Source organism: Lepisma saccharinum, chromosome 10 (genome assembly GCF_977018435.1).
Source record: "Lepisma saccharinum chromosome 10, izLepSacc3.1, whole genome shotgun sequence".
In the NCBI taxonomy this organism is placed as follows: domain Eukaryota; kingdom Metazoa; phylum Arthropoda; class Insecta; order Zygentoma; family Lepismatidae; genus Lepisma; species Lepisma saccharinum.
The window spans coordinates 78,442,126-78,586,304 of NC_139238.1; the positions used below are offsets into that span (position 1 = coordinate 78,442,126).

A 144,179-nucleotide genomic window follows, 5' to 3' on the forward strand; every position below is an offset into this window, starting at 1 on the left:
TTCGGACACGACCATAGTGTTCTTTGTTCATAAACGCACTATATTTAGCTCATTCCGTTGCGCTTTAATATGTAATTCTTAGATTCAGGAGAATGTAATTTTCGGAAACTTATGACTGGCTACATCATCTTTACGCTTTGCTAAACCCATTTTTTTTACCGATTTACACGAGAAATTCTTACCTTCATTGAAAATAACGTTTGAATAGCCACCCGATCGCTCTCCAATGTAAAGCTTAGGGCAAGCAAATGACGAACGAAATTATTTAGGGACACAACAGGGGTGGCGCCGTCACCGGAAATGTTTGGCAATGAACAGCCCCATTTCCTTTCACCACTCATACAATGGATACAACTGCACTGCACAGAGTGTAAAAAAGTGCAGCCAACTAGATGGGGCTAAAAAGTGCAGTCAACTAGACGGGGCTGTAATTTCCTTACACCCTTATTTCTAATCTGTGCTTACACCACTTTGACACTGACTACACCTGCACTGCACCCAGTCTCAAGAAGTGCAGCCAACTAGACGGGGCTTCTTTCTCCTTAGAAACAGTTGACAAGCTAAAAGCACTTCAATAATCTTGCAATTAAGATAAATAATATCTAGATGATGGTAAACTATATATTGTTTAAATATATATTGTATAAGCATTTAGCTACGCAAAACATAGATTTATTTTTACATTAATTTACCATGTGAGATTTTTCAACCAGTCACTTGAAGTAGATTGATATCTGAAATGGTCGCTTGGTGGAGTTGGTATAAGAATGACGTCATCATTGGTGAAGTTGTTGAGCTGCTCCGATAAATAAAAGGAAATGGGATATTATTTAATTTATAATACCAATCGTTGTTATGAGTGTTACGTACAGTTGTTAAATGTTGAAGAACACCGGTGCAAACTCTCGACTTTAATTGGCTGACTGTGGATAATTTTTGGAACGATAAGGATTCGCTTACGGAGAGGTAAAGTCTGCGTGTGGTCCTCTAATGGTGTAGGTGTTTTCGTGTTTCTTGTGCAGCCGAATTGAATATTTAAATAATCTGTAGACATATCATGTTTGAAACATTTTTAAATCTCACATTGTATGTTAGCCCAGCATATTTTTATGCTCTTATACCAATAGTGTGAAAAATGCTACTCATTTTCTAACTTTGTAATTTCTTTTTCCACGCTTTAGGCCAACAAGTGAGATCGCAGTGTACAGTAATTATTCTTTTTTAAAATGAAAATGATTAGTTAAGTAAGGAAATGTTTATTTGGATCTACCAATAAAATGTAGCATACGAGGTTAGTACAGACATTTTCACTATAGTTGTACATTAAAAAATGACCTATTTAATTCCGTGTAACCATGGCAAAAACCCCACTACTCGAAGTGACAGCGTCCCACATTCTGACGTTACGATTATCACATTAATTATGTCATCTTAAAAAATAAATATATGCTACATGTTCAATAGTTTTATTCAGTGACAGTGGAGAGGTTAATTATGTTTCAAGAATGCATTGGTAAACACCCAGTCGGTTGTCTTATTCTTTAAGGGTTATTACCAATTTTATAAGAATATATATGTTTATATATAAACATAAATATTAATAGGGTGAGGTGGGTAAGTTGGCCACCCCTCTTGTATTTTTTTTTCAGTTGTATTATGGATTGCTAGAAACATATTATATTTTTATATATGTCACTATACAACTGGAAAACATTAAGCATGGTTTTAATGTGTGGACTTATTTCCAATATTCTCAATACCTTCTATATTAACCTGTATGGACAGCGAAGTTAATAATAAGGTGTGTTTTATACAGCATATATTGATACATTTGTAGGTTTAATTGAATCTTCTGCAAATGTGCTGTGTAAGGAAACAAACTGTCAGAGTACTACGTAAAGTGAGTGTACTTCTGGTGAAAAACTCGAAGAGGCAAGTTGTCTCTTCCGCCATCTGTACTGTTCTGAAGGGCCCCTTTGCTGCATCTGTTGTAGAGGTCTTCATCCCCTGGTTCAACAAAAGTTTTCATCATCCCTTCCTCCTTTGTTCCAAGTGATTTGGTGGGGTCATAACCTCCCTTTTGGGTCAGAATTCGTAAAAAGAGGACCTCAAAAAGATGGCAAAATAAGATCCACTACAAAAAAAAAAGTACATATACCCCCCTTCTCTTGAAAACCCTGGGCGCACCACAGTTTGTCATCCCCAGAATGGGAGAGTTCCTTCTGATGAAAGGGGAAAGACATTTGATGGAAGAGCGTGAAGAATTGCAAGAAGTTATTCCTGGAACTGAAAGCAGGTTCTGTATTTGATGTGTTGGTTGTCATATCGCATCACATTTGCACTTATCTTCAAGATGGTTAATATCTTTATTTGTTCGCACTATCTTATCTATAGAATACATGCATTCAACTTCCTTATGCTCACTTGCTGATGTACGTATGTTCAGGCATTATAGGAGAGATATTAGGATTTCTGACATGCATCTTGATTTTCCTTGTATGCATTTAGGTAAGAGAGCTTGATTATCTGAGACAATTTTATTAATATTGGCAAACTACCTATTTGACATTTTTTTACATACCCTCTCTCACACATGAGTATATTACAAATTATTGTAGGTAAATAATGTTTAGGTCGCGAAGTGAGACTGGCTTGCAATATGTAGCCAAGTTACTACTTTAATTACATTTTAAACTTTAAAAAAAAAGGTTGCATGACAATTATGTATCAATTAGATACAGGTTTTGTTAATAAATCTGCAAACATATCATTTGTTGGTTGATAAACCAATTGAAAATCTCCTTGTTGAACAGCATCCCTAATATAATGATGTTGTACATCAATGTTTTTTGTACGCCTATGGTGCTGAGAATTTTCAATAATTTTGTGAGCACTTAGATTATCATTAAAAATTGTAATTGGCACCTTAACATCAATTATCCCCAATAACAAAGTTTTCATGAATCGTGCCTCTTTGGCGGCATCACTATAATACTCTGCTTCGGTACTTGAGTAAGCAACGGTTCTTTGTTTCCTTGATTCCCAATTTACAATTGAACCTCCAAATTTTACAAGACCACTGTATGATTTACGATCTACCAAATCATTAGCCCAGTCAGCATCTGTGTACACTTTTACTTCATTTCCACCTTTTTGAAACTTAAGTTTATAATCTAGTGTTCAAAACTCTTTTTGCTGCAAACCAATGTCTTACATCATAACAATTATTGAATTGACTGACTTTACTACAAGCAAAAGCAATATCTGGTTGCGTACAACTACCAGATACATGAGACTACCTACCAATTGCTGATAGGGAAATTTGGTTTCACATTTCTCAGTTTTTTCTAATTTTACATTTAGCTCCATGCGAGTTGAAACTGTTTTGCAATTATTCATACCAAAACGTGTAAGCAACTGTTTAGTATACTACTTCTGAGATAAAGTCAGAGTATTCAGTTTGTTATTCCTGTCAACCTCCATTCCTAGACAATGTCTTACTGGTCCCAATAGTTTAACATCAAAATGTTCTTTCAGTACATTGATCAACATTTGTTTTTCATATGCATCTTCACTAAATACAAAAATATCATCAACATATAATGCTACAATCATCTTTTTACGCTTTATACATTTTGTATACACACAAGGTTCTCATTTTGATTCATTGTATTTAATTTTGATTAACACATCATGTATTTTCTGTTAGACCATGCAAACTCTTTTTGAGTAAACATCCTTTATTATCAACCTGATAACCTTGTGGGTGTTCCATATAAATTGTCTCATTTAAATCACCATTCAGGAACGCAGTACTTATATCAATATGCTGTATGTCCAGGGCTTGAAAAATTCCGGTCGCGATGGCGACTAAAAATTTCAGCCTGGCGACTGTTATCTTTTGCTGTAATATGTACGAAATTTTGATGATTCTAAGTTCAAACAGTGTAAGTTAGCAAATGATTTTTTTTTTTTAAATCAACGTTGTGAACATTCCAGAGAATCAGTAATAATGTCTTACTCTTTTTCCCCCCCAACACCCCATTTCCTGTTTTCTCAAATGATTTAGCGATATTCTGAATACCGTGATGCTCAGCCTCTTATACAGAGTGTTTCAAAAGTTGCACAACCCAAACTTTGAAAATGTATATCATGAAAACCGTAAGAGATATTTACACTGGGTTTTCTACATTATAAAGTTTCATCCATTGAGATATTTTTCAATGCTTAAAATTATCAGTTTTCTCCATACAGAAAATTTAGATAAATTAATAACTAACGGAAGTCAGCGTTAATTTTTTTTCCAGAAATGCACTTTTGAATGAGAAAAATACGTAAGAAATTATCGGAAGGGTCATAATTAGATGTCTGATGACATGTCAATCTATCATTTGCGACCAATATTGCTCATGTGCAACATTTGATGGATTTTTTATTGGCGGTTTTATGGACTGAGTGAAAAAGTGCCATTTTGGGGACATATATGGCAATGCTAGCAGGTCGAAATATTGTCAACAGACGCATGCCACATGTGCCTAAGTATTGGCTATACATTTACGTGAAAAATCATAATCCAAGATTTTGTGCCGAGATTGGACTCTTGAGAGAATCCTAGTCTGCCTCTGGTTACTCTGAATTCTCTTCGCTCACTTTCGACAACACTATGCCTGTTCTTTTAATTGATTAAGCATGGCGTATTCTTTGGAGCAGCGCGTCTGCATTGCTGAAGAGTATTTTACTACTCATTCTTACACTCATGTGCAAAAGGTTTTCCAAGAAAAATCCCCTGCTTCTGCTGTACCTCACAAAGCAACTGTTTTACGACTAGTCAAACACCAACAAATGATCCCACAAATTGTTAAGAGTTGGTATTATTATTGAAGAGTAGGCACAGACAGAAGATGCACTACGTAGAAATTTTCAGCTAAAAATGCAGGCTCGACCAGAACTCGAACCTGGGTCTCTGGCATACCGTACGATTTCTCTAACCACTGAGCTACTGACCGGCCTGATTTTTTGCTGTCGCTGTTTTACCTGCAAGGAATCGTCTCTGCCAGTGCTACCGCAACGGGATCTGTTGCCTTTGAAACACAGTAGACTTCGACATTGCCTGGTTCTTCCCAGCGTAGAGATGTTAATGCATTTTTCACTGAAACTTTCTTACTTAGTACATTTCCTGTGTGTGCCGATCTTCAATAATTAACATCTCTGCGCTGGAAGGAACCAGGCAACGTCGAAGTCTACTGTGTTTCAAAGGCAACAGATCCCGTTGCGGTATCACTGGCAGAGAAGATTCCACACAGGTAAAACAGCGAGAGCAAAAAAATCAGGTGATGCCAGGCCAGCTCAGTAGCTCAGTGGTTATAGCAATGGCACAGTATAACAGAGACCCGTGTTCAAGTCCTAGTCGAAACTGCATTTTTCGCTGAAGTTTTCTACGTTGTTGAAAATCAATTCTCAGATGTTATCATGCAATTTAACAATATTTTTTTAAGATAATGTAATTGCTTTTATTTGGATACATGCTAACATAAATTTATTAACCCAGTGATAGCGTACATGATTAGTTTAGTGCAGAAAACCTGGTGTAAATACCTCTTACGGTTTTCATGATATATATTTTCAAAGTTTGGGTTGTGCGACTTTTGAAACACTCTGTAGTATGCACAATGGCTAGTAGGTAGTTTCTTGGCACCTAGCTTTGAAGAAAATTTTTTGAGCACTGTGTATGTCCATATTGTATTCCACACCAATAGCAAACAAAAGTCTGAGAGTAGTGTGTCTTACAACAGGTGCAAACGTCTCTTCATAATTGATAGAGTATCGTTGTGTAAAGCCCCGTGCTACTAATCTAACTTTGTATCTATCTATGTCTCCATTTACATCTGTTTTTGCTTTATATACCTATTTACATTTAACTACACTCTGGTCCTTTGGACGATCGACTAATTCCCAAACTTCATTTTTTAAGAGTGATTTATATTCATCATCCATCGCTCTCTTCCATTTGGAATTTTCTTTGCATGTTGTGGCATCTGCAAAGCTTACAGGTTCTTCAAAACTCATAAAAGGTATGTCGGACAAATCATAATCCCCTGTCCGAATTGGTAATTGCATATTTCTAACAGGTCTACCATTTTCTTGTTCTACATCTTGAAATAAATTACTATCTACATTTGAACATTCAGCAGTTTCTGAATTTGTTACTTCTGATAATTCACTCACATTACTATCAACACATAAAGTGTCACTTGATTTTTCTTCTGAATTCTGTATACCATCTACAACATTTTGACTTGTCATTGTATTTAACTTCTGATCCATTAAATGGTATCTGTACAGTCAGAGGTAAAATTTCATCAGAAGACATGTCAGCGTTGACATCTGTCACATCGACACATGATCCTGCAACATTTTCCAGGAATATAACACTTCTTGCTTTAATAACCTTACCAGGATTTGAAGCATCAGCTAATCTATAACCTTTTGTAAACTCACAGTATCCTACCATACTATCCACCTTCTTTCTGGTGTCAAAACATAATGCTGTATCCCACGTCCGCTAACTCTTGTTGCAATGAGATGATTTCACCCAGGTACAAGTCCATTGAAGGAAAATCTTCATAACACACACTGGCTAGTCTTCTTTTAATTGCTAACCGCCTACTTATACCTTGGTTATCTCAAGCTGCCTTTAGGTTATCCCATGCTGCCTTCGCACTTTGTGCATTTCTAACATGTGGGTAGCAAGTAGAATGTACGCACAAACAAATCTTGGCATACGCTTGCTGGTCTCGAACTGGATCCACTGTAGTAGTAGCTTCGACACAGTCCCATAAACCACAAGGTGCTCCTTCCACGTAGTGTACCCAATAGTCGACCTCACTTCCACATAGTACACCCTGGACTGCAGACTAACGAGGCTCTGGCAACTGGCCCCATAGCCAGTATAATTCTGTGTCGTCCTGTGATTTGTCCTTATTTGTGTTGAGCGCCCTTTTTAGCCTCAGCTTTTAACCAAGGTAAGGAAATTTTAGTTTTCAGACACGCTTTTATTTTTGTTATGATAAGGGGCTGGACCCCATATAGTGTGACAGGTGCAAAATAGCCTCAGTGCTGACGCACCCAAAAAGTTTTAATTCAAATTCAAAATTCATAAACCACAATCCATCAGAGTTAATTTCATTAAGAACTTCCATGTGGCATAATTCTTAACACCTTCCAGTTCCTCGATGTTCGGCTGTCCACCAATATTAATCACAATTGGAGTTGTCATTGTTCTTACAGTGTATGTACTCGTAGCATCGAGTTTGTTTCAATATTCTTGTCACTGTACTTTCAGTACAAGAAAAATTTCATAGCACAAATTTTGATTCCAAGCTTCACAAGCACTACATGCATTATCATATCATGTGATCAGTCATGATGAGTACATAACAGAATTTACGATAAAATTTTCCACTGTACATTGCAGCACAGTTAAAATTTTCCACTGTGATGAAACAACTCCAAAGTACATTGCAGCACAGTTCTTGAACACCTAGGCTGGGCCCATAACCTGTTAAATATTTTAAGAAGCTATTATTCAAACCTGATACTGCATTAATACATCGAACTGCATTGGAAATGTAAAGTTTTATTTCTCTCTTCCTAGAAGCCACAGAACAAGATTGAACAAAAGAAATTAAGTCAATTCACAGACTATGTCAAACATATGAAAAATTTACGTGAAGATATTTGAGTATGAGAATCTTTTGAAACAAAACATTTTAACATGTTTACTTTTACAGAGTCTTAGAGTGCGTGGGTGAAGTTGTGTTGTAAATTTTGAAGATGTCCGATGAGGAAGACAAACCGCCTGCACCGCCAGTACGCCTGACTAGCAACAGGTGAGTTACAGCTTAATTTATCCTTTTTATTGTCATACACGGCATATTCAGTGAAGATTTGTTGTGAGCCATTTCCAGTGGGTGTAGGGAGATGAATTACAAGGTAACCAAAAAAGTTATTGCCAGTCTAGAGCAGTGATAAACAAAGAGCAATACAGTGGACGGTACGTACCTTTAGGTTTCGAAGTAATCTCCATCAGCATCCAACACCTTTTGCCAACATTTCTGCAGCTGCACAAGACCCTGGTGATAAAACTCGGCGGGCTTGGATGCAAAGAAGTCCGTGAGTGCATTCCGAAGGTCTCCCTCATTTGCAAAGGATTTCTCTCGGAGATGGTTGTTGAGGGAATGAAACAGGTGGTAATCTATTGGTGCAAGGTCCGGTGAATATGGTGGATGGCACAGTGTCTCCCAACCAAGTTGCTGAAGGATCTCCCGGGTCCTCTTTGCCACATGTAGCTTGGCATTGTTGTGCAGGAACAGCACACACTTGCGATTCACCAATGCCGGCTCCTTCTGCCACAATGCACGGTTCACCCTTTGCAACTGCTGAGAGTAGAGGTCAGCAGTGATGGTCTGACCAGGTGGAAGGAGCTCGTGATGCACCACTTGCTGACAATTCCACCATACAGAGAGCATAACCTTTTGTGGGTGCAGAGGTGGTCTTGAGGTGTGAGGAACAGGGTCACGTGGTGACAACCAATGTCTGGTACGCTTGGGAGTGTCATAGAGGACCCATTTTTCGTCACCAGTGAGCAAGCGATCAAATATGGGTGTGTTCAGGTGCCGAGTGAGCAAGGACAAACAGGCTGTCACTCATTGTTCCTTGTTGGCTGCCGACAATGTGTGGGGTACCCACTTGCTTAACTTGTATGACTTCCCTATCCCATGCAGGTGCAGTCTGTGTCAGCGGAAACATGGAACCTTTCTCCAAGTTCATCATATGTTAGACCACTGTCCTCCTTGATGGCTGCTTTCAGGGCCTCGTCATCCAACACATGTGGTCGACTCGTCCACTGCGAGGTTCATCCGAAAGGCTCACATCTCCCGAACGGAATTTCTGGGACCAATGCCTGGCAGTGCGTTCGTTCACGGCATTCTTCCCAAATGCCTGGCAAATGCAGCAGCTGACAGGCCCACTTTAAAGTCATACAAAAAACACATGCGAACAAGCTGCTTCGATACCTCCATTTCTCTTCGACACTGGACGAGCTATGACTGCTGTGTGTGCGCAACGTGCCTGTATTACTGACAGTCGATGGTCAGACTAACTCCCGATCGCTTGGCAGGCATGTGCGTCATTTCGTTTCCTCTCTGTGAGCGCATGATTAATGGGACGTCAAAAACGGCAGGAACTTTTTTGGTTACCTTGTAATACATCCAGAAATATCAGGAATTTTGGAATTTTTAATGTTAGGAATTCTATATGTATTTTCTTCTCAAATGTAAAAAAAATGCAGCATCTAGAAATCAAGGTCATAGTCTATGGGCCAAATAGCCAAAATCAAGGATTTGGTATAATTTTGGGGTACTAATTTTCCTTCATGCCACATTTATATGGGTGTTTAGGGATACCACCACAAAAGTATGATGGCCATTTCGAATGACAGCCAATCCAAAGTGGCGAATATTGGCTTTTGAAAAACTACTATTATCTCTGAAATCAATGTTCTTTTTATTTTTAAATGAAAGCTTGAGATGTGTTATATATTTAAGAGGTTTTTCAGTATGAGCAATCGTTTAGTAGTTAATCATGGATTAGTAAAACACTTTAGTGTTTTTTACTAATAATTTTATGTTTATTTATGGTGCAAAACAAAATGTAATCCCACTTCCAGTGTTGAACTTAACTAAAAGGTAATTTGGAACTAGGCAGAAGTAAGGGGCTCATATTAGAGACCTTCATCACCACACAATACCTAGTGGCTATGAGATCTGGAATTAGACTTTGATGTTTAGGTGCTAGAGCTGACAATTTAGTCACCCAGTGTTATTCAGAAGAAAGACTGAGATGCCAAACCTATTGGAGCTCCCCAGTTGAAAGTTTAGTATGGATTTTCTGGGCTCTTATGTGTGAAATCCCCTCCCAAAATAGGACTGGTTTTGCTAGAAATGAAAATCATTACAATTTGACGAGAGATGATGATTTTGTGGTAGGCATAGGTATGGGATGTTATGATTTTCTTCCCTTTTACGTACAGCTCTGATCATACAGAGACATTTGTTTATGTTTTCCTTGATTTGGGGATGCTAATAATAAGTCTGCTGTTGGTTGCCAACACGATTGGAAAGGAGACAGGTAATGTTTAGGCTAAAGTTTTTCAGTAGGAATGTGGGGGTACCAAGTAATTTATTGTGTATGTATGTATACATTTCTGTTCTTGATATGATATATGATATGATTTGTTTGCATCCAAGGACTACAATTTTGTACAAGTAGGTACATCTGTAGTATAGGACATGTCAAATGGAAATACACGATAATAAAGTTTGGTAATTTTAACATAGGATACACATACAACTAGGTACATCTGTAGTATAAGACATGTCAAATAGAAATACATGATAATAAAGTTTGGTAATTTTAACCTAAGATACACACATATATGTACAGGGTGAACATAAAGTCCCAGCCCATTTTGCAGAAATAATGTATTCATGAATGTGATATTACAACATTAGTATACAGCATATCAGTGCTGTTCAACGTGATGTCCATCAATTTCAAAACACGTTTCCCAACGGGTCAGTGTTGCTCGAAACACTGTGTCCAACATCGCCCCGGTGATGAGTTCGCATGCGTGCCTTATGCGTTGTTTGAGGACTGCCACATTTGCAACCTTACTCTTGTAGACCTGTTCCTTGATAAAACCCCATGCAAAAAAATCCAATGGTGTAAGGTCGGGGGATCGCGATGGCCAAACACGTGTGGATCCTCTTCCTATCCATCTGTCTGGAAACATGTTGTTGAGGTATTCCCGCACAGTCAAGGCGAAGTGCGGTGGTGCGCCGTCTTGTTGGAAGATCACGGAATCAAGAATCCCATCATCCTGTAGCTGTGGCTGGAGGAACAGTTGCAACATTTCGAGATAGGTGTCTGCTGTGATGGTGTTTTCTGCAAACATGAATGGCCCATAGAGTTTTTGTTTCGTGAAACCAAGCCATACGTTCACCTTGGGTGTATTCCGTTCCCATTCGATAGTAGCATTCGGGTGTTCAGAAGCCCAGATACGACAGTTATGACGGTTCACAGTTCCACAGGTGTGGAATGTCGCCTCATCACTGAAAAGGATGTTCTCCATTAATCCATCCTATGCTGCAGCCGTAGAGAGTTCGTAGCACGTCTTTCCGTACAGCGTAATCCTCCGGTTCCAGTTTGTGGACAACCTGGACGTGGTACGCTTTCTTTTTTAAGGTGTAGTGCAACACTTTCCACACTGATGATTGAGGTATCACCAGTTCTCGACTGAGGCGACGAGTTGATGCAGTGGGACTACGCTCAATGGCTTCACGGATATGTGCTACTGTTATCACCCGACATCGATGGTCGACCTGTTCGTTGCTCATCGAGTGTACAGATCCGATGCGCATAAATTTGTTCACCAGTTTTCTGATATTACCTGGTGTTGGAGCCTCTCGTCCACATTTTCTACGAAACGTCTCCCTGACCTCCTCGAATGTCTGACCACGCAAACGTGCCGTTACAATCACAATTCGTTCTTCTGTTGTTAGCATCTCCTCGGAGTATCATTCACCTGAAATATAAAAAACATGCATTAATTATTTCTGCAAAATGGGCTTGGACTTTATGTTCACCCTGTATATTGGTGTATCATAACCCTTGCATATAATGATATGACAATTTCATTTTGATGTGCAACAGTAAGCTCTGCATGTATGGTAACTAACCATACCTTTTAACATTTATTTTGATTACACATACACAAGACCTTGAGTCCTTCACACACTGTCGCCTTGTAATCAAGGGGTCCCGGGTTCTATTCCCGGTGGAAGCACATTGGGGTTCGGATCCCACTTCAAACTGTAGTTCCAGTCCCGATTAGCCTTCCTGTGCATAAAGTGGACTTAATACACCAAATAAATCAACCTTCACACACTGTCCAATAGATATGTCTGTATGCATTCAAAAGAAGAGTGTTGCCTCTGTATATTCTTGTATATCCTGACAATGATGATGAACTGATGAAGTACGTTCCCAATTCGAATGTTCTGTTGTGTTGTTTCAAAATCTAATGGCGAACAATAAAAAGTTAGCCCACCCTGTACATAACTTGCAGAGTCACAATCCATAGCAGCTATTTTTTTTTGTAGTACTGAAATATAATGTGTCTAGATTAATATTGTCACTTCAGAACTCATGGCATTTTTAAGCAATTTTCAATTCTCTCTTTAAATCTAGAACTACATAGAAATAATGCATATTTTAGACACACATTATTTCAGAAGTTTTGTGTATATTTTTTGTAGTAAACTAATTTTTTTGGCTGTAATGTGAAGTTTCATACTTATGCTTCTGAATAATAGCAAAAATTAATTTCTACAAGGAACTAGGATTTTTATTCACAATACTTTGGCAACTCAATACTATCTCCTCCTTCCTCGTGACAGACCGCCTTATTATGGAGATTCAGTGAGACAGTGGGAGTCTACAATTTAGGTGGAATTACTTGGCTACATAAGCACATCACAGCGGTAGCGTCGTCGCCTTGTAATCAAGGGGTCCCGGGTTCGATACCCTTGGAGACATATAGTGATTCGGATCCCACTTTAAACTGGAGGTCCAGTCCCGATTAGCCTTACTGTGCACAAGGTGGACTTAAAACATCAATTCAACCAATCAGTCAATACATAAGCACATATATATATATTTTTTTTGTTAGCGTCAACATCGTTTTTGATGTTGAACTTTCATCACACTTTTAGGATCATCTAGCCCACTGTGCAAAGGTGTCCAGATCTTACAGGACAGTGTTCCATGTCTCACAAACAATCCATGCTTTTGTGGGTACAGAAATCTTCCCCAGATGATGTCATGCTGAAGGCTGATGCATTTATTGTCGGCAGTTTCTGTGACATTTTGTTTCATTTTGTGAAACTCATTGCTTAAAACAATGAGAATAAATGATGGACGGACTATTTGTTTGGTAATACTTATGCATCCCACTGTACAATCCCAACCTGCAAGTTCTACATAAAAGGAACTCCACCACCAGTGGCATGCTCAAGGGGTGCCCTTTGGCCCAGCATTCCTAAGAAAAATAACATCAAAGGCAGGGAAGGATGGCAAAATCCATACATAACCCCCCCTTTCAAAAATCCTGGGCACGTTACTGTCCTCCACGTAGAATGCCGGAATAAAAGTGTGACTGAGTGAAAACTCTGTGGAGGAGGAATAATAACTTGTCATGGTGTTTAATGGGTTATCCCTTCTAAGGACAACTTCTCTTCCTCAAAGTGCATTTGGCAGAGTAACAAAGCTCTGGCATCTGCACTTACAGCCTCTGTGGGGCACATGTTGTGTCACCCTTGTATATTTGTGATTGTCTTTTCATCCCTTTCATCTTATCATTATTCATCTTCATCTTCGCGATTAGAAAAAATGGCAGAAAAACTGAGTAAAATCATTCAATCAATCAATAACTATCCATTTTTGTGTATCCGCACCCCACCTGTAGTGAGCCAGGTCAATTAATTATTGAACACCCCTTATATTTAGAATGCTTCAGAATAGTAGCTAATGTAGTATGAAATGTTATACGATCATTCCCTGTTAATTTACAGTTTTGTAAAACCTCTCACTGGCTAAAATGTCTGCCTGAAAAGTGCTATTGTAGAAGAAAACACAGAAATTACCTTTGATCCATGATAATGCCTTCGAATTATTTTCTGTGGTGAAGTGTTGATGCGAAGAGTGACAGTTTTGCACCAGGATCACATTTATTTCAATATTGTCGGAATGTCAATGCTACTGAGAAAAAAATCATTGTACAAGAGAGTATGAATTTCTCCCCATATTGCAAATGGAAGCTGTTTTTTTTATTATTAAGTAAGATACAATCTGTAAAAAAATTGAAAAGTATTTACAGAATCCCGTGTATTCCTTATGGAGACGCAACATCAACTTCAAGTTATTGGTAATAAAATGAAACTTTCGACTTTTCCCACCACAAACAAAAAATATTAAACCTGTCCTCTTTCCGTTCATGTGTGTTTCTACACCATTGGAAGTTTGATATTCCCAAGAGAACAAGTAAAATGATACTCCCATAAGCATAATGGTTTGTTTCCTCCCCCTCCTACATCCATTCAGCGCATAGACCTATCTTTCGTCAGCTCACCGTGGGGGAGGATCAGTTTCGGGTCCTCAAATCTGGCTGGACATGGAAACTGCTCCTCGTGCCCTAAAGTCAAGCATCCTCCCAGAAATGTATAACTAATCTCTTCACAGCCCTTGAAATAAATCTGAAATCAATTTCAGTGTGTACCTATGCCATATTTCAACTTCATACTGTTTATAAATTTAATGTTTGTGACACTCATGTTCTTGGTATTGTTTCAGGGGTGATCCTACACCAAATCTACCAGTGGACATGCGTCCTTTGCCAAAGGAACCAGAAGGGGAGGAGAAGAAGAAGAAGACGTTGAAAGGGAAGATGAACAAGAAACAGAAAGATAGCGAGAAACCAAATATATCGTATCCCACCAACTTTGAGCACACTGTACATGTTGGATTTGATGCCATTACAGGCGAATTTACCGTAAGTGTTATTCATTTTTCCGGTCTTTGTAAGTGTGGATGAGTATTTTTTCTGTTATCCTTTTGGTGTGTGTGTATGTGTATTTGTCTAAATGCCATTTGTTTCTTTGTAAATTTTTCTTTCATGTTTTACATGCAGCGTTAGATGTAGGAAAATTTTGTATGCAAAGCAGATATAAAATGCATTATATTCATTTTATAAACGGTACAATACAGTTATTTTGTATTTCGTCTCTTGTGGTGATTCCAGTGTTCCAAGTGAGGGGGGTGTGTGGGAATGGTATGTCCCCAGCTAGCAAAATTTTCACAAACTGTCTCATTATCACCAAATTGAACAATAGGAGCACTTTCCCTCCAAGTAGCTACAGGGTTTTACCAAATATCATCGCAGGTCACTGGCTTAGGCAGGATTATTTTTCGAGAGGGGCTGGAATGTGCATAGCTGGTTTCTAGAGGAGTGGCATACACAATATAATATTTCGTAGAAAACTTTCCACTCTCAAAAATGGCATTCGACTGTCATTTTAAGGCAAATTTGCATTTACTACTCTGCTTTTTTTTGAAAATATTGATTTTCTCAAAATTTTGGAGGGGGCTGTAGCCCCTTGAGTTCCCCCCTCCTGCATACATCAGTGCTCAGCTAACAATTTCCACTTCACATGCTGAGTTATTTACCTAACACTGGTTAAGTCTCAGTGGTGTAAATGAAAGGCTCATAAATAGCATAATACTAAGAATTGTGAATCATGGGTTTGAATCCCAGATAATATATGTGTTATTCTTTTAATTTATTCTTGTCTGTTATCAATTCATCATTCATCCACAGTGACAAAATTAATGTAGAGAGAAACTGAAAAACCATGTATGAAAATGAAATGACAGTAATGAAGTACAGTGAAACCCGGATTTTACGTTCCTCGACCTTACATTTTCCCACATTATACAGTCAAGCTTGATGGTCCCAACATAATTAAATGTTAAGAAATTTTCGTTGATTTTACATTTTCCCGCATTTTAAATTTTTTCATCTTAGTCCCCTGAGAAACGTAAAATCGAGGTTCCACTATATGTAACAAAGAAAGGGTGGCAGGATTAAAATATGGTACCGCATAAGAAACTTAATTTTATCTTTATTTTTCATGAGATAACTACTACAATAATTTAAAACCCCGCTTACCATGCTTTTATGTGTTTAATATACAAAAAAAAATCCTGGAATATGTTTAACTTTATGTTTATTTTTAACACAAAAGTTTAAGTGTTGGTAGTTATAGTGAATTTTGTGCTTTGTGACTAAATTTTAGAATATGTTGGTAACTGCCTTTATTTCTTACCAAAATAAGTCTCCAAATTTGTTATCAAAAATTTGCAATAGGGCATTACTGTGACACTCCTTGTTAGGTATCGTGGAATGATGTTGAGTAGACGGGGAGGGTATGGGTAACACACTTTACTCAGAAATACTTAAATTAGAGTAGCCAGCTTGAAGTTTTTGTTCATGTCGTAGAATAAGTTAGATTATCATAGCATTCTTCAGATAACAGTAGTCATATGTCATTACCATTAGTGTAATAGTACATGTTAGATTAAATATAGAAGTATTAATTGTGAAACAAGTGATTTTTGTTAGTACTTTATTTCTCATTTCTTCTTGAGTGGCATTTTTTAAACATATCACAATCTTTAATTGCATACCTTGTAAACTTTCATTTTTCCTTTTTCCTTCTGCCAAGCATATATCTTGTAATATCTTTTGCTCGTTCTTCCGCATTTATCTTGAAATACTTGTTTCTTTCATTTCAAGCTGCCGTTAAAAGTAAGTAAATAGGAGAAATTCATTATTATTTACATTTCTAAGTTGTGATTGTTTTATCCTTGTTCGTGCTATTGTGCAGTTATTTGTTTGATTTTTCTGCCTTTTTATGCAGTTTTTTGGTCCATTATTTTTTTTTTGTATTTTGTTCTAGAAAGTGGTATGAGAGTAGTCTAAGTAAAGTTAATGTAGAGTTTTGTTTGTTATGCAGTGAAATGTATATTAGAGTTATTTAATGGGTTGGTATCTGTATATATGGTATGCGCAAATGGTACAGGGCCTTGATAATAATTTAACTTTGTGTTTTGGTATCTGAAGAAAATATTTTTTGTGCTGTAGATAGCTCTGAATGCATTTGAGAAACTTGATATTCGTAATGTGTGAAATTGAAGAAAATGAAGAATGGCAGATGTTGATGCCTTTGCATTTCGTTTTTGCTCCAACTGAGCATTATCATGGGATGAACAGGGATTTTTTTTTCGGTGGGGATGTAAGAAAGTCGTTGAGAAGTTATTGGTTTGCCATGATAATATAAAGCCCACACAATCGAAGAACCAACTTGCAATTCTGTTTATTGCCTTTTGCATCTGAAAGCAGGGAAGGACACACAAACCTTTGAACCAATGAGGTTGGTCTGGTTGCCGTGGTGGCAGGAAATTCTTGTGGTACACTGCATTGCCAAACTTACACCTTAGAGCAACAGTATGGTGTCCCAAGGTGTGGCTTAGCAAAATGGTTGCCACTGGATAGCAAATTTAAAGAGTCTCCTGTTCTGCTTCTCCCTGACTTGTGAGGAAAGGGTGCATGTTGACAACAGGTGTCATTTATGACTGAACAAAAGTCAGGAATGTAACAACACAGCTAGGGTGACCATACGTCCCATTTTGACTGGGACAGTCCCATTTCAGGCATGTTAAAAAGTCACTATTTGGCCAGTTTTATAAAAATCTAGGAGTTATCTTGAAAACAAAGTCTAAATTTGAGAATCATTTCATGCTAAAAAAATATGTATTGTTTAGTATATACAAATCAATATGCGTTCCTTGATTTGTAGAGCAGTGAATAAGCATGCAGTTTCTTTAAGGAATTACAACAAGAATTTACACAAACTCAAAAGAAAAATGTAGAGTTTTGTGTCTGATATGTGGGGTAAGGTTTTCGGGGAGATTTATAAACGGTTGATGAACAATAACGATGCTCTCAAGAAGCTTGGTTCTTCTGCTACATACTTCTGGCATTACTCAACTTCAGCGTAGGACTAACAACCAAGGTTGATCAAAAAGGAAGTGTGCCCGACCCTGTGGCCGAGTGGTTAGCACATCGTGCTGCGACGCCAAGGGTCCCGGGTTCGAATCCCGGTCGGGCTTGGTTGTTTGTGAATGTCCATTCATCAATTTCATAATTTCATCACTCATCCCCATCTTCGCAAATTAGCCAAGAGGCACAAAACGCGAAGTAAAATAAACTAAATCAATCAATCAATCAATCAAAACGGAAGTGTGTTTATGATGTATCATGTATTTGATCCATCCTTTAATAAATAATAACAATACGTTAATTATAACAATAACTTTATAATTAGGCCTGACTGATTTTTCTGGAAAGGGGAGGGGTTTAAACTGAGCTCCTTGGAATGTCCCATTTTTGGGTAAAAATATTATGGTCACCCTAAACACAGCTTTTTGCACTTCGAGACTAACACATCTGGGGAAGAAAAGTTTGGGTATGTTGTTTGGTCACATGGGCTTTAGCTGCACATTTCATAAATGAAATTCAAGCTAGGAAGCCAACCCTTCATCTTTGTTAATGATTTGGCAAATGAGCTTACAAAGTGTTGGTGGCTCATATTGCCTATGCATGTGCCATGCATTTTCTTTGTAACAGTAGATTGGATAAAAGTATTGTATTTTCCAATATTAAGTGCCTCCTTAATCGTTCTTCTTTTTCTCCCCTTGGATCCAACTTTTCCGTTGTTGACATTGAGGTTGTGCTTGATTTTTTTAATGGTCATCTTAGCTTTCCCTGCAGCTTCCAAGTGTCATCCTCAGGTCACTTTTGAAATCCCCCACCCCACTCCTTGATCGTTTTCTTGGGAATATGCTACATGTTTAATGCACTTCTCATTTCCAAAAACAAATGTTTACCTCTTTTGCATTGGTTCTTGTAACATTTGGGTTAAATGCAAGACATATTTTTCCACTTTCTTTTGGTGCTGGGGATTTAAAGGTTGACCCTTTCTGACAACACCCAACTGCCAACTTTTCTTCTACAATAATAGATTGCATTTTGCAGACTTGTGAGACTGGCATCGGGACCTAGGTCCAGTAAAAGCCTCCATGGGGTTTGTGTTGTGTCGTCCATATAAATTTGTGACTGTTCTTTCATCATTCATCCTCATCTTTGCGATTAGCCAAAAGTGGCAGAAAAGCAAAGTAAAATAAATCAATCAATCATTTGGTGCACTGCACACAGAACTATAAATGATAAATTAGAGAATATAGGAACAAGAAAAGTATAATGATAAAATAAGGATAAAACACGGAACACCATCACAATCAAAAATATTTCAGAAGTATGCTTTCACTCTTGACATGAAAACATGTATATAATTCCTTTAGCAGAATTGTATGCTCAAGCAGACGACAGAAAATAAAAGTTGTTACTAAAGAAGGTCCTTACATGGTTATTCTCTGCTCCCACCTCATCCCTTCCGTGCAAAACTTCAACATTGCCCTATGAACAGATGAGATATATCTCTGGTTTATACCCTTCTCATTTGAATAAGTCTGTGAATTTTCTTTATAGATGCAAAGTTCCTTTTCATCACAATCACATTGATGATTAAAGTGATGTTGAAATTCAGATCTGCGTATGATAAAGCAACAGTTAGGTGTAATTTGGAAAGTATTTGGTCTATTAATTAATTCGTGTGCTTGTTACACACACATTGAAGCTGTAGTTCAAACACAAAATACATAAATACCTTAAGAAAAATATTGTCCATCGCGAGCCACCACTTTCGCCCATCTGTCAGGCAAGTTACGGATTCCGTGGTGGAAGAAGTCCTTATCCTTTGAAGCGATCCAGTCAGAGACCCATTTTTCGATATCTTCTGAAGAAGTGAACTGCTGTCCAATCAAATCGTTATTCATGCAATCGAACAAGTAATAGTCCGAAGGAGCAACGTCTGGCGGGTGGGGTAAAACTTCCAATCCAATATTTTCTAAATAGGTTTTGACCGGTTTTGTGACATGTGGGCGAGCGTTATCATGTTGAAAAATAAGTTTATCATGTCTGTTCTCCCATTCTGGTAGTTTCCTGGCCAGAGCTTGCTTCAAACGCATTAATTGTCGTCGATAACGTTCTCCATTAATAGTTTCACCCGGTTGCAGCAGCTCATAGTACACCACACCTTTCATATCCCACCATATGCACCTTTGCACAGTGAATATCTCGTTTCGGTTGTGATGGACCTGGTTCACCTGGCTTCACCCAGGCCTTTTTTCGTTTCAGGTTCTCGTAATGGATCCACTTCTCATCGCCAGTAACAATGTGATGCAAAAACCCCTTTCTTTTCTGTCTTTGAAGCAGCAATTCGCAAATGGTTTTTCGTCTTTCATCGTCTCTGTCTTTCAATTCATGTGGAACCCAATGTGACATCTTTTGAATCATTCCCATGGCTTTGAGGCGTTTGGAAACTGTTGTTTGATCAACGCCTAATGCTTCTGCAAGTTCTTCCTGCATTTTGACACGAATCCTGATCGAGCAATGCTCTCAATTCTTCATCTTCAAATTTTTTTGGCTGTCCAGGTCGCTCTTGGTCTTCCAGGCCGAAATCACCACTTCTGACATGTTCGCTCAGCTAGCTCATGGTCACCATACACTTCCACCAAAATACGATGACTTTCGGTAGCACTTTTCTGCATGTTAAAGTAATGAAGCAGAACACCCCGCAAAAACACTTTATCTGGCACGAACTGCGCCATGTTCAGCTGACTACAAAATGCTGTTGTTGACGCGTCAATCAACTGCCCTATAATACGAACGACAGGAGTTTTCAACGCATGTGTGGATACACGGAACTGTGGGACGATACGCTCGTTACGCCATCTCTTGTCCAGGCGCACAAATTAATTCCTAGACCAAATAACTTTTCGTTGTTTGGTTCAGCTCCATACAGCATTATTTTTTATTGCAATACAAAAGGTTTGGTGGAATTTTTAACTTGCTTTATGTGAAATTGTATAAATATGTATAGTATTACCTCTCTTTTTTTGTAATCAATAATTATGTTTATTGTTGTACAGTGTAAATAGTAGTGTCCATATGGAGATTGTGAAGAAATTAAATAGTGACCGTAGATTTCATAATGTGTCTTGAATTTCCCCATCTTAGAAATAAAAGGGAAGAATCATTTTATAGACCCCTTAGTCTACAAATATTTGTTAAAGTAAAGTGTTAATTGCAGGAACATTATCACATTAGGAATATGCAAACACAAGGCAATATTTCTCTCATTCAAAATCTAATCAGTATAATTTTTACCTTCCCCAGTTTTTTGGGTGACTCATTCTTCATGTGCAGGGAGATTCAGAAATGATGGTACAAACTAGGGATGGAACCGATTAATTGGTAGTCTATCGGTATCAGCCAATATAGGCATATCAGTGTATCATTAAATTACTGATTATTTTACCGATCCGATATATCTATGAATATCTTATAATTTAGTGCAAAATTCTGCCATTTTGTTATAATTTTTATGGATAATCTCCCTACGTTTTTAAAAAAAGTAAATGTCTAAATTTGCAACTTCTTTGCTTAGTACAAACTGTAAGGATGAAAAGTTCTCTGTGTGCCACGATTAACAGTCAAAAACATTACCACATATTCCTCTTCTCGCCCTTTCTCTGGATATGGTCATTTCATTGCCTAGTGGGGGAATGAAGACCAGAAAGTTAAAAAAGAGTAAATACAAACTTAAAAACCAGCTGTATCCATTTTGGAGATAAATGATAATGAAATGTAAGAAAACCTAGAAGTTTGATCAAATTTTCCTTTGATTATCAAGATGTTATTGGTGAGACGTGGTGGTATAATAATCTGCTTTGGCTCCGCTCTCATGGAAAGGTGGTAAAATTTAGTAGAGACTGTAGTAAAAAAAGATGCTATAACCTCCCCTCCCCGTGTTTCAGTCCTTACACTCCTCCCATTAATAAAATTGCAGGATCCCCTTCATTACAAATCATCTTCAAATTTGAAAATTACCATTTGTAAGCTAGTTAAGTAATTATTTTTACAGGTACAAAAACTCTGTATTGTCAGTTTGTTATTAATTGTTTCTGTTTTCAACAGGGGATGCCGGAAGCATGGGCTAGGTTGCTGATGAATTCTAACATTTCGAAGCAAGAACAGAAAAACAACCCCCAAGCTGTGCTAGACGTTCTCAATTGGTATGATACCTCCACTAAAGAAAATAAGGGTTCGAAGTACATGACAACTACCAAAATGGTTGGTAAGTAAATTTTCCTTGAGAGTATGCAATATGTTTCATCTTAAAACCTTGTCCTTAAGGCATATTTTTTAATACTTTACACTGTCAACTTATTCTACACAGAAAGACCCCAATATATAAGCAAGTAGAAAAAATTGTTATTTTTCTTGTTTCTTTTTAATTTTCTTTTTGTTACGGATTTTCAAAGCATCCTTTTTCTTTCCTTTTCGAAGAAGACCGATAATGTTGGTACAGTCCTGTTCAAAAAGAGGTACATTCTTCAACCATGCTACTTTATGTAAACAGGAGCGTACAATTTTTAATTATCACGCTACAGCAATGCCTCTTTTGGGACTGGCGGAATTCACAATTTTGAAAAGAAAAGTTGTTTTGACTTTTTTCTTGTACTTCTCATTGATAAAAATGAGTAGGCTTATAGCACAATCTGTACTAAGCAAAATGAGGTGTGATTCATAATTCTTCTGTTCATAGTTTCAGAGATATTAAATTGTATTTTAAACATTATGGAATTTTAACTTTCCTGCTGAAGAGACAATGGGCGTTCATGTAAATACCCAGGAAAACAGCTTGGGCATCTGAGAGTTCATGGTTCTGTACCGACCTTTAACCCTTAAACTATGGCTACTTGCATAATGGAACCACAGGTATTTCAATTAATTATGGCTTGTTCCACAATCGAACAAGGAGCTTTTTCTTGAAGTAGGCGAATTTTAGGACATACTGTGACTCGGAAAATGGTCGGAGATACTTGTTTTGAATTCTGCATGAGTTTTTAGGTATGTGATGAACAATTAGTGAAGTTTAGTTTCATTCTTACTACATGTGGGGGAGGGTGTTTTTTAAAATTATTACAACATCGCTTGTTTCTCAATTCTGGTATTTGGAAATGCACTATTACCAAGAGAAAGCAATAAGTTGTGCAATTTTTTTTCACGGTAATGGAAAACTTATCAGGCGATATGCAGGTCCGTTTTGTTCTGTCATGTCCTGGCCTTGCCTGAATGAGGGTCCAGTGAATTTCAAATTCTTCGAAATTTTTCTTTCTTTCTTCTTCTTACCAATTACTTAAAATTTGTTTTCTCTACTGCATGCTTATAACCAAATGTGTACTGAAGAAAACAAGGTATAATTTGTAACTCTAGTGTTCTTAGTTCCAGAGATATAAAATGCTATGTAAAAGTATGCGGAAGTTTAAATTTCCCCTTAAACCACATCCATAGTTCGTGGGTTCACTGCCAAATACACTCCCTTGTTTAAGGGTTGGTTCAGTCCTGATTAACCTGTCTGTGCAAGTGGGCTCGCACATGTACAAAAATGTGATTCTGTTTACATTACCTGCAATTTTTTTTATGTTTTTTTTTTTCTCTAAGGTATACACTTCCACTTAGTTACCAACTTTCTTCTTGTGCTTCTCAGCTGATCCATCTCCAAGGCCAAGTTACGTGACTGAAAGGCACGTAGCGACAGCATCAGGGTCTAGTCACACGCCCACTTCCGGAAGCCATCCCTCGAGCTCGCCTTCGACTACTCCCGACACAGAAGCCACGGACGAGCAGGAAGAAGAACCACCTCCGCCTCCCGTGGCAGTTCGTCCAGAGCGCACAAAGTCCATAGTAAGTAATTACTGGTGATGTTTTTAATGCGTACGTAAATACCGTATTAGGGCTGAATTAATTCCAATTCCAGTGTCATTAGTATTGCAAGTAATCTGTTTAATGTAATCACTTATTCATACTATGGGAATGAGAGACGTGGTAATAGATAATTAAGGTACTTACATTTTCCTCGAAGCTGTTTTACATTATTTTCAAGGATCTCCTCACCTTCGGCGACAAATTTAATGTGCAGCATTAAAAAAAAAAAAAACCGCTTTCAACCTTATATGTCCAGCTGTAAAAGCAGCCAGTTTCCTTCCCAAACCTCAGGATTCTGACATCATTCGAACAACAACAGCCGGGGTCTTGCAACAAGTGACCGCTAATAGCAAAACAAGAAAACACAACCCAGTGCATCAGAATATTAAGTCTGTTCTATCCGATTTTAGCAAGTGGCTTAACGCTAATGATCACTGGTGCCTAAAATCGGACAAAACAAACCAATTTGTAATAATGCAAAAGGGTGACTACACAAAAGAAGTGATGGAAAAACTAAACAGTGACTCCTACAGTACCATCGCAAAGGACCCCACAGACAGATACAGCGAAATAGTGAAACGTGCAGTGAAAAGCAGTGCTATGCTTAGACAGGAAGACCACAAATTTCTCCTCAACCCCCACCCCTCACCTGCCATTGCTTATGGCATCCCCAAAACACATAAACCAGGAATTCCCATGCGCCTCATAATAGCTTGCTTCAACCACCCTACCATACATCTTACCAACTGGCTCAGAAACAAAATATCTCAATTCAACCACAAGCTTTCATATATATTTCGCAACAGTGCCGATGCCAAAAACTTGATAACATCCATAGTGCAAGTAGATAGTGCTAAAATCGCAAGCATCGACATAGTGGACATGTATAATTCAATACCCATAAACCTAGCCCTAACATCAGTTGAGAGGTGGCTGACCATAAACAAAGTCTCCGCAGTGGAAGTAGCCGAAACTGCCAATTTGCTAGAAGTATGCTTAAGACACAATTATTTTCAATTTGAAAATAATTTCTATGAGCAATCTGAAGGCCTTGCCATGGGAAACTCACTATCAGCTCCCATAGCAAACATAGTAATGCATTTGGCTGAAAAAAAGCATACTCCAAACTCCGGAACTCAAATTCATAAGATATGGACGATACGCTGATGACACCATAATCATATACAAAAAACCAGAAGAGATCAACCTGTTGTTGGAAAAACTAGATAGCATCCACCCCAGACTAAAATTCACCATAGAACATGAAAAGCAGGGTAAAATCAATTTCTTGGACCTCACCATCAGCCGCGGAGGCAACAAATTCACAACCACAGTTTTCAGAAAACCAGATAGAGGCAACCAATATATTCATGCACTATCCAACCATCCACCCAAGCAAAAGGCCAACATATGGCTAAACTTCTTCCGAAGAGCCTTCTCGTACTGTTCCAGAGAAGAGGACCTGAGGGACGAGATAGCAACCATCACGGAACTGGCACTAAAACATGGATATACTGAATATCAACTCTCCACATGGTGCAGCAAAGCTGAAATCCAAGTCAGGCAACCTGCACCATCAACACAACCCACCCTACCATCCTATCACATCCGACCACCTTACCAAAGCCCCTACAACATCCAAATAGCACACAAACCAACCTCCAAAATAGCTGACCAACTAAACAAACTTAAACTGTACTTCCTCTCCCTCCTCAACAATCCAGTGATCTAGGATGCTGAATGCGAGTGCAAGCCTCATTACATCGGCATATCCATCAGGCCCATCAGTGAGAGAATTCAGCAGCACCTATCAAATGTAAAAACTGCCCAACCCACCAACCGGACTTGCCAAGCATATCAAATTCCACAACCATAAAATTGAGAAAGGACATGTCAAATACAAAGCACACACTCTCATAGACACAAAAATCAAAGAAACACATGCCATCATGCACTACAACCATGAACTGAGCATATATAGTGGTCAGGCACACCACGCCTGACTTCCGTTACTGCAGCAATTAACACCGTTGAACAGCAGACGACCTATACGCAGACATACAGACGACAGCAGCACACCTAGCAGCAGGGTAAAATCAATTTCTTGCTCCAGATTTAGGAAAAAACAACAGAAACGCACCAAGTAACAACGCAACGAATTCCAACGAGGATGGTGGCAGTGGCTACCGAAATTAATAGAAAATAATGTGAAACAGCTTCGTGGAAAACGTGAGTACCTTAGTAATCACTTATACACGACTATACATTTAAGAAGCTTGTGTATCTTATGATACTTTAAACTGTATGTGCCATCCTGGTTAGCCTTCCTGTGCATGAAGTGGACTTAATACTTAACTCAAATTCCAGAAATTATGCAAATATGTGCAATTTTAATTAATTCTTGCTCCAGAATTGTGTGGCAAATGTGAATTTCCTAATTCATTGTCAACCATTACAATATTCTTACAAACTCGTATGTGAATCAAAATATTTTTGAGCAAAACTGATGTTGATTGATGTGGTACAGTTGTGATGGAATACTTATTTACATTAACATTTTACAAACAAAAAGTAGTTCATAGTTATCTGTGGTAACATTATTTCTTTCATGATCAATATAGATCATGGCAGAATGGTTAACACATTGCACTACGATGCCAGGGGTCCTGGGTTCGAATCTCGGCCTGGGCATGGATGGTTGCGAGTGTCCATTCATCAATTTCATCATATTCACTCCTCATCATCTTCGCAAATTACCCAAAAGTGGAGCAAAAGGCGAAATAAAATAAAGAAAATCAATCGATCAATGTAGAAATTTGGTGTGGGACAACTAACTAACTAACTAACTCCCTAGCCTTCTTAAACCCGAAGGTTCATGGCTGCAGCAACACAGGCCTTCCATCTTTCCCTATCTTGAGCAAGTTCTATATACTCTTTTCCATCCCTACCGATTTCCCTTAGGTCCATCTCAACGTTGTCCCTCCCATCTTCGTCTTGGCCTTCCTACAGGTCTCTTACCATCAGGTTTCCCAACAAGAATCCTGTAAACTCCTCTTTCCTCTCCCATTCGTGCCACATGGCCTGCCCACCTAAGTCTTCTTGATTTAATTATTCTAATAATATCTGGACATGAAAACCTATCTCTTTAGCAGTTTTGAAAAATATTTTAGCATTATTCTTAATTGTATTCACATCATCCCCCAGTAAGTCTACATCATCTGCATATTCTAACAACTGAGTCACACCATTTAATTTTAGTCCTTCTTTAGTTTCTTTTACCTTCCTAACAGCATATTCTAAGGCAAAATTAAAGAGCAATGGAGATAATGCATCTCCTTGTTTTAACCCATCATGAATTGTAAATTTGTCAGACATATTAATACCCACACGAATTTTACTTTCTGTTTCACTGGTGCATATTTTCATCGTACTAAAAGCTTCTTAGGTATTCCAAACTCTACTAATATATTATATAATTTATCTCTTTTGACCGAATCATATGCTTTTTTTGAAATCAATGAATAGCTGATGGACATTTTGATTATATTCCCACTTTTTTTCAAGTGTCTGTCTGATGTGAAAAATTTGATCTGTAGTTGATCTGTTACGTTTAAATCCACATTGATAATCACCTATAATTTCATTAGCATATGGGGTTAGTCTTGTTAAGAGAATGTTAGATAATATTTTATATGTTGTTGAGAGTAGAGAAATTCCACGGTAATTATTGCAGTTCATTTTATCACCTTTTTTAAACACAGGAACAATTATGGATTCTTTCCACTGTTGAGGGATTTCTTCTTTATTCCATATTAAACAAATTAATTTATGAATTTGACATATTAATGAATTTCCACCATATTTAATTAACTCAGCTGGTATTAAATCAATGCCAGGTGCTTTGTTATTCTTTAGCCTTTTAATAGCATCTTTAACTTCAGTCAAGTTAGGTTCTGGAACTAAAGGTTCTGCTGTGTGGACTTCATTTACTTCTGATTTATCTCCTACATGGACATTTAAAAGATCATTAAAGTAGTTCTTCCATCTATTTAGAATATCGCTTGGGTCAGCTAGAAAATCACCGTCTTTATCTTTTATCAAGTTTACTTTAGGTTGCCACCCCTTTCTAAACTCATTTACACCTTTATATAAATCTCTGATATTTTTATTTTTGCTGTTTGTTTCAATTTCGTTAATTTTGCTTTTCAAGTAATCTCTTTTTTTACTTCTAAACGTGCGGTTAACTTCTCGCTTTATTCTATTATAATTGCTTAGATTTTTATCATCAGAGTTATTTAACCACCTAAGTCTAGCCTGATTTCTTATTTCTATTAGACATTCATTATCAAACCATGGCTTACTTTTTCTCGGTTTATGGTATCCTATACTTTCTTTAGCTGCTGATTCTATTGCATTACGTATGTGCTCCCAATTCTTATTTACGTCTGTTTCATTTATATTTTCATCATCATTTAAATCCTGCAAAACATCAAATCTATTTGACAGTTTAATTTGGTAATCTTTCTTAATTCTTTCATCAGTAAACTTTCCTGTATCAAATTTTAGAACTTTTAGATTTTGTTGCTTATGATTTATCACTGAGAGTCTTTCTCTTAATTTAGCAATTACTAAATAATGGTCACTGGCACAGTCAGCACCTCTATGTGTACGAACGTCAATTATACTAGTATGCCTTCTCTTATCAATGAGAATATGATCTATCTGATTATGAGTTTTACCATCTGGAGAAGACCAGGTATATTTATGGATATCTTTATGTTGAAAAGTGGTACTTTTCACAATTAAATTCTTTGAGGTTGCAAAAGTAATCAATCTTATACCATTATCATTACTTAAATGATGAAGACTTTCTTTACCAATCGTGGGTTTAAATGTCTTTTCTTTGCCAATCTGTGCATTACAGTCACCTAACAGAATTTTCATATCATACTGAGAAAATTTATCAAAGACCTGTTCTAACTCTGTATAAAAGTCATCTTTAGTATTATCATCTTTATCTTCTGTTGGTGCATGTATGTTTATTAAAATAATCTTACACCACCTACCCTGTAAAACTGCATATGATATCCTATCATTAATAAATTCTACTGTTTTAAGAGCCGAGATAATTCTATTATTTATGAAAAAGCCTGTTCCAAAATTATGATTTTCAGTACCACCATAGAAAAAAGTATAATTTTTAGTTTTACAATTTCCTTCTCCTGGCCACCTAACTTCCTGGACAGCTACTACATCTAATTTATACTTCACTATCTCATTAACTGTACACTGAAATGCCCCAGGCCGGTAAAGGCTCAGAACATTCCAGGTGCCTAATTTAATATCCTTATTCCTAACGTAGATCTTATCCTTAGTCCAGGGACCTCCCAAAGTAGTCCCCACCCGGAGATCCGAACGGGGGACTATTTTACCTCCGGAATATTTTACCTTGGGAACATCCATGGCCTTATATTGCTGATTCTTGACATAGCTTTTTACAGTGCAGAGTTGTCAGCTCTACGCCTAACCCCCAATATGAATGGAGGAACTACTACACAAGACAAACATAAACATATTAGACAGCACAATTACTACACAAGACGAACATAAACACATTAGACAGCACAACTACTACACAAGACATACACAAACACATCACAACTATAACAATATAAACACAACACACCACAACTACTACACAATATAAACATAAACAAACTACACATCACAACTACTACATAAGACCAACACAAACAAATTAGACAGCACAACTACAACACAAGACACATACATACATACACATCACCGATACTACACAAGACAAACAGAAATACATTAGACAGCATAACTACTACATAAGATAAACACAAACATACTAGACATATTACAATATAACTTTTATATTATATATATAGGATAAAAGCAAGGAGGGCCAAAAGGGCTAAGTAAAAATCAAATAAGGTAAAAGGAAACACTCACCGGACAGTAGGAAAATTCAAAATTTTCGCTAATTTATAGCATCATCGGTGTGAGAAGAAACAGAAGACGGAACCGGAACCGTCTTCTGTTTCTTCTCACACCGATGATGCTATAAATTAGCGAAAATTTTGAATTTTCCTACTGTCCGGTGAGTGTTTCCTTTTACCTTATTTGATTTATATATATATATATATATACACCGCGATCCCCAGCTGAGAGACCGGGAGAAGCGCGGCGCCGACGAAGATATGATAATTAATTCAATTGTGTTTTGTTGAATAGGTTTTCACATTACAAAGAAAAGTGTTTCAATGCCAAAATCGTGGAATACAGAAACTAAATTCTCAAAAGAGCCCAGGAATGTAGGTTTGTCTTATGCAGCAGTCTCAAATATTTGCAGCAGAATTAATCAATGGGACAAATCAATTGATATTCTGACTATGGGCCAGGTTTATTGATAAAATAATATTTTTATTTTCCTTTCAATATGTCTACAAGGCACATCCGAAAAGTAATGCCCAGTACATACTTAAAAAAATTAAGAAATTAGTTCACCAAATTCTGAAATTATATATGTGACCTATGTTTCTACATAGGCACCTATGGCATTGAAGTACTTATTGTTCTAGGATAAAAGTTTTTGTATATCCTCGTCATACACTTTTGTTGCCAGTCCATTGAGAAATGCAGGTACCATTTGCTGGAGCTTGTCCATGAACTCATCACCATAAACCTCTATGATTTGATGATTAATTTCAGAAGGTCAAGTTTTCTAGCATGCAAAGACTAAATGACAGCTCTCACTTCACAGGATTCTCCATTTTCTGGTTCATCTTGCCTGCCCACAGAAACACATACACAATCACTAATATGAAGCCACTTGCATGAAAGCTCACACACAAATGACTCATACTGGGTGACCCTGGATGCCGCGTGCGTATCCTGCCTCCAATGGGCTGGCGGCAGAAGTGTCTGATGGGGACATGCTTTGTACTAATAGCCTGTAATTGAGTACAAAATTCCACTGATTGTTATTACTTTTATGTTTACAAACATATAATTCATATGCCCCAGTTTGTGAAGTACATGTCTAATACAGTTACTCTAGTTACTTTTTCAAAGGCTTAATACAGTCACTTGATTATGTACATTAATTAACGAGGTTACAGAAGCAGTGTTCGTGCTCCTCAAGGAACATCCATAATTTTATATTGGATTAGTAGAATATGAGTTACTGGCAGTGCTTTTTTTTCTGGAGGTACGCAACAGTATGCAGTCCTTCTACCTTTTTGTATGTGAGAATAAAACTAAAAATATTTTATTGTAACGAAAGAAATACATGTGCAATTACATAGATGCACACTATTTGCGAAGATAGAGCACAATATTTTGAGTAATTCTTATAATGAACGGAGTAACAACAACAAAGCAAATTGAAGAGTACCGGAACCATTCTTCCTAGAAAAGAACCGCTGGTTATTGGTATCAGTAAATCTTATATAAGACTAAGCCGAAAGCACTTTGAACCAGCTGATACTCGTACCAATTCTTAGTGATATTGATGATTGAAAATTGTAACAATTACAAGTTGCTAGAAATATTGATTAATATTAGTTGATGAATATGCGACTAATTTCACATTGTGTAAATCATATAATCAATTCTTACTTGTAAAGAAAAAGAAAGAAATATATTAGTATGCTGTTTTGTCACTTAGCAACCAGTTGTTGAAATCAAATAAATGGAGATAATATGAATGGTTTGTGTGTAGTTCGCATCACATTAAATTGAACATCAGTTAATGTATTTATTTAGTGCAAATAATAAGTGCACTCTAGAGAACAGTGTTATGATTTTGAACTACGTATATATTGGGTCGGTGCATAAGTTCTTAGCGTTTTATAATGCTACAATTTTTTAGTATATACGTTAACAGGAATACAATAATTAATTAACACAAGTACACAGGTGGTAAGATGAAACATTGTTATTGTAGTCTAACAATACAGTCACAACAACACTCACTCAGTCAGTAATGTAGTTGCCTCCATTGTCAATGATCATCTGCCAACATTGGGGAGGAGTTTGATACCTCACCTGTAGAACTGTTGTGTTTTTGAGTTGAAGAAATCAGTCAGTCAGGTTTAAGAGCAGCTTCATCAGGAAGGACTTCCCCCTAAATATGGTGTGGGAGAGAGAGGGAGAGGAAGAGGTTGGTGCAAGATCAGGGGAATAGGGAGGGTGTGGAAGAGTTTCCCAGCAGAGTTCTTCAATAACTTCTTTGGTCAATTTGGCCAAATGTGGGCGTGCATTATCATGGAGTAATAACACCTGATATCCAGTTGACGACTGGATATCACCGCTGTTGCCGACACATTCCATAAGGTGTGCCAATTCCCACGTTGTTTGATGGGGATTCTCATAATGATACGGATTTAAGCAATCTCTGTCAAAATCTGACTTGTCTTTCTGAACGTGGATCATCAGATAAGTCAAATCACATTCTCCTGAACCAAGAGAACCATTTTCTTGCTGTACTTTCAGCAATGGCATTAGCCCTGTACCTAGCACAAATCGTTTTCGCCACTCCTGCTGCACTTGATCCTCAATTAAACTCGAAAAGGAGAATGCCGGAAATGTTAACTTTGTCCACTTGACACTCCATCTTGTTTTGTCTGCAAAATAGACAAAATGTGCACACAATTAGAATATACTGTGTTATCATGAACACAATACTACAAACAGCAATAAACTCTAGGCAATGCAGTCTTACCAACCCATAACAAAATGGTACAAACTTATCCACCGGCCCAATGTATTGCTGTTACTTGTATAATTTGCTGTGAAGTGAAGCAATGATTAACTGAGCATAATGTATAATGCTCAAGCCTCTATGACATTAGCAAATACTCCACTCCAATTATAAGCATTAGTTTACCAGAGCTTTGCTTCAGAATGTTCAAGAATTACATCACAATATTGAAATACCTGTTATGGAATCACAAATTACAATTTTTCATACAATATTGGTGCAAAATAAATGGAAACTGAATTTTGCATAATTTCCAGAATAACTAGACACCGCGAAAATGTTCTTTGCCCTGCAAAAGAATTAAATAAAATTGAAGCAATGCTTTCTGAGACCGTTACCAATACATTGGCTTAGCCCTATTTTAGACCAATAGTAGCAAAAATCTCGTATCTGCCTATTCTTAATATAAACTTAAAACCTCATGGAAGAATGTGAAACTACATGGAGCATATGAGTTCCTAGTCATGGAAAGCTTAAAAGTCTTCAAGTCCAAAATGAATTTTCCTTTAATTTTGGGTTGATTGTCATTAATTCCACATAAAGTTTTAGAAGGTATGCTTTAATATTTTAAAAATTATGTGCGTGTAGTGAACCTATTAAATTGATATATTTTTTTTTTACTTTTCAGTATACTAAGCCAATAGAGGAAGAAACAACACGAACAACTAACGGAACTTTTACACTGGACAAAAATAAAAACAATGCAGTGCCTGCCCCAACAATAGATCGTGCTGACAAAGCCCGCAAAAAGAAAATGAGCGATGAAGAGATCTTAGAAAGGTTACGGACTATTGTGAGTGTTGGTGATCCAAATCGAAAATACACCAAAATGGAAAAGATTGGACAAGGGTGAGAAGTGGTATTTTATAGTGCTTCATAGTGAAAAAAAAAAGCTCTTTTAGTTGTAGATGAAACATCAGTTAGGTATCCAAAGTGATTTTTCTTGCGGTTGAGTAAGTATGCTTAGTTATTTATTCATGTCTTATGTGTTCAGTATACAACTGTTATGTGTAATGCTACTTGTTTGAACTGTGAAAGAAGGTAAGCAAGTTGCTCTGTTTTCTCTTGTGTTCATTGGGGAAAATAATGTGTAAGATGGAGGACTGATAGCACTGTCAAAATAGGCAAACTAAAAGGCACCAAAAATTTACAAAATAGGCTCTGAATCCTTAAGACTCCCAAGCTGTGTCTTAAGGGTTCAGTGTTTTCAGTAGGAAATTTTAAATTCCAATGTTCTAAATAAACTGTTGTATCTCTGAAATCGTACCAGCATGTCGCTATGTACACAGGCCACTCATGCTGCAAAAGAGCACACGTTCGTAATTTCATTGCATTTTAGTGATGAAAGCATCACTTGGACATCATCACCTGTCACATCACTTACATTCTGTTATTCATCAAAGTCTTCTTTCAAAATGGCAGTGAAAGTCTCCTGCTCAACAGCAAGCGTTCCCCGAAGTTTCTTCTACGTGATCCGAGCTACAGGTCACGTAGATGCAAGCAAAAGCATAGAAGTTTTATCGGTGATGATGCTTTGGAAGCAAATTTTACATGACATGTGTCTTTTCCATTGTTTTTCTGTCTTCGCCTCAAGTTATTGTTAACTTTCTTAACAGAAATTGATCGAATCTGAAGAAATGCATGGTAGATTGAACACAAAACACTTATGTGTTGTATTTAATTAATTATTAAAGGCCACTCCTCCTTAACTGTTTAAAGAAGCTAATCTGAACAATGAAGATGGATGACAATCAGACTTAACAAAATCATTGAACCTAGACCATCCTTATGTCAGATGCCTTTATAGCAGAATACGATTACTCACAATTCCTAAAATCCATCGCATTCATCAGCACCTACAGGAAGAGGTGGACTGCGATGGATGTAGCGCTGAATCCATCAATGAAAGAACTAATGTAAGTGCTTAAGCACTGAAGTGATTGATGAAATAATGAATATGTGGAAAGTTAGGCAATTGTTATTGATACTTTTGGAGAAAAGAAAATTTCAAAAGTAATACAACATGCCTCTTATATAAGGTAGTAAATGTTTAAAATATGTAAAATGTAAGTTGGGTTAAATGAAGTTATGAACATGTTAAAAGCTTCCATTTTTAACGTCTTGTAACCCAACTTACCTTTTACATATACTATTTTTGGCTTAACACCTGAAGAAGAAGCCACATGATGTGGTGAAAGCTTGAGTAACTAAATAAGTATGTGCCTAAACTGGACATCTAGAATATATAGGACAATCGCATTTTTAATGTTAATTTGAAAATTTTAATCCCTGAATCTGTCTATTGATGCTAAAGATGTTCCTTAACACCAGTGGTCAATAAGTTGCAGAAATGCAACTTAAATTTTTTGTTTTTGACCCATGTAGGGTTTTCAAGTCGCCACTTGTGACAACTAGATCCAGTACTTAAAACATACAGAACAATACTACACAACTGGTTCACTGATATCTTACTTGATGCCTTTGCTGCTTTGCCCACAGTCTTAAACGACACTTCGACCACTCAACATCTACTCTCCACTTCCATTTGAACTAAGGAATTCAAGAAAGGCAATGGTATTCCAAAAACCTTCTTAACCTGTTGGGCCAAGGACCTTGGCAAATCCAGCAATACAATGGGAAACAAAAAAATGTACATTGCCATGGGAAAGTTGATTCGATAGTTAGTTTCATCCTTGTTTGCAGACTAACGAGGGTTTAGCATCTTGACTTGCAGCCAGCACAATCCTCTGTGGGACTTACATGCCCGTGTGTGTTTATGATTGTACTTTAATCGATTTCATCTTAGCACCATTCATCCTCATTTTTACGATTAGCCAAAGTGGCTGAAAATTGAAGTGAAATCAACACAATCAATGAAGCTGCTATTTCAATCAAATGAAAAGTACTTGTTGAAATCGAATCACCATCAATTCAGTAGATGTTCTGCTTATGATCAAAATAAATTGCAATATTTCAGTCCTGATAAAGGAGTAAAATTATGGTGCTGTGGTGTGTCGAGTTGACACATTCTTGACTGTCAGTGGTAGTCTTGTGTTTAGAGAGCATCTTGTGACATTACTTAAGATATATATATATATATATATATATATATATATATATATATATATATTTAGTGCTTAAAAGACTTAGCAATACATCAAATTTTCACTGAAATATTCTAAATTTTTAAACAAACAATATTTGTAACAAGCTACAAATGCTATTAAATTTTATTTTTTAATAACATTTAATCAGTACCAAAGTGAAAAGTTATGTTGCATGTTTTCCATGCATTGATATTTAATTTTTCAAAATTGATATGTAATTTAGCAGCCAAGTTTGATGCAGTAAGAGTCAAATGACACCTAAGTGTCAAGGTCCAGTTTCAAACACTGCAATTAACTACCATGCACTATTTTTCAAGTTTAATTTTCCAAGTGATGAACAGTGTTATGGGTGTAGAGCTCACCGCTCACGAGAATATCCCCAAAAGAGGGGAGACGGGGAGTGGGGTGAAGGGAAGGACCGGTCAATTTGCAGATTTTAGGGGTAGCAGAAAGCCGTCCGATGGGTCTAGTATCCTTTTCGATGTGCGTGGGAGTTGATTTGTGTCAATCACGCAGAGCGTGTCCGCAAAACAGTGTGCTGCTTTTCTTTCAGTGGCCAGAACACTTTTGTATTGCTTATCCTGTGCATTATTTAGACTGCATTTCAAAGAATTTTAAAAAGAATGTACCTCATTTGGTGAGCTTATAGATCACACACTCCTGTAAAACAATTTCACACCGTTTCCGTATAACTAATAATAGGCCTCATATAGGCATATGTCTGAATATTCTAATACTTATTCACTATGCCCGTAATATTGTACGGTTGTGAAACTCGGTCTCTTACTTTAAAATAATGACAAATTTAGAATCTGCAAGACATTCTGCCTTTGAGTTGTTTCTTCCAGGCCTAAAGCCAGGAAACCATTTTTGTAAGGTAAGTCGTTACTAAAATCACATTTGCATTTCGGCATGGTTCAGATCGCTGATCCACAGAACTTCACTTCTCCACTGACATGTAACAACTAAGAGAACGGCAGATAAAAAAATATTGTTTATTTCTGAATTCTGATGTCGTGAAACTCAAATCAAAGAAAGCTGCGTCGTATCACATATTCTTACCTATTGTTAGAAACTTGCTGATCACCATGCGCCGCGGTAGATATTACAAATGCTTTGAAATCAAAACCTTACGTGATGAGCGGCGACAACAGAAGAGATGCAAAAGTCCAACATTTTTTCCTTTGTTGTAAGAAAAAATTCTTGGCTTTGTGCTTGCAACTGAGAGTGTCGTATTTCTTTACTTTGAAATTGAAGACGGATATAATATTAACAATTATTATTCAATAACAGAAAGGAGAACATTTCCAAATTTTCCTAAAAATCTGCCCGGACCATTTTTAGGACTCGAAAAAGAGGATTAACCCAGGTAAAACAGGACTCTGGTAACCCTAAACAACTTGTATCGCTGCATCGGTTACAGCGAGCCCACATGTGTTTCTCACTCAGGGTGCACTCCCCTAACCCTAATAGTGGAGTCGCTTGTTGCTACGTCACTGCACTTCCGTTGGGGATCATCTCCTGAGCGGTGAGCTGTACATCTTTTTGATGCTTATGTTCCCATAATTTATTTTTTACTTAATGAGGCAATATTTATAAGAACAAAACAGAACACACCCATCAACCACAACACAAAATGACATTATCAAAACGAAACCAATTGAAGGTTTTGAGGTTTGACAGGAATGCCATCTACAATTAGTTTCTAGAACCAAAATTTCAAAACTATTCCAGAATGCCACAGCAATCTGCACTCAGTCTTATTAATTATATAATTGATACACCATGTTGATAATATTATATAGGACAGAATGTTGGGAGACCTTTCTAGCTATCACATGATTCTTTCCATCTGCTAGAGACATCGGTACATGTTTTGTTCTCTGCCAGTCAGAGCTCGCCATCCCCTTCATGGGGGTTATTTGAACACTTCACATGCAAAATTTACAGCAGAAGGGAGGGAGCAGGTATTTCAGATGGTGAAAGGAAAAGAATTTGCCCTATAAGGCAGTGGTTGTCAACCTTCATAAGCCCACGGCCCGGTAAATTTATTTTTTGAAAGCCAATGCCCCAGTCCTAACATTTGCGCTCATAATACAGTCAGCTCCCGATACAACAACCTTTCACAGTTCCCGGGGAAAGGATTGTTATTTCGAAGGGGTCGTTATTGAAATTTGCACCAATTTTCAGCTTAAACAGACACAAAGATTCCTAGGAGACGGTAACACCATTTATCCTTGTAGTTATACAACCTGTCATGCACAGGATGCGTGCTGTGAGAAGGAAAATGAGCATGAAAACATTTTCACAAAAAAGGATTTAAAATAATGTTATTTTCTTTTAATTGTGCACAGTCGTTGCTCTTCCACGAAATTTTTGCAGTTGTAGTTCATGAGAAACCCGTTTGCACCAAGACCGACGGAAAGGAAAACAATCTCTCATTTATTGCAAGCAAAACTAGCAAAATCTTGCCAGCAAAAGTCTGGAGATAATCGGGCAGAATGAATGTACTGGTCTACTAGATTACTAGGATTAACTCTCTTGAAAAAGAAAAATCACGGGGCCGTAAATTTCGTTCTGGTTCGGCTGTGTAAACTAAATCATAAAAAAAGTCTCAGAAGTCACATTTTCTTTGCTTCAGCAAACTTCATATTTGTCCCCCTCCCTCTATTACAGGGAGCAGTTCAAACTCTTCCTCGACTTGCATTATAATCCACCCTGAAAAAGGAAACATGCAACTTGCGATCTGTTTGCACCGAATGTGTATCCTAGGATCCTAGGATGCATTAAACAGCGTCGCACTTGATAATCATTTGGGGTTGGAATTGGATTTCACTTTAAACTGTATTGTATTTAGTCCCGATTAGCCCATCAGCATAAAATGAACTGAAAACAAGCTTTATGAAACCTGCGAAATTTCCAGATATCAAAATGGGAGATAGTTATTTACTCTCACGCTAATCAACAATTTAATGTTGGATTTAGGAGTATTCTCGATGTCAAACACCCGCTCCGCCAAAAGTTTTCTCCTTGAATAATGTTTTTTATAATTGGTCTCAGCGTCCATCTCTACATCAAGCCATTGAGCTTCTTGCTTGTTTTTTTTTCTCTTTCCACATGAATGGTTCTTACGAAAAAGCGAAGATTATTTGTGTGCATTTCCTTCCAACACTGCTCATGTTCCAAGAAGTTTATTCTTGCGTCAGGTGAAAAATAAGTTACAGTTTTGCTTATCAGAAGGTGCAGAACATGAAGTTGTTTTAACTCTTGTTTTTCTGTCTGGAGATCGAATTTCGTTATCGTCAAATCAAATCAGCTTTGCGAGAATGAAAGCAATGACTTTTTCCTTCAGGCAGGATGAGTCATCGCTGTTATCAGCAAGCGACAGCTTGGCAGATGCTAGACGAAACACTGCTGCCAGCTACAGCTTAAAAACGAGACCAACAACAGGTGGCAGAAGAGAGAAATCCTCTGCTTTAAGTTTTACCATGCAACAGACAATTATACGGGCAATATTTCCTATGCAAACAGCATTGAAAAATGAATAAAAAGACCTGAATTATGCAATTATCACATTGCCATGTACACCAGTGGTGGAAAACGAGCTGAGAAAGGAGGAGGGGGGTACTTTTATACTTGTCCTATGGTTTTTGTTCATTTTCAAGAATGTATCGAGAACTGGTTGCTCCGTATTAGACATCAAAGGAAAGAAGGAGGAGTCCATGTCCACCCTCGCCTGTAATCAGCCCGTGTGCACACACGAGCCAGAAAATCTTGTCTGAAACAATCGCCCACCCCTAAGTTTGCTGACAGGAAAAGTGGGAAAAGTCACTCAGCCAACGGAACACTTTTTTGGCAAATATTATGACATCGGCACAGTTAGGAAAACGTACGAAGTGGGAAACGGGAGTTATGATGCATGTCAGATCATAGTAAACTTTCATCAGAAACCAAAATGACAATGCATTAAGCAGGTTGACGATCTTTACTTGCCCTAAGTAGCTTTGATTATCTGTAACTGTTTCGCTTTTCTATGAAGTGTTAAGGGAACAAAGAAGACGTTTTGAATGAAAGCGGTTACCGGAAGTTGTTGGCACATTGAGACTGCTTTCCCCCCTCTCTCCCCTACAAGTTGTCAGCAGCTCTTAGGACAATGAAACAAGTAAAGGTCAATTTAAAATAACATTCAAGCACATTCCATTTTCTCTTCTCGCATATCCGAAGAGCAAGCGAAATCACAATGGCAAAACAAGCCTGGCACTTTGGGTAGTGTCCATCGCGTGCAGGGTAACATTGGAACACTTGGGGGAGGAGAGGGCAGTTCGAGCGTGGTGTGGTGGTGTCTATTTTTAGATCAGGCCCACTTGCAAAGGGCAGAGCGCTTGTGAAAGGAATGACAACACAGGCAATAAAATGAGTGCAAGGAACATATTTTTCGGCTGATTTCCTTCAATTTTCCAAATTTTTCACTGTTCCCGGGGAAAGGGTTGTTATATCCGCGGTCGTAGAATCGAGAGCCGACTACTTTTCTAATGTTTTTTAACTTTATACGTTAATGTGTGTGTGCATCCTTGAAACTTAAATATTAATAAATTATGGCATAATCATAGAAAGTATCAGTTCAAGTATGTCTAGACTTCTTGACAAACGTAAAATTAGTTTGCGACTAGATTTAATGAAATATTTTGGTTTCCTCTGACCAATATAATTAAATTAATTTGGTAAATGCCGATCTTCATTGGCATTTTCCATTTTGGAGACCAAAAAATTCCAATTAATCAGAATATTTCTACTTCAATATATTTGCTAATGAAAAATGATTCCCTAACAAAATTGACCATTGTGCTTGCCCGTCAACCTCTCCATCAACTCCCAGATTTGGAGATAGGAAGGGCACCCCTGCTTCTTCCCTTCCAGATTAGATCATTTGATCCATCACTGCCACTGTCGCGAAAGCATTTCATGGTATTGCAATCAAACTCGAAACAAAAGAAAAGGCTTCTTTCCAGATGGTTGCCAGTGTGGGCTGCAATTTGCAAACTTCACAAGAACCTCTCCCGGCCCGGTATAATTGACGCCAGGACTCAGTACTGGGCCATGGCCCGACAGTTAAGAAACACTGCTCTAATGGCATAATTAGCTCATTGATATTTTTTGCTTGCCCTTTCGAAGTACTTATGCAACAGTGTGATCAGTTATGTTTGCATGGAACATGTGCTTGGCAACAAACAAGACTGCAGACGACAGACCACTGAGTGGCAGAAACTGGAACAGCACAAACCCTCTGGAACCTTGATTTTACATTCCCGGAATTCTCCTTTTTCTATATTATTTAACCTTTACACTCCCGAGGAGGTTTAAAAAACGGGCTTCTTGGCGGGAATTTTAAATTGGAACACACTTTGGAGGAAAATTGTTATAACTCTGGCACTATGGGAGCAAACTGCTTCGGATAACTTTTATTTTGCAGCTAAAACATCAGCGCATGCAACCGTGTACAATTCAGAATGCCGGACCCAGGAAGGGGTACTTGGGGGGCACGACCCCTGAATTTCAAAACATAAAAATCTGTAGTTTGCTCCCTCTTCTCCTGGAATTTTGGGGAGAGGGTGCAAATTTTAGTATTATTTTCAAAGAATGGACATTTCTCAAGAGAATGAAACATGTTTCATGTTCTTGGGTGCCATACAAGTTGAATAATAAGCCAAAATGTGATTTTTTTATGAGAAATAGGTAATTTGCATTTTTTGGAGGAAAATTGTTATAACTCGTGCACTATGGGAGCAGTCTACTTCGGATAAGTTTTGTTTTGCAGCTAAAATATCAGCGCATGCAACTGTGTACAATTCAGAATGCCGAACCGAGGAAGGGGGTTGGGGGGGGCACGACCCCCGAATTTCAATGGAAAAAACCATAAAAATCTAGAGTTTGCCCCCTCTTCTCCCGCTATTTTGGGGAGAAGGTGCAAACCGTAGTATTCTTTTCAAAAAATGGACGTTTCCAAACAGAATGAAACATGTTTCATGTTCCTGGGTGCTATACAAGTTGAATAATGAGCCAAAATGTGAAACTCTGTTGGGAAATGTGGCATGGATATGTTGCAGGGGGAGGGGGTGAGGTTGGTCATCAATGTGAATTTCCCAGGCTTGCTCCAGACCTGTGTCAGAGTTTCCACCCAAACATAAGAGTATGAAGGTCCAAAATGCACATTCATTTCATAATCAGGGCCATGATACCATATGGTATCATCGAGGCAGTACGACCTTTTATGATACCATATGGTATCATCGGGAGAGTAAAGGTTAATCAATCCTCATGGTCACAACAGGGCATAATGTTATAACATTTTCCAAGATTTAGTAGCATTTTGTAGGTTAGTCGCGTGTTACTCACAAATCCAGATTATAAAAAAGGAAAGTTAAAAATTGTACTTATGTATGTGAGTATAGTGCTCTTATTGTAGAACGACGTTTCAGAGATTGACTATCTCTTTCCTCAGGTTCGTATAGAAAACTAAGTACTTGGCATAGTACTGCGTCAAAAATGTAATATGAGGATTGTGGTTAAGGGTTGGTTAGGATACATTTAAAATATTAAGTTTTTGCTATTAGAAGTACGTAAAAACCAAGTCGTTCCCTAAAAAAACTTGTACAGTAGACCTATTCACAGGTAAAAAAGTTAAAACGTCGTTCTACAATAAGAGCACTATACTCACATACGTAAGAACAAATTTTAACTTTCCTTTTTTATTTTCCAAGATTTGACGTTTTCCCATATTTTAAGTTTTTTCACTTTGTTCCTCTGAAAGGATTGATGTTCCACTGTACTGATCTGATATTTCTCTAAATAGCTTGCCTAATGAACATTTATTCTCCAACTGCATACAACTCTTCCATATTATAAAAATTTTCTATGCATCTATGCATGAATATTGCTGGAGTAGCCAATCCACAGCTCACCATTTGCTTCTTTTTATGCGAGTCTCAATTGTTCTACTCCACCATAATGTAACACCCCCTCCCATGGTTTCCAGAACAAAAAATGTTAAGACAAACCTCTGCCTTGCATACATTTTCATTCATAATAGCTACTTACTATACCACACATGATGTAATTAATAAAAAAAAAATTCTAATTAGGGTGGAGGCACTAGTTATGGCCATTTTAAGGAAAAAAGTAGAATAGTATACAACTTTTAACATGATGATAATTTTACTGATAAAGGTAAAGTGCTCCCCTGTGCTTAGCACCACGCCATGAAGGTGTATAGGGGGTGTGGGGGTAACGCCCCACACTTTCTTGATCCGGTCATGAGTGGGGGTGATGTGATCAGCATCACACCCCTGACCACCTTTACCCCCCAGGGTTTGCCCCAGGTACCCATGTCATTCGATGCTGGGTGGGCGCCGGGGCCACTTCCAACGTTAGAAAATTTCCCGGATTTGAACCGGCTGGGGATCGAACCCGGGACCTTGAGCATGGTAGTCAGATGCGTTACCGACTGAGCCACCGTGGCCACTCTAATTTTACTGATGGCTTACAAAAATTATGAGCATGGGTACAGAGTCTGTACATGATGACTAAGCATTAACAAATACAAACAAGTTAGTCAGAAAAAGGTTTTAAAAATATTAACCAAACATGACACTATTCTTCAGATATGGCCACTTAAATTCACTTATGGCCACCCATTTTCCCCACTTATGGCCACCTTGTCTATGAACAAATAATGAAGTAATACATATGAAACACAATATATGTTAAAGGTAAATAACATAGTTTTCAATGGATGAACATAGTGTAAATGTAGTTGAACAACATAAATTAACATTTGCAGACTTCTCGGGTCACTCCGTATTAAACAAAACAACAAAATGTCAGTTCCAAAAATAAAAATGAGAAGAAAAAAGTTTTCACACATTAGATACTAGCTTCATATCACAAGGAAATTATATGTCTAATGCAAGTTCACTTGCAATAATGTTATACAGATTTTTTTTTTCCAGTGTGTTAACAGGACCAGGTATTTTTTTATTAAGTGTTGCCCCTCTTGCATTAGGGTAGGCTCCGCAGTTTTCCCATAATGCCATTCACATTTATTGTTGAAATATCATTTTCTATATAATCAAAGCAATCATTTTCTGCAGTGGCCATAACACTGGTCTACATATGATTTTTTTTTTTCTGCTGACTTAGATATTTTAACTGATTCTATATAATTTGAGGTCGCTGATTCCAAATATGTAGTCAGAAAAAGTGTGTCAAAGCTTTTCCTGGCAGGCCACAGTCTTCGTACCAAATGTTCGTTCCTTGCTCGACTGTCCCATAAACACAAAAAGCATGGATATTTCGTGAAACCTGCTTGTTGACCAAGTAACATTGAAATGACCTTGAGATCTCCGCACTGTCATTTGCATACTTTATCTTTCGAAGCAGTTCTTTCATTGTTTTGTAGCTTTCCTTCAAATGTAGGGAGTGGCCAACAGGAATGGATGCTAACTTATTGCCATTATGCAGCAACACACACTTCAAACTCCTCTTCGAGCTATCAATAAAAAGCCTCCATTCTTCTGCATTATACGTACATCCCATAGCTTCAATTAGTCCCTTCACATCTGTACAATAGACAAATTCTTCGTCCCTTTGAAAATATCTTAGGTGCCTCTCTCTGTCCCGATACATGAAGGTTGTTCCAGATGCTAACATATTTCGTTCCTTTAGTCTACACAGGTCCTGCATACTTTATGAGGTGCCCAGGATTTATCTTGGTCACCCAATTTAATTCCGAAATATGCACTATATGCTTTCCTTACAAAGTCAGTAATATTTGTCCCTTGTTTTGGGGTTAACAATGTTCGAATAACTGATTGAAATAATATTCATTATAATATTCCATGTGCTGCCATCTTGTGACCTCTTTACGGACTACGTTGTTTCATTGCTCTAAATATACATCCCTAATATTAGATAATTTTCTATTTTCCTCCGAAACCTGACGTGATAGAAAAAAACGGATTTCGGTTTTGGATTTACCACCCTCGAATTACTAAAGAACAACCACCAGCCTCCAGTCAGCAAAATGGACGTAGACCAGTGCAAAGAATCTTTACAAACCTGCATCTAGTAATGGCCATGTGGTCTACACATACTGTTTTGTGGTTATTTCTATTTCAGGATATAGATACTGCAATTCTAACATTTAAACTTATCTCTGAACAAATTATATGTTCGTGATATATATAACAACTGTGAAAAACATTATTGTAGCGCTCTCTTTTCTTACGAAAATGCATAAAAAATGCTACTGCAACAAGCACCTTCTTCCTTACAAGTTTATTTCCTACAGGAAGTACAAAGAGCAAATATGGATATATTCAATTTGAAAGCTTATTTTACACTGATTTATGTAAGCTGTTCTCTGATTGGCTTTAGATCACCTGGTAGCTACCAATTAAAGTGGCCATAAGTGGGGTAGTGGGGTAATGCCTCCACCCTACATGTTAGTTTATTAAAAAGTAAATATTTAATTGTAACTAAATTTGCCTGTTTTTGATTAACTTCCCCCTCTTGTAACTTTGTTATCCATGGAATATCAAACTAAAGAATTTTTTTTTACTGGTACACCTCACAGAGTACTCTTTATGCTCCAAATATCAAATCTTCATGAGGTTTCCCACCAATGATGAAGGGGCTCAAATCTTGAAGAAAAAAAAAATAATAATAATGTAAACTTATCATTTTCAAAGAGTTATAACTAAAAGGGAAAACCAATAACAGAGCTCAAATATTTTCTGCTAAAACTTTGGATGTATATATTTCCTCTAAAAAAAATTGTTTGTCTGGTATTACATTCCTTCCCTGCTAAAAACTCATAAACTATGAATTTTGTTCAAAGGCGAATATAAATGTTCGCCCTAAATTCCAGCCATTTGCATTAGAGATGATAAGAAAAAGGTACAGCACATAACATGTAGCTTGAAATGTACGGAAAACAATGTTTTTTATCCGAGCTTTATATCATGTTTCTTAGCTGAGTTATCAAATTTATAGCAACTGTCTGCAAAGGCTAAAAATGCCAGAAGCCATGAAACAAGAATGGGCACAATTTTTAAAAGAAGCCTATTTTAAACTACTCATGCATGTGGAACAGTAAAAAGATTGATTTTTTATGAAAATGTTCAGGAACCAATGATTTTTGTGGTACCATTTGATATAGATTGACCCATTGGAAATTTACCTATTTATACATTTGCCACCTGCTGTTACAGTAAGACACATTGCACTTGTAGCTTTTTTGAAACGATGTAATGGTGATTTTTTTTTCTCCTTTCAGCGCGTCTGGAACAGTATATACTGCGATTGAAACCTCGACAGGTATGGAAGTGGCCATCAAACAGATGAACCTTTCCCAGCAACCAAAGAAAGAGCTAATTATTAATGAAATTCTTGTGATGAGAGAAAACAAGCATACAAACGTGGTAAACTACTTAGACAGTTATCTTGTTGGGGAAGAACTATGGGTAAGTTTGTTTCTTTCATGTTCTATTGTATCTATTTGCCAAATTCCTGTCGCAATTTTTGATAATCCTTAGCTTGTGTTTTATTTGAGATAGGCCTGTGCTTCACTAGCTGGGATTGTCTTGCATCTTTTAACTGTGTGCACGATTCAAATGTTTTACTGGAGCTAAGAGTCTCATCATCATACAGTACTTGAAGTCTCTAAATTTCACTTGGTTTTTACAAATTCATTCAAAAGAAATTTGATCACAGCATGGTATTTCATTTTGCAGTTGCAGGCTTGTCTGCTATCATGTTTAAGAACTGACTTGCGTTGCCAGCAACAGTAGCTCTTCATGGGGTAATATATGGATTGGTGGTGTGTTTAGTTGTTATGAAAAATCAAAAGTCCCAATTTGACTTCAACAACATTTAGAGTTCAGGAGGGAACCCTGTGAATAAGTTATTTCGAATAGATTATTTTCTTACACACATCCACCAAACTGATATATTTAGATATGAAGTATAGACTAAATCACATAAGGCTGCATTAAGCACACATGAAGAACGGCAATAAAAATATTATAATAACTACAGTTACAAAAATGTGTGCACTAAATTGCTTGATGTGATACTAGTTTTCTTTAGTATATATCACTTTCGTCTGTTCGTACAGTTGATTTTAATGTTTACTGTTTTTTTATTTTTTATTACTGTACCATTTTTGTAGTGTATATTGAAAATCTGCATTTATTTTTCTCTAGGTTGTAATGGAATATTTGCCAGGTGGTTCTTTAACGGATGTGGTTACGGAGACGTGCATGGATGAAGGTCAGATAGCATCTGTATGTCGTGAAGTGTTGCAAGCATTAGAATTTTTACATTGCAATCAAGTGATTCATCGTGATATAAAGTCGGATAACATACTTCTTGGAATGGATGGGAGCGTTAAATTAAGTAAGTGCACATTATCTGAGATTTATCCCATTAAAAAAAGAAAGTAACAGTTCTGAACAGTGAAGTGAAAGTTTGAATGGCCGAAGCGATTTCCTAGTTGAAGCAAATTGAAAGGAACATTGTGCCTTTCTTATCAGCTGTAAAAGACTCAGCTCTTTGTAAATTGGAAGTTGCCTCTCAATGGACAATTTCGTCACTAGTGAAAATAGTAAGGCAAGACTTTGCTTTCAATTTGCCTCAAAAAGAAAAAGTGATTGATTTCAACTTATTCTCTGAATTGCTCCTTCTATACTTGTTGGCCGTGAATGCAGAATATCACAGTTTCACATCTGAGGAGGGAGAAGTGTGACTCATAATGGTCAAAGAATAGAAATAATGTAAAAAGGCTTCTTGTCCTTTTACACTTACATTTTTGCTTCTGAAAGAGTAGCTTACTAAAATTGTATTATGGGAATTAATACTGTGTATTAGCCTGATATGGCTGTCTATGTTTGTATGCATTGTTAGCCCATGGGAAGAATTTGTTTACAATAAAAAGTAGGGATGGGCTGATACCAATAAAGAACCAATATAAAATTCCAAATGGTCATTGAAGGACCTGAATAGTTCATTGACCATCTTAATAAATGTTTGTTTCCAAGTGACTGCAGTGCAAAAGAAGTTGCATATTTAGACATTTATTTCTTTAAAAGTTAGGGCATGGAGGTTATCCATAAAAATTATAACAAAATGGCAGAAATTTGCACTGAATTTTAAGATTTTTATAGATATATCTGATCGGTAAAATAACACTGGTCTACAAAAATATTTTTTTTAAATCATCAGAAATAAAACAATACATTTCTAGATTATTTTTTAGTACTAATCATGAATTTAAATCTATATTTGCGCTGGCACCCACCATTTTTTCATAATAACCCTCTTTATTAGAATGAAAATTGTGCTTAGTCTGACATCTACAACAATATTGGATTTTTGCAACCTAAGTAAATATTATTGAAAAATGTGATGAATGTCCATGTCTGTTGTACATTGCATCAGGATCATCACTATACAACATCCAGCAATAGTCTGCCATCATAGAAACCTTGGTAATGTTGTTCCCTTGTCTCAATGTCCTAGTGGAAACACTCCCTTTTTTCGTCACTCACATCGCCATGGTTTTTAGGGAAGATATGCAAATGGGAGTGCAGGAAGTAACATCCGACATCTCATTTCCTTGTATGGATGCATAAGTTTATCTACACCATTAATGGAATCCAGAGACTTGGTTTTTCCTAGAAAATTTCACAAACTCACTGAAAACTTCTCCAAGCTTTTCATTCTTCAGAAATTAGGGTTTCCATAAATGCTCCATTTAGAATATGTCTGATTTGACGTCATATGAAAATGCCTTTCTTAAATTTAGCTGTGCTTATGTTCAGAAATGTAGCAGTAAGGTATTGGAATGCTTTAGAGTTTGTTTGCCATTGTCATCACCAAGCAGTTTACTAACCCAGGTTTGATGTGCAGAATGGGAAGAAATATCTCCTTGGGATCAACTCATGATTCCGTATTCGATAGTGGCAGACTCTGGTGTCACCTGCTAAGAGATTTCTTTCTTATAGTCTTGAAGCAAGGAGTTCTGCTTTCTATTTCGACAATGAAAGGTGTCTAATGAGGTAATTAACTCCTGCTGATTAAATACTTTTGGTTCTGAAGTTTTCCCCCCGGGTATGTACTCATCTTGATATGACTCTTCGTCAGAGAAAAAATCTGCACATTCCATATCTTGTAAATGTACTTGCCCTCTCTCTGGAGGCTTTGGGATGTGTAAAGATTCGTCATGTGGGACTGGTCTTCTTGCAGATGGCACATCTGGGTACACTCTTGTATGCTTATTCTCGCTCACTGCATCAAATACCGACGTACGTTACTGGTCGGATTCAGCCTCAGCATGCTAAATTCAGACTCTTGACAGACCGGTTGATGAAACAGCTGGTATAAGCTGAACAGCTAATTCACCTGCTGGATATTTGTACCAGTTTAGTGTATTGACCTGCATCTCAAACTGTGTCAGACAGTTGTAACCGTAGTTAGTGAAAGTGTATCACAGCAGTAGGGCTCAACAGAGTATTTTTTCCTGTTTGTTGCAAAGCAAGTGGGAAATGAAAGCAGCTAAATTCAGCTGTTTGATCAGATGGCTGCCCTGTGGCAGCTGCAGCTGGCAAATCAGCTGATTGGGACATCTCTAAATGTTACACCCGGTGAATTTCATAATCCTGTCTCATCTCAATAACATACATGCTGGGGGAAATCTAAGCATAGATTTGGAGACAGGGGGTCAAACCTAGTCTACAGCACCTATTAGTTTCTCTGATGATTTTTCGTTGTAGACTACTGTAATTGGTAATTTTGCCTATAAACTGATACACTGATATGCCTATATCGGCCGATACCGATAGTATTGTACCAGAAGTACAATACTGTATTATTATTATTATTATTATTATTGTCAGTGCTTTTTATTTCTGGGAAGAAAGGTTCTGGTTAGTTTGTCCGGGTGTTCATCACAAGTACTACTTCAAACATTGTGGTACATTTATAAATAACCACTTTGAAAAAGGAGCTGGTACAGCGTAGCATTGTGTACCACCAGAAAAAAACAACAATTATTGTTGTTGTCGTCGTCGTCATCATCATCATCTTCGTCGTCATCATCATAGTCGTCGTCGTCATTCCATCCATCCATCAATCAATCCATCAATCATCATCATTAGTAGTAGTCTGTGGGTACACAGAGATTTCAGAACTTTGGGAGGCTTGAAATAGGCAAACAATTTTGTAATTATAGATGCCTTCAGATAACTTGGTAGATTTTAGTGGAAACTTGTCCTAGATGTATGCAGAGCCTGAGGTATTTAATCTGTGTGAGGTGCATAACCATTATGTGGATCCCTTTTTGCATGTTTGTACATCCTGAATATTTTGATCCACTGAACACTTACCTTGGGCATCTCCAATGGCGTACTGGTAAGGTCATCACCTTGTAATCAGACCTGGTGGAGGCACAATGCACAGTGGTTCGGATCCCACTTTAAACAATAGGCCCAGTCCCGAATAACCTATCTGTGCATAAAATGGACTTATCAAAAGATTCAAACAAACCCTTATCTCCTGGAGTTCTGTAAATTTTCCATGAATAATTAAATGATTACAATATTTATGGATTAATGTGTTTAATATTTATTAACAAATATTTTCTTCTCTCTCTCTAGCTGATTTTGGGTTCTGTGCTCAGATATCCCCTGAACAATCCAAGAGAACAACAATGGTAGGCACGCCGTATTGGATGGCCCCAGAGGTAGTAACAAGGAAGCAATATGGTCCCAAAGTAGATATCTGGTCGCTAGGTATCATGGCTATTGAAATGATAGAAGGAGAACCACCGTACCTTAATGAAAATCCTCTCAGGGTAAGCACATAAATAACACATATTGTTGAGAATGGTTCAAACCTCTGATTGCTAGTTACAATAAGATCATATGGGATACTTACAGAGGTATTTTTCATTCCAAAGCCTTGTCTGTTGATGTACTTTGAAGGAAGCAGTTTTTTTGTTTTTTTTAATGCAAGATGGAGCTTCCCATCACGTTTTCAGCTTGTAAAACATTGGCTTCACCATAATTTCCAGCCCTCCTCGACCGTGTAGTCTAAACGCTTTACGGTTTCTGATCCTGGTGGCAGCACAGTACACATGTGAAACTGTAGGTCCAGTTCCAATTAGCAGAGGCATGCATATTTCGTTTTTGACAAAAACATGAAATGTGAAATAACACATTGTAATGTTAATTTTTTGATAAGAACACAAAATGTGCAATGTTTATTTTTCATGTTTCTGAAAGGTGTGAGGTGCATTTTCCTACCTTGTTTTGTCACAAAATAATATGAAATGAACTGCAAAATACGAAATAAGACTTATACACGAAATTTAGAGTTTATTTACCGACGTGACACTTTCTGAAGTATCCTGTGAGTTATGCAATTCACAGAAAATTGATTAATTCTGCTGTAAATATTTGAGAAGCAAAAATGGACCCCTTTATACAGGAATAAACTTAATATTCTGGTAATGACGTAAATGTGCTATTAGATGGGATATGTTTATTTTGTGTAGCAAGTGAAGTTTTTAAATCAAATTTAGGATTATATTCACATTTTTTAAAACCAAAATGTTATTTTATATACCGCTTTTTCACTGCTATAACAGCAATTTTTTTTATTACCACTTTTGAACCCGAAATTGACTGTTTTTTACCGAAATTTTGCATTTTTATTTACCAAAAATAAGTGCCTCTACCAAATAGCCTAACTGAGAATAACATGGACTTAATCATACATTTAGAAATCTGTTAACCAGAAATTTAAAAAAATATATATATATATAAGTTGGTACATGAATTTTTGAAAGAAACACTAAATGCAATGTGGGCACTCAAATTTATTTGTTTTTCAAAAGGTGAAAAGCATATTTCCCTATTGCATATCTTGCTATGAAGTGTGGGACACACATTTATGGTGAATAAAAGAGCAAAATTTTGACACAGAAACAGACTACATTTCAGGATGAAAATGGCGAATAAAAATCCCAAATTTGATTCATAAAGTATACTTCCAAAAAAAATTAATTTCCATTCTAACAGCACGTTGGTATAGGTATTGCAGTATTATTAAATGTATTGCTGTTTTGTGGCCGCGGTGGCTCAGTCGGTAATGCGTCTGACTACCATGCTAAAGGTCCCGGGTTCGATCCCCGGCCGGTTCAAATTCGGGAACTTTTCTAACGATGGAAGCGGCCGCGGCACCCACCCAGCGTCGAATAACATGGGTACCTGGGGGAAACCCTGGGGGGTAAAGGCAGTCAGGGGCGTGATGCTGATCACATCACCCCCACTCACGACCGGATCAAGAAAGTGTGGGGCGTTACCCCCACACCCCCTATACAACTTCATGTCGTGGTGCTATGCACAGGGGAGCACTTTACCTTTTTTTTTTTTATTGCTGGGTATAGATATCCATTTTCTAGGATTTTGCATAACTCACAATTGGAAAGATACTTGAAAGGAAGTAACTGGTTTCCAACCTGAACACAGAAAACATTGAGCAATGGGACACTGTGCAGTGACCATGTGTCACCCAATAAAAAATACACTATGCACTATGAAGTTTAGATTTTTAATTATTTATATACTTATGCACAAGACGTAACAGTTTCATGTCCAAATTTCATGTTTAAGAGTATATTTCATATCATTTTGTGACAAAATATGTTAGAAAATGTACCCCTGACCTTTTATTGATTTGTTTTATTTCACTTCGCTTTTTGTGCCACTTTTGGCTAATTAGCGAAGATGGGGATGAGTGATGACATGATGAAATTGATGAATGGACACTCACAAACATCCATACCCAGGCTGGGATTCGAACCTGGGACCCCTGGCATCATAGCCCCTCACCTTTCATAAACCTCAGATACAACATCACAGTGTGTAATCTTACATTTTGTGTTTCTGAGAAAAGTGGAATATGTACGTCCTTATGCATGGTCTAATGATTAGCAGCATGGAAGTCCAGGCTTGATTTCTGTTGGGAGTCCTAAAATGTCCTAATTGACACAACACGTGAAGTCATTTGTGGAGCCATTTGAAAGGAACAGTAGTAGACTCCAGTGTAGAGAGTCTGATGAATATACCATTCCATAGATTTTAGTATGCTCTTGGTAGGTTATAGTTGTAATGTCACCTTGTAATGAAGGGGTCTCGGATTTGAAAGTCAACCTCACTTCCTCGTAGTACATCCCGGTAACTACTTCTTGCAGTCTCTGGCAGCTGAATCCATGGCCAGGATAATCATATGTGGAGTTGTGTTGTCCTGTGTTTGTGCTTGGAGACGTATAGTTTAGTTCTCGTTAAGTAATAAATGAATGAATTAGGTTTAAAAGTTGAGTGAGGAAGTTTTTAAAAGACATATTTTCGTGTTAGTGGCCTTTCCTCAATTTTGTTTTAGTTAAGGTGCTTATCCCTGTATTGCATGATGGACAAAGTAGCCTATGATATACCCATACTATGCAAATCAATTGAAAGGTCCCGGGTTTGATACCCAGTGGAGGCATATAGTGGTTCGGATCCTACTTTAAACTGTAGGTCAAGTCCTGATCAACCTATCAATGCATAAAGTGGACTTGACACTAAAAATGAATTTAGGTGTCAACTATGACTCTGCGATGCTTAAAGGATCAAGACAAATACCATTTTCTATGGGCTAGTAGCATCAAAACAAAATCTCTGTGAGAAAAACCGTATTGGCAGTTTGCTGTAAAGCGACATTATGTATATACCATATTTTACCTCATAATCGTCATAGATTTTATGACAATTTTTTTTTTTGCAAAAATGTGGGATGCAACCATTATGTGAAGTTTCTTCAAAAAATAATTGTGTCAGTATCGCCGGTCCTTAAAAATCATTTGTTACTAAACTGTCTTTGGTGCAAGATTAGAATATACTGAATACTTGTGAATATGTTAAAATTGAATATGGTCAGTCGATGCACATCATTACTTTGTGACAGTCTAGTGAACATTTTTCCGGTCTGAAGAAAAAAATAACTTTTTATTGATGTGTGCATTAGAGTTGAAATATTACACTTGAGAAACTTACTACAGTACTATTGAGAAATATGGACTTGCAAAATTTAATCTTCTGTGTCCGAAGATTCTGCACTGCTATGATAAATTTCATTATCTGATGTGTCGATGCAATGATTACGGGAAGAAAGGTTATAAACCAATTTTTGGACTGAAAATAAACAGGGTGAGATGATTATGTGGTGAAATACGTTACTTTTGGCGTAGTGGTACTTTATGATGATGGTGTTGTTCTTCCAGGCTCTCTATTTGATCGCAACAAACGGGAAGCCAGAGATCAAGGAGAAGGAGAAGTTGACGCCAGTATTCCAGGACTTCCTCGACCAGTGTCTTGAGGTGGAGGTGGAAAAGAGAGCCTCGGCATCTGACCTTCTTAAAGTGAGTACATGTTGCTTTTACATCATGCTTCTACAGTTATGCTTAACATTTGGCAACAGTTATGCGTAGGGCTGAGAAATCGATGACCTAGAAAAAATCTCAAGAAATGGCCTATAGAATGACCTTAACATTTTCTTAAAAAAATATCTAAAAATAATTTCTGCTCTTAAAATCTGAAAGCTCAATTTTTGTCATAATTTACAAGAGTAGTTGAATAATTAAACTATTGGAGCAAAGGAGGAAAAAGCATTTAAGTGCTAATGTAGTTTTCGTTATTTTTACTTCAAGGTTACATAAAATGGACTGGAAGGTTTCACTATATAAGTCATTCACCTCCTTTCAGAGTAGGCCTTGCATGATACAGTAGTCGGTAGCATCTGAAAATACAGTGTGTTTCGCTAAAGTGTAAATCACCAACCCTGAGACCTTCTGTAAACAAACCGTCTCACCGATTCGATGTATCACTGAACACGGAGACCTTCCCACATACATAGAACTCGTCATGTTGAAAGTGGCACTAGTTCCTTGCTGTTCACATGATTATTTTTAGAAAATAACCAATGTTATAAAATATCATTATGTACACAAATCTCTAAGCTCAATGAAAGTTACAATGCATATTCGTGCAAAATGTTCACACTTATCTTGCCTTGCCATGGCACCAGTTATTTTACGAAGTACACTATATTTGGCGGAACAAAAATCAAAATCGTTATTAGGATGCTTGTCAAAGTTTCCAACCGTAATAAATTTACGAACTTTCTTTGTCTTGTTTTGATCATCATCAATATATTTATTGGACTTACAGCATTGCATATGGCTGTTTATGCCAATTATTATATTTTATTTACATAAGATACAATTTACATAAAATCTACAAACAAATTTCAAATACACTCTTATCTATTTCAAACCTTAGAAATATACATTACCATGTTATATTATTTTGTCTAAAAAAATGCAAGTAAAATATATTCAATTCGCATGCAAGAAAGAAGCCAAATGTATGGGAAATGATTACTGGTGCAAAGAGTTAACCATAAAGGTGAAGCAATAAGTATAAAAGAAAGAGCATTGGCTTTAAAATGAGACGTCATTTGCGGCAGCGTATCCCATACTACAAATTGGCCGTTGTTTTACCTTACATAATGAATCCTGTAACAACGCTGGATATTCGTGTGGATTATTTTACTTCTATGAGTTTGCTTTCTGCATGCACGTGGTTTTGTTTACAGAAGGTCTCAGGGTTGGTGATTTGGAACTTTAGTTTTACTTTAAAACCACAGATTAAAGCAATAACAGTGGCCAGCAAAGATCCCAAATTCTGGTAATTTTTCACCAGTACTTTTCTGACTGATCTTTTGCAGTCTGATAATCCTGCAAATTCTAATTTTCCATTTATTTTGCACCAATATTGTGTGAGAAAACTATATTTGATAATTGCATAAGAGAGATTTTATTACGTGTTCCAATGTAATTCTTGAATATTTTGAAGCAAAAATCTGATAAATTATTGCTTATAATTGGAATTCAACACTTATACACTAATATCAATCAGTATTTTGAACTATTTTTAATTATTACTCTTTTAATTTGGATCTGTGGTGGTCTAGTCAGTAGGGTGCCTGACTGCCACATGGGAGACCCGGGTTCGATTCCCAGGGTGGGTGATCTCTTGTAATTTTTCCAGCCTTGTTCCCACATAAAGTGGCTCCGGGGCTCACCCATCCTCAAATCAATGGGTACTTGGGGACAACCCTGGGGAGTAAAGGTGGCTGTAGTGTGGTCCTGATCAGGTCACATCACTAAAAGGTTGAGATCGAGAATGTGTGGGGCCTTACCCCCCCCCCCCAACCCCTAAATTGTACCTTCATGGCATGGTTGTGTATGCACGAGAAACTTTACCTTTTACCGTACTTATTAATTCATAACTGGGAAAAGAGAGACGTGGTAGTATATAAATACAGAGAAACTAGTACTCACTTTTATCTGCGAAGCTGTTTTTTTTCTTTTTCGATTAATTTCAGTGGCCACTGCCACCATCCTTGTTGGAACTTGCTGTATTGTTGCTTGGCGTGCGTCTTTTTTGTAGTTCTCTGGCTGCTGCTAGGTGCGCTGTTGTTAACTGTGCATCTGGGTCTGTGTCGTCTGCTATTTCGGGGCAATAATTGTTCTAGTAGGGGAATCCAAGTGTAATGTGTTTGCTTGCTATTGATGTTTAGCTCGTGCGGGAAGTGCATTATGGCGTGAGTTTCCTTGATTTTGGTGTCGACGAGCGTGTAGGCAGTGTGTTTGACTTGAACCTTTAGCCATCATCATCATGCACCTGACTGAAGAAGAGATACTCCACACTCCAGAACTACAATACATCCGATATGGAAGGTTTGCGGACGCCACAATAGTCTTATACAAAAAAAACAGAAGAACTCAACCTTCTAGTGAACAAGCTAAATAGCATCCACCTCAACTTCACCATAGAACAAGAAAAACATGGTAAAATCAACTTCCTGGACATCACCATCAGCCGTGCACTTAACAAATTCACAACCACTGTCTACAGAAAACTGGATGCAAGCAACCAGTACATACATGGTCTCTCTAGCCATCCCCCCAAGCAAAAGCCAATGTGTGGCTGAACTTTTATCGAAGAGCCTTTTCCTACTGAAATAGCCCTGAAACGTGGCTACACTGAAGCACAACTTTCCACTTGTTGCAGTAAAGTGGAAATACAGGTCAGGCACCCTAACCAACCACAATCAACCTCCAGCGGCCAAAATAAATGGTTTGCCTTCCCCTACCATCCCACCACTAACGGCAGCCAGAGAACTACAAACAAAAGACTCACACCAAGCAACAGTACAGCAAGTTCCAACAAGGATGGTGGCAGTGGCAACTGAAATTAATCGAACAAGAAAAAACAGTTTCACGGATAAAAGTGAGTACTAGTTTCTCCGTATTTATTACTTACTAAATTATTATTTTCATGCTTTGTTACTGGTATTGGTGATAATCGATAACAGTATTGGTATCGATGTGGGTATCAGTTCAAAGTATCTGCTCAGTCCTAATGTAGTTTATCTCTAATACTTAGCATCTGTAAATATTCTGTATGAATGTTATTACACTCTCGTTAAGTTTCCCATCTTTCATTTCTCAGCATCCTTTCCTGAAGCTGGCTCGGCCACTGGCAAGTCTAACGCCTCTCATAATGGCAGCCAAGGAAGCAGCAAAGAGCCACTAGTAGCTGTCGCCGCCTTCGCCATTGCAGCTGTGATCCCTCCTGAGTGGGCCTGCCCTCACGTTATTGCCACTAAGTGGCACGGCGGGAACCTCAGACGCCTGTCTCACTGTGTTGGAGCAGTGGGGTTGTCTTTCAGGACTGGTAAAAGGAGGTGGCGCTCTCTCGCACCAACTTCCGTAGACGCTCGACGTAATTTCAGCACAGAGACAGCTCAAAAGAGGAAAAATAAAAAAGTAAAAATAATCTCCCCTTGTTAGTCCAAGGGAACCACAATAAGCCTTAGTGTTTCTTTCCAGGTGGAAGTTTTAGAATGGACCAATCGAACTGTTCTGTCACAGTCCTTTTTTTTCAGTTTTATTTTCATGTTACAATGTGGAGACCATTTGTGTTGCCTGGAGTTGGACACTCAAGGCGATTCGCTGTGGTATAATGTACCTAAGTACAGATAATAATGGACAGAGTAATGAAATTATAGTAAGTGTGCCTCTATACTAGTGTTAATTTTAATAATTCACAGACTGTTCAAGTAAAATAAACAAACTTGCATAATTTTTATGAGGTTGGCAGGGATAAGGTAGACATCTTAAAAAAAATCATAGATGATCTCTAATTTAAAGAAAAAACTAGAATTAAATTTGAAACTTTTTTTATATACATACATATAGAAATATATATATTATATTACATAGCTGGACCAGTTCGCATCTCAGATATAATAATTAGCACTTGTTTGAGATGCGAATGAATCACATAGCCCAAGAAGTATTCCAATTTTCACATGAATTCGGAAGTCTTCCACAACCACAGGAAGATAGTATTATTTGCTATAAGGAAAGGAAGATATCTGTTGCAGCTATGCAGGGTGTTAATAATAATATTTATGTTTTTAGATCAATACATTGTGAATCAAGGCCTTTAGAAACCATGTTCTATTAACATTAAGGACAAAATACAAAAAGAAATGTTGATTTGGTGCTTTGCTGGATTGCACATAATGTCACGAGCTTAGGTTATTATGTCCAGGGATTCCTGGACTGGTGGTTGGATCAGACAGTTGATCTACTTAGGGGCTGCCAGCAGTGGGTGCCCTTTTCCAATATGTGTGTCATGAAAGTGATGTGTCCCATTTTGTAAGCACATTGATTAAGTAAAATATTGGAATACGAACTCAGGAACTATGTGTTTATTTATTTATTTTTTAAAATGTCTTTTGCTCCTTTTCTTTGTCCTATCTTTGTATAAATGTTTCATTACTAATTGTTTTCTGTTATGGTTATTTTTATAAATAGAGTTAAGGTTTAATTAGGATCTACAGTGTCTACCAAAATATCAAATCCAAAATTCTTGACTTTTTATTGGCACTTTTTTTTTTTTTCTTAATCTTTATTTATACAACCCCTACTTAGGTTAAGTTGTAAATTAGCAAATAAGAAAAATAAATATTTATTTAATGAAAAACTCCTACCAAGAGAATTAGACTTGCTTTATCTATTAATGCATCCTGGGCTGCATTTGGCAGACTAGCAAGGCTCTGGCATCTGGACTCGCAGCCATTATATTCTTATGCGGGGCTCGTGTTGTTGTCCCTTCATCCATCTTATCTGACCACCATCATCGTGATTAGCCAAAGGGGCAATAAAAAACTAAATCAATCAATCAGACCTTGTGATAGCAAAAATGCTTGACCATAAGTATAATTTCTTGACTTTTTATTGACTTCTTTAGTTTCTTTAACAACTTTCTTGCACTGCCTCGATGGCTAGTCACATTGAGTAATTAACTAGCAATTTCACCACACTGGCACCCTGCTTAACAAACACCTCTCAGAACAAAATGTTCCACATAATGTATGGACCAGAAAATGTCCTGCATAACGAATCACATGCCCTCAACAGGCATGCAGGGTATTGTACTTAGTACTCAAGCAGTGACCTGGCCACAAATGTAAAAAAAACAATTGTTGTAAATCTACGAGGGCAAATCGAAAAGACTTTGCCCCAATTTTTGTTCAACCGAAATAATAAACATGCAGGGAAATCAAAATCAAGGAATTGTTCTATGTACCTTGCACTATTTTTTAACATAGTCACCACGTTCCCCATCACACCACTAGTGTGGAGATGCCGCTTTTGTAGAATTCGGCCAGTTGATCGTGGAACCACCGCCAGACAGCAGTTTTCGCTTTCTCGTCTCAAATGAACCTCTGTCTTGCCTGGAACTTCTTCAGTGGACTGAACACGTGGAAATCACTGCGTGTGAGGTCTGGACTATATGGTGCATGCTCCAGAATCTTCCATTCGAATGACTGAAGTCTGTCGATGGTCCTGTTTGCCCCATGAAGCCTGGCGTTAGGTCATCCAAAAGCTTAGGCACTCACCAACCTGAAACCTTGAGGTACCCCAAGGATTCTTGAACAATATCATAAACACTGCCATAAGATATACTAAGCTCCTTGGAAATGTCCTTCAGATGCACATTCTGATCCGCTTTCACCATTACATCCATGCGGGTAATGTTTTCCATTGTGAGCGAGGATGCCCCGACCGCTCATTGTCATGAAGGTCTTCTTGGTTATTTTCGAACTCACACCACCACCACCACCACACACTTCTCAAACTTGTCCCCATACATTGGCTGCATTTCCGTATGGATCTCGGTGGGCATTCATTCCTTGCTCCATAGGAAACAAATACCACTTTACTGCTCATACGACGTGGAAGTGTTGAGCAGTAGCCATCTTTGCAAACTGACATCAGTGCCGTGCCGTGGAGCAGCCGAGAGTTAACGCTGAGCCGTTTCAAGAAAAAACTATTGCATTGAATGTATATCTCAGTTTCTCAATCGCACTAGTATTTTGGCTGAAAAAAAAAATAGGGGCAAATACTTTTTGATTTGCCCTCGTACTAAAAGCAAGACCAATGAAAGTGTCGAAAGCTGAAACCAGTTTGATGCATAGTCAGAAATGTAACATGTGGAACAAACTGCCAGCAGTGTAGCGGCCATTAAATGTGGACAAAATAATCTGTTGTGTTTTGATATTCCCAGCGTTTCTTTTATATGATGTTTCGTAATTTTAAACCGAGAATGGATTAATATTATTCGTATAGTAACCTACGGGAAGCAGCATCCTATATAACAAATGCCATCCTGGAATAGATTGTGTAATGCAAGGCACCGCTGTAAGGCATAGGGTGTTCTTTGTGTCTACGTGTGGGCCCCTTCATCACATTTATCAAACAATTTTCACCCTTGTCTTTTATGACAAGTGGCTATCAAATATAAAATTTATGATGTGGATGGAAATGTTTAAAATTTCCAGAATATTATTGACAACCAACCAAGGCTAGAAAGGTGCTTTGAAATACACAGGGTGGCGACAGACCTGGAAAACCGGGAAATGTCAGGGAATATCGTCTTCATTTACTTCGAACACTCTTTTGACGAAAATTGTTATACATCGGGCACTATGGGAGCAATCGACTTCGGATAACTTTTGTTTTGCAGCTAAAACATCAGCGCATGCAATCGTGTACAATTTAGAACACCTGACCGAGGAATGGGGGGGCACGTCCCCCGAATTTCAATGGAAAAAACATAAAAATCTGGAGTTTGCCCCCTCTTCTCCTGCTATTTTGGGGAGAAGGTGCAAACTTTAGTATTCTTTTCAAAGAATGGACATTTCTCAAGAGAATGAAACATGTTTCATGTTCTTGGGTGCCATACAAGTTGAATAATAAGCCAAAATGTGATATTTTTTTTTTAACGAAAAATAGGTAATTTGCATTTTTGGAGGAAAATTGTTATAACTCTGGCACTATGGGAGCAATCTACTTCGGATAAGTTTTGTTTTGCAGCTAAAACATCGTAGCATGCAACCGTGTACAATTCAGAACGCCGAACCGAGGAAGGGGGGCTGGGGGTGCGACCCCCGAATTTCAATGAAAAAAACATAAAAATCTAGAGTTTGCCCCCTCTTCTCCCGCTATTTGGGAAGAAGGCGCGAACTTGAGTATCCTTTTTAAAGAATGGACATTTCTCAAGAGAATGAAACATGTTTCATGTTCTTGGGTGTCATACAAGTTGAATAATAAGACTAAATGTGATTTCCTTTTTTTTTTTTTTACGAAAAATAGGTAATTAGCATTTTTGGAGGAAAATTGTTATAACTCGGGCACTATGGGAGCAATCTACTTCGGATAAGTTTTGTTTTGCAGCTAAAACATCATAGCATGCAACCGTGTACAATTAAGATCGCCAAACCGAGGAAGGGGGTTTGGGGGCATGCGTGTGACCACCGAATTTCAATGAAAAAAACAAAAATCTGGAGTTTGCCCCCCCCTCTTCTCTCGCTATTTTCGGGAGAAGGCACAAACCTTAGTATTCTCTTCAAAGAATGGACATTTCTCAAGAGAATGAAACATGTTTCATGTTCTTGGGTGTCATACAAGTTGAATAATAAGACTAAATGTGATTTCCTTTTTTTTTTTTTTACGAAAAATAGGTAATTAGCATTTTTGGAGGAAAATTGTTATAACTCGGGCACTATGGGAGCAATCTACTTCGGATAAGTTTTGTTTTGCAGCTAAAACATCATAGCATGCAACCGTGTACAATTAAGATCGCCAAACCGAGGAAGGGGGTTTGGGGGCATGCGTGTGACCACCGAATTTCAATGAAAAAAACAAAAATCTGGAGTTTGCCCCCTCTTCTCCCGCTATTTGGGAAGAAGGCGCGAACTTGAGTATCCTTTTTAAAGAATGGACATTTCTCAAGAGAATGAAACATGTTTCATGTTCTTGGGTGTCATACAAGTTGAATAATAAGACTAAATGTGATTTCCTTTTTTTTTTTTTTTACGAAAAATAGGTAATTAGCATTTTTGGAGGAAAATTGTTATAACTCTGGCACTATGGGAGCAATCTACTTCGGATAAGTTTTGTTTTGCAGCTAAAACATCATAGCATGCAACCGTGTACAATTAAGATCGCCAAACCGAGGAAGGGGGTTTGGGGGCATGCGTGTGACCACCGAATTTCAATGAAAAAAACAAAAATCTGGAGTTTGCCCCCCCTCTTCTCTCGCTATTTTCGGGAGAAGGCACAAACCTTAGTATTCTCTTCAAAGAATGGACGATTCCAAAGAGATTGAAACTTGTTTCATGTTCCTGGGTGCCATACAAGTTGAATAATGAGCCAAAAAGTGAAACTATTCAGAAATGTGTCATGGATATGTTGCGGAGAGGGGGGGAGGTTGATCATCAATATTAATTTACTCAGGCTTGCTCCAGACCTGTGTCAGAGTTTCAACCCAAACAGAAGAGTATGAGGGTCCAAAAAGCACATTTATGTCGTAATCTGCACCATGATACCATATGGTTTCATCGGGTCAGAATGACCTCACTCTGATGATACCATATAATATCATCGAGGGAGTAAAGGTTAAGCCTCTAAATATTACGTGGAAAATGCATTGAATTATCATTTTTTCTTGTCCGTATGGGAGAGTAGTAAGGAGACAGAACTGTCAACAGATGGAGGGGATGGGAGCAGGTGGCGCCGTCCGATAGTTGTCGGACGTCGTAGTAAGGCATTTTGTTGGGCAAACTGAAGGAACATGGAAACAAATAGGTTCCATTGATACATATGAGTTTTGTCGAATATCGCCACCCGACAAAGTATCTCACTACAACATGTAACAGAAATTGCATGCATGGGACTCTTATGATTTTTGTTCAATGTCTTCGGACTGCAACATCCAACAAAAATCATATGCATAAACAAGAAGAGCTTTAGACTGCAAATATGCTGCTGGAATTTTATTACTCTTCTGGCTCACTTCACCTCATTTAATGTAGCAGTGCTTACCAAGGTTTTCTTTCATCATCCTGACGTATTACTGGTTTCGCACAAGTTAACATACGTTTACAATCACATTGAACTATTCTTAGATATCAAGAAGAATCCAACAAAACTGGATATACAGGGTTGCTCAATAAGTCACTTAACACCCTCAGTACAAGACCACTGCAGCATAATTAGAAATTGGCGATGACCAATCTTTATCAGGCCAAGGGGGGACCACATTGACGCCACCCACATGTTCGGTGGCCATCTTGCTGTCCGCCATCTTTAATTCAACTTCAGAATTTTAAATGGGAAGGGGGTCTTGCGACATATCAAATTGGGCTAGAATTTCACGAGAAATGCAATGGTGAAGGTTTTTTCGACGTATCTTTAACCAGTAAAAAGTTATGACTGAATTCTTGTACCAATTTGCTCCTTTTGGAGGTGTTAGAAAAATGCCTTAAAATTTGTTTAGCGCATCAGTAATACATCGAGATCAAAGTGACGTCTAGGGAGAGAAGTTCGCATGCCATTGCACGATTTTAATCGGATACATCCACGAAGAGCTGCTCATTATGAATGGTTGTCGTGAACAATTTACAGTGTGACGCTTCCATTGAATTAAAAGCAGGGTTTCGGAGCGGAGCGGATCAACGCTCCGGCTGTTGCCCACGCTCCGGAGCGAGGAGTGAGATTCTAAGAAATGGTTCGCTCCGCTCCGGAGCGGAGCGATGTCTTAGCCCGCTCCGGAGCGGAGCAGCGGAAATCGGAAAATTTCTCGCTCCGCTCCGGAGCGGAGCAGCGGAAATCGGAAAATTTCTCGCTCCGCTCCGGAGCGAGGAGCGAAATTTTAGAAAATGGTTCACTCCGCTCCGGAGCGGAGCGCTACCTTGACATGCTCCGCTCCGGATCGGAGCAGAGGAATTTGGAAAATTTCTCGCTCCGCTCTGGAGCGAGGAGCGAAATTTTAGGGAACGGTTCACTCCGCTCCGGAGCGGAGCGATACCTTCTGACACTCCGCTCCGGAGCGAGGAGCGATATTCTAAGAACTTGCCCACTCCGCTCCAGAGCGAGGAGCGATATTCTAAGAACTTGCCCACTCTGCTCCGGAGCGACTCCGAGGTTGGATAATACGAGTGTATACAGAAAACTAACGATCAAAGGTTCCGAGTACATTAGTAATTTTGTTTGTGGAATTTGTACGGCATTTGAACATCACCCGTTATTGTTGTTATAAAACTGGTTATTACTAAAGCTAACGCCACGGAAACAGTCCATACAAGATTACGTCACTCACCTACAGTGTTGCCAATAAGCAAGGAATAATCCTTACACAAGACACCAGGGAAGGCACAATCAACTGCATACGTAAAACGCGAAATGTGTCAACTGTGAAGCGTAGAAGTGTGGCAAACCTGGAGGGCCAGGCGTGTGGAGGAGGCAAGGGGAAGCTTCGATCTTCACTGGACTGTTTTCGTGAACAGAGCGATATTATTATTATTATTACATTTTCATTATCACTTTTACTACTCTACTAGTACTTCTGGGGACAATATATTTCAATAGCAGGTGTGTCACCTGTGGTTTTATAAGTTGAGAGAATGGAACCACTCTCTCATTTCCTGCCATCAGGGATCGCGACTGAAACTCATTTCGGTTCAACTTCTGGTTCGGGCTAAGCACTTCGGCATATCGGCCCGACGTTACAGTCCACGCCGCGGGAGAAGTGAGTTATTCCGGAATATTGGTTCGAGTAACACTGGCGGAACTACTGCAGAGAATCCATTCGACCTTCTAAAGGCCAGGAGCACGCAGAGGAAATGCAATGCAACTTGTACGAAGGAAGGTAAAAGGCAGAGAGGTGTTCATGCAAAACACTCGCTGGTGCATGATTGCCATATCTAACTTTCTTTTACGCTGGTTATGTATGATACTTTGAATGTAGTGAAAGGGAAAAGTTTAAAGTAATTGGAAATTCAGGTTGCTAATTTTAACTTTTCAATTTTTGAATGTATGAAGTTGAAAATCGGAATCATGCTTATTAATGTTACCGTAAACACGGCCAATTAGGAAACGTTTTAATTTGAAATACAGAGTTTTCATATCTAACTTTTTGAAAATCCTGACACTAGAAAGTTGAAAACTGGCTTAACCAAAAATGTATGTTGCCACATTTGGTTTAATTTTATGAAGGTATAAAGTCGAAAATCGGAATGCTGTTTGCATACAACCGAACAGGGGAATTTCAATAGTATGAAATACAGGGTTGTCATATCGATTATTTTTCCCAATTTTAAAGGCAGGAAGTTGAAATAGGTATTTAATGGTTACATACGTATACTACTGCAAAAATTACAAAATGTCTGGTTGCCATATCTAACATTTCAAGTTTGTAAGCAGTAACCTGGAAATAGGCATGGTGGTTATAAGAAAATTGCAAAAAAAATGGGAAAACGATGAATGGAATGTTGCTATATTTAACTTTCTGAGTCTAGAAAGCCAGAAAACTTATACGTATAAAATTAATATATTTTTGTATTAAGTACATTGTACACAGCAAACTGAAAGCAAGTTTTCAGTAATGAACAACGTGTAGTCAGCAGATAAGTCGAAACAAGATGTATAAACCTTAATAACCGTGATAAACACAAAATGTAATATTATCTACTTGGGTAGGGTCATGTCCTGAATTTTATGGTTTCATTTTGAAAAGCAGGGCTGCGAGCAATACGTGCCTTCCTCACTGATGGCATTTGATTTGATTTTTATTACTTAGCTTTGAATTTTGGTTAATCGCGACGATGTTAATGAGAGAATTGATAAATGTGTACTGAAAAAATAGGTAGCGCGCTGTACCCCGATAAAATAGTGGTAACAACGCCGCTTTGTAATGAAGGGGCACTGAGATCGATACCCGGTGGAGGGACATAGTGGCTCGAATCCCACTTTAGGTAGGATTTAAACTGTAGGTCTATTCTCGATAGCGTATTGTTGAGTCTTAAATACACCAAAAGTCCATAGCAAAAGGCATTGTTTCAACGTATGTTGAATGTATAATTGCAATGTATATTGTGATAAATTAATCCTTAAGCAAATATAAATTTGTAATTCTCTTTAACAATAAGAGACTTCATTTACCTTTACATCTATTCACAAGAGCATAAAAATACAACTTGGAAATTAATTTCCAAATGAACAACCTCTTATTCATATCTTTTACGTATGTGTGTGTGTTTTCTGAAATCTGACAAAGTCCTAATAATGTATTCACTTCATAAGTGTCTATTACATAACAGAAAGCATCAATATCAGACGAATAACGAATTCCATGGGAATATTTCTGTGAGTTCAGCTCTCAACGACAAATGGTGTTGGTTTGACCCGCATTAATGTCATTGTTTGTGTTTGTTTCTCTATCACAGTATATTTCTTTTCCATAGTTTCGGTGTCCTATTTTTTTGCCGACTTATCTAGGATTTGTTTAAAATTACGGATCATGAGAAATATACGATTAAAGGCAAGGCAAAGTTAATAGTCCTGTAAAGACAAATTGGAACTTATACTTAGTTGAAATGACAATTGGTCATTGTTGATTACAATTATAGAAATAGCTTGATCGAAATACTTGGTTTTCTTTTACATACATTTTTGTAATTCTTTTTGTGCACCTTTCCATTCCTACTTGAACAGGTAGACTATAAATAAAAACTCGGCATGGTTTCCTTCAATTCATTATTACAGTATAGATCTTCCATGATTCTCGTGGCTTATGATGCATAGAATTAACAATTACGAATTTTTCTTTGTTGTTCTTGTATATTGATTTAAGAAATCTAGTCACCTTATAATTCCATTAACCGAGACTGGTTGGAATGATTTATCCATACGCATGGACGTCCGGAAGGGAGGGGGGCCACGCCACCCGGAAATGAAAGTCAATCAAAAAGCTCATATTTCACGCACATAATTTCATTTCAGTCACAGTAATATATGTTAATTATTGCAAGGGCGTTGCAGGAACATGATAACTTTTAAAGGGAGTAATACTATTTTGGGGAAATTCTGCCTTATTCTGCCCCCCTTCCTTGGAAAAATACCTTGCTTGTCCCTTCCTGGAAAAAATCCTGAAGACGTCCACGTATCAGCGGCGTTAAAAATTTCATTAAATGTCCATACATCACCGTTGACAAGCGCACATAATATGCATGTAATGATACAAGAGAACACATCCTTTAAAGTCTTCTTTTTATGACAGTGAAGAGAAGAACAACACGCGCAAGTAACTTTGAAAAGAGAACAATCTAGCCAGAATTGGTGTAGCATAATTCTAATACAACTGGCAACACCGGATCTGTCTGGCAAAGGCGATGTCTACCATGTACGGATAAGTCGAACGCAACGTACAGCGCAGCGAACGAAGTTCTCAGCCCCGAAAGCACACAAAAAACAAGCTATGTACCAGTTTCACCCTCCTCCCCTCTTGAAACGGGCACAAGACCAATGCGCTAGCCGATTGCACTGATTCACCTGCAAGGTACACGGAATACGGCACAAAACGAAGCTGTCTGTTGTATGGGGGGAGGTGGGTCGGACAAATCCGCAAAGCAGAAAAACTGATTGCTTGAAATTATTCGTAACCCATTCAACACATAACAGTCAAACTCTTATATCTAAGAGTCACAATACAAAATAGAACATCTCAATACAGAAATACTATTTACGTAATTCATATTTCAACTTACGTCAAATGAACAATTTACGTACTATAGCTCTCTCTCTCTCTCTAGAGCCAAAACAACATTCTTGTATTGTTTTACCAATGTTTAATGTGCATGATTGATTGATTGATTTAGTTCATTTTACTTCTCTTCTTTGTCGCTTTTGACTAATCGCGAAGATGGGGATGATCGATATTATGATTCAATTGATGAACGATACACACAAAGATTGTACACTCGCCTCACTTAGTACTCCGGCAGTTTGTTTCTTTATACAGCATATTTGCATAAGATACAATTCAACATACAAGTGTATAAAACAAACTTATTACTAACTTCGTTGACCCTGTCTGTACAAGCCCATGCCGGGATTTGAACCACCCCAAGGATCAGTGACGTCATAGGGTTCTGTGCTGTAGAGCGACCACAAACAAAAAAGCTTCGGCCAAAAGTCCCCGCGCACCTCCCCCTTCACCTGTTCATCTAGGGCCATAAGGAAGCATGATCCACTCTGTCCCTCCCCTCCAAGCGAGGGCGATTATACAGACAAACAACTAGAGTACGTGGAAACAGGACTGTAGGCTCTTTTCCATGTGGTTCTACTATAACCACTCCATCACGGAAGTCGGCTTTAATGTGCAAATTCCCATTATTCATAGTTGCATTACAGCATTCGTGTAAAAAAACCTCTTAAACCGGATCGGAGCGTGCTGTCAAAAGCACCATGCTCCGGAGCGGAGTGCTGTTGTCTCACGCTCCGCTCCGGATCGGAGCGTGAGTCTAAAAAATCTGAACCACTCCGCTCCGGAGCGGAGTACTGCTGTATCACGCTCCGTTCCGGATCGGAGCGTGTGTCTCAGAAAGCCGAACCACTCCGCTCCGGAGCGGAGTGCTGTTGTATCACGCTCCGCTCCGGATCGGAGCATACGTCTCAAAAAGCTGAACCACTCCGCTCCGGAGCGGAGTGCTGTTATATCACGCTCTGCTCCGGATCGGAGCGTGCGACTCAAAAAGTCAAACCACTCCGCTCCAGAGCGGAGCGTGTCTCTCAAGAAGTCGAACTACTCCGCTCCGGATCGGAGTGCTGTCGTACCACGCTCCGCTCCGGAGCGAGGAGCGGAGTAGAACTGACACTTCGAAGTCGCTCCGGAGCGCTCCTTTAGTACGCTCCGCACTCCACTCCGAAACCCTGATTAAAAGTCCTTCACAGTGACAAGGCTAATGTTTATGTTCAGAAGGAAGTTCATAAACAGAATATGTGACCCTTGTCATCTGATAACTAACTTTGGACAGAAACTGCTTCACGACGTTCCCATAGCGTTCTGGTGTTCCTCCCTATTGAAAAAAACTCTGTAAAAAGTACCTTCTTCCATAAGCAAGGATGAAAAAACCTGTTTATTTAACAAATCCAAGTAGCCCTAAGCATTTAAGGTTCCGTTGATGGAAAATTGACTAACCAATCGTGTTCCACACAGCACGTCACACCATTAACTTACCAACACTAACCATTCAGCTTTGATCTGTCAAAAATGGGTTATCAGATAAAAAGCATAGAATATTCTGTTTATAAACTGTTTATAAACTTCCTTCTGAACATAAACATTAGCCTTGTCACTATGAAGGACTTTTAATTCAATGGAAGCGTCACACTGTAAATTGTTCGCGACAACCATTCATAATGAGCAGCTCTTCATGGATGTATCCGATTAAAATAATGTGCAATGGCATGCGAACGTCTCTCCCTAGACGTCACTTTGATCTCGATGCATTACCGATGGGCTAAACAAATTTTAAGGCATTTTTCTAACACCTCGAAAAGGAGCAAATTGGTACAAGAATTCAGTCATAACTTTTTACTGGTTAAAGATACGTCGAAAAAACCTTCACCATTGCATTTCTCGTGAAATTCTAGCCCATTTTGATGTCATACGACCCCCTTCCCATTTAAAATTCTGAAGTTTAATTCAAGATGGCGTACATCAAGATGGCCGCCGACCCTGCGGGTGTCGTCAATGTGGTTCCCCCTTGGCCTGATAACGATTAGTCATCACCATTTCCATGTTGCGCGCTGCAGTGGCCTTGTACCGGGGGTGTTAAGTGACTTATTGAGCCACCCTGTATATCGGTATCTGTCACGTGAGATTGATTGATTTTAATTGTTTGGGTGCGTCGCCACTTATGGTCATTATGCACCCTTCAGTATTTTCCGGGGAAATTCCATTATATAAAATCCTTACCTTAAAATTAAAAAAAGGGGTATGGAAAATAACTTTCCCAAAAGAACACTCACGAAGAGGCGTAAGCCATGTGACTTACAATTTGAAACGGTAGTTTAAAAACACCATGAAGGAATAATTTCAGATATTTGCCAGAAAATGCGCTAAAATGAAAATGTGAATTTTGAGAAAAATAACACCGTATAGGGTCAATCCATATGCAGGGCCAGGGGGGAAAACGATGAATGTCGACTTTTCGCAAATTTTGAGATCGCAGCACCATCTGATAGTTCAGAAGCTGTACTATAAGATTGTGAAAGGCCTTGGGGGGAAAACGGTGAGAAGTGCCTGAAAAATGCATTCAAACGTACGGGACAAGGGGGAATAACATAGAATAGCAAAACTTGTTTTTTATTTCCTGGCAAATTGTCTCGAATGAACATTCATCGTTTTTCCCCCTGACCCTTCATATGAAATCATACCAGCTGGTTGCTTGACCATTTTTAAAAAAGTTTATTTTTTGAGTGGTGTGAGCCTCATATATTGACAGTTCAGAACCACTCTTATTTTATTTCTACTATCACCGATTTGAAGATGGCGGGCATTTTTTTATCATGGCGCGCGTCATTTTCTCCATTCGTAAGCATCAGCGGCAACTTTTTTTTCTCAGCTCTGGTAAGTCCTACGACAATGAGACAAAATCTGTGATGTTAAGCACATTATAGGCTACAATTATATTTCTGTGTAATTTTCTAAATATTATTCCTTCATAATAAATTTTAAGGTTAAAATTGTGTATTTTAATCGCTCAAAATGACATTTTCGGACATTTTTTTTGGGGGGAAGGCAGTTTGTTTGATACTTGAATTTTTTTGTGCAAGTACCTGTGTACCAATAGAGTACGTCAAAATTATTTGAAGCTTGAGACTTTAATATTTGTTTTTCTACAGGGTCATAAACATGTACTTTTTGTTAAAAAAATCCAAGTTCAGGGTTAAATATCTCTGGTGGGCAGTTGTTTAAAAATCTGAAATTTGTACACAATACAGTACTTCAGGATAAGTAACTTCAGTAAAAATTTTGAGTTTGAGATTTAATTGGTTTAGGAGATACAAAACTCGTGAAAAATTCAACATTTTGCATTAAATATGGCATGCCTAATTTCATTTCTTATTAACATTTTGTGTTGAAATTCTGCAAACTGTAATTTGGAATGTCAATGAACAACATTACAATCCTGAAATGGATCTACAATAAAGTATATATACGAGGGCATGCTGAAAAGTAACGCTTCCTATGTTTTTATTTTCTTTGTTACCTTGTAAACGCATTTTGGATTTTGAGCAACCATACATTGCACTTATAAGACTTTCCAGCTTCTCCATTGCAGGTTTCAAACTTCTATCGCCAGGGGGTGCTGAACTATTGCGAGGAAAATGGCAGCATGTAACCATGCAATGTTGGTGAAGCGCCTGAAGTAGCGTGCAGTGATCGAGTTTCTAAACGCAGAAAATGTGCTACAAATTGACATTCATCTGAGACTGAGGGCACTTTATGAAGATGAATGTGTTAGACATCAGTACTGCGCGATCTTGAGTTTATCATGCTCTTAAAGAAAACCTCAGCTGAAAAAATCTCAGCTATGTGAGAGAATGGAGTGAAAGGCCAGGAACTAGAACTGATGGAGGTCATCGGATTCGTGTTCAGCTGAGGTTTTCTTACTTACCAGAGCTGAGAAAAAAAAGTTTCCGCTGATGCTTACGAATGGAGAAAATGATGCGCGCCATGATAAATAAATGCTCGCCATCTTCAAATTGGTGATAGTAAAAATAAAATAAGAGTGGTTCTGAACTGTCAATATATGAGGCTCACACCACTCAAAAAATAAACTTTTTTAAAAATGGTCAAGCAACCAGCTGGTATGATTTCGTATGGATTGACCATATAGTAAAAAATAAAAAAATAAGAAAATACACCAATTTGAAAACAAATAACAAGATATCAAGGTCCCTACCGATTAGGCATAAATAAAACATGAATGTCAGTTGTAATTTATTGCATTAGTAACAGTGAGTCTTAACCTAATTTTTGGCATAATCACCACCGTTGTTCTGGCATTTGTCGTAGCATGGCACTAAATTTTGTATGCCCATGGTATATGTGTCGGACAGCAAAGACTGGAACTATCTCTACCGCAGTGTTGCCCTGCCAGAAATCTCTTCAGTTAAACAAAGAGATGAAAGTCGGTACATTCAAGGCCAGGGCTGTACAGGGAGTGGTCCAAGATCTCTCACCTGAAGTGATGCAAAGGGCCTGTGTGTTCTCAGCTGTATGGGGTTGTGCACATTCGATTGGCCTTCCGTGAATTGTCTGCACCATCGTCTGACCATACACGACGTCCGGTCTGCACACCTCACACAATTGCTGGTGGCTCTGTGCCAAATTCTGAGTGTGCAATGTAGGCTAGGCTCGGTGGGAGACTGTATGACAGCTGCAATCTTTAACCTAGAACTGTCCTAAATCGGCTGCATTGCAACTGTACCAGATTACTGCTACATGCCACTTCTTCCTGCCTGCATGGGTGTGTGTGTATCTCTGACCACCAGTGCTGCGTATAGGCACCATTGGAGCTTTTTTCAGGATGCCCCTCGTATATGAACTTTCAGAAGCTTTTATTATTAGAGTGTTCCTGTTTTAATGTATGGTTAGCTAAATCAGGTACCTATACAATGCAATTCTATAAATTCTTTGCGTTAAATTTCTAATACCTACATACCCTTTTCGACAGCATTAATGGTATAACTGCATGTTGTCAGTTTCACATTACTTCACTTGGATATACTGTACTGAAGCAGGAATCCCATTGATAGTGTAAGGAAATATGACACTTTATTTTGTTCGATTCAATTGTTTCACTTATATGCAAGAGTTAAGTTGTTTGCTTTACAGAGAAGAGAGCTTGATGCATTGAAAAATGAGTCCGCACTCATGGTTCTTGCAAGCAGAGGGTTCCAAACCTCAGTGGAAATATCAACATATAATACCGAGAATGTATAAGGAGACTGATAAATTAGAAATTGTATTTCTTAATTATCACTCTTCACTCTAATTTCATTTAGTCGTAACTTTAAAAATAATCAAGTATTTTATTTTAAACTTACTGCGTATGACAAAATTCCGTAATCCTTCCCTAGCTTGTGAATTGTAATAATTTTCCAAATTCACTATTTTGCAGTTTGAATTCAAATCATAGAGAATAGAGAAATTGAGTCAATTTCATAGAAAATAATATTGGTACTTAACAAATCCATACCTGGATCTGTATGAGTTTATTATTTCCATTTGCAAAAACATCGATTTAGTTTAGTTTGTAATTGTCAGGGAAAAATGTAAATTTTGTCCTGGAAAACCTGGAAAAGTCAGGGAATTTCATTTCTGCTTGTTTGTAGCCACCCTGAATACAGTTTTTCGGGGGACCAAGATGAAAAAACTTAAAATGCTGGAAAATGCAAAATAGAGGAAAATTTTATAACATTTTGCTATGTTGAGACCATCAAAATTGAATATATAACGTGGGAAAATGTAAAATTGGGGTTCCACTGTACCTACAGTGAACATTGTATGCCATCCAAGGTCAATATGATTATATTATGCACCTTTTTTAATGTACTTCCTATATGGTCACAAGCGAAAGATGATTGACGTGGTGTGGGGCAACTGCCCACAGGGACAGGGTGCATTTGCCCTCGAAGGTAGGGGATGACAAGTTGACTTCAGAAGAAGCATGTGAAATATTGAGGGCATGAGAGATACTGACTTTTTAGTGACAATTATGAGCTTGTGTTGTGTGGTTGTATATACATTTAGTGTAAAATTTAACTTTCGATGTTTTTTTTTATTAGGGCTGAGCCGATACTGATGTATCGGTATCAATAAGTATCGGCTGAATTCTTTTCAACGATACCAATGATTTTGAGTAGCTAGAAGAGTGGTCAAGAACAACATTTGTCCTTTTCAAAGGTCTGTTTACCCTTCCTTGTGACAGGTTGGGAGACCAGCACAAGAAGTTCCATGATTTCTCAAGAAAGAATGGATCAAAACCCTCACCCTCCTGGGAAGCAGATGACAAGATGAAAGGCATGAGTGGAGGGAGAGCTGCACTGAAACATGATCTTGAAGGCATGTAACGGCTTGGTGGTTAACACTATATGGAAATAAAAGAGACCATTCATTGCCAATTCTTGCTCGCAACTCTTGGCCATGGATTCAGGTGCCACAGCCTCGTTGGGGTAAGAAATGTGGAAGGTGATTGGAGTTCTTGGGAAAGACAGATGAATGTTGCCATGGAATTTGCTCTTTGTCTACATCCAAGCAGAGAGAAAATTCAATTTCTTGTGAATTTTGTGCTCCTCCCTTCTGTGTGACTGCAGCTATTGCCCGATACCATAGTGACTTGTTTTATTGCAAATGACAGAGAATAATGGATGGCAGGGCATAAACAAAGCTGTGAAATTAGCGTTATTTTAATAACTGTATTTGTGTATATTTTTACATCACTTTTCTCCCTATCCAGGTTGACCCAAACAACAAGAATGCAGTTTACATGAAATTGAAGCAGGGATACGTAACAATCCACCAATTTTTCTATGTAACAGCAACACTTAAAAAAAACTCTTGCAAACATTTAAGAACATATTTTTTTGCATACTCTGGATTTAGAAAGAAGTTCACGTAAACATTTTTTATCGAATGTCGCAAGACATTTTAAAGTGTTATTTATAATTCTACATGAGAATAATTTGGGATTTATTTAATGTCATTATGTGATGTGATGAGTTAGTATGATTCAGTAACTAGCATTTGTTACTTTAAACTGCAATTGTACAAGCATCAGTATCGGTCAGGGTATTGGTATCAGCAAATGGTGGTATTGGCTGAGCTGTATTTTTTTACATGACTTCATAAGTTTTTTATTATTATTTACTGTTATAATGATCTTATATTCCATTTGAAAGCTCCGAGATCCTGCCAGGTAAGTCACCAGGGGAAAAAAAACTTGCAGCGAATGAGTGTTCTGAATTGGAGAGCAGTCACTTTTTTTATATATATACCCAAGAACAATGGTAATATTTGTTTAAATTGCAAAAATAATATTGTCTGAAAGGAGGGGGCAGGGTAATTCACTGTGGTATTGTCACTTGTCCCACGTAGTTACTTCTGCTGCACGAATAACATATTACATTTATCTCTGTGTGAGAAATATATTTTCTCTTTATTTCGTTTAATTTAAAGCAGAGAATACCATTAGGTGTGTGTGTTGCCTAACTCAGAATCAGTGGCATGCACAGCAAACATTGTGGCATTTTACAACACATATGGCAGGAGCATAGACACGCAACCCCAAAAATTTTCTCCCTAAATACCAAAACATGCCCAGATCAAAAAATTCTGGATAAACACCTGGACATAAGCAAAGGGGGAAGTGATTGCTTTGGCTACGCACAGAACACATTAATCTGAGAATCTATGAGTATGTTGTTAATCCACCATTGTTCCATAGTATATAGTTTTCAGGATTATTGATAAAAGTCTCCATTTTACCAATGGAATAGGGCTGGTAAGGCAAAGTTGATTGTAGGTGGCAGCACATCATCCTTGCACTTCAGATGGGCAGTTGTTCTCCCATTTAAATTCATGGGAAGTTAGTGCTGGACATGCTGTTATTATATTAAATTGTATGTTTGATTTTAAAGTGAGAAATTATGTTGGAACACACAGATGAATAATCAGTGCTTTAAAACTAGGATTTTATAAAAGATGATTGTAAACAACAGAAAGATATTGGAACTCAAAAAACTACTTCATAATTCTTCATGATTGTACTTTTATTTGTAGGCATGGAAGTTATTTTATAAAAAAATATCTTCTGTTTCATGTAGGGTATTCATATTTACAGGAATTACAGTACTATGAAATAAGAAAAAAAGGGGGAGAATGTTAATGATAACTAGGGCTCGGAAGTTGAGGAAAAATACTTTTTTTTTTCCTAGTGTCCAAAGACGAGGCCCAACATAATATATGTTCATTTTGGGTCATTGTAGGCCAGAAAAAGGTGGGTTTTATTTGTCCTTTTTTGGCGTTTTTAGGCTTATTTAGCCTTTTTTAGGTCTTAACAGCTTTTTTTTTTTTTTTTGCAACTTCACCTTCTTTCGAGTACGTTTCTACTGCCCATTCTCAATTTGAATCATCATCAGTTCATCACCTCTTAAACATCCTTTCTGTAGTAAAGAAATATATTTGAACCATCCCTGAAACGAGAGAGAAACATTTTTGTACGACTGAAGCAGGTACGGTACAAGGTCCTTTAACCGTAACTTGTCTGGAAGGTCGTTCTGTAAGTGGCAACTTTCTCTTGTTTTGAAGCTTTCAACACGGTGTATACGACCAGACAGCACATGCCTGCTAAGATCTCAAGTCAGATAAGAAGGTGCTGTGCATATTCATTAAATATGTAATTAAAACTGAAGTTATTAATTAATTTGGATCACATTCATACGTCCTTTTTTAGGTCCTTTTTTTGGTATTTTTAAGTCCATTTTTGGCAATTTATAGATCTTCAACTTCCGAGCCCTAATGATAACATTAAATTATTGATGAGGGCATGGTGTAGAATGAGAAATATCATGTGCATAAAACACTTCTTATATTTTGGGGAATTTCTCTGATTCTGACATCCACCTTTAAATTAAACATCTTCAATTGTTATTCTTCCCTAATAGGCAATTTTCCCTTATTACACTGAAGTAAGTGTAATAGCGAGGTTTAAATGACATTAAGGTCAAAATTATTGGATGAAAAGTGGGTAGAAACCATTATTTTTTGTATTTTCCTTCAGTTCGGAAAAGTGAGCAGCTTCAAAATGTAGATCTAACTCCAATCGGCAAATTTCAGCAGCAAATTTCAGCTTAAATGTTTAAGAAATTTACTAAGCAGAAAAAGAACTTGCAACCAGATAAGAACATAACGATATATCAGTTCGTATTTGTGTGTACAAAAATTAATGGAAAATAATAAATGATAAAAAAATTATCAGACTTCGTTTTGCATCAATGGAAACTATCAAACTTTTGGTTTTCTTATAAATCTTGCATTCTAAAATTTATTTTTAATTTATCGAAAAGCTTTTTTAAAATCAAATTTTCTATCTGTGGGTTTCAATGCATAAATATTTTTCTCATTACAGATTTTTCTTAAAAACCAACATCATTAATTTAATAATCCAATTCTAAATAATAATATAAAATGTTGATCAGAAAGGTATAGGCATGGGCGTATTTAAGGGGGGTTAACGGGTCCACCCTCCCCCTTTGGTTCAGTAAAATTGCCAGATTACCTCTTCTATTCGCTATGAACAGAGACTTGTTCGTAAAAACTTCTTCAGACTCATTTTGTTCAAGCGTATAGAATGGGATACGAATGGAAAATATATTAATTTCACACACCAGATGGGATTGCAAAGAAAATGTTTGCAATTTCCTGATAGTTTCAAAATTTGTCTGGAAAATCTCTGAAAACTTCTGATGTTTCGCAAATTCTATAGTGCTACATGTAATTTCTGCTGTGTGTGAACTTATAGTGCGAACATTAGCATTTTATTATAACTTTCAGATATGATTTGTTACCATTCAAGAATTGAGTATTCCTCAGGTTCTAATTTTTTGATAATTTGCAATTGCTCAACTGTTTGATAATCCCGAAGGGTCGATAAATCTTTTCCGAAAGTCTAGATCGGGATGGGAAACTTTCTTTCCGATTTATCCCTATTGGAGATTGTAACTGCATAGTACTTCTACTCTCTCTGGGTTGGGTGGGTGTGGATTAGAAAAAAAATGGTTGGTGAAGGATATGATGGTGCTGATGTAATGAGCATTAAGGGGGTGAGATAGATAATTTCAGAGAAGTGTACATTGTTCATCACATATTTTAACCCTGGCTGTTGGCCATTTCTGTGGAATTTCTGCAATATTGAGACTGTAAAATCAGTTATAATTTTTTCCCCTCAAGTCTTCTCAAAGGAGCCGCCCCTGTGGTGGAGTAGTTAGCACATCAAGCTATGACGCCCAGGTTCGAAACCCAGCATGAGCGTTTGTGGGTGTCCATTCATCATGTCATCACTCATCCCCATCTTCGAAAATTAGCCAAAAGTGGCTCAAAAAGTGAAGTAAAATAAAGGAAATCATTCAATCAATTTTCTCAAAGGAAATTGATTTTAAAAATGCAGTGGAAGATAGCCAGGGAAATACTGTAACGTTCTCAAGTTGTTTGATACAAGATGAACAGAAAAGTATGAATACTAAGTAAGGTGACTGTGAAATTCTATAGGCTACACTAATAATAGAAACTTTACTGTTGTCCATTTTTGGACCATTTTGTAGTAGAAATGAACCCAAGTTTCTCTGAACACAGTCGACACATTGAAAATTGCAACAACGTATTCCAATATGAAATGCCTATTCCTCATTCATTGCAACAGTGTCAAAATGTTGAATGGCCTGGTTGATATTTTTTACATTTTCAAATCTCAATGAAAAATGTGGCAAACGGTAATTAAAAAGACATGACCAGGGTCTGCATTGTAGGCAGTATAAAATTGTGACAAGCTCTTGTACTGAAATATGCACAAATTGTTGGTGACCTTGGCAACACTGCCAGTTTCATCTTCAACATCCGATAATGTCCTCGCAATTCAACGGAAGATTCTAGAGTAATGGACCCTGTACTGTTAAGTGTACACATACATAAAAATATTAAAATAACACCGATTATGTTATTTTCAATTTTGTAGCAAGGAGGAAAAGACTAAAATTCCAATATTGTTTTTTAAAGTGAAGCTGAGATTATCTTTTTCAAAAGCATTTTATGTAGATAAGTTAGAAGTTTGTAGATAGACTTAACTTAATAAATTTTTGGCCTTTCATGTGGTGGCACATTGGATTTTGATAGCCAGATCATACTTAGGGATGCTATACGTCCCAGATTTTCAGGGACAATCCCGGAATGGTATCATTTGCCCTGGTGTCCCAAATAGTTTCTTCGGGATGCACAAATGTCCTAGAATCTGGTGGGATAGAAGAAATTATTAAGACTGTTCTTTCCTGAACTTTTTTTATATTTAAATGTGTGGACGTAATTTTAAAATGCTCATTTTACAAAACAATCCAACTCTACATTGAACCGCTCCCTCTCCATAATACAAGAGTTATCGAGTTAGAAGATGGTACTGCAAACATCTTTGACTTCACAATGGCACTGCCGTCTGCTAGCGGTGCTGAATTTCAGTTACGATTTTCTTCCATTGTATAGTAACCTGCTTATTACAAAGAGAGAGTGCCTATCTGTTCAGTCCGCAGTTTTCAAGTAAAGTTCCCACACAATGTAGGATGTAAATGACAATTATGTTGTACATACATACAACTTTATCGGGTCAAGCACCCCCCCCCCCCTCCATAAGAATCTTCCTGTCAGTAGTGTCCCGGATTTTCAGTTATGAAATATAGGAACCCTAATTGTACCAAAAGTTGACCCCCCCCCCCTTTACGTGAACTATATACGCCCATGGGTATATGTCAATAAAAATCAGCTCAAATTAATTTAATGATATTGGCCTGGCGAAGCTACAATATGCTATATTATTGCATTTGTCCAGTGATTGGTAACTAATTTAAATACAATTTTATATTGTGTCAGTTTTATGATTGCCATAATAATACTTTAAAGGAAAGGTATTTATGAATATATGTTGAGACAGAGTCCTCATCTTGTAAAAAGAAAAAGAATTTACCAGGTCACACACACTACTTCTAATAACCTTGCTTATTTCTAAGTAGCACCAAGGATAATAGGTAATGGGTAGCACCATGACAGCTGAACAGGTAAGCAGCAGAAGGATGTCATCATCTTGGCAAATCACTTTCTACAAGATTCATAGGCCAAATATGTGTATGTGCAAATTATGTAATTTAGTCAATAGACACTGTGCCAACACTAATAAATATTTTGAATTTAGAAACACAGCACTTATTATCATGGACGTACAGCAAATATTGATATGTATGTACAAAGTATGTAATTTAATCAATAGACACTAGTTACAACACAAATATTTTCAATTTTATTAAAACTTGAGTTTTTGAAGGTGAGTTAAACTGGTGAGATTTTTGTTCCTGTTTTCTGTCCGTTACTTTATTAATTCTGGGATGAAAGTTGCAGGCGGTTCCACTCTTGTTTCATTTTATTCAGTTATTGCATAAAATGCAGTTTCACAGAGATAAATGGTAGAAAAACAAGACATTTCATTGATGTGTTATATAAATTTGTTTGCTTTTTTTTTCTTGGTTAATAATGACATTGAGAATGAATGATATGAAATAGATGATAGGACATGCTAAGAACTATGGCCAGACTGTGACCCCTGTCATGTGCTGGCTCATGTAAATTTGGATATTCAGTTGTCATTCTTATCCAGAATTTCAAATTGCTCAATTAAAAGTACTTTCCAGTTCTTTGATGATAACCCATGACTAGTATTTGTGGGAAAGGGCAGTAAGTGAATTCTGGGAACAGAAATCAGCTTGCATAACATAATCCGAGTAAAACTGAAACATATCACTGATTCTTTCAAGAGTTCCTTTATGATTGACTCAATCTTTTGATTCTGAAAATTTCTGATCATTCATGAATACTTTCATGTTGAAAAATATTCAGCTTGGCCACTGACAGTTGCTATGCTTATGTTGTTTGTTTATCCTTTGCTCTCCCCCTTTCCTCTTGGGAAAATTACCTTGTTTGCCCCTCCCTGAAAATCTTGACTCAATCTTTTGATTCTGAAAATTTCTGATCATTCATGAATACTTTCATGTTGAAAAATATTCAGCTTGGCCACTGACAGTTGCTATGCTTATGTTGTTTGTTTATCCTTTGCTCTCCCCCTTTCCTCTTGGGAAAATTACCTTGTTTGCCCCTCCCTGAAAATGTTGCTGACACTCATCTTCATGAAATAAATACTAAGAAAACTTAAATTGCAAATTCCAGGAGAACCTCTGCCTAGTAAAACTGATGTCAGGACCCGGTGCTAGGCCATGGCACGTTGGTTGGGAAGCACAGCTAGAAAATAAGTGTATGCAGGATATTTTTCAGAAGAGCTAGAATTTCAAAAGAGGGATATCACACGTGTACTGTACAGTTATGGGGCCGAGTAATGTAGTTGTGTCTAGTTCAGCTCCCTCTAAAAGTAGAATTATTTCAGATATTAGGTGTGCCAAGTGTTGTAAGACAGTGAGGAATGGTATAATTTGTGATAACTGTGATAAATGGAACCATTTTCGACGTGTCGGGAGTGGACGAGAATGATTTACCAGATGAAAATGTGGAGTGGAATTGTCCGCGTTGCTACACAGATGCCCAAACCGGCAAGATGGCGACCGATTACGCTAGTAAAAATAATGAAGCATCTCTAATGAAGATCATTGAAATATTGGAAAATGACTTACGAGTTCTGAAGATTGAAAATGAAGAGTTAAGGAAGAACACTACTTTTCAAGCCGAAAATGAAGGTAACCTGACCACTCCAAAGCAAGTAAGTCCAAGACAATGGGAAATTGTCCGCTATAAAGCCAGAAAGAACAATCAAATTATTTTTAACAATAGGACATTTCCGGTTCTAAAAAATACATTTGAGCCTCTATCAGGTTTGCCCACTGATATAGAGCAAGAAGAAAAAAGTGAACAACATTCTCTGAGTGAAAAAAACGGAGTACAGACTAAGACCAAAACTAGGTCTATGAACATTTGCATATATTCTGATAGTAAGGGAAGAGGTGTGTATTCCAATATCTTAAGAGATAGTAATCATAAAATTACAAGTATTGTAAAGCCCGGGGCAAAATTCTGTGATGCTACAGCTGAAGCATTAGTAAACAGCTCAGTTGACATTCTAGTTCTGTTAGCAGGAACAAACGATGTTGCCAGAAATGAAACCAAGGATCTTCTGTTTTCCCTAAGAAGTAAACTTCAGGAACTTCAAAGTGCCAGGCAAGTGTGTGTCTTCTCCGTGCCCCGACGACATGATCTGCCGCAGTGGTCCATCATCAACAGAGAAGTAGACAAAGCAAATAGTGAAATGTACAAGATATGTAAGCGTTTTAGAAATGTTCTTTACATAGACATAAGTAATCTAGGAAATAGGTTTCATACTGCACATGGTCTGCATCTTAATAGGTTAGGTAAAAAATTTGTTAGTGATAAGATATTGGAATTAGCAAATAAGTGTGCTCCTTCTGAGCCTATCCCTCTAAGTTTCAATAGTGATACTTTTTTAGATCATTAGGTAGGCCTATGCCTAATACTTCGAAAGATCATCAGAATAATTCAGAAGTCACCCTGGTAGAAGTTATTAGTAGTCTTAGTAGTTTAAATAACAGGCCTATGTCTGATATCCTTGAAGATCATCCAATAAATTCAAAGGTCAAGCTTGTGGAAGTTGTTAGTAGTAGCTTTAATAATCAATATAAGCCTAATGAAATTGTAACTCTTCTCTGGAATATCCAAGGCTTCTCAAATAAATATACCATTGTTGAAGACTATGTCTCTAAATTGAATGCCGATTTCTTATCTATAATTGAGCACTGGCTACGTCCCAGCGAAATTGATCTTTACGGTTTTAAGGGCTACAACTTGAGTAGTAGTTATTGTAGACCCACTAGAAAACATGGAGGATGTGCTATTTTCATCAAGAAAACCTTTTCTCACAGGCCTGTCCACAGTGTAAACAGCATGTCTATTGAAATGGTATTTGAGGTTACGGCATCTTTTCTAGTAGAAATAAACACTATCTTAGTTGCAGTATATAGGCCGAATGTTGAGTGTAAAGATTTTAAATTATTTATTGATAGAATGCACAACCTCTTAGAACATGTGTGTACATTTAATGCTAAGATTATTTTATGTGAAGATTTCAATATTGACTTTAGGTTTGTAAAGAATCTAGAAGGTGTTACGTTAAATAATTTATTTTCCTCGTTCAATGTAGCTATAACTACAACTGAGATTACTAGGCCCAAACTTGGAGGTGGAAGTTGCCTTGATAACATAGTTACTGTTATGGATGGGTTAAATAAAAGCTCAATTGTTAAAACTGTTGTATCTGATCATTGGGCAGTTTTACTTAAGTCTGAGGTTAATTTTCCTAAAGTCTCATCTAAAATTGATACCAAAAACTGCAAGTTAAGGGTGGGACTAATGAAAGAGGAAAATATTTTAAAATTTCACGATGAACTATCACTTGTTAACTGGAAAATTATGTATTGTTCTGTAAATAATACAAATGACAAAGTGAAATTTTTAATGTCTGAAATGTCTAATTCAGCTGAAAGGGCATTTCCTCTAAAGTATGTTGTAGGCAAACTTACTAAACCCAAACCTACAAGGGTTAGAAGTAAAGAAATTGACAAACTCAAAGGAGAATGTGAACGTTTTTTTGACTTTTATATTAGTACTGGTTCAAATGGCATGAAGAACCTGTATATAAATAGTAAGAAGAAATTATATAGATTAGTTAGGGAAACTAGGATTAAGGTTAATGATAATTTTATAAACAACTCCAGTAATAAGTCAAAAGCAATGTGGGATATTGTAAAAAAAGAGAGTAATTCCATACATGTGACCAGAAAAGATTTTAATAACCAACTTGGCGCGTCTGAACTCAACAATTTTTTTATTAATAAAGTTGAAGAAATTCTGAACAAAGTTTCATCTTGCCCAAGTAAAAATGATTCAAGTTTTTATTTAAATGGATTATTAAAACCTACAACTACTTTTAATTTTCATCTTGTTGAAGTAAAAGACATTGAAAGAGCAATCATTAAAATGAGTAGTAGTAGATGTGAGGATATTTATAACTTAAGCTCTATCATATTGAAATATGGAGTAAATTTTATAAAGGAACCTTTAACTCATGTTATAAATTCATGTATTATTGGGTGTGTTTTCCCTGAAGATTTCAAGCTTGTAAAAGTGATACCCATATTTAAAAAGGGTAATAAGTCTTTTCCTGATAGTTACAGACCTATTTCGTTGGTTCCAGTCATATCAAAAGTTTTTGAGATTGTCCTAAATAATCAGATTGTTGATTATTTTGAACAAAATAAGTTATTTAGTAACTCTCAATTTGGCTATAGAACTGGGCTAGGTACAGTTAAGGCTGCTGTCTCATTCTTGAAAAATTGTATATTAGGGTTAGACAGTAAGAAAGTTGTTATAATGTGAAACTATATGATTTGTCCAAAGCATTCGATACTGTATCTCACTCTCTTCTGCTAAAAAAGTTAATATTTTATGGTTTTGAGGATGGAGCGCTGTCACTTTTGCAATCATATTTAAGTGGGAGATCTCAGAGAGTAGTTTTTGAAGAAATGGAGTCAAACTTGTTACCTGTTAAACATGGAGTACCTCAAGGATCTATTCTGGGTCCTATTCTTTTTATTATTTACATAAATGATCTGCCATATAACATTTCAACACCCTTGGTCAGTAGTTACCTATTTGCTGATGATATCAATATCTGTTTGAACTCTGATTCTAATAATCTCTTAAGGTCCTCATTAAAATCTACTTCCGATATTGTACAGGACTGGTGTACTGCTAACTTGCTTTGTATAAACACTGATAAGATCCAAAACCTGGAACTTACATATAATAGTAATAATCATAATACAGGGCATGAAAAGAATTCTGTCACCTTTTTGGGATTCTTAATAGATCATCATTTGGAATGGGAGGATGATATCAGTAGAGTTGAATCCAGAGTTAGCAAAGGGGTTTATTTAATACGTAGGTTAAGATTGTGTGTAAGCTTGAAGGTTCTAAAAATTGTTTATTATGCACAGATACACAGTCACTTAAGCTATGGTACCTTACTTTGGGGTCATCAGCCTTCAATAAAAAGGTTATTAAAAATGCAAAAAATATGTGTAAGATTAATGTGTGGTCTTCCAAGCCGTGGCCACTGTAAGTTAAGTTTTGTTAGACTAGGTATTATGACAGCTCCTGCTATATTTATATTCCAATGCCTACTCTATATAAAAGAGAACATTCACAGTTATGAGGAGTTAGGGTGTTCACATGCCTATCAAACCAGAAATAGGGATTGTTTAGGATTGTTTAGATGTAATTACAAGAAGACACAAAAAACCTTCTGCTACATGTCAGTTAAGTTTCACAATGTTCTCCCTCTGTCTTTAAGGCAACTGCCCTTTTTAGAATTCAAAAGAAAAGTACAAAAAATATTAACCGAAAACTGTATATATAGAGTAGAAGAATTCTTTGAAATTAATTGTATTAGGTAAAATAGTTATGATTGGAAAACAATAATGTTAACTACTAAATTTATGTAAGTGGTGTTACTTTTCTAAAATGCTTTTTGGATGTTTTTTTTGTAAGATCTATAGATACTTTATATGTATATTTCTGACGATTGTAATACATGTGATGTTCTCACATGTTTCTACAATAAAAATTATTATTATTATTATTATTATTTGGATCCACGATGAAATATTTCGTAATTATAATTTTTAACCACCACCACCATTTAACAAAAATGTTAATGGGGCACCGTTTTCTTCTCTGTGTTATTTACTGCTTTCATTTAAAACTATTTTCTCAAAATTTCGGAGCGGGCCTGTAAACCTATCAGCTCCTCACTGCGTACGCCAGTGTATCCCTTTATATCGTTTTAACGTCATGTTTATACTTTTCCGTAATCCAGTGATTTTTTAGTCGGGAAATTTTCCATTTAATTTATTTCATTTCTGAAATAAAAGCTAACAATTTCTGAGAATGAGAAGTTTCAGACAGAAAGCATCCAGATTTAACCACTTTTAAACATGGATATTTGGAATTTTTCCCAACTATTCGTTATTCCGAAAAGTCTGGAAATCATTTCCCGAAGTCTTGGTGGAGGGACGGGAAATTTTTACCGCTTGAAACCCTCCAGCCAAGTCTCGGGTGCAGTGTGAAGAGCATGAATCGTAAGATGATTGTCAAGTGTTTCTTCCAGGTGTAACTCCCGCTAAAGTTTCGGCAAGTTTCTGAACACCTTTCTTGGTCAAGCCCCGCCCTTCGTATTCTGAATTGCATGTGAAGTTCAGGCTCTTAGCATAAAAAAGTCGACAATTTTTATGACGTCACGAGTTGAAGGGCGGGCAAGAGCGCTATAAGTGAACACCGAAACTCCCTGCTACTCAACGTTGCATCCTTTGCTACAAATAGAAACGAGGAAGGAACTTTTTCTCCAGCGTTGGTCGTTACTGGAGGAGGCGTCCACATGTGAAGTACTAAATAAACACGTGTGGAGTATCTTTTGGTAAATCTTTTAAGGTAATCTCAAGGCAAGAACGTGTCTGGATTCGAAAAAGTCCCATTAAGTATGATTGATTTATAGTGTTTTAATCAACCATTCAAAAAATTAACACAGTTTGTATATGTGTATAAGATCATACATTGTAATCGCGTGTAAACACGAAAAGCAGATAATTAGTTGTAATCTTATTTTACGTCGCTTTTCTTTCACATTTCGGTTAATCGTGACGATGATGATGAACAGATGAAATCGATGAAAATACACTTATAATAGAACACCCATGGCGAGGTCGGGAATCGAAGCCTGGGAAAAGTCAACAACTTGATGTATTCGCCCACCAAGCCGACTATTTACTCATGGTTTGTACACATACATTTTTGTTACATGGTTTGTATTGTATGCCATGGTCTCGTAGACCCTGTCATTATATTCTGTCTTAATATGAAATGTGAAAAATGTGCTAGAATACTGTTTAAATGACAACAATGTTAATGCTGAACATAACATACAGACTACATCAATAACCAGTATAAATGTAGGTTTCAGTACACAAAATATTGTAACTTACTAGGATCTGACAGACCCTGTGAAAAACGAAAGAAATTTATATGAATGAAACGGGTAATTATGCGATATCGACCGAACACCTCTCACTCGTTTATTTCGTTAATTTTAGCATTGATACTTACCTATTCTGCATTGTGGAAGATTCTTTAAGGTGAAGTTATGCCTTTTCCCATAAAATAGTGTCAACTTTTTATATTACGATTCATTATTTGTCTTCCTTGTTCCGCTTCGGTAAGAGATAATATGGCGTGCACTCATTATGGAACATCACCCGCCCTGCTTGTGTTTTGTCTATTTGTAGTGGGTATGCAGTGTTTCAACCTTCTTCACCGAAAAATACCTACTTTCGTGTTGATTATGTCATGACAAACCATTGACGGATAGCCCCAAAATTCCGGCAACGTTAGGTTAGGTAAGCATAGTTAGAAAAAAAATTTAAAAAATTCGTAAGAAAACGGCACATTTGGAAACACTGGCGAGACCACGTGACTTTCGATGCTCGTGCCATCTGCAGGTACATAATGGGGTAACATTATAGTATAGGGGTGACGGATTTCTTCAAATTTACAGGGGAAAGTACTTACGGAAATAATTTTCTGTAGCGTTGTGGAAGTTCATGAATTTAGTTCTGATCCATTTTAATGCGAATACTTGTTGTTTTCTGCGAAAATCTCTGTACGACACGCTGTTTCTGCTGCCGCCATTTGCTTTCTGCACGAGAGCACAATGTTCCGTGTGTTAGATGATGCAACCCCATAGTCAGTGTTTCAAACTTGCTGTGTTTTCACTAGAACATGACTTGTCTGAGTATTTTTAATTTTTTTTGAACTATGCTTGCCTAACTTAACCTAACCTAACCTTACGGAAAATGGTTTTTGGGGCTAACGTGAATGGTTCTTGGGGCTAACATCAATGGTTTTTGGGGCTAACGTGAATGGTTTGTGGGGCTGATGTCAATGGTTTGTGAGGCTAATGTCAATGGTTTGCGAGGTATTAGTATAATTTCAAATTCAGGAATGAAAGTAGGTATTTTCCGGTGAACGAGGTTCCAACACTGCATAAATCGACAAAACACTCTCACAACGTGCCCTGAACAAGTACGCTATCGCCCACCATAATGTGTTACAGAATCGAAATAACAAGTAACAGTAAGTACTCGTAAATGTAAGAAATAGACATTATCTTAGTTAGAAATGCATTATTTCACCTTAGGAAATGTTCCACATTCCAAAATAGTACGTTAGCAATGTAAAAAAGTGCGAAATATATGATTTACAGGTGTCACCCCCATACTATAATAGTACCCATAAGGGAAACAACGGCATAATGTGTCAGAAAATGCAAGTTCCTCACATAAAAAGTGATTATTTCTTGTTCTGCAGCATTCTATGGTGAAGTTTTCAGTTTTCGCGAAATAAAGTACCTCAAAGAACTTCGACAGTGCTATAGAAACTGATTTCAGTAAGTACAGTAGAGCGTCGATTATCCGAACGTCGGTCAACCGAACGACCGCTTAACCGAACTGTGTACTCGCTCGCACCTGTTACTCTCCCACCCTACCGTCCATCATCCCCCTCACTCCCAAACCAAGTTTCCCACAGTAGTCGCCGCACTGAGCCACCGCTGGCGGAACATTGCTTCTAATGGGGCCTTCATAAGGCGCTGCTGACCGGCCAAGCCGCCAGTCGCTGTGTTTCAACAATCAGCACACTTCTGTCGGTGTATGTATTGTTCATGCAAAATGCGTATGTAATATGTACATATTTTTGTTTAATAAACTGTACCACATACTATATATTCCTACTAAAGTTGCCTTTGTACGTTACTTTGTAATACTTAAAGAGATGCCTGTTTTTATGAATAAATTTACTGTACAGTACTTCTTTTTGGCAAATAAACATGTACAGTTCGATTATCCGAACAAACCAGTTTTCCGAACACCCATGTCCCCCAATTACTTCGGATAATCGACGCTCTACTGTAGTTTCTCCTGTAAATGTGAAGAAATCCGTTCAGGTGATATTGCATATTTACCGAAACTGATTCTATTTCCAGCTGCAGAATGCTTCACTCCCACCTGTCAACACATTTAACACCAAACTGAATGTATACACAGGCAACAATGACCTGCATTGTCTATAGCACATGTGTACAGAAATATATTAATGGTACAGTGTCTGGCCCAAGTTCCATTTGTTTTATTGCGATTTCATCATGCTACGAATGCAATTTTTACATGGTTCGATTTCGATTTACATCTGTTAACACATACTGCGTTGTTTTAGCGATTGCTTAAATTTTGTTCAATAAATGCTTTCGTGGTTAGGTTAGCCAGGCAAGTTTAGGTTCTTTTAGGGCCCAAGTTCCTTTTGTTAGATTGCTATTTTATCATGCTATGAATGCAATTTTAACATGGTTCGATTTCGATTAACACATACTGCAGAGTTTTTGCAATTACTTAAGATTTTGTTCAATGTATGCTTTCGTAGTTAGTTTGGCAGGCCAGGTTTGGTTCTATTAGCATTAAAATAAAGTCCCTAAATGCTTTCTACTAAGGTTGCGATTTACTTCTACATTAATTCACACTAGTCTATGGTACTTACAGTCGCTTATCAATGGAAAATACATTGTACGTGGAAAGCGCACATGCTTGTGAAATGTATTTCTTGAAAATTAGGGCGAATTACGTACAACTTCGTTTCATTAACACGTTTTTAAAATATATTTTGCGGAACCTACAAAAATTCACCTCTAAAACAGAATTTCACGGAACTGAGTTACTGAATTTATCACGAACAAATCAATTGTGTGTGAATTGATTGATTAAGTTGGTGTTTTAAAGTCCACTTTTTGCACACTACGGCTAATCTTAAATGGACCTACAATTGGAAGTGCCATCCGAACTACTAAGTGCCTCGACAGGGCATAAAACCCAAGACTCCTTGATTACAACACTACGACGCTTACCCTACCACTGTACCATCGGGGAGGCATATGTGGGTGTGTGAAGTGAGTTAATTTTGGAAGCTACTTGACAATACAGGCTCTGGCAATACAGAGTTCAATAAATTACAACGAAACGTTTAGCAATTGCTCGATTTCCTAAACATTAATGATACATTTGGTACATGTGTAATTAATGCTTCGATCTACCTGTATGTAAACACACAAAAAATGAATGAAAGAACAGAAGTAGTAGTTAAAGAATCAGTTGTTTTTGCTGAGAATGAGAACAATGGAAGTATCCCGTTGTTGACTGTTTAACCAGATGTTTAATCCTACACGTGTTTCTGTGGACTCGCGAAAATCCTGAAGTAGGTCAATCCGGCAATGGCGCGTCACTACCAGAGCGGGTGGTTCCACGCCGGTTGCTAGCGCGTCCCAACTGTAATAAAGATATTGCAACAAAATTTGGAGTGGACTTACCTCCATTCATGCGAAGTCGGGTGACATCATAAGAAGTGCTGGAAATGGCCATCATTGGCATCCAGGCAGCAAAACATTGCGCGACCTGGAGTAGCAATGGCGCCGATCGGTCGCCGATGGAATTATCCATTGGTTATTTCCAGCAGGATGGAGCAACACCACACACCTCGCGCGCAAGCATGGCCGAAATCCGGTCTTTTTTTTTCGGCGACCACGTAATTTCCAGGGGACTTTGGCCACCGTGCTCGCCCGATCTCACGCTGCCTGATTTTCTTTGTGGGGACATTTGAAGTCGCAGGTTTACGCCAACAAACCACGAACCATAGAGGTCTTGAAAGCTAACATCAGTGCGGCCATCCCAGCAGTGACACCTGACGTACTGAGACGGATGTTCCACAACATGGAACGCCGCGTACAATGCTGCCTGGATGCCAATGGTAGCCATTTCCAACACTTGTTATGATGACACCCGACAAACTAAAGGTTAAAAGATTAAAAATCAGTAACTTACGTGTGTGAGCATGAGATTTATCAAACTACGTTTCGAAGGTTATACTACTTCCTTCTTCTTGAGGATTTAGGTTAAAATGGTATAGATATAAATCATCAACCATCACTTTCTCGACGAGGCACCATGTCAGGTGTCTGAAAACATCGTTTCAACCTGAGGAAGGAGGTAGTATAACCTTCGAAACGTAGTTTGATAAATCTCATGCTCACACACGTAAGTTACTGATTTTTAATCTTTTAACCTTTAGTTTGTATTTAATTGTGAGCAATCAGCACATTATCAGTATATGACACCCGACTTCGCATGAACGGAGGTAAGTCCACTCCAAATTTCGTTGCAATATCTTTATTAGTGTTCGAGTTATGAACGAAATACAGGTTTCCACCCCGAGTGAAACACCCCATATATTATTACTCCGAACGGGCTTTAAATGTAAATGTAGATATATATATATGTGTGAACCAGTGTGAGGATACAGTCTTGACACCCCGACAAATACATGTGATATTTTTCAACATTGTTTCGACCATTAGCAAGGCCATTTTAATGCACTGCAAAATATACACATAAATACAGTCAGTTGCATTGCACTGTTTTCTGAGCTACTTTACAAGTAAAATACCTTAGTAAAAATACTGTAACATGTATACCACTGATGATGCTGAAGGATGGATGGACATACAGTCTTTACTAGTCTCTCTCCCCCCCACAGTTACACAAGAAAGTAACTTGTATCCCAGATACCATACCTTTCATTTTTTTATTATTGACTTATATTTTCAGAAACTTCTGGAAACTTATTCAGAATGATATGCTTCTCTGGTAAATAAGAGGAAATTGGAAATGTTTTCTTTTACTTCAAGCTAGTTGTACAGCAAGGGATCTTTCTTAGAGAAGGGAATATGCTTCACTTTGCCAAATATTTTGTGCATAAACTCTTGTATTTTTTACTTCATTAAAAAAGAATCCCCCACACAATTTGTAACACATATAAACACACTGATAGAAATACAGGGTGCCCAGTCACCATTGGTTAAATAGAGGTTTTTTTTTTTTTAATATATAATACTGCTTTGCTAAAAGCCCTGTCTTTAAGAAAGAAAACAAAATTGATTTCATCTCTCTTCAAGTCATTTCTTGGGCTACTTTGTGGCATGTTTGAAAAGCACGTGCTTGAAAAAGTCCTGTCCGCAAAGGTTTTCCAGGTGCACGAGCATCCATCCGCTAAAGGTTAAAGTACCACACTCAAGGCTATATTAGTGGCAAGAGTTCATGAATTATCAAGTTTGATTGTTTATTGTGGTTCAATTAGAGACGCTGGCCTCCGTGGCAGAGTGGTTAATCAAATTCAAATCCAAATTTTCTTTATTAAAGGGTGAGGTTCAGCCTGTGGCTGTTCTTCCACCTAACTCCATTTGACATTTACCTAGTGTACATGAACAAAACGGATGTTGAGATTGATGTACATGATTATGCTAGTTTTGTGAGGTATGATAGAACAATGCATACATAAGATTTGTCAAGGATTGGATTGGATCGGCGAGGCTCGTATGTAGTCTATACTGTATTATATTGTGTTACTCGTGGGAGCTTGAGCAGAAATATTGCTAATCTAACAGAAAATTCTTTAGTTTATTCTTAAATTTATTAGGACTGGGGAGGGAGGTAATGGTAATGTTTTTGCCGCTGAAAGTGTAAAGGGCGATTTGAAAATTTCCAGCGAGTGTTTGAAGAGTTCTAATTTTGCTGTTCCTCTTGTTTTGTAGTTGGGTATTTCCCTTCTGGTTTTTAGTTTCTCGAATAAATTTTCGGGGATCTTTTTATGCAAAAGATTCTGTAGCTATAAAGCAACAGAAATGAAGTCTGCGCTGTCTGTTCATGTTTAGCATTTTGTTCTCGTTCAGGGTTGGAAGAATATGATCGAATTTTTTAATGTTATATACGAAGTGTAAACACGAATTTTGAACTTTTTGAATTTTGACTTTATTTTGATCAGACAAGTTTGCACCATATACTATATCACAGTCTAGAAGAGGGAGAATCAGTGTTTCCACAAGTTTCATTTTAATATCTGTTTTTAAGTATTCATTAAATTTATAAAGGGATCTTAGTGCTGCGTAGGCTTTCTTAGTTTGCTCTTGGACATGAAGGTCCCAGTTCAAGTATTCGTCTAACATAACTACTAAATTCTTAATACTTTTTGAATGTGGAATTTCGGATGTCTCTATTTTGACGTGTGGATTATTCGGGTTTGTCGTTGCGAGGCTATTCTTGGAACCGATGACTGTGAAAACAGACTTTTGTGGATTTATTTTCAGACCATTTGTATTACACCAGGTGTTGATGGCTGCCAAATCTTTTTTCAGTAATGCTATTGGATAATCTGGTGATTTTGGTGGAAATGGAATTTGAATTTGGGTGTCATCTGCATAAAAGTGTACGGTACTATGCTCTACGTTGGTTTCTAAATCTGCTGTGAAGATTGTATATAGGAGAGGAGCTAGAATTGACCCTTGTGGAACGCCAGTTTCTAGCGGAAGCGTGTTCGAGAGAGAGGGCGTGGCAGTTTTTAGGAACACATTCTGTTGCCTGTTTGTCAAGTACGATCTGAACCATTTGAGAGCAGGGTGTGAAAAATTACAATATTTCAACTTGCTTAAGAGCAGGTCGTGATGAACCTTGTCAAAAGCCTTTGTCAGATCCAGTTAAACAAGAGCAACTGCCATACTCTTGTCCATTGAGCGAAATATATCATCCATGACCTTTAGCAACGCCTTCGCTGTGCTGTGAGCAGGGCGGAAGCTTGATTGGCATTTCGGAAGGAAATTGAGGCTGTTGACATGATTTCTAACTTGATTGTAAAAAAATTTTCGGTGATCTTGGAAAGGATGGGTAGTAGACTTATAAGCCGAAGATCGTTTAAGGACGATGTTACTTTTTTCTTAGGTAAAGGCATCACGCGCACTGTTTTCCAGCTGATTGGATATTGTCCAGTCCGAAAGGAGAAATTTATTATATGAGTCAGGTGACTTACGATAAACGGAAGTGATAGTTTGAGTATTTGTATTGTTATTCCATCATTGCCAGAGGCATTGGATCGTATATTATTTACTGCTTTAATTGTGTCATATTCACTGATTTCTTTAAGATGAAATAGTTGTGCACTTTCATTAAATGTTTTGGAGTTAAACAAATTACTGGTTTTATTTAAAGCTGATTTCGAGCAGCCTGCCTCATGACAGATGTTTGAAAAATATTTGTTTATTTTGTCTACATCTCGTATATCAGAGGGTATGTCATTATTAGTAGTTTTACTATATACTCTCCACGCCTTGAGTTGCCTCACAAGTCTTTGTTGTTTTTATTAGAACGTATCACAACATGCTATGACACCAGTGAATTCCGGTGTCTTTGTGTATGTTTCTTCATCATATCATCAGGTTCCTCATCTAGGCCACCATGTACGCCAAGAAAATTAAGAATCTATCCTAGCTCAAAGAAAGGATCTTTCAATCACCCTCCCCGTCACACACACACACACTAGCAGACATCTTACATAATTGGCAGGCTCGAATTGAAACTTGCATTTGCCTGCCCCTGTGGCTGACTGTTTTTCACATCATGCTACGACACCAGGGGTCGTGGGTTCGAATCCTGCTCTGGGCATGGAGTGTCCATTCATCATATCATCACTCATCCCCATCTTTGCAAATTAGCCAAATATGGCACAAGAAAGCAAATCAGTCAATGAAATTTGCATTCAAGCAGATGGTGCACATACTGTATTGTACTGTACTTCTAAACATTACATATCAATCAAGTATATCTTTTTATGAACATATTTGTTTTCCTATGCAACATGACTTTTGCATCACCCTATATTGTGAAAATAATACAGGTCAAGTGACCTCCATCAAATTTGAGACATGTTGTGTATTCTGTTTGAAATTATGTACGGTAATTTTCTTTTTCAGATAAAGTTCATGAGAAATGGAAGAATCCAAAGAATATTTTAATAAATGCATAGAAGAAATAACAGAGGATAATAAATCTCGACGAAGTTCAAGGCAGAATTTTAAGAAATTCCATCACAAATCAAAAGAGGATTTGAACATCACTAAATCTCACATGTTGTATTGTCGATTGCCATATAAAGTACAGAATGAAAAGGAAGTGTTCAGCCTTCATTCAGATATATTACAAGTAAAATTTCTACGGAGGAGACATAAGTAAGTATACTTTTAATTAGATTTGAGTTGATTTCAACCAATACTGATACCTGAACATTCTAATTAATATTAAGGCCTCCCCGATGGTGCACTGGTCGTGTCGTCACCTTGTAATCTGGTGGAAGCTTATAGTGATTCGGATCCCACTTTAAACTGTGCACTTACTGTGCATAAAGTGGACTTAAAACACAACTCAATTAACAAATATTAATGTGTAAGTGTTCCATTACAACTATATCATATCAGTTTTATCAAATATTCATAAGTTTGCATATAATCAGAATATTAAAATCGTTTAGTCACTAAATTCATTTTCTGACACAATATTGCTACAAAAATAATAAAAAGATGTTACATTTGCATAACTTCCTGGATATGTAGAAATTCAAAAGTTACAAGGTATAAGAGTTACATCTTGATACCTAATATTGGCTGGAAAGAAATTGATGTGAATGATTTATATTGCATTAGGGGAGACCGGGGTAATTAGAACATGGGGTTATTGGAACATGTTAATGTAGAATAATTTAAAACGAAAAGACTGGTGTAATAACATTTCATACCTATGTACCTACACTAAACCTATATGCAGAAAATTTGTTATTGGAATAACTACACAAAAGTAAGTTTTATTTGACTTTTATTATACACCTGCAAAAATGATGTGACGCATGCTTGGTATTTCTCTGCTTCTGCATATACTGGATGTGAATGAAAGAACCCTTTCAAAATTTCTTCACCCCTATAATAAAACATAAGGGCACACATCATTTCATGTGAGTTTGGTTGTCTATGGGCAATTTGCGTGGTTTTTATAAGCAAAGTTCTTATTACCCCAAAAATTTCTGCAAATGGGTTATTAGAACATTGCATAATTTGCTTGATTTCGCTTGGGTATACTAGATTGTACATGTAACTATTAGAAGTTTTTTCTTTACTACATTGTAGAATGGCCTGTAACCTTTCAAATAAATCATAGAACACTGATTTTCATTCACACATATTTGCTTCACAGCTGGGAAATTGAACTTTATGAAAAAAAGACATTAACTTGGGATTTTATTTAAACAAGCATTGATAACTCTAGAAGAAGTAGAGCTATTGTGTTCAAATTTGCAGGGTAAATGGGACATTTATATATGATGTTCGTATTACCCCAACAGCAATCTACAGCTATTCAGTTGAAATTTCTAACTTATGTTCCATTAACCCCAAATGGGGTAATTGGAACAATTTTATGGTGTCATGACAATTTTTTTTTTTGGACGAGTATTTGCAATGCAGGTATGGTCATTATTTCTTTCAAAAATATGCAAAAGATGTCCTTTTAAGTGGTAGAAATTTTTAAAAAATCCATCAGTAACTTTCTGAGTAATTTACAGTCGAACTTCTACAGGCTGTTTCCTGTTCTAATTACCCCGGTCTCCCCTAAATTACATGCTATTTATGAATATTTCAGATTGGTAGAATTACCAATACACTGATATATTTACATTGTCCGACATAATAATAATTTTAATAAAGGTGAGGATGGTATGGCTATTGTGCAATCAATTTAAAATAGTAATGTACTGTGTATTAACCCTTAGATGCCCGAGGCTGATTTCCACAGTTTTGGAGCATTTTGAAGTGGGAAATTTGAAATTCGTCAAGATTTGAATAATATTTTTTATCTTGTAAACTACGAATGCTAGAGTGACAAATGATGCCTCATTTTGTTCAGCAAAGATTACACTACAACCTTATAGTCCAAAAACCCTGATTTTCCTTTATCAAATAAAAGAAGAGTAGGAAAGTAAAAATCTTTTTTTTTATGGAATTTGAAATCTGTTGGGCCCCCACAAAGGCAATGCATGGACTTGAGGGTTCTAAACATTGCCTCAAAATTACGTGACATGTGTATCAATAGTGGTGGCAAGAATTGCTCACTTACTGCTGATAGTTTTGGATAAAAAATATATTTTATTGTAAAAAGCCATGCTTTTTTTGTTTGGTGGAAAATTCAAAATTCCTATTTTTAAAAATATTTTTAATGCTATGAATGCTACAGTTAAAAATTATATCTTGTTTTCTTCAATACATACTAGACTATAAGCCTGTGATCAGAGAAACCTAATTTTCATTTATCAAGTAGAAGAGTAAGACAAAAGTTTTATTTTTTAATTTTTTTTACGTAATTTGAACCACGTCGACCCCCACATAGGCAGCCCTGGAACATGATTGTTCCAAAGGGTACCTGCATATTGCCTGATATGTGTTCCATTCTTGTGGCTAGAATTTTTCACTTGCAGCTAATACTTTCGGAGTAAAAATAAATAATTTCTAATCTAATGACCATTTTTTTCTTTCAATGGGAAACTGCCTACCCCTCCCCACAAAAAATAGTGAGAATGAAATCAAACTTTACGAACTGATATTGTCATACATCAAGTCTCATGTGACACAAAATATGTATCTCAGAACATTATCTGATACACAGGGTCTTCCCAAAGTCACAACATTCCTTGCAACACGTGTGTCACGGCTGGCATCTAAGGGTTAAGTAATCTGGGGGAAAAAAGAAATGGAATTCTGGAAAACTCAGGAAAAATATATTTAGAGAGTTCATGTGGGTAATTTGTGCTACCAATGTCTGCTTATTGGATGCTTTACTTTTCTAGTTGCTTTTTGTATGTGATGATCTTTTACCAATGAGATTTTTGGTGCACGACCTCTATAGTCACTTATAATTTACAAGGTGTCTACCAGTCTGAAAAAGTGGAAATCCTGGAAAGGTCAGGGAAGGTTTCTGGAATTCTGAAGAAAATTATGTTTTGTAGTAGTGTGCTAGAATTAGGTATTTGAACCCAGAAAAACACGACACGCAAGAATTGTGAAATTTGTTGTGGACAAACTATGCTTCATTGTAGCATCCTGAGTATTACCTGCAGTTACAGTCGAAATTGCATATTAAATACAAAAGGGTCACGTTTTGAAATATTTTCAACTAGAAAACCACTCATGTAAGTGACTATTGGCATTTATCACTTTCTTGTTTCATTTTTTGGTTAAATTTGGGCTAAATACGAGGGCCATTTTTCTTGTACTGGCAACACTATTGGTATGAGTTGTCAGTTGTCGCTGGGACAAAAGATGATCGGGTCTTGTTTAGTCTTGTGCTACTGATCGTGTGTAGGTGTTTGGTGCTGAATAGTACTGTTGTGTGGTAGAAGACGTTAAAGTGAAGTGTGTGTATAATACTGCCCTGAATAATGTTATCGCATAAAGGACAGCGAATATTCATCAAATTTCAGGTTGCATGTGGAAGGAATGCACGGCAAATTTGCAAGGGCTTACGCGAGGCATGTGGGGACCATGCTTTACCGTATAGTACCGTTGCCCGATGGGCCAAGGTATTTAACACATTCGGGTCTGGCCTCATAATACAGCATTGTTACCTCTGGTCTGCGGTTTTTGGTTGTTTTTCAAAAAATCATAGAAAAAAAATGTTTTTAATTTGTTTTTATTTACCACATATTTCTTAAATCTGCAAAACTTCCTCTTTTCAATGAACAAAAATTAGTTAAATTTTATTTTCATTTTCAGACGTTTTTTAATATTTTTTCAGCAATGTTTTGTGATGAAGAAAAAAGTACAACATTGTAACAAATGTTAATATAGATATATTTGAAGTTCGTAATCTGGAAATGGACATTTCCACTTTGACATGAAAAACGTTTTAAATCCATTCATTTTACAGATAATGACACAAACATGAGATGTGCAAAATATCTCGGCGATATTTGTTTCGGTTCTCGAGAAACACGCCTTCAAACACGGCTGAAATTCACCTACTACGTCACGGATTTGAAAACGTCCTCTCCACGGACAGGAGGTCCTCTGACGTCATCACTTTGAAATGCGTACAGGCGGGGCTTCTGCTCGTCCCGTCAACTTAGCATGAGCCGTGGAAGCGGCTGAAAATTCACTTGTTACTGTGTAAAAAAAGTATTTTACAACTTCCAGTGCAAAAATCTGTGCTCCATTTCTTGGAGATGAATTATGCCCTAGCAGTATAGTAGTACATGTATTTACTATAATTCAGCCACTCGGTAGAGGGTTTTCCCATTAGGGTGACAAAGCAAACCTTGTAACAGTCAATGGCTGAACCAGCTGAACACGTGAACAGCCTTGTTCATTGCGAATACATAGGTTAGTTCTGACTGGCAAGAACTTTATGTTATAGGAATGCCTTTTCTGGAATTACAATTATTTTCGTCATAATATTTTCTTTGCAAATTTTAAGATAATACTTTTAGAACACACTGGTTTACACGCCAATTTCTGCAATATAAGGTGATACGGTATAAAAAGGTACGGTGAGTTTTTAAATTTCCTGCAGTAAATGACAGTTTTCTTCAGTTAATATATATATTGCAAATTTTTGTATTTAGCCTACTTTTACGTCGCTTTTCCGTTCACTTTGTTTAACCGCAACGATGAGAACATATGGTTAATTTATTATGTATCATCTCTAACATCACATTTCTTCCCACTTTTGGCTAATCGCTACAATGAAGATGAATAACTACAAGCAGTATTCGAAGTCGGGGTGCAGGAGTACACCCCCCCACACACACACACTACCACCAACTGCACAATCTAAGTATCGCCCAACCTGCCATGATAAGAGACGAACCTTTTCTTCTGTCCCATCTCATTTCGAAATCATTCACTTGTCCCATCTCCATTTATGAGACGAGACGGAACATGCCTCGTCTCGTGAGCAACACTAACATTAACAATAGAAGCATCCCCCTAGCTGTCCCCAAAGTCTCGAGCAAACATCCTCCCATGTAACAATTTCCAGTTCAATGAAATGTCACTGACAAGGAAACAGTCATGCCCAGGTCGAGAGTCAAACCTGGAACATTCGATTTCCTCAGATAAATCATGAATTTTGTGTATAATAATTACAACGCCAGTTCATTCCTGGTAATTCTGAATCTGCAGTTTGGTTTGCATATATAAGCAGGATAATATTTAGTTTTCGAGGGCTGTACCGTCGAAACGAGGAGTCAAAAAAAAATAATAAAAAAAATATTAAGAAAGGTTTTTTTTGTATTTATAATGATAAGCCTTTGCATACGTTGTTAATTCTATATTTTTCTAGACTTGAGACGAGAACGAGAATTGCCCTCCCAAACCGAGACGGATGTTTATAAATTGAGACGAGACTGTCAATGAGACATTTACAAATAAACACGAGATAGACATTTACAACTCTCAACGAGAACGAGACCAAGGCTGCCATGTCTCGTCTCGATAGGATCCTTAGTGGTGAAGTTGTGAACCAACCAATTAATGCGTTCGGGGTAACGAGATGAGGCGGCATTTTTGGCAGTACAAAATTCAAAATAATTATATCGTACCATTTCAGTATGGGATATTGTTATACACATGGGCGTATATATATAGTTCACGGGGGGGGAGGGATGGATCAACTTTTGGTATGATTAGGGTTGCTTTATTTCGTAAGTGAAAATCCAGGACACTGCTGGCCGGAAGCTTGTTGGGGAGCATGGGGGGAGGGGATGTTGGACCGACAAAGTTGTGTGTTTGTAGTCATGAAGTATTGATACTTTTCTGTTCATCTGTGTCACTACGTTTTTAAGAACCAAATTTCTTTAATATGATTCGAGGGGGAAAAATAACTGATTTGACAGTCTCAATGCAGTTTCTAATCGCAGAAATTTCGAAACTATCAGGAAACTGCAGACATTGGTCTGCAGTCCCATCTGGTGTGTGGAATTACGAAATTTCCTTCCCACCCGTATCACGTCCTATACGTCTCTAATTTAAGAGAATGAAATAAGTCCGAAGGAATTTTTTATGAACAAGCGGATAGAACAAGGCAACTGGTATTTTTACTGAACCAAAAGGGGGGGGTTGGACCCGTTGAATCCCCCTTAAATACGCCCATGGTTATACAAATTATTTCCCTGTAATAATTATACATAAACTAAGTATAGATATGTACTGTGCAACTAATGTAATCTTCTCAGTGTATTTTCTCTTATCTGCACAAAAATATTTGATCATAATTTGCGCAACAGAAATGGAACACAAACTGAAATTGCTTTATGGAAAAGAAAGTTAAATAGGCTTTATAAATAAAGTGAAGAATGTGAAAATTCCTATTTTGCACTACATAGGTTATGGTAAATATCGATAAATATAAGTTTAAAAAATATTTTTGAGTGTCTGGTCAGCAACCAATTTTATAAGCAATATTTCTCGCATGGCCTGAGAACACACACGCAGCTGAACCCTTTCATTTATCTTGCACGTGAGCAGCACCGATATTTCATAGAAGAATGATCATTACAAAGCATAGCTTTCCTTTCTCCTATCGCTCCTTCTTCCATTATTTAAATCGGTACAGATTTGTAAAACCGCTGCACGTGTTCGCTCACCGTGGGCTATCCATCCGGAACTGGACGCTCGAAGCAGACGACAAACGAGCTCTCCCTAAGGAGTGACGTAGTAACATGGCGGCGGCGTGTTTTCAGCGCAACGCTAGCCTTGCAACTTTGGAAGTCTCGTTTCTGCCTTAAACTGGACGCAGAGAAACGCGAGAACTTGCAGGTGTAATTTTTCCAGGGTGTAGTTTTTAAAATTGTTGTAAAAAAAATTGAGTGGAAATGTCCATTTCAATAATTAACTACATAAACTATCAATACATCTTTTGAATCTTGCATAAGAATACTTCTTATGTGCACATAACAAAAAATAATTACAAATTACAAGTAATTATCTTTTGTATGAAAAAGTGGCTGCAGGACAGGACCAGACGATGTATCAGTTGGTTCTGCGTCATCTGTAAAAATTAAACAAATAAATAAATAAACTAAATAAATAAAATAAATTTTCATTTTACATACACTATACAAAATAATAAATGGAAAAACTAAAAATACATCAGTGCATGTAGGAGAATCAAGCAAGAGGCAAGATGAATAGACCCAAAAAAATTACCTCTTCTCACTTCATACATAAAATACTAGAGTTTGCAACACTGTTTATATTGTCGACATTGCAACACTGTTTATATTGTCGACAATAATTATTACGAATATAACCTACCTTCCAAATCTTCAAATTCATCTGCATCATCAAAATCGTCGCAAACTTCAAACTCTGAGGCGGAATCCTCTATGCAGTCTGGATCTAACGACGCCATGCACGTTAGAAGGTAATGCATTCCTTGCTCACATTATTGCCACTGACGAGACATGGGCCAGATCGTACGAGCTAGAATTGAAGCTGTAGAGTAATGAGTGGCATCATCCGGCTTCACCACGTCCAAAAAAGGTCAGACAGGAACTGGCGAATTTGAAGGTGGTGATGATTGTGGCATATGACCATGAAGGGGCTATCCTTGCACATAGTGTTCAACAAGGTGGTACAGTGAATGCAGACTGTTAGGTCAGTTACCTTCGTGACTGTTTGCACCCTGCTCTTAGGCACAAAAGACCACATCTCCTGCAATCAAGACCCATCATTCTCCAAAATAACGCAAGTTGTCATACAGCACAAGTGGTGCAGAACGTACTGCAACAATGGTGTTGGAGCACCCACCTTATTTCCTTGACATGAGTCCCTGTGACTTTGATTTGTTTCCCTAAGATGAAGGAACCGCTGAGGAGGAAACACTTTCCAGACATCCCGAGCATCATTTCAGCCATAGGACGGTCTCTGCGCACGCTGGCACGAACAGGAGCTACCAATGTCATCCGACGACTGCCAGATGTTCGGAAACGTGTTCATAGCAGCAGGAGATTCCATTGAAGGATTGTAAATGATTCCATGTATGTATCTTCTTTCATGTCTCTTTCTCATACATGTTGCTGTTACAAGAAAAGTGGCCCTCGTAGTTTGTTCCGTATTAAGATTGATACATAATTATGTAGGATTGATGCTATAATTATGTTGTTGTTTTTTTTATAAAAAATTTAATTCTTTGTTTACCATTAGTCAACACGTGGCAAGCTCATCACTGATGCCTCTATCCAACAGTGAATTTCTGTTCAATTTCCCTACATGTGAGGTTAGTATTCTAAAAAAAAACTTAGTTAAGTGTAATTGTAAGTCTGTTGCTTGGCTTGGCTAACCTTCTTACATACATGACTTGGTCGATAAAAGATTTGGTTCCTGGTCTGGAAAACCTGAAAAAGTCAGGGAATTTTCTTTGTACAAAATTTTAGACACACTGATGTAATTCTTCAATGTTAAGTGTTATTTTCTTTTCATTGCCTATAGGGAATGCACTTTGCTTTTCAAGAATGAGAAAAAAGCGAGAAATGCGCTTGAGGAACTGCAGGGAAAAGTTGTGAAGAACGGCAAGAGGCTGTTTGTGAATACATTTTCCAGTGGAAAGAGAGCCAAGATGGTGAATCCCTTGAAGTAAGCGTGAAATTCATTCTTTCACATTTATTAAATTCTTTCTTAGTGTCCTTCTGTACTGTGTCCTGGGAATCTATTAACCTTTACTGGCCCGTTGATACCATATGGTATCATGGTGCTGATTACAAAATGTATGTGCTTTTTGGACCTTCATAGTCTTATGTTTGGGTGGAAACTCTGACACAGGTCTGGAGCAAGCCTGGGAAATTCACATTGATGACCAACCTCTCCCCTCCCCCCTCCCACTCTGCAACATATCCATGCCACATTTCTGAACAGTGTTTCACATTTTGGCTCATTATTCAACTTGTATGGCACCCAGGAACATGAAACATGTTTCATTCTCTTGAGAAACGTCCATTCCTGAAAATAATACTAAGGTTTGCGCCATCTCTCCAAAATAGCAGGAGAAGAGGAGGCAAACTCTAGATTTTTGTTTTTTCCATTGAAATTCGGGGGGCGCGCCACCCCCCACCATCTCGGTTCTGCCTTCTGAATTGTACACAGTTGCATGCTCTGATGTCTTAGCTGCAAAACAAGACTTATCCGAAGTAAATTGCTCACATAGTGCCAGAGTTATAACAATTTTCTGAGCAATATGCAAATTACCTATTTTTCGTAAAAAACAGTGTTTCACATTTGGGCTTATTATTCAACTTGTATGGCACCCAGGAACATGAAACATGTTTCATTCTCTTGAGAAACGTCCATTCTTTGAAAATAATACTAAAGTTCGCACCCTCTCCCCAAAATAGCGGGAGAAGAGAAGGCAAACTCCAGATTGTTATGTTTATTCCTATTGAAATTCGGGGGTTGTGCCCCCAAGCCCCCCTTCCTGGGTCCGGCATTCTGAATTGCACACGGTTGCATGCGCTGATGTTTTAGCTGCAAAACAAAAGTTACCCAAGTAGATTGCTCCCATAGTGCCATAGTTATCACAATTTTCCTCCAAAGAGAGTTCAAATTTAAAATTCCCGCCGAGAAGCCTGGGTCAGAACGGGCTGACATGAACCTGCTCAGCCGTCTAAAGGTTAAGCACGGCTGCGTATAATAGTAGAGAGACGGAAAAGAGAGTGAGCAGAACAGTATGCGCTACTGTAGCTTCAGCTGCTTTTTCTCTTGCACTCACTTTCCCTCTCACATGTTCATTGGTTGAGCTCTCGAGTTACTACTTGTGCAGAGACTATTTTTTGTTCTCTTGCTCCAGACATTTCCATGACAAAGCATATCTTCACATCCTCTCCTAGTGTGTTTGTTCATTACACCTCAGTCAGTCAAATATGAACCAAAAATTTGGTCTAACTTTTTTAATACCTGAAAATATACACTGCTGGACAAAAAAAACGGACACTTGCATTTTTTGTGATAACGCATGAATTCTGATTCGAAGGCTAACTAAATGTAGCAGAAATTATTGGAAATAAGAAAACCTGAATATATTCAACAGAAATCAAATTAAAATTTGTTAATAAGTTAAATTAGAACAAAAACAAAAGTTACAGAAAACTACCATAAAAAGAAAAAAAGGAAATTTTAGCAATATTTCTTTTTAATAATTGTTAACTGGTACTGGTGGGGTATATAAGCTGTCTAGAAGCGGGTGTTACCTCCCCGGGCATCTACACTGCTCAAAATAATTAGGGGATCAGGCAAAAATAATTTTTTCTTGTATGTACGCATTGCTTGCATGATAGAATTATTTTCCTGTAGTTTACGGTTATTACAAGCATAAGAAAACAGTTTTTTCTTTGTGACGTTTCAGGAGAACACACGCTCCTTTCATCAGACATTTATTTTCATTTTGACTAAAGATACAGTTATAACAATGGTTAGTAATTTTTAAACATAAAGAATCTGTTATATAATGGATGTTGTCAATGTTACATTGTTGTAATATAGCAACTTAACTGTGAAAAAAGCAGTCTATTTTATTTTTATTTTAGAATTTTTTAAATTATGAATCCCAAATATCATCAGGTAATTCAAATTCATCATTGTTTTCACAAAGTCTCTTGATGTTTTCTGTTACATTAAATTTTAAAGATGGTGGCTTACTCCATTTGTGAAAAAGAAAACTCCACACTGGATCTATGTTACCATTTTCATTATTTAATTTATTCCAGTGTTCTTCTGCAATGAACGAGGCTTCCCAGACATTCAACTCTGTGTTTCCCGTTAATCTTTTTAAAACCCTTCTCTTTTTAATCAAATGCTTCTCTTCGATGATATGAGTTGACAAACCTGTTCTTGGGTTTAGATTTATAATGTCCAAATCATGTTCGTGCCATCTTATTGCCATTTTCCTTGCTGTTTGTCCCACATAATCTTTTGAACATGAACAACTTATATTATATATTCCTGTGGTTTCCACATCTGGTAGCGAGTTTCTCATTTTGAATTCATTAAATGTACATTCCAAACTTCTTGGTGCTTTAAAAACAATTTTGAAATTAAAACTTTTAAAAATTTTTGCAATTTTATGTGAGAATCCCTTGTGGAATGGAATGCACACAAATTTCTTTTCAACAGATTTTTCATCTTTGTCTGTATAATTTTGGAACAGGCTTTTTCATAAATAATAGAATTATATCGGCTCTTAAAACAGTAGAATTTATTAATGATAGGATATCATATGCAGTTTTACAGGGTAGGTGGTGTAAAATTATTTTAATAAACATACATGCACCAACGGAAGATAAAGATGATAATACTAAAGATGATTTTTATGCAGAGTTAGAACAGGTTTTTGATAAATTTTCTCAGTATGATATGAAAATTCTGTTAGGTGACTGTAATGCACAAATTGGCAAAGAAGAGACGTTTAAACCCACGATTGGTAAAGAAAGTCTTCATGAATTAAGTAATGATAATGGTATAAGATTGATTACTTTTGCAACCTCAAAGAATTTAATTGTGAAAAGTACCACTTTTAAACATAAAGATATCCATAAATATACCTGGTCTTCTCCAGATGGTAAAACTCACAATCAGATAGATCATATTCTCATTGATAAGAGAAGGCATACTAGTATAATTGACGTTCGTACACATAGAGGTGCTGACTGTGCCAGTGACCATTATTTAGTAATTGCTAAATTAAGAGAAAGACTCTCAGTGATAAATCATAAGCAACAAAATCTAAAAGTTCTAAAATTTGATACAGGAAATTTTACTGATGAAAGAATTAAGAAAGATTATCAAATTAAACTGTCAAATAGATTTGATGTTTTGCAGGATTTAAATGATGATGAAAATATAAATGAAACAGACGTAAATAAGAATTGGGAGCACATACGTAATGCAATAGAATCAGCAGCTAAAGAAAGTATAGGATACCATAAACCAAGAAAAAGTAAGCCATGGTTTGATAATGAATGTCATAATCTAATAGAAATAAGAAATCAGGCTAGACTTAGGTGGTTAAATAACTCTGATGATACAAATCTAAACAATTATAATAGAATAAAGCGAGAAGTTAACCGCACGTTTAGAAGTAAAAAAAGGGATTACTTGAAAACCAAAATTAACGAAATTGAAACAAACAGCAAAAATAAAAATATCAGAGATTTATATAAAGGTGTAAATGAATTTAGAAAGGGGTGGCAACCTAAAGTAAACTTGATAAAAGATAAAGACGGTGATTTTCTAGCTGACCCAAGCGATATTCTAAATAGATGGAAGAACTACTTTAATGACCTTTTAAATGTCCATGTAGGAGATAAATCAGAAGTGAATGAAGTACACACAGCAGAACCTTTAGTTCCAGAACCCAACTTGACTGAAGTTAAAGATGCTATTAAAAGGCTAAAGAATAACAAAGCACCTGGCATTGATTTAATACCAGCTGAGTTAATTAAATATGGTGGAAATTCATTAATGTATCAAATTCATAAATTAATCTGTTTAATATGGAATAAAGAAGAAATCCCTCAACAGTGGAAAGAATCCATAATTGTTCCTGTGTTTAAAAAAGGTGATAAAATGAACTGCAATAATTACCGTGGAATTTCTCTACTCTCAACAACATATAAAATATTATCTAACATTCTTTTAACAAGACTAACCCCATATGCTAATGAAATTATAGGTGATTATCAATGTGGATTTAAACGTAACAGATCAACTACAGATCAAATTTTTCACGTCAGACAGACACTTGAAAAAAGTGGGAATATAATCAAAATGTCCATCAGCTATTCATTGATTTCAAAAAAGCATATGATTCAGTCAAAAGAGATAAACTATATAATATATTAGTTGAGTTTGGAATACCTAAGAAGCTTGTTAGTATGATAAAAGTATGCACCAGTGAAACAGAAAGTAAAATTCGTGTGGGTATTAATATGTCTGACAAATTTACAATTCATGATGGGTTAAAACAAGGAGATGCATTATCTCCACTGCTCTTTAATTTTGCCTTAGAATATGCTGTTAGGAAGGTAAAAGAAACTAAAGAAGGACTAAAATTAAATGGTGTGACTCAGTTGTTAGCATATGCAGATGATGTAGACTTACTGGGGGATGATGTGAATACAATTAAGAATAATGCTAAAATATTTTTCAAAACTGCTAAAGAGATAGGTTTGGAAGTTAACAAAGAGAAAACTAAATATATGCTTACAGGCCGAAACCAAGTGTTAGGTAATAATCAAAATCTAATTATCGATAACAACTCGTTTGAACCAGTTTCCAAATTCAAATACTTAGGAGTAATATTAACAAATGAAAATTATATTAAAGAGGAAATAAAAAGTAGGCTTAATTCAGGAAATGCATGTTACTTCTCTCTTCATAAACTTTTGTCTTCTCGTTTAATATCTAAGAAACTAAAAGTTAAAATATACAAAACAGTAATTTTGCCTGTAGTATTATATGGATGTGAAACTTGGTCCCTTACATTGAAAGAGGAACATAAATTGAGAGTATTTGAAAATAAGATCCTTAGGAAAATCTTTGGAACTAAAAGGGATGAGGAGACAGGTGAGTGGAGAAGGTTACATAATTTAGAACTACATAATTTGTATTCATGTCCAGATATTATTAGAATAATTAAATCAAGAAGACTTAGGTGGGCAGGCCATGTGGCACGAATGGGAGAGGAACGAGGAGTTTACAGGATTCTTGTTGGGAAACCTTATGGTAAGAGACCTGTAGGAAGGCCAAGACGAAGATGGAGGGACAACGTTGAGATGGACCTAAGGGAAATCGGTAGGGATGGAAAAGAGTATATAGAACTTGCTCAAAATAGGGAAACATGGAAGGCCTGTGTTGCTGCAGCCATGAACCTTCGGGTTTAAGAAGGCTAGAGAGTTAGTTAGTTAGTTATGAAAATGGTAACATAGATCCAGTGTGGAGTTTTCTTTTTCACAAATGGAGTAAGCCACCATCTTTAAAATTTAATGTAACAGAAAACATCAAGAGACTTTGTGAAAACAATGATGAATTTGAATTACCTGATGATATTTGGGATTCATAATTTAAAAAATTCTAAAATAAAAATAAAATAGACTGCTTTTTTCACAGTTAAGTTGCTATATTACAACAATGTAACATTGACAACATCCATTATATAACAGATTCTTTATGTTTAAAAATTACTAACCATTGTTATAACTGTATCTTTAGTCAAAATGAAAATAAATGTCTGATGAAAGGAGCGTGTGTTCTCCTGAAACGTCACAAAGAAAAAACTGTTTTCTTATGCTTGTAATAACCGTAAACTACAGGCAAAAATAAGTATGGATCAGACCAGATATGTTGTCAGTGCCTGTATGAGCTACAATCAGCTGCTAAAGCCCCATAAACGAAAGTTCCAGTGCCTTAAATATGACGTAACCTTTGCACTGGTGATATCAATGGGTCGAGGGGAGGAGTCGGTGCATGCTGGAGTTGTATGCTAGTCGTCTCTGGTTAGCGATACAGTTCAGTTGGGGAAGGCAAAGGTTCAGATGAGAAAGGCAATGCCGCACCAACGTGATTTACCAGAAGCTATGGCTTTGAGAGTGATAGGAAGGATTGAAGCTGGGCAGTCACAACGCCAGGTAGCACACGCCATTGGAGTGTCGCAAAGTGTGATTTCCAGACTATGGAATCATTTTGAAACAACAGGAAGTGTTCGCAGAAGACAAGGCCAAAGTCGTCCATGAGCAACAACATCGAGTAAGGACCGTTATCTCTTAATCACAGCCCGTCGGAACAAGGGGCAGAATGCAATGCTACTGCAATGCTCCTGGCAAACAGCAACGGGACGCAGAGTGTCATCTCAAACTGTCCGTAAGCATCTTCATGAAGGTGGCCTCTATGCACATAAGCCCATGGTTGTGTGTTCCATTAATGTTACAACACCGTATAGCCCGTAGAAACTGGGCGGAGGAACATGGTGGTTGGGGACATGCCGAATGGAGGTCCGTTCTGTTCTCTGATGTTCGCGATTCAGTGTGGAACCTGACAGTCGACGTGTTCTCATCTGGAGGGAACGCGGAACACAAAACAACCCAGCTTTTGTGCATGAACCCTCCCGATATGGTGGCGGTGGACTGACGGTGTGGGCAGGAATCAGTATTGGTGGACATTCAGACCTGCACATCATCCACGATGGCACCTTGAAAGCTCGAAGGTATAGAGACGAGATCCTCCGACCTTATGTCGAGCTTTATGCTGGTGCCATTGTTGATTCTTTCCATTTCATGGATGATAATCCTCGTCCACACCGAGCTGGGTTGGTGGACGACATGCTAGACCAGGAGGGTATCGAACGTCTGCCCTGGCCAGCTTGCTCTCCAGACTTAAATCCAATCGAGCACATCTGGGATGCACTAGGCCGACAAGTTTCAGCTAGATCAGCACCTCCCACAACTCGTGCAGAGCTGGAAATTGCCCTTCTGGCAGAGTGGTGACGCATCCCCCAACAGCTCATTGATTCCATGCCACGCATATGTGCAGCTGTGTTGGTCGTTAGGGGAGACCATACACTTTACTAGAGGAGAGTTGCTGTAGTGTTTGTGTCTGTTTTTGTGCTGTCCTACTGATGCTCTAATTGTCATATCGCGTCACATGTCATTAATGTAAATAACATCAGGTATCATGACAGCATATCTTGCTGTAACTAATCTCAGAATGAAATAAAGGATCTGGTATTAGTATGCTTACATAAGTTTTGATATCTGGTCTGGTCCCTTACTTATTTTTGCCTGATCCCCTAATTATTTTGAGCAGTGTATTACATCTTGTAACTGCCGTGGCATACTTCGGATAAGGTCGGCAATCACTTCTTGGTCAAATTGCTCCCATTCTTCTTGAATAACACGCTTAGCTCTTCAATTGTTTCTGGAACTATTGCGCGGTTTCTGATATGTCGTTTCAGTTGATCCCAGACGTGCTCTATCGGATTTAGCTCCGGACTTGGTGGTGGCCAAGTAATCCCAACTTTGTCCAGATACTCCATGACAATATTCACAATGTCAGGATGCGCATTGTCATGCATAAAAACAAAGTCCCGGCATATGGTACTACATGATCTACCAAACTTTCTGTAATATACCTGCAAGCTGTCATTGCCCCATTCTCTACAAGAACCAACTCTGTACGTCCTTGTAAAGAGAGATCTCCACAGACCATGATATTCAAAGGGTGTTATTTCAACGAAACAACATTGTGCATAATGCTCATTAGATCTTCTATTCACATGTTCACACCCGTCTGATGAACGTAGATTGAATTTTGACTCTTCGGAGAATAAAACCTTTTTCCACTGCTCCACATTCCAATGTAAGTGTTGTGTAGCAAATTCCAGCCTTCGCTTCTGGTGAAGTGTTAACAACCTGGGACCTGTAGCCAGCCTCCGAGATGATAAACCACTTTCATTCAGTCTTCTACGAACTGTTCATGAAGAAACCACAGCTCTATGAACATTTCTCAAATGCTGTGCCACAATATTTGAAGTCATATGACGGTCTCTTAAGACTATGATACGCATTAAATGATCTTCCCGTGCTGTTGTGCATCGTTTCCAACCAGAACACGATCTTCTACCATAGGAACCAGTTGCATCGTATCGTCTGAGAACTTCATGGATAGTACTTCGTGCTATATTTAGCACCCAAGCAATATAGCGCACACTACAACCATCATCAAGAAGTGCTACTGCTTTTACTACCTCTTCACGTCTCATTTTCAAGCTAACAAACTTACAATACACTTGCAAGAAAAATACCATCAATGACAATGTCAATAATATCTGTTACTATGGTTACTATGAACCAAAATTCATGGCTCTCTAGATATTAAACAAAATAACATCAACAGGAATTGAAAATCAATAAATTAAAACAAAATTGCATGAAATTGATTTTGAGCTTACTAGGTGTTCCAAATAAGTAAATACGAGTAAATAAATAAATAATAAACTGAAAAAGTATGGAAAATGTTCAATAATGAATGTTCAATTGTTCAATACTTAACTTAGAGCGTAATTCATAAGTAATTGCAATTCAGATGCCAAATATTAAGGTGCCCGTTTTTTTGTCCAGCAGTATATTAGAAATACCATATTTCATAGTATAATCATTGTATATTTTATGCCAAATTTTTTGGCAAAAAAAAGTCTGGTGCGACAATTATGTGAAGCTTTTCTCTAAGAAAAATTGTGCCAGTATTACAATAACCTATGGCGCAACATTCCTTGATGGCCAGAGTCTGCCTACCAACCGTCGAGGTGAGAGATCATCAAACCAGTTACGGGGTGATGTGTGGTCAGTAGAACGAACACGCAGTCGTTGTTGTAGGTTTCCGTAACCAGGTTATGATACTCATTCGAAGCTTCCCAATTCCCTCACGATGGTGGGTGGCCCACCAGTCCTGTAACAGGCCGAAATCTCTGTAGAAAAGTTATGCTTCCCCCAGGAGACTCGAACCGGTGTGCATCCCGTAGCCAGAGCCCAAAGCATGATGCCTTGGATCGCGTGGCCACAATACAGAAATTATAATATAATTAACAGCACCAAATCACTTTAAACCACAAAGTGTTTGCAGTATGCAGGTGATAGTTTATGACTTGCAGCAACAAAATTGACAATATTTTGATGCGTGTCCTTCCCATTCCGTCTGATTTTTTCTTGACTGCATTCGAGGTACTTTGGGGTGTAAGGTGTGACCCGTTCGGTAGGCAACTACTCTCTTCCACTAGACCATGTACTGCATTTTGCATACTAATGAGGTTCTTGCATCTGGACTTAGAGGCAGTATAATCCTCTACAGGGCCTGTGTTGTGTCTCATCCACATGTGTGTATGATCGTTCTCTCATCAATTTCATCTTTTGACAATTCAACCTCATCTTCATGATTTGCCTAAAGTAGCAGAAAAGCAAAGTAAAATAAATCAGTCAGTGAGTGGTGCTTTGGCATCCAAAATCAATCTTCTAGGTGAGAGTAATAGGCACTGACCTCAGTCACTTGCGAGTAGCCCTGAATAGTTGCGTGAGGAGAGATGGATGGGCAGTCAACTCTGCTATGCAGGAAAACTGGTTCGGTTGAATTGTTTTCTTTTCTCTATTTCATTCCAGCCAAAACTGAACTAAATGCCATGTTGTCTCTAGATATCTGTTTGGCGGTTACGCGGAGATAGGTAATTCACACTAATAAGTTCAAATTTCATTTTTCCGCACGTTTTTTGTTTGCGATTGATTTCGCCACCTGTGTGGTAGCTTTGTCTGGCTGTACTGTCTTGCTGCGGGTGACGTGCTTCCTTTTTCTTCCACTTGCATTCGTTACAAAGATGCACAAAAGAAACCTATGCAGTAGTAACTACTCCCACCAACCCCAAGGCCTTCAACAAAACCTGGCTTCCTGCCATCAGAAATATGCATGCCCACCCAACCAATTCCCTCTGCTGGACGGCAACCTCAAAAAACCAAGCATGAACCTTAAGCACCTGTAAAATAGCCATCTGCGGATAGGAGTGAAAACGAACACTTCCTACAGATGCAGACGACGAGACCAGCAACGGACAGTGCCAAGATCCCGATGCATGGCAAGAGAAGAAAGTGAAAGGCCCATGTCAACTAGCACCACCATGAATGCGAGCAGGAGAAAAAGGAGCCACGCCACCCACAGCAAGACAGTACATGCCTGACGAAGCCACCAGACAGATGGCAAAATCGATCGCAAACAGAAACTGTAACGTGAACTTATTAGAGTAAATGCCGTGTTTAATTCCAAGGAGGCGAAAATAAAATTTAAACATTAACAATTCATATCCCTAGAACTTGCATGGTACTGGCTAGATTTCAATATCTGAATATCTGTGTGTGGAATCAGTCCAGGTAGAAGCAATGGTATCCTGGTGATGAACATTGATTGATTGATTTGCTTTATTTTACTTCGGTATTATGCCACTTTTGGATAATTGCAAAGATGGGGATGACTGATGATGATGTGATGAAATTGATGACTAGACACAAACATCCATGAGTCATTCCATGCAAAATCAACACATCCTCCAACCTGACAACCACCAATTTTTCGTTGAATTCAATATGCCGGACCTGCGCTTGATACATGGCTAGGGATCTCCCTGTGCCTAACCTATTTCTTTCATGACCAATTATACCCAGAATAACTACTTTACATTTTGTAGGGGGTGTTAAAGGACATTTGACTCATCATAGTTCATGTACTGAGGCTTTTATCAATCACATAGTTACACATATTATTTTGTATCTTCTGATCCCATTGCAGTCGCAGAACCCATATTTTGATATGTTTTAGAGTATGGCATGAGGGACCAAATATATTTCCTTATTTTTGGTGATGACGTGTTTTGAGATATTCAAGGTCAAGGTCATGTGACAAAATTATATTTTTATCCAAATGTAGGCTTGTTATATATCACTGGAAAGCTTGTTCAATTCCATGTACAATAAGCTTTATTTGATCTTCCTAGGCAAAATAGGGGCGGAGTTACAGCACATTTAGTACAGCTAAGCGGGCTCAAAGAGAGCAATTTATGCAAACTTTGACCTTGAAAATAATTTAGCAATTACAAGACAAACGAAACTATAAATTTTCATAGTTACTAATTTCCATGCATAGTTTCAACTCCCCAAATTTCATGAAAATCGGAGATGGTCAGGTCGGAAATTGCACATATCTGTGTTGATTTGGCATGGAATGACTCCCATGCCCTAGCCGGGATTCGAACCTGAGACCCCTGGCATCGTAGAGCAATGTGCTAACCACTTCGCCACAGGGGTTGGCGGGTAATGTACATAACTTACCAAAAGTTATAATGTGTGCCATAACCCAGTTAAATTTTAAGTCATTCACTAATTTTGCCTCTAGAAGTTTATAATTATCAGCAGAATTAATGTTAACGAGCTTTGTTTAATTTTTTTTCAGATTTCATATTTCAGAGTTACCAGATGGAGTAAATAAATCACATATAAAACTTTGCTTCCCCACTTGCGTGGAAATCGAAATAGCACAGAACCGCAAGAATGTGTGGTAAGTACAAGCATGCTCAACCCTAAGAAACATACAAACATCCAAAATGCAGATTGATTTCAATTTACAGAAATTCTATGCATTCAGATTGGTATTATTATTAATAATAATGTAATTAATATAACAGTGCAGGGTACTGTACAATATTCTGAAGACACTAACACAAGGACCCTCGTTTTAACACACCATATATAAAAGGAACCAAAGTGGAAGGTAATATAACATTCTGGCACAGGTAGACTAATTTTGTATGAGAAGCAGTAGTGAAACATCAGAAGAAACATGTATATGAATTTCATAATTATTTTGCTATAGAGACATACTGTTTTTTATTGTAGGTTAGGCACACACAGGAGATGTACTGCGTAGAAATTTTCAGCGAGAAATGCATGCTCGGCCTGGCCTTGCCTGATCTTTCGCTATTGGTCTTTTACCTGTGTGGAATCGTCTCTGCCAGTGCTACCGCAACGAGATTTGTTGCCTATGAAACAGTAGACTTCGACGTTGCCTGGTTCTTTTCAGCGTAGAAAGATCAGGTGAGTCCAGGCTGGCTTGGTAGCTCAGTGGTTAGAGCAATGGCACGGTATGGCAGAGTCCTGGTCGAGCCTGCATTTTTCGTTGTAAATTTCTACATGCTGTTGTTTAAAAAAAGTTCAGGGACTGTGCTAATATCTAACATAATTGCATGGGAATTGTTCCGTTTTGTTCAGACTGGACAGTGATCTAGACTGACACATGATTCAAAGTTTTGTCAGTGGTGTTCTGTCAGATGACAGGAGGATGGATTATCCATTGCATCCGAAATGAATATTGGATAATTTGAAATCCAGATATCCGTTATCTAGTTTTTGTGGCCATCACTTGTAATGCCATTGCCTTCTAATCAAGGATCTAGGGTTCAGTTTTTGGTGGAGGTATTATCCACGGTGGTTTGGATTGCATTTTTAACTTTAGGTCCAATCCCGATTAGCTAAAAAACAAACTTTCACACTCATTTTAAATTTTCTGAACCTGTTGCTGACATTTTGGAATCCACAGATCCCTAATATAATATATTCTAAACAACACTGGGGAAACATTGGTATCGGTAAGAGATTTGCCACCGGTATTGGTTTAAACAGGTATTATCCCAGCTGTAGTTTCAACCTATGCCCAAGTGGTGTATTAATTTCAAACTTGCTTCTTAGTAACTGTTGTGTTCTTTTGCAGGAATGCAAAAGTACTTTTTGGATCAAAGACAGATGCCTGTAATGCTCTTCCACATTCTGGTACGTGTACAATTAATGGTGTTGAGTGTCCTGTAAACTATGCTTTCTTGTCACATGAAGAGATGGATACAATGAGGAACCAAAGTATGTGTTATTGAAAACCGCATTTAAGATGAGGACTTGGTGTCATCTACATTTGTATATCTGAACTCCTTTAGTACAACACCATACTTCAGCAGCCTTTGCTTTCTATGTACATTCATGGAGCATACAAGTACAGTATGATTTATATTGTATAATATTTATTAACTAATTGTAATGCTTTGTTACCCTCATTAAAAAAGATACTTTTCCAAATAAGAATGATAACAAATTGTTGGAAATAAATTTGAAACTGCAACTGTAATGTGCCGAATTATGACCATTAATTTCGTACCTGTCTGGTTATGTTGTACATATAAAAAGAAATAAAGGAATTGTATTTCTAAAGTATGTGACTACTTCTTCGTTCATAGTTTCACTGATCACTCACAAGACCAAATTTCCAACACCTGCCTTCCAATCCCACAAAATGGAACTTGTATTGCCTGCATAGAAGTCAGATTATTTTATATTAAGTCTCTATTATGCTGCTTGATATGTTTTCTGGGTTCTTGTTTTGAATCCCAAGCAGCAGTGATAATCAACATTTTGAATATAGATTTTTTTCTCATGCTTCTTTTTCCTTCGATTTTCTGGATAGAAGAGGCATGTTGCTTCACATTTAAATTATTTTTTCCTCCTTGCGTATAAACAACAAGCATGCAATTCTCTGTACAATATTGAATCATACCCAGGGCTGTATCAAGGTTTGTGGGGGCCCCAATTTTTTTATTATTTTTTACTAGGAGCTTTATTAGCTCAATATGTTAACCATCAATTTTCAGCAGTTGAAATGGTAGACCTGATTTTAGAATTGGTAGTCATTCATAAAACATTTCAACATATATCCTGCAGCTAAGTAAATTTCAAGTAAAACGTTCAAACGTCGCCACTGACAATCCATGACAATTCAACAGAAGAAAAAAAAGGTAAAGTGCTCCCCTGTGCTTAGCACCATGCCATAGGGGGTGCGGGGGTAACACCCCACACTTTCTTGATCTGTTCGTGACTGGGGGTGATGTGATCACAATTCAACAGCAAGGGAACTAAAATGCAATAACCAAAATATTTAATTGGTAGAGCAGCAGTATCTTTAATTATTGTTAGGAACTGGAACAGCATTGCCAACTTTTTACGATTATTTGTTATTTCCGTTATTCAACGTCAGTTTTTTCCTGTTGAAGTTAATCGCGATGATGAGTATGAATAGATGATTATGAATGAAATGAAAGGACATATATAAATATCTATATATTCAGAATACATGTCGTATGATTGTTACTTTATGAGAACCTAGTTTAACTGGTGCTTATACATAAATAAATACACACATAAATGCAAATTGAATTACCGTGTCAGAACAACAATATGAATTTAACAAACGGCTCGCACAAGCCTTTCCGAGCCTGCTGTGCTGCAGCACATCCCCGCAGGTACCAACATTTTGTGGTATTTATTTTTAAAAAATGCAATAACTGAGTCTTAACTTATTGATTGATTGTTAAAAATTAATTGGGTTTATCACAGAGTCTTAACTTATGACTTATGAGGGAACATAAACACACACTAACACCATTAAGCCTTGTTTCCATGATATGAAAAACTCAATATGCTGACCAAGGCAGAAATTTATTTTATTATAAAATATAAACTAAATGTAACGTTTCAACCTTATGTTTATGTTTTATAATAAAATAAATTTCTGCCTTGGTCAGCATATTGAGTTTTTACATATACAGGGTGTTTCTAAAGGTCGTTTACAACGCTTGGGAGGTGATTCCTCACACGAAAACAAGCAAAAAGTCTAAGTTCCATTTTTACGACTGAGGCTTCGTTTCCGAGATAGGAGCCTCGCAAAAGGTGACAAAGTGAACGTCACACCTAACTGGGACGAATACTATCACAGATAGAGAGGCGGTTCCAAGGGAATCATAAAGGAATCGTATGTGCTCAGTCCGGAAGTCACTATGAAAAGTTCACTGCACGCATGCGCAATGGAGTCCTCAAAGGAATTGGGGATTTCCAGCAACAACAATGCATGGAAAAGGTATGTAACGCAGCAAGAAGGACCGTGACAATGAGAAATGCGTTCAAGACAACACATCCCGACCTCAAACATCAAAACATGACCACCGAACACAAAATCCGAAAAGTTGAGCACGGTTGCATACCCCAGTTACACGCGAGGAATGAACGAATCATGTCATGTGGCATACGAGAGACAGGAGGAGGGAAAGAAAAACACAATATCAGATGATTGCGACAACGTGTATTTTTACACGCGACAACTGCGTAATATCCCCCCCCACACACACACACACAACAAACAACAAATGCTACAATATCTTACGCACAGACAGTCCGTGTCACTGTACACCAACTGAAGATGTCACTTTCACCACACAAAGGGGGTGGGGAGCAATACCAAAAGTGTTCTCACTGGTATTTGCCGAGGGCAATAATCACAGACGGTTTTCAAAATGTCTGCCGTTTACTTCTACGCAGAGATGACAGCGACGAATCAAGGATTGTCGAGTACGAGCAAACAAGCCAGGTGTATCTGCTACCGTCGCGGCGGCGACGTTGATGCGAGCAACGAGGTCCTCAGCTGATGTGACAGGTGTGTCGTATACGAGGGTTTTCATTTCTCCCCAGAAGAAAAAATCGAGAGGGTTGAGATCTGGCGACCTCGGTGGCCAAGGCACAGGCTCATCCCTACCAATGAACCTATTGTGAAACACGTCATGCAGGAAATGTCGTACATTACGATCGAAATGAGCTGGTGCACCATCGTGTTGGTACCACATTTCTTGCCGCAGTGCCAAAGGTACGGTCTCCAACAGTTCAGGCAGAACCTCACTAAGAAATGCATGATACGTGCGACCATTCAGGCGAACAGGGAGAATGTATGGTCCAATTAAATGATCATGTACTATCCCGCACCACACATTCACTGAAAACCTGTGCTGGTGATGGGCCACAAAAAGTGCATGTGGGTTGTCAAAGTCCCATACATGACTGTTTCTACTGTTGAAGACATCCATCCTGGTGAAAATGGCTTCATCTGTCCACAATACGTTTGCCCCGAAGTGAGGGTTTGTGTCCAGCTGATGCAACAACCATTGGCAAAACTCCATACGAGGGCGAAAGTCACGAGGTAACAGTTCTTGTACTTTCTGCAGTTTAAAAGGGTGCATTCCTTCATCTGACAACACTCGCCAAACATTCACATGAGACGTGTTTCGTGCCCGAGCGAGCACTCGCGTACTGGTGCCAGGATGTTCTGCGACCGCTGTTAACACATCTTCTGCAAACTGATGTGTGCGTACACTTCGGGGTCTTCCAACTTCTTGTCGCGGTGGTAACACTGACCCTGTTTCACGCAGTCGACTGTCCACTAGCTGAAAGAAGGTGTGAGACGGTAAACGTCTATGTGGAAAGCGTTCTCCATAAAGACGCCTTGCCTCACGGCTATTACCACGTGCCTCCCCATACATGAGATGCATGTCTGCTAGCTGCTGGGTCGTATACGCAGCCATCTGTGTAATAGGGAGCTGGAACTGCAAAGTATTGTTTTTGTTTAACACTGGCACACTGCACAAATTGGCCGTATCACCGTACGAACACCACAGACCAATTGTTGCGATACTTGACTTGCCCACTCCACCACGTCAACTTCTTTCAATGCAACATACTAGTACTCTTCAATGCGTATGACAACCTAGAGCGAACTGCTGATCATATCCCAGCACCTGCAACACGATTGGGACGACTGCCGGAGAGAACCAACCCTTCGAGCTCTTCTCGCGGGAACAGCAGTCATGAAGGTCAAACGTAGACTACGAGAGCCAGACTTGCCTGTGCAGCGCTTCCAAAACTGGTCTCTTTTACGTCACAATGATCGCGTGCGAACACTTTTGGTATTGCTCCCCACCCCCTTTGTGTGGTGAAAGTGACATCTTCAGTTGGTGTACAGTGACACGGACTGTCTGTGCGTAAGATATTGTAGCATTTGTTGTTTGTTGTGTGTGTGTGGGGGGGGGGATATTACGTAGTTGTCGCGTGTAAAAATACACGTTGTCGCAATCATCTGATATTGTGTTTTTCTTTCCCTCCTCCTGTCTCTCGTATGCCACATGACATGATTCGTTCATTCCTCGCGTGTAACTGGGGTATGCAACCGTGCTCAACTTTTCGGATTTTGTGTTCGGTGGTCATGTTTTGATGTTTGAGGTCGGGATGTGTTGTCTTGAACGCATTTCTCATTGTCACGGTCCTTCTTGCTGCGTTACATACCTTTTCCATGCATTGTTGTTGCTGGAAATCCCCAATTCCTTTGAGGACTCCATTGCGCATGCGTGCAGTGAACTTTTCATAGTGACTTCCGGACTGAGCACATACGATTCCTTTATGATTCCCTTGGAACCGCCTCTCTATCTGTGATAGTATTCGTCCCAGTTAGGTGTGACGTTCACTTTGTCACCTTTTGCGAGGCTCCTATCTCGGAAACGAAGCCTCAGTCGTAAAAATGGAACTTAGACTTTTTGCTTGTTTTCGTGTGAGGAATCACCTCCCAAGCGTTGTAAACGACCTTTAGAAACACCCTGTATATATATATATAACAGCCATGTGCTTTGCCTAATATGCTGGTAAAAAACATTAAACAATGAAAGAACTGTTTGTACTTACCTTAAAAGTCCTCAATACTACGTGAAGTAAGCCGTCTAGTTAAGAACACGTCAGTACTCAACAATAGCACTTAAGTCACACACTGTTGAAAAAAGTACTCAATGGCCGAAAGCCGGAAGGAAACAATCAACTCATTCTGCCGTCTGTTAACCTATGTTAGTGCGGTTCACAAAAGTCCTGCTTAAAGCTAGGTGTCCTGTAGTTCACTGATGCACCGAGAGAGAGCGCTAGTATTTCCACAATTTATTTTTCCCTAGAAAAACTCAGTTCTAATACAATGTTATTAACGAAAGAAAGTTATGTACTTCGTAGGATTATTTATTATCTTAATCGTATCTGAGAATTGATTGTTTGAGTAAGTGTGCCTTATTCCACACCACAGCCAAATCAATCCATGGTATAAAGTATACTGAGCTTCAAATATCTACAAACAGATTGACTGAGAGCTTTGCTACAATTGGATTCAGAAGAGTGTAGACATACGACCATATTGAAGTTTTTTTTTATTTTTAAAATACAATTTCTTATGTAATTTTTCACAAGCATGGTTAAAAGATTTTTTTGGTGGAGGCTCTTCACAGCTTCCTTTTGGTGTGGGCTCCGGGGCAATTGCCCCAGTTGCCCATAGATTAATCCGGCCCTGATCATACCAAGGACAATACAGTGATAACTGTTTTCAACCCCCCTCCCTCCCCCAACCCAATCTTCCTGGGTGATGGACAGACTTCAATTTTATTAAATAAAAGTTTGTTTTTTTTATTCTTGTTATTCTTGTTCCTTCAGCTGATGGAACAAGATTTTTCTCTAGTAGTATGTGCTTGTAGCTTGGTCCGTCCCATGCCATACAGAACGGTGTATGCTTCGTAATGCTACAGTGTGTATGAGTCCTTTGCTCCCCTCCCCTCCATGGAGAAATCCTTTGGGCATCAATTAACAAAAGAGAACACGATAGAACATGCATATCTTGCATGCAAAAGTCGTAAAAATCACACAACATAGCCACCATCATAGCAGACTACAATTACCTATAATTTCTAAAAAAATCCAGCATGTTCATAACCCCTGCATGTGATGAATGTGGTGGACAGGGATGGATCAATCAATGAAATAAATAATGAATGGAATTGCAGCAAGTCAGCAATGGAATAACAAATGTGCAGTATAGAAGAACTGTTTTCTTCCTATGCGGACATGAGGAACTAGTCACAAAAGTTGCTTCAATTTTCATGTCTGCAGCGAACGTTCCAGTTATATAGTATATGGCCCAATGAACACAACTATCATGCTGCCACATACAATTACCTTTGCCTGAAGAGCCCCATTTAACAAATTAGCTGTTTGGGAAGGGGGATGAGGAGCTTCCTCCTTCACATTTTATGATTTCCGAAGTGAAACTGCATCCTATCAATTTTCCTCTTCAACTTAAAATTGAATTCAACCATCACAAAATAATATCATTTTTTGCTTTTGAACTGAGAAGAGACCTGTACATAAAATACATTTACATCTCTGATGTCCCACTCATTATTACAGTTAGGGTATGCGGGACCAACATTTTTTGTTCGGGATGGGAAATTTTTAGGATGGAAATGTTCAAAGTTTCCAGACACTGTGGAAATGCCAAATTCTACTCGCCATTTTCTCGTAAGTGATTGTTCTTTTGGACTTCTGAAATGAAAACTTAACAATTTCCGAGAAGTTTGATACACTTACAATGCAGAAAACATCGAGAATTATCCACTTAAACTTGACCATTTAGAATTGCCTGGATATTCGTGATCCTGAAAATAATTTCCCCAAGTTGGGATCAGGATGGGAATTTTTTTTCCAATCTCGGTACCTCCGCTAAGTGCATGTTGCAAATGCAGACTTCAGAGTGGGGGCCATCATCCATCGTGTGTGAACTATAGTTCTCCTTATTGATATGAATAATTTCTGCACATTTTCTAATAGCTTTTTCTTCTCTATTGAAGTTTCTGGACTTCGAAGATTGTCTAGCTCACAGATTAGGGTTAGCTAGCCTGGAACATTTGCTCCTGATGACTGCATATATACAAAACAAAAAAGGAAAAAAATGACAGCTAGTAGCCCTCCCAAAAACTAACTGATTGCCTACCCAAACAAACAAACAAATTAAGGAAATAAGTATTTTGACTTCTTCGTAGTCAAAAAGTAAATTATAGTCTGATAAGAAGTTGCATCAGTTTACTGAGTAAGATAATCAAAATCGAAGCAGTACATGTTGACACATAATGTGTTATTTTATAAATAATTTTAACTTTTCTTTCAAACTTTTGACAAACAAGACTTGTGGTCTATTTAAGATTTAGCACTTCCTTTATTAGACATGCAATATCTGGCTATATTGTAGGTTAGTTGCGTGTTACTCACAAATCCAAAATATAAAAAAGGAAAGTTAAAAATTGTACTTACAACTTTAGAGCTGTGGGGAAAAAAAGCCAAATTCAGGGATACTAATACTATAGAGAGGAAATTGATGAAATTAAAAGTGAATAGGAAGGATAATCTAGAGAATAAGGAACAAAAAACAGAGGAGTTGGGAAATAATGAGAACATTTTAAATTTAACCACCCACGAACCACCTAAAGAGTTAATTAGGATTATGAACAAAGGGCAGAAATTTGCAATAGGGGTAGAGAAACTTGAAAAAGAGGAATTCTTAATAGCAGCAGAAACGATAGTAACAACTATCGACGAAAGGGAGGATAAAACTGAGGTTAGACAAAGGATACGTAATATTGTAGAACAACACTTGCAAAAAGAAATTAAAAAGGAAACGAGTAGAAAAAAGGGGGATAGAACGCAGAAGGAGAAAATAAACAAAAACCTAAGATGCGATTTAAAAAATGTAAAAAAATGGGTGAAGGCGAATAACGTATTTCTAATTAGGTCTGATAAAGAAAACAAGATTGTTATCATGGACAGGGAAGAATATCACCAAAAATTGGAAGAAAGCTTCAAAGGTAACGATTTTGAGAAAATAGAGAAAGACCCTATTAATAAAATTAGAAGAGAGATCAAAAAAGGGGTAGAGACAAGCATTACATTGGGCACAAGCGAAAAGAAAATCCTTATCAAGGAAATTAAAGATGGCAACATACCAATAGCTTTTGGAATACCTAAGACACACAAAGATGGCATACCTATCATACCAACATACGAACATCCGGGATATGGGCTAGCAAAAATGCTGGTAAAAAGAATAAGGAAGATAAATGAAAAAAACCAATATAGCGTTAGGAATGCCGTAGAAGTTAAAGAATGTATAGAAAATCTGGAAATTGATAACGAGGATACAATAACTAGTTTTGATGTTATTAACTTATACCCAAGTGTACCGAGGGGGCGGGCAGGAGATTGTTTACTAAGGTGACTGTTAGAAAAAGGAATAGACATCCTAACTGCTTGGGAGTATGTACGATGGTATAACCTAGTAACGGAATATAACTTTTTCTACGTCAATGACAATATTTATAGACAAAAAGAAGGCTTGGCGATGGGAAACCCCATTTCTGGTATAGTAGCGAGCATTTTTATGTACTTCATTGAGAAGGCAGCTTTGGAAAAAACGAGAATGGGTATTAAATATTATGCGAGATACGTTGATGATATTTTGATTATAGGAAAGGGGGTAGCACTGAATAAGGTATTTGAAGAATTAGAAAAACAAGATGAAAGAATAAACTTCACTAGGGAAAACTTAAGCGATGGAAAAATCAATTTTCTGGATCTTAGTATTTTGAAAGAAGGGAATAGGATTAGAACAGGAGTACATCATAAACCCCTATCGGGGAACTTATATATTAACAAGGAATCGGCGCACCCCGAAAAAACAAAAGAAAAACGTATTCCTTAACTTTTTTATTGTGGCTGGTAGACTATGCAATAATGGAAAAGAAAAAGACAACGAAATCCGGTGGATAAAAAAAAGAAAAACAGGATTAAAAAACGGATATACGAATAGAGAAATGGATAAGATCGTGGGGAGGGCACTGAAAATTATTAGGAAAGAAACCAAAAAAGAGAAAGGGGATCAAAATGAGGGGGAAAAAAATCGAAAATAGGAAGGTAAAGTACGTTGGTATCCCTTACCATCAATTCGTATCGGAAAAATAACGAGAGATTTTGGAATCGTTTGCAGGATGAAAGCACCAAAGAATGTAGAAAAATACTTCACTGATTATAAGAAAGGAAAGACAACTAGGGAAATACCGGAAAAACAGAAGGGGGTTTATCGAATAGAATGTCAATGCAGGAAGGAGTACATAGGACAGACGAGTCGAAATATGGGTAAAAGATGGAGCGAGCATGAAAAGGATATAAGGGAAAAAGTTCCCAAAATGGGTCTCTCAGAACACATCTTGGAAAGTGGGCATAGAATCGCAAAAAGAGATAATGAGAAAAGAAGGGAGGAAGTTAGGAAGAAACGTGTATGAAACAGCGAATATTTGTAGAGGGGGGAGAATAATCTTAATAGGGACGAAGGAAATTTAGAAGAAGGGTGGATCAATTTCCTCAAAAAATGGGACAAAGCCTGGAAGATTGAATCCAATATCGGTTTCCACGTCACTCCGGAAGTTATGCAAGCTGCACGGGAGGAATGTGAATTTACGTTGGATTTGTGACGTAATAAGGGGAAACGAGAAAATTAAGGGGAGGGGAGGCATTCGTGGAGAATTGACCTTCATGCAGATTGGGATGCACAGTTGGGTAGGAATGGCCAAACCTGCAAGTAGCATAGTGATGCATGCAGGTTTTTTAGATTTTTAACTTTTATACCTGTGAATAGGTTTATAGTACAAGTCTTTTTAGGGAACGACATGCTTTTTACGTACTTCTAACAGCAAAAACATAATGTTTTTAAATGTATCTTAACCAACCCTTAACCACTATCCTCATATTACATTTTTGACGCTGTACTATGCCAAGTACCTAGTTTTTTATATGAACCTGAGGAAGGAGATAGTCTATCTCTGAAACGTCGTGCTACAATAGGAACATATACTCACATACGTAAGTACAATTTTTAACTTTCCTTTTTTATCTGGCTATAGCCAAAGCACATGTTTTTTGAGGTAGGAGTATCAAATCACACAGAGTATGATAAAAAGAAATAAAAACAAAAACTGAAAAAATGAAAATGTAGTATTAGAGTTATGTCCATGGTGCAGAAATGAACTTTGATCCATGACAAGGCTTGCATCACCTGAATGACTTCTCGTTTGTGTCCAAATTGGCAGTAACTTAATATGTTTCCTGCAGTTTCAAAGTATTGTGATACTAGATTCGTTTATAAGTAAGCTGTGAACAAGAGATGAATTGCTATGCAGATACCATGTTCAACGTTGATGATGTTTTTCGTAAAAAATACTTTTGATAATATATGCATAAAAGTGTTTGTTTTTTGAGTCCGTGTATTTCTATTGAACCTTGTGAGCAATATTGAGCACCTTTTCATCCTTGGGCCAGGTCAAGATTTACTTCAGCAACTGATCATTTCTAATGATATCGATTTCATGATATTAATTTTGTCAGTTACTTTATTTTTCATCTTTTTTTTAATTGAAATTTACAAAAACAAAATTCACGTTTTTATGATAGGAAAGTCTTGTGCAGAATGAACAAAAAAATTGAGAGTTCCATGTGTATTTTGAAACTTTTCTAATCATTAATTTAAATACAAAGATTCATACACATTTGGCAATTGGAAAACTGCCATTAATCATCCAAAATTATAATTCGTTAACCTTCAATGAAGAAGCTGCACTCTTTTGAGTTAAAACTCGTTATATAAACTGTATATTCATCGCATTCATTTGGATTTCAGAAACTAGGAAAACTCTTGAATCAGTGACATGCCCAAGGGGGGTTGGTGGGTTTATAACCCCCCCCCATTTGGCCCAGTATTACTATAAGAAAGAACATCAAAGATAGAAAAAGATGGCAAAATGAGGACCAACTACCAAGAAAAGTGTAGGTAACCCCTCCCTTTGAAAACCTTGGGCACGCCACTGTCTTCAATGTTGTTGGTCTTAATCACATTTTTTTTGTTACTCTCCTTGAATATATAATATAAACATGTACATCAGCAGTTCTCAAAACTTTTCAAACCATGGAGCCCTTTCACCCAAAGACGAGGCTGCGGAGCCTCAACGTTTTTTTCTATGTCTGTCACAGGAAAATTGTATTTTTACAGCCTATGAGAATTTGTGAATTAAATTTAGGAGAAGTATTGATTTTAGCTAAAGTTTCTTATGTTCTAGACATCTATTAAAGAAAAAAAATTATTTCACATCTTTTGGCTGCTAAGTTGTGGCAGGTAATCGGGATGCTTAAAACTAGTCACTGGGACCACTTAGGAAGTATGAAAGTTTGATGGAAAGCATGGAGAAGCCTTGCAGAGCCACGTCTCCACGGAGCACACTTTGAGAATCGCTTATTTATATTGTATCGGAAGAAAAATATATAAGTTATTTCATTCTGTAAAGTACGTCAAGAGTAGTAAATAAATATGAGGGCAGTTACGAGGGTCACTATTTATATTTTGAGCCTTGGCAACACTGATTGAGGTTAGGCACGATTTGATGTTTGCACGGAATCGTCTGGCATTATTGACCAATGTTTTGTCAATAGCTTCATTTGTGTTGTTTATGTTGCCTTGGAGATTGCGCGACAACAATAAAATGGAATTAACTCGTGAACATTTTTGTGCGATGATTTTTTACGATTTTCGACGTGGATTATCAAGACAAGAGTGCATCGATCAACTTACTTCCACATTTGGCGATGAAGCCCCATCCTTTGCCACTGTGAAACGCTGGTATAACGAATTTAATCGTGGCCGCCATTCAATCACCAACGAGAATCGTGAAGGTCATCCAAAATCAGTTGTTGTTCAAGATGCTGTGCAAAACCTAATACTGCAAGATCGTCATGTGACATACTGTGAGATTGAGGCAACCATAGGCATTAGTTGCACCAGCATATATAAAATATTACATGATCATTTAGCTGTGAGAAAGGTATGTTCTCGTTGGATCCCACACAATTTGACAAGAACTCAAAAAGACGCTTGCGTCAATTGGTGCAAACAAATGCTCAATAAATACAATCGTGGTGCTTCAAAAGACGTATATAAGATTGTAACAGGTGACGAATCATGGATATATGCATATGAGCCGGAACGTAAACAGCAGTCGACTGTATGGGTGTTTCAAGATGAACCCAATCCAACAAAAGTTGTTCGCGCTCGAAGCACATCGAAACAAATGGTCGCCTGTTTTTTCGGGAAAACTGGTCATGTGGCAACTGTGCCTTTAGAGGAACGTAGAACGGTCAACTCTGAATGGTACACAACAATTTGTTTGCCAGAGGTCTTCGGTCAAATACGGAAAACAAACAAACGCCGTCGGATCATTCTTCATCAAGACAATGTCAGCTGTCACACATCTCGTCTAACAACCGACTTTAGGAACAGTCAAAAAATCGAATTGATGGGTCATCCGCCGTACAGTCCTGATTTGGCACCCAATGACTTCTTCTTGTTCCCGAATGTCAAGAATAAATTGCGTGGACAACGATTTTCGTCGGCAGAAGACGCCGTTGATGCGTTCAAAAACCATATTATGGAGGTGTCTCAAGAAGATTGGAAAAACTGCTTTGACAAATGGTTCGAACGAATGCAACAGTGTATTGACCATAAAGGAGAATACTTCGAAAAACAATAAAGCAGTTTTCAATGCCAAATTCCTGTTTTTTCATTGTTAGGCTCGTACATCTTGCACAACCGCAAAGGTCTAATTTTCCGAATCTAAAATGCTAAAATTACATTTCAAATATTTTTGCTGCTAGGTTGCTTCCCTCCATGAACTGGGAGGCCTAAGTTGCGATCCTCGTTCCCAAGATAACTTAATATGTTAACTTGTCACCTCTCTCTCCGGCTCGTATATTGGAGGTTTCTCAATCAAAAGTGAGGTGCATGGTGAAAAGTTGAGAGAGAAACTGAAGGGAAGCTAAAGTGAGAGAGAGATTTGGAGATTACATCAAGATATATAGTGATCACAAACAAAACAACCTTTGACTAGAAGCCTTCGTGCAGCTTCCACTCCATCTGTTCAACTCTAGCCGTAAGGAAGCCTGCTCCACTCTACCCTTCCTGTCCATGAGTTAAGTACAGTGCACAGGACACAAGGTTCTGCGCATGTCTTTTGCTTGTGGTTCCTATAGAAGAAATTATAGAATGAAACTGAACTCGAGATGTGACAGCTCTTTGATGGGCAAGGGCTGTCTAGCTGTGTGTCCAGAGCATCGAGGTTTCTGGCTTTCTAGATTGAGACAGATGGCAAGAATGCAGATGCGAACTATTTTTTAGTATTTGACGCACGTGTGTATGCATTTGTGTCTGTGTGAGAGTTAGGGGTAACACAAGTAGAGGAAAATGTAGAAAAAATAAATAGGAAGATGCACAAGTGCAAAGAGAAGTAAGAAGAAAAAACAAAACAGGAAGCCTAAAAAAAAATAAAAATAATGGAAGCCGAGGAAAAAGAGTTACAGAGCATAAGTCAACATCTTTGTGAACCCAGAGAGTATTAGAACTAGTGAACTACGTAGTATAAGAACTATATTTTTCTCTATGGGGAAACTCATATCTTTATATCTGTCTACCCAATATATGGCTCCTGCCGGGAGATACAGTGAGTGTAAAAATTGTTTGGACACTGCAGTAGTTACGTTAATAATGGATTCTCTTGGCATTCTGGATGATGGTAGGTGAGCGGGATAAAAGTGTAATGGTTCTACCTCAAATTCTTTCTTTTTTGGCAAACCAGCAAAATAAAAATATCAATACATAAACAATCCATGAACAATTATAACAAAAATGCCACAAATTATGGGCACAGAAAGTCTTTGGACACTTAATAAAAAAAACATTAAAAAGGACCTCTGTGAAACACGATCAATAAACCTGGACTGCCATACACGTACCACTGACTCATTCAACCTCTGGGCTCGCAGCTGTCAGTTCGCAAGTCTCAGCACTGGCAGTAGCTCTGCGTCATTAAACACGATAGTGCAACATGGGTCCCGGAAGGAGAGAGTTCACTGTTTTTTAACATCGGCAAGTTATCCGGCTTCACAATCAGTGCATATCATTAAGGGAAATGTCACGCTTGTCTGGAATTCCTAAATCAAGAGTGCACGTGATCATAGATCGCTTTGGCGAAAGAAAAACAGTAGAAAATAAGCCGAGGAGTGGACGACCGTGAGTGCTTTCTGTGCAAGACGAACGGTTTATTTTGCAAACTATCAAAAAAGACCCCAAAACTAGTGCTCCGACTTTGGCTGCAAGCCTTCAAGACCGATGTGAGCATGTTTGCTCCAGTACAGTTCGTAATATATGCCGACGAAATGCCTACCATAGACGAGTGGCAAGGAAGAAATTTTGGGTTAGTGCAATAAACAGAAAGAAACGCCTCGAATTTGGCCTATATCACTGCAATTACGATGCAGACTTCTGGAACAAGGTCATTTTTTTGGACGAAAGCAAATTCAACTTATTTGGGTCGGATGGTAGGCATATGGTAGAGTAGAGGCGGCGAATGTGGAATGGTCGGCAAAAGTGGAATACCATGATATTTACAACTACATACGTCTACCATCTATCGGGGTAGTTTAGAACCATCAGATGGTATGTACAGATGGCAGCACTGAAGCAACCCCCACCATCTACTGTGAATGTTTGATGAAAGAGCACATAAAGCTGTTTTGGAGGAAGCGGACTTTTTTTCGTTACCATCGTTTTGTACACACAAGGTAAGATTTCTGCAAGTGTTCTATGTGACATTGTTCACCAATGTCGTAGCTAAATAAGCATTGTCAATTAGGTGTCCTGGAAGTTTCCGTTATTATCTAATTTAAGATTAAAAAAGAAAAGTAGTTAGGGGGTAATGTGGAATAGGTGAGGGTGGTTAATGTGGAATACTATTCCACATTACCCTCTCTTTTTCAGGCCTTGATGCAATTTGTTAAAATCACATTTTATAGTTTTATGACTTCCTGCATGCAGTTATAAGGTAGAGCTAAATGGCAGAGAATGTTTATCATGTTGTGGGGGTTCAAGACACCCTCCAAATTTCTGCAACTTGTTAATGAGAACATTTTTGGCAAATATTCCCTCGACATTGATCTTATTCTGCGGCAGCCATTCCTTCTTCAGCCCTTTTTACTGTTCTTATTACGAAATTGGATTTTCCTAAACCCTTGCAGAAAAAAAATTGAAATTGTGCCTATGTTAAGATAGAATAATTACTGCAAATGTATTATGACAAAAATCCTATATTTAATCTGCATATTTAATGCTCAAAATGGTCTCTTTATATTTTGCAGATTCACAGACCCTCCCAGAATGCCGAAAGGAGGAGTACAGCAGGCAGTGACAGCAGTCAGGCAAAAAGAAATGGGATTTCTGCGTGCCAGCAAAACATATGATGTTCCACGGACCACATTACTTCGATTAGTTAGAGAACATTCTGACAAATCTGCAGATGACGCTGCAAGAATACGTGTAGGTCGAAAGCCAATCTTCTGTCCAGCCATGGAAAATGATCTTGTCAGTTATGTCTTAGAAATGGAATCTCTTTACTATGGACTCACAAAACGTGACATTTGTTCAGTTGCTTATCAATTAGCTGTTCACCCATTCTCTGTGGTAAGAGAGTGTGCTGATAAAGACTGGTTTAGATTGTTTATGCAAAGACATAAAGATGTAGTAACTCTTCGAAATCCCACTTGAACCTCCTTTGCGAGAGTAAATGGCTTCAGTCGCGAAAACGTGCCTAATTTTTTCAACAACTTGGAAGATGCCTACAAGAAGTTCAATTTCCCCCCTGACCGTGTGTATAACGTAGATAAGAGTGGACTTACTGTGGTACAAACCAAACAGGACAAAATCATTGCATTAAAGGGGAAAAGACAGGTGGGTACTCTGACATCCGCTGAGCGAGGATCACTAATAACTGTAGTAACATGTATGAGTGCGGGTGGTTCATTTGTCCCTCCCATGTTAATTTTTCCAAGGAAAAATGAGAATGTTCAACTGATGAAATATGCACCTCCAGGTTCCATCGCAGCGTCCCATCCCTCAGGCTGGATTCAACTCTCAATGTTCACTAACTGGTTTCGTCACTTCATCAGTAAAGTGAAGCCAAGCAAAGATGACCCAGTACTCCTCATACTTGATGGCCACTACAGCCACACCAAGAATATTGAGGTTATTGACCTAGCTCGGGAAGAATCTGTTGTTATAATTTCTTTGCCACCACACTCGACACACAAGCTACAACCTCTTGATAGAACCAGAGGCGAAGATATAGTACAAGCAATGCAAGCACTGCTTGCATAATTCGAATATCATTTAATGTACTTAATGTTCTAACCGTATTTAGTTTCCATCGCACTCGATTTCGCGAAAAAATGTGGCCGCAAACTCCCCCAGCAGCTCTGTAGCAAGCACCAGCCTCAATGCTTGCAGCCGTTCTGCGGGAAAATAAGGCCTCCGAAGGAGTCACATGGCGAAGCGTGAAATTCTGGTGGAACCCGTCCACAAAGCTTCTACAAAAAGCTGTGCTTTCCGAGCTTGCGTGATTCCCGAAAATAGCCGAGTTCAACCGAAAGCAGAAGGATTCATCTATGGGTACGTTGCCAGCAAAAACTAGTAACGAATATTTGTCTTCATGAACACGTAAACAAGATTGCAAATATAATAATAATTGTTAGTCATAAAATAACTAAAATAAGTTATTATCACTGTTCTAAATTCCATATATATATCATATTATATTACAAATTATTTTAGATTTCGCGAAATGTAAAACGCGTAAAAAAAGTTGACATTGGGAGTTGGGGCAGTGGAATTTCTGCACCCCCGTGAAGAGTTTTCTCAGGGAGGGAGGGAAGATTGGACGGACCTTGGTCCTGCACCCTGCTTCCTGGTCGGTCCAGCTCAAATTATGCCAGAAGTGTTGACCGCTACCAGTGTTTGCAACTGCCAAATTATTTACGCAGTAATTCAAGTGAGATCTTTCACAAATTTTACAATCAATTAATTGACTGCTTTTGAATAAAACTTGGGGTGAAAATAAAGCTATCTGAGAAAGAACTATCTACTGATATTTGTACATGGCATAGAAGTAAATCGTATACATTCTGCATATTATGAGCACAAGAATATGTTTTAATGATTGATTGATTGATTTGTTGTTTTAAGTCCACTTTATGAACAGTAAGGCTAATCTAATTTGATAGCACTGTGTCATGGCGAGAAAGTGCCGCCATTAAATAAGCACTGCCCCTGCTGCCTTGCAGGGAGGGGAGGGATCCCCAAAGGCTAAGGGAAGGAAACCCTAACAGAAAACCAAGGGTAGGGAGGACTCTTTAGGCATGGTGAAGCCAGCCTCCCTAGGGGAGTAAACCCCAAAAAAAAAAATCCTGGTCCCCCAAGCTTGGGGGTTTGGCGTGGGACTGACCATTCTACCCAGTAAAAGCACCTATTGTTGAGAAGCCTTCAAATCAGAGAGCCGGACTGGAATATGTAAGACGAACTGGCAAGAATAAGGATATGAGAGTAGGAACATGGAACGTATTATCTCTATACAGAACTGGAGCCCTAAGAAACCTTACCGAAGAGTTTAATAAATACAAGCTTGATATTCTTGCATTACAGGAAATTAGTTGGACTGGGAAGGATGTGTTGGAGCAGAAAGACACAGTAATATATTATAGCTGTGGAGAAAAACATGAGTTTGGAACAGGTTTTTTGATAACTGAATCATGAATAAAGAAGAAGATGAAAAATCTTGTAATGGATTTTAAGGCAATAGATGATAGAACCTGCATTTTAAGAGTTAGGGGAAAGTTCCATAACTACAGCTTGATAACAACCCACGCACCAACAGAGGATAAATCTGAGGAAGAAAAGGATGCTTTCTATGTTAAATTGGAGAGGGCTTACGATTCATGCCCCCAATATGATATCAAAATAATTCTTGGAGATTTTAATGCAAAGGTAGGCAGGGAAATCTGGGCTAAACCTGTGATAGGATCTCATAGCCTGCACCATGAGAGTAACAATAATGGAATAAAACTGATTGATTTTGCAAATAGGCATCAAATGATCATAGCAGGCACCTTTTATCCTCACAAAGATATACATAAAGCAACATGGAGAACTCCAGATGGGAGATCAAGTAACCAGATAGACCATGTAATTTTAGATAGTAAACACAAATCAAGCATTTTAGATGTACGTAGTTTTAGGGGAGCAAATGTGGACACAGATCACTACCTGGTGATTGCTAAGATCAAGAACAGAATATCATGTATACACAAAAGGCAAGAAAGTAAAATCACAAAATATGATATATATAAATTGAAGGAAAGAGACAGAAAGAAAACATATCAGCAAAAGATTACTGACAGACTGAAAAACCTGGAAGATGGCGTGAACAACACCAATCCCAATGAAGAGTGGTGTAAAATACGAGATGTAATAATAAAAGTAGCAGATGAGGAAATAGGGGAAATGAAGAAACAAAACCGTAATGAATGGTTTGACGAGGAGTGCAAGGAGATAACCAAGCAGAAAAATGAAGCATACAGAAATATGATACAAAGTTATTTTACAAGAGCAAAGCTAGAAGTATATAGAGAACTGAGAAGGAAGGAAAAGAAAATACATAAGAGAAAGAAAAAAGAGAGTGTGGAAAGTAAAATGAGACAAGTGGAATCATTTAATGGAAAACGAGAGAGTAGAAGATTCTATAGAACTGTCAATGAAATGCGAGGATTCCAAACTGGAGCATATATATGTAAGGATAAAGACGGACGACTGTTAAGTAATGACCAGGATATTTTAATTAGATGGCAGGAACATTTTAATGAACTTTTGAATGAACAAAACCAGAATGGAAGTGGAATGGAGCAAGAACAGAATCAGCATACGGAAGAAGATCAGAATGTAACAAATCCCCAGCTTAATGAACAGGAAAAGCAGGGACCTAGCCTTGAAGAAGTTAAGAGTGCCATTGAGAAGCTGAAAAACAATAGAGCGCCAGGATCTGACAAAATAACAGCAGAGATGATGAAACTTCACGGAAGGGATTTCTTGAGAAGCATTCAAAATCTACTAGATAAAATATGGAAGGATGAAGAAATCCCATCACAATGGGAAGAAGGTATAATATACCCCATATATAAGAAGGGGGATCGCCTACAAACAGAAAACTATAGAGGCATCAACAAACTTAACACCGGATACAAAATTCTCTCAAATATACTTTTCCGAAGGCTCTCCCCGTATGTAAACAAAATAATAGGTGACTACCAATGTGGCTTTAGAGAGGGAAAATCGACCTCAGACCACATACATACAATTAGACAGATATGCGCAAAGACAAAAGAATTTGGAATAAATACATATCACCTCTATATAGATTTTAAATCTGCATATGATACCATACGAAGGAACGAGCTGATTGAAGACATGAGGGAATTCAACATCCCACAGAAATTAGTAAATCTAGTAGAAGAGACTCTAAAAAAAGTGCGATGTAGAGTACAAATAAGAAATCAGCTATCTCAAGAATTCGAAACAAAACAAGGATTGCGTCAAGGAGATGCCCTGTCATGTATGCTATTCAATATTGCACTAGAAAAGGCTGTCAGAGAATCAGGCATAGACATTAGAGGAACTATAATAAACAAGTCAGTGCAAATGATGGCATATGCAGATGATGTGGTTATAATAGCTAGAACAACAAGAGCATTGCGTGAAGCTGTAGCTAATCTCCTTACAGCAGCACAAAAAATGGGGCTTGCAGTAAATGCTGCTAAAACAAAATATATGGAAATAACCAAGGTGCATACTAGTACCACACATTTTGAAGTTAACGGGCTCTCCTTTGAGAGAGTACAGGAATTTAAATATCTTGGTGTGTATATAACAGAAAAAGGAGATTCTCTGACAGAGATTCAACACAGAATAAGTATGGCAAATAGAAGTTACTTTGGACTTGGAAAACATATGAAGTCCCGGTATATCAGAAGGAAAACAAAAGTTAAGCAGTAGTGGTACTCATGCTACGGACAGTGCCGGAAAGGAAGAGCCCCCCTGTAGCAGCTTTGCTTATACTTAAAACTTGCTCAACATGCCTACATGAGCTTTTTGCTCTAGTGTGGAACCCCCTCTAATCCAAGATTTTTGTAAAAATGCTCTCAAGAATTTTTCAGAAACGAAGAGCTTCCTCAGATTGATTTGTTTATACTTAAAACTTGCTCAACATGTTCATTTGTTTAAGTGTAGCACCTGCCTAACCCAAGAGTTTTGTAATTCGGAAAGTATTAACTCTCCTCAAGCAGATTTACAAAAATTGCATCAGCTAGTCTATAAACTTGTATCCATACCCACCTATACATATTTACTTCAGGTTTAAGTTCAATTGGATACCATTCAATTTGCTTAACCAATATTAAAACAATGCAATATGCAGAGCTTACCTCTAGAATTGGTCCGTGTTTGCACGTTCCCTCCCCCTCTGCGTCAGTGTGTGGAATTCCCGAGACGGTAGTATTGATTTTTTTCCTCAGCGCTAGTATTTACAGAAATTCCCGAATATTGCATCAGCCAGTATTGTGAGACTGACTGAGGGGAACAGACGTGTTGATACAGTGCTTCTCATACTTACTGGTTTAAATTCATATTGAACAATATAAAATCTGTTATTTGTTGTAAACCATTCATATTTAGAGTCAAGCTTATATTTGTCCCAGCCTGTTATACATAACAAGATTATTGCCATTCAAGATATGCATGTTCGTGCAGGTATTTGCGCTGGGTCAGTGTGAATGATTTTCCACTTGTAAGCTATTGGCTTTACAACCTGTCATAAGATTAATATTAATAATATTAATCCATAGAGATTAGATTTGAATCCCAGGAAATTTTATATAAATACCAAAGCCAAAAATATTAAGTGTATACACACATACGCACATACACATACAAACAAATCACACAGCTGAAGCCAACTGATATTTTTTTATTCAGTATAAAGTTTTAAATTGAAACCCAGGAAATTGTATATAATAAACAACAGCAAAAATGCCGAATCAAAAATATTGTGACCAATGCAATAAAAATATATTTAGCTCTAATTGGGCCAGACACCAAAAAATTTGTAACCCGGACAAATACAGAACTCCCACAAAAATTTGCCCCAAATGCAATAGAAAATACAGCATGCAATACTTCACATATATACATAAAGATACTTGCTCTGCACAACCATCTACATCTGGTCTGAAAAGAAGGCACGAAGCACCTCTTAATGCCAGAGCAGCAAAACAGCCACGCCATGCACCTATCCGTAGCAGTTTTAATGCCCAACTTAGGGATTACCGGTTTGTATCAGAGCCAAGATGTGGCATTGAGAATTTCTTGAACAGTGTAAATCCTAATCTGCAGGCAATTCTTAATGCACAAAATGGCTCTTATAAGCTCTCCCTCAAATTGTTTGTACAATATAAGAAACCAAATGGCACGAAATTTACACATCCCCACTTAACAGAAACTGTACCTGTATATTCAAATTCAAATTCAGATACAATAATAGGCAATTTGATAGATCAATTAAATATCAAACACTCTGAATTTGCGGCAAAAGAGTCAGGATGGAGCCTATGCGGTTCATCACACAAGCTCTATGTTAATATTTCTGAATTCACTCCATTACAAGGATCCACTTATGTGCCATTGCCTGCTAATATCAAAAACAAAAGAGCCGTGGTCAATATAAAAAATAATGACGCAAAATGCTTTTTGTGGTGTATATTAGCTGCTTTGTATCCAGTTTCAAGAAATCCTGAGAGAATAACTTATTACAAACAACATGAACATCTTTTTGACGATGTAATGGAGGGTTTGGAATATCCAATGTCAGTTCAGAATATTGATAAATTTGAAAAAAGGGCCAAGCACATCAATAGCAAACAATTGTCTATTAATGTATTTATTTGTTCCACTGGCAATTGCCCGATAGCACCTCTCAGAATCAGTACACTTGATGATGAAGCTGCAATTCCGATTGATTTGCTCTTAATTGAAGGGGATGGCACATATCATTACACTCTGATACATAATCTTGAAGCTTTAGTGAGAACACAACTAGACAAAACTCATAGAATATTCAAGTTGTGCAGAAGATGTTTGACTGTATTTGATGGTCAAAAAATGGTAAATGGGGTTCCTGAAAAAAATGCAGAAATTGCAAAAAACAAGTTAATTGAGCATCTGAAATACTGTGGCAACCATAAACCTGTTCATATGGTGATGCCCAATCCAAGTGAAAAAGCAGAATTCAAAAAGTATGAAGCCTTGTTGGAACACCCAGCATATATTGTCTGGGATTCTGAATCAAATCTCAAATCTCTTGCATCCTGCAATCCAGATCCAGAAGAATCTTCAAGTACACCATACCAGCTACATGAACCTTCCAGCTTTTGTTATGTGGTTATACGGGATGGTGTTGTTATTAAAGAATATTCATACAAGGGACCAAATGCCATCAAAATATTTGTACATAGAATAGAAAATGAGTGCCGTGACATAGCATCTAACATCTTATTAATATCAAAGCCTATGTTGCCTTTAACAGAGGAACAGATTGAGGATTTCAACAAAGCAGAAAAATGCCCGGTATGTGATTCTGAATTTTCAGATACAAATATCAAGGTTCATCACCATTCTCATACAGATGGTAAATTCTTAATGGCCCTGTGTAATAGCTGTAATATTAAGATCAAGAGACCAAGATTTGTCCCCATATTTTGCCATGGAGCATCCAATTATGATTTCCATCATTTGATCAGATACGAGGGGTTTGAGAAGCAGAATTTAAATATTTTAGCTGAAAATGATGAAAAATATATATCTATTAGCAAGATAATTAAAGTTGATGGTGTTCCTATTCACATAAGATTTCTTGATTCTTACAGATTTTTATCGGCTAGCCTGCCTACACTGGCAAATCAATTATCTGATGATCAATTCAAAATCACACGTGCAATGTTTCCAAATCAGGACTTGAAATTAATTAGGCGGAAGGGTGTATATCCATATGACTATGTTACAGATTTTTCTAAATTTGATGAGTGTTCCCTACCACCACAAGAAGAGTTTTACAGCAAAATCAGAGGATCTGGAATCACTGATGAAGATTATCACCATGCCCAGTTGATGTGGAACAATTTAAAATGCAAGACATTTGGTGATTATCACATGGCATATTTGAAACTTGATGTCACTCTCTTAGCTGATATATTGCAAGCATTCAGAAAATCTTCCATGCAAAATTATGGACTGGACCCAGTGTATTTTTACAGTGCCCCGGGCCTAGCATGGTCTGCAATGTTTTTCAATACCAAAAAGCCATTGGATCTGATCCACGATCAAGATATGTATCTGTTTATGGAGCAATGTATAAGAGGAGGGATGGTGCAATGTTCCCAGAGATATGCCAGAGCAAATAACAAGCATATGCCTGATTATGATCCAGCACGGCCATCAAATTATATACTTTATGTGGATGCAAACAACCTCTATGGTCACGCCATGATGGATAAACTGCCATATGCAGGGCTTGAATGGGTTGAAAATTTCAATATTGAAGATCTTCAGAATTTTGATGACAGTGAACATGGCCTCTTCTTAGAGGTTGATCTGATAATTCCTGATGATTTGCACAATAAATTTTCTGATCTGCCCCCAATTCCCGAGGTTCAGTGCTCACCTGGCTCTAAACAGAAGAAGCTCATGATGACCCTGGAGCCGAAACAGGGATATGTGACATATTACAAAAACCTCCAGTTCCTGATGAAACATGGTGTTCAAGTAACCAAAGTTGGCAAAGTTTTGAGGTTCAGGCACTCAAGATGGTTGAAACCATATATTGATACAAACACGGAGCTTCGAACATCTGCAAAGAGTCAATTTGATAAGAGCTTGTTTAAATTGATGGTGAATTCAGTGTATGGCAAAACAATTGAAAATGTCAGGAAACATACCGATGTTAAAATAATTACTGACCCCAGCCGGAGCAAAAAATTGGTTGCAAAGCCCAACTTCAATTATAGAAGAATTTATGATGAGCACATGGCACTTTTCAACATGATGAAAACAAAGATCAAATTTGATAAACCTATTTATGTAGGGGCTGTGATATTGGAATTGTCCAAATTACATATGTTAATATTGTATTATGATGTGCTGAAACCTTTTTATGGTGATCGTGTAAAATTATTGTACATGGACACGGATAGTTTTATTCTTGATATTCAAACAGAAGATGTTTATCAAGATATGTTACAGCCTGAATTGTTTCAATACTTTGATACCAGTGAACATACAAAGATTCAACAACACCACAACAAAAAGGTGCCTGGCAAGTTAAAAGATGAGACACTTGGTGATGTTATTGTGGAATTTGCTGGGTTAAGTGCCAAGATGTACAGTTTTAAAACATGTAGTGCTGTTGTCAAAAAAGCCAAGGGCATTGGCAGAGTTACTGTGGAAAAAGAGCTTGTATTTGAAGATTATAAAAATTGCATCAAATCACAGAATTCAATTAGAACATCAGAAAATAGAATTCAGAGTGAGAATCACTTATTGACTAGCAATATTGTAACAAAAGTGGCCCTGGACCCACATGATGATAAGAGATGCATTTTATCATGTGGCATACATACTCTACCATGGGGTCATTGTGATTTGAAAAGTGGTAATCAATGCCCAATTACAGAGCATGATTTGAAATAAATAAACATGCCTATGAACTTATTTGGGTTCAAAAAACAGGCTATTATGGAGCTGCCAACACCGCAACCCTCTCCTGATATGCTGTCTAAACTGAGTGGCTTGTTAATTATTCATCTGAACAGCATATTTACAGATAATGATGATGAAACAGGCAAAATATTGTACATATTTAACAATAATTTAAATCATTACCAATTACCTGTAGGTGGGCAATTGCAATTTATTACAACCCCTGAGGGTGATGTCAAGATTTCAGTAGGGAGAAATATTTATAGAATTAAGCACTCAAACATGGTTTCTGGCACTGTTTATACTGTTTCTGCTGGTGACTGCTTATATATTGAGGTCCCCGGATCATATGACAAGCTTATACCCTTTTTTATAGAATTAAGAATCAGATACTCTATAATAAATAACCTATAAACAAAAATGCCTAATGATATATTTGGCCATACAAGACATGAAGATCACGGTGATGAGATTCTGATGCTTGATGTCAGAGTCAAGAAATTAAGAAGTGATTTACAAGCTTTACAAACCACACTCAATGCCAGTCTTCAATTGGAAATTACAAATTTACAATCACAATGCATGGACCCTCTTCTTAAAATTGATTCCGAACTCAAATTGTTGCTTCAGAAATATACTGATCTGGCAACATTAGATAATTTTCAAAGTTTAGAAGAAGCTGTAGCAGCTCTTCAAACCAAATTTAAAACCCAGGCTACCAACTCCGAGCAATTGAAACAGCAATTGGAAAAGCAGATTAATAATGTCCAGACACAGCTCCAAACAATTGTCAAAAGCATAAAATCACAAGAAGATTTTGATCTAGTTATTTCTACTCTAAAAGAACAGATTCAATCACTCCAAATACCTAATCTGGACCCCTTGAACAATGCCATAGCCGAGGTTAAAGAAAAAATTGAGACACTTGAAAATTTTATGAACAATTTGCCATCTTCTGATGCTTTGAATGCAATAACTCGGAGTGTAGCAAATATTAAGCTGCAACTTGAAACATATGAAGATTTTGGAAAAATTCAAAGTACCATAACCCATCTTGAGGGTACAATAGCAGCAGTGCAAAGTGATTTGGCAAATGTACAAGAAACTCGCCTGCCCGGTATTGTAGACACACTTGTCAGTGTCCAGCAACAAATCACAAAGCTTGAAAACCTCAATACTGAATCTGAGCTATCTCATTTTCATCACTTGATCGATGATATCCAAACAAAGCTTGAAATTTTACAACAATCCACACCCTCTCAGGCAGATATAGCCCTGCTCCAAAATGCTATGCAAAATGTGGCCGATGCTTCTGAATTAAACAATGTAAAGTTGGCACTTGAATCTTTGCAAAATACAGTATCAAATCTTCCTACATCACAGGAACTTAAAAATATTAAGAGAGCTGTGAATAGGATATTGAAATCAGAAGATATCAAGAATATCCAGACAGAGATCAAACAACTCACTCAGACAGTGGCCACTCTACCAACCAATCAACATATTAATGAACTGCATGCCCTGTTTGAGGATATCAGAAGACAGGTCCATGATCTTACTGCTCAAAATTCAAAATTAGCAGTTGTTGAAAATCTACAGCAAATTGTAGCTAATATCAAGCAACAGCTAGGGACCATGGAATCCAATCAAGCAAATGCCCTGTCTGTTTTTGCCACCCAGCTTCAAGAGATTGTGCAACAATACAAAAAACTTATTGTGGACATAAAAATCAAGCCAGGCCACGATGATGTTGTTAGAACCATTAATGAGCACCTTGAATCTGTAACAAGCAGATTGCTTACAGCAGAAAAGGAAATAACAGGCATAATCGAGAATCCAAAACATACAGTAATTCTTGAATTGTACAGCATCCCCAACAAAGAATATGACTCACCATTTACACCAGGTGGCAAAATATATATGCTGTCCCCTGCACAATTTTATTACCAGTTTTTTGTTGGGGGCACACTGAGACCAATCAAGATCAAATATTGGCATCAGCCACAGGCACACCACTACCCTACCTTATCAATAACAAATGCTGAGAACAAACCAAAAATCACCAGTGTAGAATTGGAGGATTTTACAGATCCCAATACATTAGAAACAGCCTATGCTGAAGATGATGGCACTTTGGAATTTAAAATACAAATAGGGGATAAATTATATTTAGAAAATCCTGCAGTCTCAGCTGCTGAACACCCCATAGTTGCAATATTCTTGTTTTCATACCATGTCTAGACAAATTATTGTTGATGAATTACACAGACAAGCCAGACATAATTATAAGAGACTGCCAGTAGTCACAAAGGGCATAGATGATTTATGGCAGAGCGACTTGATTGAAATGGCAACTGGACAGTTGAAAAACTTAGACAAAATCAACAAGGGCTACAAGTATCTACTTACTGTAATAGACACATTTTCAAAATTTGCCTGGGCTGTGCCACTCAAATCCAAAACTGGAAAATGTGTTACAGAAGCCTTCAGGACAATCATCAATCAGAGTGGAAGATCACCGCGCTATTTGCAAACAGATAATGGCAAAGAATTTTATAATTCAGTGTTTCAACAATTTATTAAAAGCCAGGCAATAAAACATTACTCGAGTTACAGTGATCTCAAGGCCTCAATTGTAGAGAGATTCAACAGAACCTTAAAAAATCTTATGTATAAACAATTTACACTGCAAGGTAATTATAAATGGCTTAATATTCTTCCAGAACTTCTACATAAATATAACAACTCGGTCCATTCCACAATCAACATGAAACCCTCTGAAGTAACTTCATCTGATGAGCAAAAATTGATCAGGACTGTTTATTATCCTAGATACCAGCCAACAACAAGAAGGGCCAAATACAGGGTGGGGGATCAAGTAAGAATAAGCAAATATAAGCACTTATTCAAGAGAGGCTTTACAAGAAACTGGAGCACTGAATTATTTACAGTGGTTCAAGTTAAACCTGGGACCCTTAACACATATATAATAAAGGATCACCGAGGAGAAATTCTCAAAGGCAGGTTCTATGAACAAGAGCTCAGCAAAACTAAACAGCCTGACACATATCTCATAGAAAAAATCATC

At 37.6% G+C, this 144,179-nt stretch overlaps 2 protein-coding genes across 7 annotated transcripts; both read left to right on the forward strand.

Annotated features, from left to right (window-relative positions):
- The first annotated feature begins 572 nt into the window (after positions 1-572).
- Positions 573-58,120, forward strand: Pak (serine/threonine-protein kinase PAK 3-like protein). Of its 4 annotated transcripts, none has more exons than XM_083129966.1 (11): positions 573-966; positions 7,791-7,889; positions 14,470-14,668; positions 21,836-21,995; positions 23,412-23,608; positions 33,049-33,269; positions 45,861-46,047; positions 46,789-46,981; positions 50,239-50,435; positions 53,907-54,044; positions 57,202-58,120. In XM_083129966.1, the coding sequence occupies exons 2-11, from the start codon at positions 7,834-7,836 to the stop codon at positions 57,283-57,285; spliced, it is 1,632 nt and encodes a 543-aa protein (XP_082986092.1). In that variant the 5' UTR covers positions 573-966; positions 7,791-7,833; the 3' UTR covers positions 57,286-58,120. The 4 variants fall into 4 exon arrangements, with proteins under 4 accessions (XP_082986092.1, XP_082986093.1, XP_082986096.1 ...); XM_083129967.1 differs by lacking the exon at positions 573-966 and adding an exon at positions 976-995; XM_083129970.1 differs by lacking the exon at positions 573-966 and adding an exon at positions 1,168-1,291.
- A 28,220-nt stretch (positions 58,121-86,340) lies between these two features.
- LOC145994398 (uncharacterized) lies at positions 86,341-116,853 on the forward strand. Of its 3 annotated transcripts, none has more exons than XM_083130520.1 (5): positions 86,341-86,496; positions 94,958-95,212; positions 103,514-103,657; positions 115,052-115,156; positions 116,366-116,853. In XM_083130520.1, the coding sequence occupies exons 2-5, from the start codon at positions 94,974-94,976 to the stop codon at positions 116,520-116,522; spliced, it is 645 nt and encodes a 214-aa protein (XP_082986646.1). In that variant the 5' UTR covers positions 86,341-86,496; positions 94,958-94,973; the 3' UTR covers positions 116,523-116,853. The 3 variants fall into 3 exon arrangements, with proteins under 3 accessions (XP_082986646.1, XP_082986647.1, XP_082986648.1); XM_083130521.1 differs by having other exon boundaries at positions 86,346-86,543; XM_083130522.1 differs by lacking the exon at positions 86,341-86,496 and adding an exon at positions 86,749-86,838.
- The last annotated feature ends 27,326 nt before the right edge of the window (positions 116,854-144,179 follow it).

Coding starts and splice junctions, on each gene's coding strand:
- Pak (XM_083129966.1), top strand. CDS start 7,834: ATGTCCGATGAGGAAGACAAACCGCCTGCACCGCCAGTACGCCTGACT. Junction 46,048..46,788: donor TTGTTGGGGAAGAACTATGG/GTAAGTTTGTTT, acceptor ATTTTTCTCTAG/GTTGTAATGGAATATTTGCC. Junction 46,982..50,238: donor GGATGGGAGCGTTAAATTAA/GTAAGTGCACAT, acceptor CTCTCTCTCTAG/CTGATTTTGGGTTCTGTGCT.
- LOC145994398 (XM_083130520.1), top strand. CDS start 94,974: ATGGAAGAATCCAAAGAATATTTTAATAAATGCATAGAAGAAATAACA. Junction 95,213..103,513: donor TTTCTACGGAGGAGACATAA/GTAAGTATACTT, acceptor CATTGCCTATAG/GGAATGCACTTTGCTTTTCA. Junction 115,157..116,365: donor CAGAACCGCAAGAATGTGTG/GTAAGTACAAGC, acceptor GTTCTTTTGCAG/GAATGCAAAAGTACTTTTTG.